The 129,276-nt window shown below is 40.7% G+C and overlaps 1 protein-coding gene across 1 annotated transcript; it reads left to right on the forward strand.

The window, feature by feature from the left end:
- Positions 1–60,730: 60,730 nt before the first annotated feature.
- OTUD4 (OTU deubiquitinase 4) lies at positions 60,731–120,494 on the forward strand. The gene is made up of 20 exons (XM_075199168.1): positions 60,731–61,309; positions 73,679–73,762; positions 75,153–75,203; positions 76,082–76,128; positions 78,172–78,244; positions 79,392–79,473; positions 81,457–81,604; positions 83,270–83,327; positions 85,104–85,215; positions 87,414–87,478; positions 93,688–93,788; positions 95,448–95,572; positions 95,673–95,844; positions 96,933–97,095; positions 101,133–101,253; positions 106,734–106,783; positions 107,298–107,427; positions 109,151–109,408; positions 109,510–109,550; positions 117,806–120,494. Exons 1-20 carry the CDS (start codon positions 61,154–61,156, stop codon positions 118,964–118,966), a joined length of 3,198 nt encoding a protein of 1,065 aa, XP_075055269.1. The 5' UTR covers positions 60,731–61,153; the 3' UTR covers positions 118,967–120,494.
- Positions 120,495–129,276: the final 8,782 nt, after the last annotated feature.

A 129,276-nucleotide genomic window follows, 5' to 3' on the forward strand; every position in this document is an offset into this window, starting at 1 on the left:
TTTGCTGTGACATACAGAACTCGACATAATACTAATTAAACCCATGCCAGGCTATTTCAAATGAATGGAAGGGTAGGAGATGCTTCTCAGCTTGCAAACTTTTGCCTATGATTACTCCTACACTTCTTTCTATATATATCTATTCTCTGCTATAACTTCTTGAATGTCTTCTACCATGCTAACACTTTAACCTGACTTATTTCTAGCACAATCATGTTCACCTTCTACAAATCTTCCCTTGTTCCAGGGTCTTATTATCTGTGCAGCATCAATTGCACTCATACCCACACATCCGATGACATACCTGCTAACTCACCAAGAACTGACATTGATCTTTGTGTGGATGTTAATTGGCCACAACATCAAGAAAATAAATGGAGGTTTACAAATAAACACCATTCCATGTCCCAAAGGTGCCCAGATTTTATGCTTCTAACCCTCATGGCCTGGTCCACTTTAAATATATACAAATACCATTATCCTCTTAGGACCATGTTCTTGGATGATTCTCTTTTATAATGTCTTAGGATCCTAAGCATAAGATAAAACAGATATAGAGAGACGGGCAGACTTGAGACATAGGGGTATATTTAATAAATTGCTGGTTTGACAAAGTGGAGATGTTGCCTATAGCAACCAATCAGATTCTAGCTATCATTTATTTAGTACATTCTACAAAATGATATCTAGTCTCTGATTGGTTGCTATAGACAACAGCTCCACTTTTCCAAACCTGCAGTTTAGTAAATATACCCCATAGAATACCGACATGAGACATATGGTAGATGACTCTACCCATGAGAGCTGACAATCTAAAGGGAGAGGGTAATAAAAGACAAATGGAACAAATAGGAACAATATACATAATTGGGTCTTGCAGAGGTCTGCAAGATACTGAGTTCATGATGTAGAGATCCCTAGATTGGGCCAGAATGGTGCAGGGGTCTAGGTGGATCAAAGTCCTGGATGGTCCAGATGCAGAGGCCTATTTGAGCAATGTCCAGGATGGTACATGGGCCTAGAAGGTGCAGGGACCCTGATGGTATCTAGGTCTAGTTCGTGTAGAAGCAAGATGGTGGCAAGAGAGGTATGAAAGTAGCAATTTAATCAAAGTGGCAAAGCAATATTTTTGCACAGCAATGTTATGGTAGAGCAGTACAATGGCAAAGGCATTGCTGTACAACAATAGTAGAGTAAGGAGCAGTAAATACAAAGGCAATGGGAAAATAGTGTGGGAGGGGGAATTAGTCGAAGGAGAGCAGTGAAGAGACAGGAGCAGGACTTAAATGGTGAGAAGAAAGAGGTGAAAGACTTTATGGAAATCAGACGTAGTATGTGCAAGAGTAGTGGTCAGAGCGAGAGAGAGCAGGAGTTTAGCAGTTGGATGGTGAGAGTGAAGCAGGGAAATAAAGAGAAAAAAACAGATATAAATACCAAGTTACGATGTCCAGGAACATGAAATAAGAAGTGCAGTGGCAGGCTGCAGGTGAAGTTACCTGTTTGCAGGCATCAGAATTAATTTTTTTGTTTAACTGTGTATTTCTTTTGTGTGGAAAAACCAACACATCCACAGCCCAACACATCTACCTTTATAGTGAAATATAATAGTGAAACAGAAATACAGAAAAAGCACACTGCCTTGTACTAAGTACAAGAACTGAGCAGAGTTGTTAACTCTTAGGGTGGCCACACAGAGAGATTTCATTGGACACTTTGTCTGACTCACTTGGGCTGTACTTGCTACGCGTGTGGTATTTCACTGGCTACTAATGATCAACAACAACAATTGATATTTGCCTGTATTTTACTCTCTCCTCCATGAATAACAATGAGCCGGTGAACATTACCAATATGTAAGAACGCAATATCAACTCTGTTTGCATGCAACTTTTGTAAAGCTAGTAATGTCTTTTCTGGGATGTTCAACCCCTTTGCATTAACTGAAATAATTTTTAACTTTAATTATTATTAATATTTAGATTTCCACCAAAAATGACAATAGTGTTGCTGTAATGACTGGACTAGGGGTGCGGTGGGGTTGTGGAGTAGGATAGTTGGGGGGAGAGGCATGGTGGGTAGAGGGAGAAGGGTGAAAGGAAAGAAAAAGGAAAAAGACAACTAAGAAACCAATGTAGGAAGGAATCATAATAAAAAAGAATGCTCCTGAAGCTCATAAAGGTTAAGGCTGTTCCAGTGATCAGGGATATTCATTTGTGGTGGGGGGGTCACCAGGGAAAGATAACTTCTATAGCTATATTGTAAACTCTCACAAGCAGAGCAATCTATTCTCATGTGTTCCTGCCTACCCCCTTCATGTCCTGCGCACTCTTGTCTAGTACCTTCTACCTGGTCTCTAAGCCACCTCCTATTGCATTTCACGCACTGTACGCTATGCCTATGCGTCATACTTTCCGACTTTTTTCAGCTCTCCCTTCCAGGAACTAGCCAGGGGAGGGGGGCATGAGGGGGACGGGACGTCCAAAAATCGCATCATTTTGGGGCCAAACGCCGCGATTCACCGGGAATCCCGGCATTTGGGATCTAATTCTGCCCACTTCACTAGGAAGTGGGGCACTTCCTAGTGAAGTGGGCAGAATTCGGGAGATTGCCACACTCGCCCGGGAGTCCGGGAGACTCTCGCAAAATGCGGGAGTCTCCTGGACATTCCAGGAGAGTTGGCAAGTATGCTATACGTGCCAGTGCATAGGTTTGCATAATGCTGGGTTTTTTCCAGATTGGTGGCAGGAAGTAATACATTATGTTTGTACTTTTTTGCTTGTTGTAATGTACTTTGGTTGCTAATTCTTGCTTTATACTCTTGTTTTGCTTCCAGCTTGGACTTATCCCTTTTGTACTTTGTAAGCATTGATATTGTTTTGTTTTCTGCTCTTTGTACGGAGTTGCAGACATTTTTTGACATCTTATAAATGAACAACTACAATAATAATAATATTAATAACAATAATAATAATACTAAAATATACTAATGAGGCCCAGTTGCAGGTATATTGGGAGCATGTGATTCTGCTGATTGCACACAAACTGTAATCTCATATGTCAACATAAAAAGACTAATATCAGTAACTTAAATAATCTCACTTTACAGTACAAAAATACACACCGATGTGTTGACCTTGAGATGAGGGAATGATTACCAATCAGTGTTTGACCTGTAAAGAAAAAAAGACAAAGAGGAACATGTAGAGAAAAAATCATAACAACTGCCATTCTGCTTTGTATTTAAGTCTTTTCAGGACAATTCGGCATCCACTTTTAATTGGCCTTCAAGTATCCTGTGTGTTATGGGGACTCTCCAGTCTGTTTGTGTTGCTCTTAGGAACAATAGCGACATTGGTGGAATCAGTTGGAGATGATGATCCTGGAGAGTCATTTCATACAAATTGAATGGATCAGGCAGGAAGACCATTTTACCATTATGTGAAACTTGGAATCCCCACCAATATTTGATGTTGTTCTTGTGAAGATAATCTGTCAAGGGCTTCAACATTCTGCACAATTGTAATGTATGCCAAGACAGGTCTTGGTATATTTGAATCTTGATCCCATTTAAGTTGATGCCATGTCTTTCAGTCATTGAACCTCTTGGGTGAAGTGCAAAGTGACCACTAATAGGCCAGGACGGCACAGATCTGGTGGTGGCTCCTTACCAGGGACCAACTACGTTTTTAAAGTGCTGCGGATCCGCACTGGGCCGATCTGTCCTCCTGCTTCCTGTCACCAGCTCCTGTTGTAGTGCAGCTGAGTTATACATGCACTGCACTTCTCCGGCACTCAGTAACTACATTTGCTGAGCTCCTCCAATTGGGGCCAATTGGGGCTCAGCACACATTCCTCTAATGCTCAGCCTCAGAATGCCAGAAGTCAGGAAAAATTCTAGGACAAAGGTGTAGGCAGGCAGCAGACATCTAGTTGGAACAGGTCAATTATCATTCTTCATATAAGTAAAATCAGAGTGTATTAAAATCCTAATGCGCTTCTTTACTTCTTTAGGTAATTTCTTCAGAGGTACAATATTGATCACTGCAATCAGCAAACAGCATATATGCTGTCATGCTGGTAGGGCCACATTCACCCATTTGTATCTGTTTATGTCCTAAGCACAGCATATCAGGTTTATATGTATGATTTTATTGTGTAATACATCATTGTTTTTTTTATATTCCAATAATCTGTGTTGGTGCTGTAATTGACAGTAGTTAGAATCTGAGCCATTCTCAGCGCTGTACATTTTTCTTTTTGCTGTCTACTGGCTTTAATTGTCATTAACTATCTGTTTTATTTCTGTTATTGAATATCAATGTACCATTATCCCCCTAGATGGGTTGTTTATATTTTCATACAATCGCCAGTAGGAGGGTGTTCTTCTATTGCTACGGAATTTGCTGGCGCTATAGATATAAATGTTGATGATGATGATGATGATTTATCCGTGGCTATTCCTTACTTAGGTCCTGGAATCCAGGACCATATGTTTTTTAGTTAATCCTGGTATCCTGTATCCGTGCCTATTCCTCAGGTCCTGGAACCCAGCACCATATGCTTCTCAGCTACTCCTGATATCCTGTATCAGTGCTTATTTCTCAGATCCTGGTATGCAGCGTCATATGCTTCTCAGCTAGTCCTGGTACTTTGTATCCATGCCTATACCTCAGGTCCTGGTATTCAGAACCATATGTTTCTCAGCTAATCCTGGTATCCTGTATCTGTTCCTATATCTCAGGTTCTGGTATCCAGCACCATTTGCTTCTCAGCAAATCCTGGTATCTCAGTATCTCTTATCCATGCCTATTCCTCAGGTCCTGGTATCCAGCGCCATATGCTTCTCCGCTAATCCTGGTATCCTGTATTCATGCCTATCCATTAGGTCCTGATATCCAGCACGACATGCTTCTCAGTTAATCCTGGAATCCTGGTACCTTGTGTTCCTATTCATCAGTTCCTGGTATCTAGCGCTATATGCTTCTCTTCTAATCCAGGTATCCCTTATCTGTTTCTATTCTGGTCTCTTCTTGTAAGCTAGCAACATTTTTTCCTGTCAGTCTCACTTGGTTCCGATCAGGAGAACCCCGACTTGTGAGGTGAAGCAGGAAAGCCAAACATCCTTAGAAAGGATTGATAATACTTTGATCCAGTTGAACATTGGACTTAATAATGTTATAGGGGCTATACGCGAACTGTCTGGCAATTTTGTTTCAGTGTGTGGGCAAATCCTGGAATCCTGTATCTGTACCTGCTCCTCAGGTCCTTGTATCCAGCGCCATATACTTTTCAGCTCATCCTGGGATCATGTAGCCATGCCTATTCCTCAGTCCTGGTATTCAGCACCATTTGCTTCTCAGCTATTTCTGGTATTCAGCTGTCTTGTATCCATACCTAATCATCAGATCTTGGTATCCAGTACTATATGCTTCTCTGTTAATCCTGGTATCCTGTATTTGTTTCTATTCTGGTCTTTGCAGAGCAATCATGTGATTGCCTGTGTTAGGATTTCCAGTATGCAAACCACGGAGAGTTATTGAGAATGAAAACAGAGTTCTTAATTTAAAGCAAGAATCAAACAGGTAAATAACTCCAAAAACATACTAGTAGGTTAATTGGCTGCTATCAAAATTTACCCTAGTCTCTCTCTCTCTGTCTGTGTGTGTATGTTAGGGAATTTAGACTGTAAGCTCCAATGGGGCAGGGACTGATGTGAGTGAGTTCTTTGTACAGCGCTGCGGAATCAGTGGCGCTATATAAATAAATGGTGATGATGATGATGATGATAACTTGATGAAATGGTTAATACTGATAGCACAATTCCATAACTACTACAGGTTGCAAATGCAGAGTTCAGTGGAAACGATAATACAATGTCAGACGTAGTTGAAACTATACAATATGGAGAGTTTTGAGTATCTGCGCTTCTCCCAGAGATGTGGGTATTGTCTGACAAATATGGGAAGGTGGGGGATGGGGGTTTCCGACCCTCCCATATAGATATATAGAATATATCAGAGTATAGACCCTGAAATCACAAAGCGCCTGTGAAATGTTCCTATCTTATTAGTAATCAAAGCGAGCAATGAAATGTAATGATAAAAACCATGTGGATTTATGTAGAAACAAAGTACAAACATATAAATCAGTGCACTGATAGGCATATAAATGTAACAATCACAATACAAGTCAATGATAAATCAACAATAGTGATCCTTGAAGGAACATGTAGTTAACTGCAGTCCAGATGCAGAGTAAAGAGAATGGGAGAAAGAAATGATAGGGCTTCTGCAGTGTTAATGGGTGTCCTAAAAAATAGCCCTGCTAGGGTCTGAATAATAAAGCGGTAAGCCAAGCAGGAGTCAGATACGAGGAGATTAATCAGTTTCAGGTCACATAAGTACAGAGTGTGAGAACAGAAACAGCAAACAATTGAAGAACTGGCACCAGTCTGCTGGAAAAGGCAGACTATAAAGGCCAGGCTCAGGTATACAAATATTGTGGGCTTAACCCCTTGGAAAGCAGAAATCCGTTACAGTTAAAGCAGCGCCTATAGAGGAGATGAGATGCAGCAGACAGAGGCAGATCGAGACAGCATTTACATTCACACCAGTTGCATCATAGTGGAGCACATTTGCACTCAACGTCCTTGACACAACCATACATTGTTGGATGCCTGCTGAGCAATGACATCTCTGAGCATGCTGTTCTAATCATCAGATTCTTTATGTTTCTCCAAGGTCAACAGTCTTACTGCTAGATGCATAACGTCAGCTTGTAGGTTAGCAACTTCCTTACACAAACTCTTGGAGTTTAAGGTCTAGCATCTCAAAGTCTTGCCTTTTTTTTATAGAATTTTGTGAAGTTGTAGGACCTTGCTGATGTCATGGTTAGCCAGTGGGCAGCATAAGAGGTGATTCCTCAGTTTGGGATGGCGTTGCTGAGAAAGTCACGTCGATTTGGGAATTCTGTGGGGGACCTCTGTTGTCCTTCTCCTTCAAGAATCAAAACTAGATAACAATTAAAAGCACTCTAATGGTCTCGCTGAACACGTTCCCTCATAAATAGTCTATGTGTTTGTAAAATGGTTATAGGTTGTTTGTGGTTCTACTCTCCTTAATAGTCTGGCAAATGTATGGATGCCCATCTAATAAGGTAATTTATGACTATTACCGTCAACCAACTACTCGCAAAGGTAATTCTGATTCAACCTAAGAAATATAATTCTTATTTTCTCTTAAATCCAAAGGACCAATATTCATATAATAACTTATGCTTATCTCTTGAAGAATAACCACACACAAGATATAGCTTCATTTAAAATGTGTTGTATTATTAATTAACATTCAAATTATAAAATGTATGCCTATATTATAAAACAATAAACATTATACAATCTCAACAGATTTCGTTTCATACCATACATGGCAGTCAATTGCCTGTTTTATAAATATATAAGTCATTGTGTCTATGTTTTGACTAACTATTGTCTAAAGGTGTGTGTATGTGTGTGTGTGTGTGTGTGTGTGTGTGTGTGTGTGTGTGTGTGTGTGTGTGTGTGTGTGTGGAGGGGAGGAGGGACCTGTGTGGGGGGGATAGAGAGACATAATTGAGCACACATTTTAACCTTCCAAATATTCTCACATTTATCTCAAAACTTCTACCATTTATTCATCTATAATTTCATTTCACTTATCTCAGTCAAAGTTCAACAGTCATTCACTATCTACATTCTCTTCACGTCAAATCTTCTAGATGGCAGCTATTTTACAAGCATGGTAGCGTCTAGATCCATTTTCTCTATTGTCTGAACTCTGCCTGCTCTAAACACATGGTATTTCATCTTGCTGCCATATTAATGTCAATCTCTCGAGCAATAAACCGCATTATTTCAGAGTTTCAGAGTTACAAATTACCTTTTAAACCAACAGTCTAACAAAACTTTATTTTGAACAATCTAACCACTTCCTGAACAATCCAATCATTTGCTATGCATCTAAGTCCTGATCTCAGCCACTCTTCAACAAACAGCATAGCAGGCTTTCCAATTCCATCTAAATCAAAATCTCGGTAATATAACAAACAGTATACCATCTACATGTTTTCTTCACTTTCCCATGAAATACTTTTCCAAAACAACCATTCTATCTAACATGCATAACTTCCATGCACTTAACACTTTACACTAAAATGCATTAAACAAACTATAACCATACACTTCCATTATACAGTATTTGCAATTCCCATTAGCCTTTTCCAAGAACTCAAATAGCACCAATTAACAGGGCCCAGTTTTTTAACCTCTAGTAATATTCTTGTAAGTCCACCACAAATATCTATTTTACACAAAAGACATCTAATTAGTGAGAGCCAGCAAGGCATATCACACAAAATAACTTCTGCAACCAAGACAAATGCTACCATGATCAAAACTTCACTAACTCCATTTTATCTGAACTCAGACAATTCCATTAAAATCTAACAAGCACTCAAACTTTTCCCTTAATTCAAACAGCTCACATAAAGTATAACCATAACAATTCCATTCACATTTACCATCTGTATACAAACTCCCATATCTCAGCTATATTCTAACCAAATACAAATGATCATTCACATTTCACATACTCTACCATATGCATCCAGATTCGACCACCTTCCATTCAAAACTCCATTATAACATTTTTCCTTCCAGCCAGGGCGTTCCCAAGCCCCATATACAGACCACCATTCCATTAAACTTTGTTTCCAACAGTCAGGAGTAATCTCTGCATGTTCTATCCAGATCAAATCAGCCAACAAAGAGAGCTTCACTTCCTCTTGTTACATGAGATCAAAATCCTTTTTCCAGGGTGGACTTTATCTTTACACAGGAAACAGATCACAGCCTTTCACATGTTAAAACTAAAGATGTTTACTGACTCCCATGTTCTGGTTTTGGTTTTGGATCTGGATTAACTTTGTGTTTTGGTTTTGGATCCCTATTTTTTTCTAAAATTCCTATTTTATTTTCTTTGCTAAAATCACATATTTTTCCTTTTTGCTCCCCCTACATTATTATCAACCTCAATAACACTAATTTCAAATCTTTTGCAGTCAATTTTGACCACCTCACAGGTCACAATATTATTTTCATACACTTTCAAACAAAGACTGCAGATTTAGAAGACCAAGCCTGCCATACCTATTATTTGTATTTCAGCAATGACAATTAGCAATGGAGCAATGGAGCTCTGCTCTTTGTATGTTACCTATATAACACAGTACAATGTGACTGCAGATTTAGAAGACCAAGCCTGTCAGACCTATTATTTGTATTTCAGCATTGACAATTAGCAATGGAGCAATGGGCTCTCCTGAATGTCACTGGAGACTTTGAAGAACACTGCTACTACTCCTCTTTATTTTCTACTATGATGCTGCCCAACTGCACTAGAAATGCCCAAGAACTGTTCTACCCATTCTGTGTCCCTCTGTGAAATGGTGCTGGATCGCCGTGGTGGGCGGTACTTATAGAATTCAAAGCTTGCGAGATCCGAGATCCGAGGACGTAACAATGACGTTTCGCCTCGTTTTCAATTCCGAGGGTGCGCAAAACTACCAAGCCTGAGCCATCCCTAGTTAAAATTGACCAGACTTGCACAAACATTCACAAACCTTCTGTTTGTATTGGGAGAGGAGAGTTTTGTGCCTAGTCACATTCTAATTCAATTGTTACTGAATCTGTTCTTACATTATAAAATTAAATATAAAATAATAGATTATTTATATACTCTCCATCAGTGTTATGGCTGACGGCTAGTGTCATAAGCATGTAGAAGAGGTGGTAGAGGTCTTCACCTATAGCAACTACCTTTCCCGTAGAGCTTGTCGTGCTCACAGGTATTCAGATGCCCCCAGGTCTTAAACTCTGCATAGTACAAGCTTATGGATATAACCGTAGTGCGGGTAAGGGGATGATGGCAGGTAACGTGGTAAGGTGCAAGCAAGAAGTCAAGGCTAGCGGCAATCAAAGGTAGTCCAAATAACAAAGCAGAGGCTACAAGATAACTATCCAAAATCAAGCAGAAGGTCGTACACAGAGAATCAATTCAAATTATTCAGCAACAACAGGAGCAGGAAAACTAACAGGGACTGGACGCTATAACCAGGAGGGAGGCTAAGCCCTCCCAGCCTTAAATACATAGGATGCCCAATCAGAATTTAGGATGTGTTGTCAAGTAAATGAGCCACCTGGCTGTAAAGATATAATAAATTAACCTACACCTGCACGTTCGCCTGGCTGTCTCTAATGTGGGGATGCAGTGCTGTTGCCATGACAGCCGGGACGCAAGTAGGAAGGACGTGCCATGGGTCGCTGCGTCTTGTAGCAGTACCAGCCCCCTTGAGGAGGGGTCGAGGCATCCCAACATCCAGGTTTCCCAGGAAACTTTCTTGAGGAGATTGTCAGCATGAAAGCGACTCTGCAAAACCCAAGATCGTTCTTCTGGGCCATAGCCTTTCCAGTGTACAAGGAAATGAATCTTCCCCTGAACTTTCTTAGAATCCAAAATCTTCTCCTCAATGAAGTCGTGGCATCCATCTAAATTGACAGGCCGCGGTCTGTGAAAATTAAACTATGTAGAAGAGACAACAGGTTTCAATAGAGAACAATGGAATGTGTTCAGAATTTTTAAAGATGGAAGCAATTTAAGTCTGAAGGCCGCAGGATTGATCTTCTTAATCATAGTAAATGGTCCAATGAACCAACGAGTCTCCTACAATGCTACTTGAGCTTGATTTCCCGGGTGGGGAGCCACACCTTATTACCGACCTTGAAGAAGCACGCTCTATGATGACAATCCGAGAAGGACTTGGATCTGAAAGAGGTCTGAAGCAAAGCAGAGGGAACTTTCTTCCAGATAACTCTGAGCCATGAAGCAGTAGTAGAAGCTCCTGAAGCAACTGTTCTCGTTCCAGCACTGAAAGAGAAAAAGATTTCCAATCCGCTCTAAGGTAGGGACAAACCTCAGATACATATAATGTGTACAGTGAGGGGGTGCTCTCCAAACTAGACGAATCTAGAAGTAAGGGGAAAAAATCGGTTGTTAAATCAACCGACCAAAGTAGTATATGAGGCACTCCTGTCCACAAAAAAATATTTTTAATTTTTATTATTTATTATTTTTTATGAGCAAATCAGCTTTATAACAATTTTAAGATAACCATAAAATCAACTTTTATTGATAATTATTTAAAATAATGACAGATCTCCAGAATCTCATATGAATAGGCAAATTTTTTAAAAAATATATAGAGGTGCAAAAGTTGGAAATAAGTGTTAGAGAAATAAAAATAGGAAATGACCCATAGGGGGAGCCGGTCACAATTACTGGTTAATCTCCTTGGGAAGAGTATAGAAAATTAGTTCAATAGGTCTCCAATTAAATCATGGTGGAGATTTATTATCATGAGACCAAATTGACTAATATATTCATCGAGATAATTCCTATAGTGGGTGCAATCACCGTTCTATTACTCAAGGTGAATATTATTACCCCACATTGCTATAGGTTGTGTTACCATTTACAGTGTATGCATGAGTGTCACATGGAAAACCATAAGTACCTCCTTAATTATATTTGGGAAACAAAACATAAGACCCAAACGGTCTTTCCTGTTGTTCAACATAGGGGTTGGATGAAACACATACCCATCCCCCATTAATTCCAGTATTATTCAGGATACAAGTGTATATATTAAAAAAGGTTCCGGAATAGGGAGAGGAGCATAATGATGATTAACGTTTATTTATTGTTGGTATATATTCCTTGTCACAGGAGTAGTGTTTAAACAGTATGCAGTTTCAAATTATTAAATCCACCGATCTCAGTAGCGGAGTGAATAATCACCCAGAGGGTTATTTTCTATGATGTACGGGAAATACTCCTGCTGTTGGATAATTGTAATAAAGAGTTTGATAATTCTAGTGTCACATCAGGGTCAAAGTGTCACTATATAAAGGTCCAAGGTAGTAGAATGAACCGTCATAATATTAGATCCCTCACATATAATGCGGTCCCATTTCCTCTGTAAATAGCCCACCGTGATAAGTAGCCCCTATAGTACTATATAGACCTACTCATGGAATTAACTGAAAGGACTAATGTAAATATGTGACCCTGATTACAAACCCTATAATGGTTTTACCCTGGTGAACTACTAAATAATGCTTGTATGGTAACAGCAAGGAACTCAATCTCGGAGCAGAGTGATAAAGAGTCCCGCTGACCGGCTCCCTAGTTCCGGGTCTGTGACGTCATGAATAAGCCGATAGGGCGAAACGTACGTCGGGCACCGTGACGCATGACGTCACAGACCCGGAACTAGGGAGCCGGTCAGCGGGACTCTTTATCACTCTTTATCACTCTAACGATGAATATATTAGTCAATTTGGTCTCATGATAATAAATCTCCACCATGATTTAATTGGAGACCTATTGAACTAATTTTCTATACTCTTCCCAAGGAGATTAACCAGTAATTGTGACCGGCTCCCCCTATGGGTCATTTCCTATTTTTATTTCTCTAACACTTATTTCCAACTTTTGCACCTCTATATATTTTTTAAAAATTTGCCTATTCAGATGAGATTCTGGAGATCTGTTGTTATTTTAAATAATTATCAATAAAAGTTGATTTTATGGTTATCTTAAAATTGTTATAAAGCTGATTTGCTCATAAAAAATAAAAAATAATAAAAATTAAAAATAATTTTTTGTGGAGTGCCTCATATACTACTTTGGTCAGTTGATTTATCAACCGATTTTTTCCCCTTACTTCTCGTTCCAGCACTGTCAGCTGCACTTCCAGGTTCGCGGCGAGGAGCTCATGTGACTCCCCATCGGAAAACATCATGTGAACTCGTGGAGGGGAATCTGAAATAAAAGGAGGATCTGACGTCATACATGTGTCAGATCAACATGTTAATTCTCCTGACTCAGGCCTTGTGTTTCCAGAGCCCTCTGTGGTTCTGGGGTCTCTGCCTTGGCTTCCTGAATAGCTGCACCTGTGCTGTCTCCACTGTCTAATATGGAGTATCGCAGCCATCTGACTTGTGTACCGATCCGGCCTGTATACCAGACCACTCTCCAGTTACTCCAGAGTACCGCTGCCATCTGACTTGTATACCGACCCGGCTTGTATACCAGACCACTCTCCTGTCTAATCCTGAGTACCGCTGTCATCTGACCTGTGTACTGAACCAGCCTGAATACCAGATCACTCTCCTCTCTAATACTGAGTACCGCAGCCATCTGACCTGTGTACCGAACTGGCTTGTATATCAGACTACTCACTGTCTACCCCAGAGTGTCGCTGTCATCTGCTCAGTAAACCTAATCGGATTGTATCCAACCCTCCATCTGCTCAGTCCAGATAATCCCCTACTATCCTTCTGTGAATACCACAGCACCCTCAAGTTACCCTACTTCTACTCCTATTGTATTGTCAGTTTCACCTATACCGCTCACGTCTAGGGGCCTACCAGGTGCCACGACCTGCAGTTCCATAGTAGCTAAGTCCATGAGGTGGTTCTTGGTGAAAACCAGGGGGCTGTTAGACTCCGCGCCTTGCTAGGTCTGCACAAATCTAGACTAAGTGTATCCTGAGTGTAACAGCACCAGATTTTTTCGAAGAGAGAGAATTCGCCCTTGGATGGAAACCAGGGTTGCAGAAAGACGGAGATATGTGGGTTGAAGAATGACAAGAATTGTTATAGGTAAATTCAGTCCACAGGAGTAGAGAGCACAAGTTATCATGAATTTTGGAGATATACAAGTGAAGGAACAGTTCCAGGGACTGATTAGTTCTCTCCATCTGGCTGTTGGGTTGCGGATGGTAAGCAGATGATAGGCTAACCTCCATTCTCGGAAGACTGCAGAAAAATCTCCAAAGTGGGCGATAAATTGGGAACCTCGGTCAAAGACGATGTCCTCAGGAAGACCGTGTAACCGAAAAAATAGTTTGAATGAACAACGCGGCCAAAGTCCGTGCATCAGGAAGTTTAGGTAACAATACAAAGTGAACCATCTTACTGAAGCGATCCATGACCACCCATATGGTATTGCAACCAGATGACCATGGTAGATTAAGAATGAAATCCATCGAAAGATGTGTCTATGGTTTAGTTGGAGTAGACAAGAGCATCAACTGACCCGAAGGGCAGTTTCTGGAGGATTTGCTTCTGGCGCATTAATCACAGGAAAGGACATAACTTCAAACATCAGAAGACAAGATGGGCCACCAAACCCAACATGAGAGGATTTCGATGGTCTTAGATATTCCTAGATCCCCAGCAGGTTTGCTTTCATGGCATTCAGCAAGTACCGATTTCCTAAGATGAACAGCCTTTCAGTAGCAGTGAGCAATCAGCAGGGGCAATTCTTTGAAATTGACGAAGCATAATTCCAAGGTCTAGGGTCAAAACAGCATAAATCAAAGAGGGCGGAATGATGAGCCAAAGATCCGGAGGCAGAGCATGACAGGACATGAAGCTCTGAGAGAGTGCATCGGCCTTGAAGTTCTTAGAGCCTGGTTGAAGAGTAATTAAGAACTTGAAAAGTGCAAAAAAGAGGGCCCATTGGGCTTGCCTAGAATTCAAGGTCTTGGTGGCCTGAATCCACTGAAGATTTTTATGATCCGTGAAGATAGTGATTTGATGGGTAGCTCCTTCCAACCAGTGTCGCCACTCTTCCAGAGCCCATTTGATGGCTAATAATTTGCGGTTGCTCACATCATAATTAATCTATGTGGCTGAGAATTTTCAAGAGAAATATGCACAAGGATGCAGCCTTTGGTTCCGAGGATTCCTCTGAGAAAGAATAGCACCAGCCCCCACATCTGAAGCATCCATTTCAACTATAAACGAAAGTTCCGGATTTGGATGCCTGAGGAGTGAGTATTGAAGGCTGTTTTTCACTCATCTCCTTCTTTAATCCGAAGGATTAATCCGTAGGCCCCCGGAAGGTCAATCTTAGAGAAGATAGTGGCCAATTTCAGTTGATCGAAGAGAGTGAAGATGAGAGGAAGCAGGTATGTATTTTTGACCGTGATTTTTTTCAAACCACGAAAGTCGATGCAAGGCCTCAGGCTGCCATCTTTCTTGGCTACTAAGAAACTCCCGGCTTCTACCAGAGAATTGGAAGGTTGAATGAAGCCTTCCTGAAGATTCTCCTTCACATACTGCTCCATTGCCTCTCAGGAATAGACAAAGCATATAAACGTCCTTTAGGTAACTTAGACCCGGTAATAAGATCGAATGCACAATCATAATTCCGATGAGGAAGTGATTCCGCCTTTTTCTTTGAAAATACATCATAAAATTCTTGGTAAGGAGCAGGAAGTGATTCCAGACCATGGCGAAGGACTCGAAGCGGTAAAGTCAAGCAGGTGGATGCATACTCAGGACTCCAGCGAATGATCTCTCCTTTCTTCCAATCAATATGGGGATTATGGCCCTGCAGACAAGGATGCCCCAGAATCAGAGGAGCGGAAGGACACGAGATCAAATAGAATGAGAGAACCACAGAACAAAGGATACCGACAGATAACTGAAGGGGTGGAGTCTTGGCGTAAATCCTGCCTCCAATTAGAGGGTTACTGTCCAATCCACAGACAGTGATACCTGAGTCAAGCTTAATCGAGGCAATACCAAGAGTCTGGGCCAACTTGAGATCAAGGAAATTACCCGCTGCACCACTATCGAGAAAGGCTGAAATGTCAGTGGATTGAGCTCCATTTACAAAGTGAGCAGGAATCAACACAGAATTATCTGAAGAGATTATAATGAAGGCCTAGGCACATCTAGGCCTGTTCTTTTCTCTGCTTGTTAGGGCAAACACGAAGTAGATGGCCCTTGTTGCCACAAAACATGCAAAGACCCAGGGACATTCTGGAACATTCTTCTGAGGAGAGACGGTAGGCGCCTAACTGCATGGGCTCTGGAATGTAAAATAGTGCAGGGTAAGAGGTTGGCAAAGACCCAGAATAAACGGATATATCTCTCTCCACTTTCCTTGTTCATGGTTTGACTCCTTTTTTTCTTTGTGTATTAGAGTCATATATTGTTGGTAGGTAAGACCCATTTTTGTATGGTAGTTTTGTACAGGTATTAGAACTAGAAATAGCAGGTTGTTTGGTTTTCTTATCATTAGTGGTCAGTCTTTTGGAATCTTTACCCTTCTTACTGTCATATTTATCTCTCAGATACTGTTTTTATTTAATTTCTATTAGCATGTTTTCTTTTTTGTCTAACCTTCCTTTGATTAACCCAATTAAGTTTTGGAAGACCAAATCTTCTTTAATTGTTCCTATTGGGGTGTCTATCTCATCGATTTTCTTTTCTAAACCATTGAGGTTTTGTTTGTGTTGTGTTATAATGAAATCCATTAATATGAAAGAGCAGTCATCTAGGAGCCCTTGCCATTTATCTTAAAAATTTGGTTTTCTTTATTTTGGGAAGGAACTTTTTGTATGTTGAGACCCTTTGGGATTAGTTTCTCTGAGAGATATTTTTCAGAAGTGAATATATCCTACCAAATTTTCATTTCCTTATTAAGGAGTTTCCCAAAATGTAAAACTAAATGGCATTAATTGGTACCTTCTAGGATGGTTGACATTCACGGCATGGTGTGGGAAAGAATATATATGACTTACTCTCTCTTTTGGATCTTAATCCCAGAGGTTCTATATATCCCTGGTGTGGATGAACTGTGCTTTTAAGAATCAACCAGTTTATAAGAATGAATGTTTTAGAGAATTTGCCTAAGGTTTTAGGATATGTAGTGTTTTTTAAGTGGATCAGATTTTTATAATTATTAGGCGGCATCTGTATTTATGGGTGTGTTTTTTTCTATGTATGTATTTATTTATTAATCTTCCCACCTGTTTAACTAATACATTATTAAAATTGTTATTTATCCCTTTTTAATTTAAGTGTAATTTAATCAAATCATATGTAACTACAGGTATTTTACCCTATATTATTATCAGAGGTATGTCATTACATCTTATTACTAATAAGTTGATCTTACTTCAGACTGGTTGTTGATAAAACAAATAAGATGACTTTATATCAGACTGGTTGTTGACAAAACCGTCCAAACCAATTAATTAAACTATTCAGGGAGTTGTAAAATTTATAAAATTATACCAACAAAAGTCATTTGAGCGATACCCTTTGTAATTTGCAGCTCTTGCAATCCGGAAGGAGCCCAGTCTGTAATCTCTATCTCTAGTCATGCTGCTCTACAACCTTTTATACTAATCTAGCTTTAAAGATATTAATGACAAGAATAAAGCAGGGATGCCACACTTTGTTAATGCGAATGCATTCAACTGCAATCAGATAGATCCACAGATCATCCAGACCTAAGGAGCCGAGTTTAAATTGAACATTTTCTTGGGTTCAATCGGAAATTAGATCTTTTAGCAGTTTAATTTCATATTATATTTTAGTCTAGTCATTGATAATGCTTTCTAAAAGCTCCCCTAAAAAAGAGTTAAGCCAGTGTCTACACAAAGAGTCCATGGTAGCTGGCGATCGTGCAATAGAAGAGCATATAGTTCATAATATATTAGATCATATTTTTTTAAAGTTTATATATGAATATTTGGTAACATATTCAAATATTTACTATGTTTTATAGACTTTTAACAGTGTGATGCTTCATGGATTTTTTGGCATTTTTTCTTATGATCACTATTAAGTTTTGTTTTGCTTGTTGATATATGGAAGGGATACTTTCTATTTTCCAACAAATTATATTTCCAGACCATCCATCTCTTGAAACACAGCAATTGTGTAAAACCTATGCACCTGTTATGATTAACTGGTTGTTTGTAATGATACCAAGGTAGTATAGAATAGGTGAAGGAGATACCATATTGAAGCACAAACACACAGTTGCAGAACATGAAGGGGCAATGCAATAAACTAACACAATCCAGGTTTAACAGAATCCAGGTGTGACTGGACAGAAGTAAACACTCTCTGAACATAAACAGGATAACATGTTTTAATGAAGCAGGGACACGACAAATAAGGTAATTTACTTAAATGTTTGTAGCAACAATAATTTACTTAAATGTTTGTAGCAACAATAACCTGATTTTCATTCAGATCAAAATTAAGGGCGTGCAGACCATCCTCTCTTGGAATTTTGTATATTTTAAAGGTTGTGACTGCCTTCTTTTTGGTCCAGCACCACCCCAATCTATCCATATGGTGTTTTTAATCAGTAGTCTGGTTGCTACCAATACTCCTTGGGGTATATTTACTAAACAGAGGGTTTGAAAAAGTAGAGGTGTTGCCTATAGCAACTGTGACTGGATCACTTATAAATAACTTAAATAGCACAGGGAACTTATTTCTGTAATTGCCAATGCATTTATTTTTGATATTGTGTATATTTTGATATAGGAAATCGTTATTTCTGAGACCAGGGTAGAAAATTTGCCTTTTCTGTTTTAACCTTGCTAAAGAAAATGCCTTATTTCTGATGTATATATCTGATACAATGACCCTTTGTTTATAAAGTCTTTGTGTATCGTGATGTGGGGAAATGACTTGTTTGGGGGTTGTACCTTTCTTTGGGAATGTGTATTCTGCGACTGTCTGAAGAAAGTATTCATGTGAATTAGACCTTTTGACTTGCTAGATTTCTGTGTCTAAAATCCAGATGCAGAACATCACCACGTTTCTAGAATTTCATAGATAAGTGTAAATATTGTTAGCTTTGCAATGCATGAAAATCCATGTTTGTGTAAACACATTGCATCCTGATTCTAAAAATTGCCTGTGTCCAAATCAGTATAAAAAGCACTGTCTTGTACACTGAGATGTATCGTTCTGATGTTCCATCTGACCTTATCACTAATACCTTTAATCAGTGGAACTGTCCTTGTCAGGGCATCTGAGCGAAATAAAATATCACTCTGCTTCAAGACCTCTTCTTCAATATTGCTGTAATCCTGTGATTTACAGATTAGACCCTAAATCTAATCCGTTCTTCGGCTGTTTCTGAGATTGGACCCAGCTTTTCTGGTACCACCGCTCTGCCTGCTACCCTGCAGCTCTGGTCAGTGTGATAGGCCAGGGGGGATCCATCCACAGCAACCCTGACTCTAAACGTAGCTATTGCCTGTGTAGAAGAGAGAGATTGCTAGACTGGGTTAACTCTTTAGATACCAGAGTACCGAGTGTGAGCAATTGAATAATTAAGTCATATGTTTGCTACGGGCCTTATACGTAGCTTGTGGCAGTTTGCGGAGAGGTGTAGAAGCGGGTGTCTGTGTTGGGAAAAGGACAGGAAATCTGTAACCTTAGAGAAAGAGGCGAGTGTAAGATTTGGGCTGGAATCCTTGTGTGTTCCTTACAGTAAGCTTACAAGTCACAAGTGCGCAGAGGGTGGTTTGTGACAGATAAAGGGGATCTCGAGCGGTTTCCTGACAAAATAAAGGTGATTTATTGTATGTTTACTTTTAAAAGTTTGCCATACTTGTCAACCTAATATAGCACAAGGGACTATACATTTACTCTTGAAGACGCCACTGTGTATGGACTACCCTTTTGTGGTAGGGTTGTGTCAAAGTCACATAATTGGATATGGTCATTTCAAATTAATATCTATAAATTCGATTGTCTATTTCTGAAATTATGCGAATAGCACGCTACGGCGTGTAGGATCGTAATCAACCACAACACGTGCAAACGCATACACTTGTAATTAGCTCATATTAAAATTAGTTGCAAAACATAGTTATTTGTAATGAAATGTAACAGAGCTTATGGTTAAACATTTTAATGTTATGTACACGTTAGTGAGATCTAAGGTTCAGGTCACAGGAAACACATCATGTCTGGTATCATTCTAATCCCCTATTTATCCGCAGACGTCCCGTTCAATTGCCTAAAGGATCGCACCTTGGGTATGCTAGATATGGAGTATAGGGAATAAATGATCATGAATGGTATTGTGTGTGTAATGTGACCAGTTTGAACTAAATTTCGGTGGGAAGTATGCATCTCCTGGAGAGCTGACCCCCACCCTTTGAGGGCATCATTTGAACTGGCCAATGACCTGCATTACACTGGACCTTCCTGAAGCCTGAACCTATGGAAACATGCTAAATTATCTGTATTGTTTTCACTGTATCACTGACTGTATATAAGCAGGGGTTCTGGGACCAGCAGACAGTCTCTTTGACCACAGACTTCAGGACTGAATGACTGTATGCTGGATCCAAGGCGCCTGCAAATGTAATGGCTAAACTTATTTTATTTGAATTGTTACTTTTCTGCTTTTTGCTATTAAATTGCATTGTGCTTTGAAACCACACAACTAGAGGTGGACAATCGTTATTGGATAGCGACTAGAAGTACATAACAATTTGGGGACTCGCAGCGGAGGTTACGCTACAGGAAGATTTGCAAAGCCTACGGATTTTGGTTCCTCAAAAAAGGGTGGAGAGACACGTCATATATGGGTAAGAACGCAATGTGTTCAAGACCTGTTTATCATTCTGTGTTGTGAAACCGAATGTCCGTTTTTGTGTAATCCAAGGAGCACTAACTTGAATCTAGGGACAAGAAAGAGAACTGTTTCTTTCTATTGTCATTTTGCGTTTTAAATGTGTTGCATTGCATAGCATATGTGTACTTCCTGCATTACGTATGTGTATTTCCGGTTTTGTTGCCACGTGTTTAAGCAGTCGTTTTGATAGTCTGTTATATATGTATAGTATAATCACTTGTTAAAGCCTCTGAAAAGTTATTACTATTGTTTGGGAAATTAATTTTCTGCGTAGAAAATGATTGTGTATGTGTATGTGAATTGTACGATTTTGAAGTGAAAGTTGATTTACTGTTGACAGAGACAGGGAATATCGGTTGCCGTTTTACGAGATGAGCTGGACAGTCAAGGATTGGTATATACGGCAGGTATACTGGAAACGAAAACAAGAGGTTTTCGGCACACCCCCAATAGTAATCGCAAAGTTTAGTGATAGTTAGTATCACTAAGTGGTGCGATTAGACCGCACGATACAGCGTGAGACCGTGATTGGAAGAGTAGTGGGAGGAATTACGTTGGCAAGGTTGGGTAACACCAGTGCTACCAGTGGTAATAAACTAAGCAGATTTGCTAGAAATTTAGGATATTGAGAAGTTGATATTTCTGTGTTCCCAGTCTCTGTGTTAGGTTTTCCCTGTTGAGTACGCTGACAATCGGGTGTTATCGTTCAGTGGTACTTGGTAGAGAGGAAGTAAGTGGATGCAGCTTGTTTAATTCGTCCACGGCCAATAAAAATCTCTAGTGGTAGTGGTGTGATGCGAAGCGTTGGGAAAAAGTCTGTTTTCACAATGGGTGCTAAGCAAACGCTAGAGATGGTCAATGAGGTGCGGCAAAAGGAAGGACCGATTGGTTCGGCGAGGTATATTATGTTTAAGAAATATGGTGCGTATGCAACAGCGTATTGCGACAAATGGGTCAAGATGACCAAGGATTGTGTGAGATCTTTTCGGAAGATTGGTAGTTTTGATTCAGAGGTGTTAAATAATGTTAGAGATAAAATACGTTTGATTAAATCAACAAAATCTAGAATTGAACATGATGACTGCTTAAAGTTGTGGCAACGAGAAGGGAACACGTGGCAAGGCAGCGCGTGAGCAGTGTAAGAGGGCATAGTGCGTGCACAGTGGAGGTAAGTGTCGAGAAGCATGGAGAAGTGAGCGCAAGTGTGCCCCTGCCGCCCTATGCTGTTGGGGGTGTAAGTACAGCCATTACCAAAAACGAGGGAGAACATTCATTGTACCGAATTCCTGTGATTAATTCTGAATGTAGCGATTCGCTCTGTGTTTTTCCTGTCCGCACAATAGCAGTTCCCAATAGGAAAGCGGACAAGGATGGTGTAGTTCCAGTAAAACGTGTAGCCATACGCTGTCCTTGGACAAGATCGAGCTAAATTCAATGATCTCTTATTTCCCAGATCCAAGAAAAGAGTTGGATCCCATGAACGCCCAAACTAAGGGCATTCATGGGATCCTCCCCCAGAGATAAGCTCCTTAGGACATATTTTTTCCATGTCAAAGAACAGATTCTGGGAGCGACTAGAGCAGCTGAGCACACAGAAATTCTCTCTGACATTCAATTGTTTCCTGATTTCTCCGCAGCCACTATCCTTAACATGAAATTGCTCCAAGCTGTCTCAGCGGTGCTGCAGAGAAATGACATCCCCTACCACTGGGGGTTTTTGCTGAAACTCATCATATAGAAAAACAACTCTACTCACATTATTGCTACTCAGGATGAGGGCGCACAACTTCTGAATGGATGGGACACCTTCAAACCCCACTCTCAAATCCATGCCAAGTGTTAGACAGTGAGATCAAGACTGATTCTGATCAGAGACTGTCTGGAACTCTCTTTTTTTCCATGTATTTCCTTAGAGAACAACCTCACGCTTCCTGTCTTTGCTGCTTCTGAGACCCTTGTCTATGGATACAGAGACTCATACCGTGAGGTTTGCTATCTAACTTCCAAGTACTATTCACAATAAGTTAGCAGTCTGCTTCCTCATGAGCGGACTATTCTCCTCTCTCCAGCTCTGATGCCTCGGGGTTAGACTCCCTTGGATGTATGTTTCCTCCACACGCTTTGAACTGACGTGTTATTTGTCTTTTTTTTCTATGACAGTGCTAGTTCTCCCTTTGTGCTATTTTACTCTGCTATTGCTATACATCTTGTGGGTCAGTCATCTGGGAGTATACCTGTTCTTGGAGCGTGTATTTCCCATTTTTGTTTCCAGGCTGCAGGAACTTAGCGGGAACGCATTCCTGTCATGTTTTTTCCTAGGTTCCTCTTAAGCTAATAGATTATGTACACTGTTTTGTTCCCATGGCTAAGCTTTGCCATTTTTTCTTCTACATATATTGGTATGTCTTATGTTCTTACATGTGGTTTACTTACCTGACCTGTGATTCCTTGGACCACTTTGGTCTTTACAGGTTGCCTTACTCTGTCTATGTTGCTGTCCTAGACATGGGTGGTGGTTGCTTGTCAAGTAACCTCCATGTCCCTGAATGTTACCCTCTTTGCCGAATACCCCCTTCCCAATTCAGCAAATGCCCTAACCCCATTTTTGGGTTATTTCAATTCTCTCTACCTTCTCCACCCCTTCTCCCCTGTTCCCTTTCCATCCACTAGTAGAAGCCTTCTCCCTTTTTTGTTCACACATCTTGTACTACTATACATTTCCTTGAGACACCCTCAGTTTTTCTGCTTGATGGTCACCGCTGCTGCATATTCTAACCCCCATCGTTAAGTTTTTCTCTAAATGTTCGAGGTCTAAAGTCCCCGAATAAAGAATGGTTAGCGCTTAGCTCCTTTTTCAGCGCTCCAGGAGACCCACTTCTCTTCTAGACCCCCTCTCTTTAGGGATTCCCAATACCCCCTTTTTTAAAGCTGTCCTGAGAGAGGTACTCAGATTGGGAGGCCTGGACAGGACCTATCCCTCAGATACAAACTTACTCACTGATGCTGTGGGCCCCTCCCTTCTCTTTAGAAAACCGATACGACCTCTATGACGCTTGGCGGGTCTTTGCCCCCAGAGCAAGGGATGTTACCTACCGCTCACCTGTCAATAATACATATTCTCACATAGACTTGATACTTACTGACAAATGGTCCCTACTTTATTCCAAATTGGTCTCCCTCTTCCAATTACCTGATCGGACCACGCTCCACTTTTATGGATTTGGTGCCCTACCCTGCTGACATTCTCCCCCAGACCTTGGCACTTCCCTACTTACATTCTCACCTCACTTGACTGTAAAACAGTTCTCCAGGAAGCTCTAAATGTGAACAGCACTATTAATAAACCTGAGGACACTTCCATATTTACGTTTTGGTATTCCCTTAAAACAGTTATGCGGGGAGCAGCGATACAGACAGGCTCTAGCCTCAAGTAAGCGAATGATACTCTTCAGGAGGACCGTGAATCTAAACATTCCACTCTAGAAGCCCTTAATAAGTCTTGCCCCATCTCTTAACAAAAAATTTAATTTTCACAGGTTAGACACAAACTTCAAAAGCTGCTTTTAGCCCGAACTTAGGCTGCTTTATCCCAACTCACCACAAATTCTATACCATGGCCAATAAAGCGGTTGAATGTTAGCCAGTAAAGTCCAGATTTGTCATATGATAGTTGCAGATGGCTCCAAAATTTTGAATCGCTGAGATATTGCCAATCTATTCGCTAAGTATTATACGGACATCCACACCTTTCTCCATCACCTTTGTCTCCCTTCCCTATACTGCAGACCCTGAATGTTCCTAGGACCTCTCTCGAAATTTGTGATTAAACGCCTCCTGAAATAAAATGTCCGATGGGTACATTAACAATTTTTATACTACATATCATAAGGACCTTGACCCCATGTTGGTCAATTTGTATAATGCCAGCATTGACTGTGTTTGGTTCCCGGAGGAAATGCTCAAGATTGTGACAATCCCGAAACCTGGTAAAGATGCTGCTGAATGCAGCAATTACAGACCTATAGCCCTTCTTGGCACTCACATTAATATTGATGCCAAACTGGTAGCTAACAAACAAGGTCCCCTCATTTCCAATCTCATGCACTCCGTTCAACTGGGATGGGTAGTGGGACACTAGGCTTCTGACAACATAAGGAGAGTCATCAATTTTGTTGATATCATGACAGACTTTGAGACACAGGGTAGAACTATTGGTGTTTTCTCTGGACGTGGAGAAAGAATTTGACAGGCTACACTGGGACTTTATGCGACATGTGCTGCTTATATTTGGATTTGCAGGAAATTTCCTTACAGCTATTCTGGCCCTTTTACTGAGGCCCAGTTTTTAGAGCTTTTAGTAATGGCTTCCTAGCAAAAAAATCTAATATTTCCAATGGGACCAGACAGGGAAGTCCCTTGTCGCCACCCATGTATATATTGGCTATAGAATCCCTGGCAGAACACCTCCGTCGTTCTACGGATTGTAAGGTCTTTGCCTTTTTGCTGATGATGTCCTTTTTGTGTCAAGCCTGGAGACCACATTCGTTCCACTACATCTCTTATTGTATCAGTATGGTCGGGTTTCTTATTATAAACAAAATACTCCCAAAATCCAAAGCCTTCCCCATTAATATTCCACTAGACTCCTTGGCCCACTTAAAACTACATTTTAATTATGCTTGTAAAGAAAGCTCTATTTCTTTCCTGGGGATTCATATCCTCTCAAATATATACAATGTTTTCTATGTCAATTAGCCACTGTTAGTTGCCCAGCTCACCAATTTCTCCACCTCTTGGGTGGGATATGAGGTAGCCTGGCTCGGTAGAGTGGCTGCTTTTAAAATGATATGGCTTCCTAAGCTTATGTACCTTTTCTGAACAATTCCCTACCTCCTCCCAGAGGTTTATGTTTCTGCTCCACTTGCTTATGCTTAAATATGTCTTCAAAGTTGTCCTTTACTTGTCCTTTACTTTGCTCTGCCCAGGGGGCAGGGAGGTCTGGGTCTCCCTAACTTAGTAAATTACCAGAAATCATGTAATCATGTATCAACTCGCAAGCCAGAGACTGGACACTCCTGGCCTGTCATAAGCCATGGGTCAACATAGAACGAGTCCTGTGTCCCTCCTTTCCTATTGCAGATTTCATTTGGCTTCCTAGCTCGATGAGACCACATTTTCCTAATTCCCCATCCTCTTCTCTGGATACCCTCAGGCTCTGGGATAGGATGTTTTCCAAATACTTAGTCCCCCTGACTAGAAACCTCTCCCTTTCTAGTGTTTCTAGGCTTATCCCTTACCTTAATTTGTTCAGTTGGACTGCTGGGGGAAACACTCTCTTGCACATATGTTTGATGTTAGAGGTCTCTGTTTCTTTGTACAACTGCAGGACAGCCATTGCAACTCATCTAAGGATTTCTATAAGTACCTGCGGTTGCAATATTAGATCGCTGACCTCCCCCACCGTTACTACTCTCCTGGCTTGCCTTCGCCCCTGATATATCTTGAATTGACTAGGGGTGACAATAAGGGGAGTATCATATTCTTATACCAGAAATTAGTCTGTCTCTCAGACATACCCATACATACTTCTCAGTGTAAATGGGAGTCGGACCTCAATGTATGTCTCTCCCCAGCCCAATGGGACTACATCTATAGTAACCGTCATAAAATGTCCAACTCTGCTAACCATTTGGAAATGTTCTTGAAACTTTTGTATAGGACTTACCTTACTCGGGCTCACCTACATAAGATTTGGCATGCTCATTTGAAGTTTTGTTGGCACAAGTGTGGGAAATGCAAGAATATAGCACTGTGTTCTGTTGAAATAAGTCATGCTTGGAGATATGGTACATTACATAAAATATATTGAATGTGTAAAAAAAATAATTATATAATAATAATGAAAAAAAAACAACCCTCAACATTCTAAGATATTTGTGTAGGTTGGGTGACAAATTGATTCATTATTAGAAGAGTTACTCCATCTAGTGGCAATTCTTAATAATAACAACAAGGATTGTGAAAGGAACAAATTTTTAAGGGTAAACTACTTAAAAAGCGATTAGTTTAAAAATCCCTCTTCTACATAGCACATTTCTATATAGGTGTTTGATTTATTGTAGGTATGGATGGCATCCTTATGAGTTCAGGTGCATCCCTAAAATGTTGTTAAGTCTTTGTAAGCGATTCTGTATCTTGGCAAGATTATGTACATTCATTTTTAACTGCTGGTGAAAAACTGTGTAAAAACCTGGCTTGTTCAACTACTTTTGATTGGTTCTGATCTTCTGGATTATTATTAATTTTGCACTGCATTTTGCGTTGCCTTCCCCTGACCTCAGGTTGGATTCTGATTGTGAACCTGAGCTGTCTGCCCTGATCTCACTTTGCACCTTTCTTTTTTTCAGTAGTCACCTAGCTATATTAGTATAAGGGTTATAACTTGTGGGTTTATCGCAGCGAAATCCATCATTCTTCTGCAGGAGTGCTTAGTAAAGACTGGGGTGTCCATTAGACCAAAGTCTGGGTTAACAAATTGCTAGTGGCTTATGCAACAACACCTTGCAAATGGTACCACTGTGCAGGTAGGTACATGGCCCAGTTATGTGAAAGAGATTATCTGCATTTATTTATGACAACAAAATATTACACAAAACACTGATAATAAATGGAACTAAAACATATTCAGTAAAATAAATACACAAAGGTTATAAATACCACTGCATCCGGAAACAAGTCAAGTCTCAGATACTTGGCTATTCACCTTGAAAACAGTCTGTAGTAGCTTTTCTATGGCTCCAAGGTCTGGGGCTAAATGTATAAAGCTGTGATTTTTGCAGCGAAATCGCTAGAGATCAATGGCGATTTGAGTCACCAAGTCTCATATGTATTAACTAGTGATTTGTAGTCTCAAAAAAGATATCACTGTCAAGTGAGTGGCATCGATTTTAGAAACTCTCAAATCGCCCGTGTTTAGTTGTAAAATAGCCATTTTCAAATGAAAAAAAATAATTTCTGATTGGTTGAAAGTTTTACATGCAAAATACGCTCGATTTTGACCTCACTAACATTATAAAAAGCAGGCTCCTTTCTTATTTTAGTTGATAGGGGTTTCAGGAATATAGACAGAGCAGGTGATAGGTTATTTTGTGTTAAGGAGTGTGGAAAGTGAGATTGGTGAGTTCTTTGTGTGTCTTATTTGTGTTCACTGCCCTTGTTTGTCTCATTGCGTGCTTATTTTTTTTTTTTTTTTTTTTTGGGGGGGGGGGGTGATTGTTGTTTTTTTGGTGTTTTCTGTATTTCCCCTGTGCTTGGTTTCTGAGTGTATTTGTTTGTTGTTTTGTCTTTCCCCTGGGTGTTCTTTGTCTGTTAAGATGGTGAGAGGAAGGAGACGTTAGGAAGAGTGGGGAGGAGGAGAGAGAGGAGCAGGAGGTAAGGAGGAACAAGAGGAAGAGGCAGGGACTTCTATTGGGAAGATGAAGTCCGGGCGCAATATGCGCTTCACTTTTGCTGAAAATTGTGCACTCATATACAATTTAGTCCTCGTGTATGAGCGAAATTTGGAGAGTTTAGCTGCCAAGACCACGTTTGTACATAACAAGCAGCTGTGGTCACAATTATGCAAAACGGTCAATGTGGTTGGGCCCTATAAAACGCAGCATAAAAAACTGCATCTCTGACATCAAACAGAGAGTAAAGGAGAAGATATCAGAGGAGACAAGAGCAGGGACTGGTGGTGGGCCCGCTCTGCTGATGACATACACGTAATATGAGCATACTTGCCAACTCCAAGTTTCTGGGAGAGGGGGCGTGACTGAAGGGCGGGACGGGGCAGGGCAAGGCAATTCGCGTCATTTTGGCCCCGCCCATCGCAACCAAAATTACGCGATTGGCCTGGCCCCGCCCCCTCCCGCCCTCCAAAATGGCGTAAATCACCGAGAATCGCGTCAAATGAAACCTGGGATGCGGGAGAAATGCCAGCTCGTCCAGGAGCCCGGGAGACTGACCCGAATTTCGGGAGTCTCTCGGACTTTCCGGGAGAGTTGGCAAGTATGAATATGAGGATGAATTCAAACAACACATCCCTATTGAGCTCCCTGAAGGAATTAACTTGTGGGACACGGACAGCCCTTTTTTCCCACCTAAGCTTGGTGAGTAATGTATAATGGTTCAAATGTTTAACCTTTATGGTCAAACAGTAATCCTGCCGCATTTAAATGTTTGATTGTTCTGAACATTGAAAACAGAAGCCTGAACAGTTTTAAATAATGTGCTTTATTGTGTTTTAGAAAAAATATATTAATATAAAACCTTTCAAAATTTTCTACACGAACAACACAGTGGAAGTTGATCAATCAATTTATAGGTTTATAGCAGGTGCTTGAAAGGGTGGGGTTACCCTGAAAGGAACAAACACAGAGAAAAATCCTCCAGCACACTGCTATAACCAGCAAAGGCGCTGCTATTTCTATTTGTATATAAAAATGCAGAAATCTCAGTTGCACACATTTGCAAATGTTTGTTAGCCACCTGCCATGTCAAGGTACTTCTGCTAATAGTCAAACACAAAAAACTGGCGCAATGAAATATGAAACTTCAATACTGGGTGATAGAGAATTGGTACCTACAGCTGTACAGACCTGTGGGGTCTCACTGCACAAAGGAAAAAAAATTCACACTAAATCAACTGAACACCCAATAATAAATCTATGAGGTGAAAATACAGTAGTTGTTTATTCAATATATAACAACAACAAAAATTATATTCATATTAATAGTAAAGTATCCAACACTTGTGGCATAAAACAGATGATAAATTACAATGCACTAAATAAAAAATCACTGACCATACAGCATATAAGAACAAATTGCAACATACAATAAGGATACAGAGTCTGTAAGGAACTCCCAAGCCAGTACAATGAAACTCGGGGACTACTCTGAAGGCCCGGTGTTCGCTGGAGCCCCTAGTGGTGGGGAAAGACTTGGCTGCGGGCCGACCGAGAGTCGAGTAACGTATACTGACTTTAAGGAGAACCCAGGAGAGGAGTGATTGGCAGACAGTAGTGAGCAGGAGAACCAAGGTCAGAGGTCACAGGCACAGGTACAAAATCCAGGGACAAGCAAAAAGGTCAGGTGCACTAGCAAAGGAGCAGAATCCGGTATTCAGGCAAATGGTCAGGGTCAGAAGCGAAGGTTCAATGGTCCAGGAACAAGCAAAGGTCATACACGGGAAGTCAATCAAAGGTAACAATTACCAAGCAGAGAGAGAACAAGCAGGCAGCAGAACTGAGGACAGGACGCTATAACCGGCAATGAGGCAGCAGTCCTCATTGCCTTAAATGCAGCCAAAAGCCAATCAAAACCTGCCCCTAAACAAAGCCACACTTGCAGGCTAATTGCCAGACACTAAAAGGCCAATCAGGGCTTAGCCCTGAACTCCCCACCTGCAGGCTAATGCCTGCTAATTCAGCCACAGGCTGAATCTGACAGTTTTCCCCTAGTGTGCAGGCGTGCCCGGCTGCCGAGACGCGATGCTGAGGGGACAACCGGCCGTTGCCTTGGCAACGGTCGGGAGCTGGAGGGAAGTGACGACCGGGACGCTGGGGCAGACAGGAAGCGAGCCGCGGCGGCTGTGAGTACCGCCGCGGCTTGTGACAGAGTCCATATAAATTCACTGTAACTGAATGAGCATCATATGGTGTATATAGTATGAGGCAACAAAATAGCAAAAATGATCGAGAAGATTCTAAAAGTGCTCCTTGAAACACATATCCAATTGCTCAGCTTAAAACAGCGTAGAATTTCTAAGGTATATTGCAGTGTGGCCATACTAGAATTAATAGATGGAATAGAGACAAACCACTCCGGAACAATGGGCTCCCCTTGATTAAGAAGCTGATGTCTGTTCTATAAGGCTTTGTGATTGAATCACCAGGGTTTTAGCAAAATAAAAATGCATATAGTTACCATTAGAGAACGGTTTCCTCCTGGTCTGGAATGTCCGTCCCAATCTGCACGACGTGTAGCACCCACAGGTGCAGATGTATAGTTAAATCAGTCCAATACCTTCCGATATAGCTAAATGAATAAATCTCCAGGGTTTTAGCAAATATGAATTTCATATAATTACCGTTAGTGAACGGTCTCCTCCTGGTCTAGAATGTTCGTCCCAATCTGCGCAGAGTATAGCATCCAGTCTCGTCCTTCAGAAGGGTCACAGATTTCAGGGGAACAGCCGTGAACGTAATCAAAGAGCCGGAGTGTGATTCAAAAGCTAAGTGTGGTCTGAAGGGATAATAAACATGTACTGCACAAAGCTCGTGCCGAGACCGAAAATGAGCTGTGAGGAACAGTGACAGCTAAATCTCACATAACCTAACGCGTTTCATCACCTGAAGGTGATTTCATCAGAGGTAGTGGATTGCTCCGATAGAGGCTTATTTATTTCCAAGAGAGAGATAGTAAGATTAATAAGAGAATTCTTGATTTCGAGAATTCCATTATTATCCGTAAGGATACGATACTGAAACGAGATAGGGGAGATTACTACAGAGATAGGGTAAGGACCTACAACAGATATCCCAGAAATCTATGTACCAATAGGAACAACACCTCAGGGAAAAACAACAGATCCTTTCAGAAGTCCAATAGAGGACGTTTCTATTCCAGAGATGGTGGATCCCCATTTACCATCAATAGGGATCATTCACAGGAAGATGGATTACGAAATACGTTATATAAACCACCCATGTCTTCAGAAAAATTGACAAATGGAAAATCAAAAAATAATGGTAACTATAGAAGAAGACATAGCTCTAAACCCAATAGCAATATATATCAAAACCATAGGGACACGGATAGCAATATACACCAATACCACAGGAACACAGAATGCCCTTCGGTGGGATTTGGGAAAAATGATTATCATTCTAGAGGTTCCAGGTATAGAGTGTTAGATTCATGTGAAGAGTTTGATCCACCTGCACAGACTAGATCGCCTCCCCCAGAGTCATCTAATGCCTCTTTTTTAGGAAGAGGCCATTCTTCAAGTCATCATCATTATCAAACTTCTCAGGGACCAAATCTCACAAAAAGATTAAGAGGAAACGAGGCAGAGGATCTAGGTGAGGAATCTGTAAATCAAGCAAAAAGTATAAGGTTAAAATAACAGGTAAGGGTATCTTTAATTTATCTTCTAAGGTCCTAACACATGCTGAACTCAAACTTTTTCAAAAGGGTCTCAAGTTTGCCCCTACTAACAAACCAAATCTGTTCAACCTTTTCGTTGTCCTTAATAGATATGTAAGATATCTAAGTAGGAAGCGCTACTTTGCTAGTAAGGCAATAGAGAAGGTTGCTATTGAGGCTCTACCAATTGTATTAGACACAGAGGACCAATCAGCCCTTTCTTGTTTAGAGGCACTGGAGAGAGAAAGTGAATATACAGACTCTATGACTCAAGTGAATCTATTTGACATTAACTCCCCACCTATCATGGAGAGGGTCAACAAAAAATCTAATTTCTATTCCTTACAGTTTAAGGGACCACTGATAGAAAGTTTTTATAAAAAAAAACATGGATGACTTTAGACTACTATGTGAAAAGTCTTCAAAAGAGAAAATCAGAGACAACCTATCCCCCTTAGAAAGAAAGGCCCTTAAGAACCTTATTACAGATACAGGAATTATCATCAAACCGGTGGATAAGGGGGGGGGGCTAGTTATCCAGGACAAGCTTGATTACTATAATGAAGCCATGTCACACACCGCTCTCATAACTAGGTGCTGCTGTGTGACTTGCCCTTTAAGGAACTATGTTGGTGCTTGTCTCCTGTTTCAGAGTCTCTACCTCTTCATGGCTGTTTTCTGTTATTCTAATTGGAAACCTCCTTCTGAAGCTTATTGGTTACCGAAGACTATATCAACCTCTTGTGATCAGGGACTCATTGACTGATCTTCGTGTTACTCACACTATCGTGGGTTCTGGCTGTATACCTAACTCCCTGAGTGTCTCCTGGATGTTATTCGGTTGCCGAGATTGCCTGTCATCGCTGATCTCCATTTGGTCCTGCTGAATACCATTTCATGGTTCATCTCTAAGCTGCAACTATTCATTGAACTTTCATCTGCACATTGAACTGTCGTGAGTTGCTTGTTATAAACTGTGCTCATATTGATTGGATTCATTACCGCCCTGCTCGGCTGTTCATTATTCTGTTGAACTACAATCAAGTTCTGGTCATCTGTGGTTCTAGGTCTGGCACGGCTATTATTATCATTCTGCTGTTTGTGAATTGCTGGACTATTTCTAAGAATCATTGCCGAGCTAGGAGCCAGTTCCTTTAATTAAGTTCTGTGCGATATCAGCTGCTTTCTGTCAAAGGGATAAACTTACGTTTCTCTGTGTGTTGGATTCCTATTGTCACGCTGTACTTCTAGCGACATTCTATTGCATGTCTCTAGTTTACCAAGCTCTTGGACTATATATACATCTGTTGTTCCGCTGACAAGAACCGTTACATTACCTATCACCATCCGCTAAAGTGAATCACATTCCATCTGGATCAGCCAAGTCTATTTACTATCCTCATCGGACTTCCAAGCTGTGTCAGTGATTCTCCTTTATTGCTGTCTGTGTTACAAGGTTACAAGTGTTCTGGATCATCATCTCAGCGTTGAACTGTATTGCTTGTTTTTCATGCTGTTGCTCATGGTTACCACTTGAAGTACTGATGTGATTGTTTTATTTCTCAACTACCGTGTACTCAGCACAGCTGAGTTGCGCATGCCTTTTATTACTAAAGTTGCAACACTACTTTATCGTCGGTGTATTTCTTCATTGTGATTCTCCATCTGAACTTATCCCAGTGTGTTCTGTCTCCACCACCCTCTGCTTTACCATCTAAGTAGAGGTTGGGGATCCACAAATATTCCTAGCCGTGACAAGCCATAAGATAATTAGAAGATCCTAAGTTTTATACCAAACTAAAAAGTGACCCGACCGTATTTTATCAACAACAATTAAAAAACCTATTAGATGACACCCTCTTAGAGGGAGCTATTTCTAAGGATATCCAAGGTTTTTTATACGCCCAATTTCCAGTGGTTCTCACCTATTACCATCTGCCTAAACTGCACAAGACCTTATTCAAGTCCCCTGGTAGACCTATCATCTCGGGCATTGGGTCAATAACCAATAATTTATCATCTTTTGTAGATTTCTATCTTCAACCCATTGCCTCAACACTAAAGTCATTTATTAAGGATACGAAAAGCTTTTTGAAGATGGTTAATGGTTTGACATGGAAACCTACTTATTATTTCTTAACGTGCGATGTTGTATCATTATGTTCGAATATACCACATAATTTATGCCTTGATGCAGTAAAAGTCTTTTTAAAGAGACAAGGGAATTTAGATATCTCTTTGCGGAGTTTTTTACTTTATGCTATTGAGTTTATTTTACATCATAATTGTTTTTTATTTGATTCAGCTTATTACCTTCAGATATTAGGTACGGTGATGGGGACCAAGTTTGCCCCTAGCTATGCAAATCTCTACATGGGACTTTTCGAGGAGTCCTATGTGAGGGATTCGGCATATGGGGCAAACCTGGTCCTGTATTGGCGCTACATAGACAATTTTTTTTTGTTTGGGACGGTGATGCCCAGTCCATCTCTCAATTTATTTCCCATTTAAATACAAATTTGTTTGGTTTAAGTTTTACTAGTAATTACCATCAATCAAGTATGAATTATCTGGTCATCTCTCTAAGTATTCATGAGGGTACTATTGTAACGGAAAATGTCTCCAAAGAAGTAGACACATGTAACTTTCTGCACTTCTATAGTGGCCATTACAGACCCTGGAAAACCAACATCCCTAAAGGTTAATTCCTCAGAATGCGGAGGAATTGTTCTAGACAGGAAGAATTTAAAACCCATGCAGTGAAACTATATAAATCATTCAAGGAATTAGGTTATCCTAGAGACATTCTTGATAAGGCCTATGATGATGTCCTAAGACTTGATAGATCTAGTCTTTTAGAATGCCCCTCCAAGTCTAGGTGCAAGGATAAATCCTTGGTTTTTGTGACACAGTACAACTGCTATGCCAAGGAAATTAATCAGATTGTCAGTAAGAACGCATCCCTTTTAGAACTTGATGACCAGATTGGTCATATTAAGAAAAATCAGATGACGGTCTTTAGGCAATCAAAGAACTAAAAAGAGAGATTGGCCCTTAGTTTTTTCAAAGGGGATAACAAGATACAAGCTACTATTGGAATCCCCCATGCAGAAAGGTGGCTAAGTAGGGGGAAAGGCTTCTATAGGTGTGGAAGACTTAAGTGTATATCTTGTTTATATGCAAACGACAAAGCTGTAGAATTTGTATCCTACTCATCAGGGGAAAAATTTCTGATAGAAAAAACTATGGCTTGCCTATCAAGTTATGTAATATATAATATTAAATGTAAGTGTGGCAAACAATATGTAGCCACACCATCAGAAGATTAAAAGTGCGGTTTCAAGAACACCGTAGAAACATATTAAAAAACATAAGAACTCATTCACTATCAGCGCATATCAATCTCTGTCAAGGTAATAATTTGACTGGTATTACGGTGAGAGCAATAGAACAGATTAACGTCACGAGCAGAGGGGGAGATAGGTTTAATCTCCTCTGCAGACGTGAAGCATATTGGATCTTCAGGTTGAAAAGTTTGTCACCATACGGCCTCAATGACTGTATAGAGTTGAATAATTTTTAATATTCTTAGATATGTTGTTATGCCATTTTATACATTTGGGTGCATGTCCAAAGACCTCCTTCTTTCTTTTATTTTTTGGAGGCAATTGGACATATATTATGTATTGCTTCTTGAGGTGTGTGTTATATTATGATTACTTATGGTTCCTTTTGTTAGCACTAACAATGTGGATTCGAATTGGCTCTCTAACTCTACATGTGTATGTTTAGTGAAGCTAAGCAGAGAGAGCCTGGGCCAGAAAGAGAATGGGGGACCATCCAGTACTAAGAGATGGGAGGTCATAATAATAATTTTAATTTTTATTTTAATAATAATTTTCATAACATCCAGTACTTTATAATTTCATACAACTCGAGATACATTTGTATCGAACATTATATGTGAGGAATATGAGTCTATATCCACTTTGATATGCTTTTATTGTCTGGATAATTGTGTTTACAATACCATAGGTGCTGGTATCGTGATGTTTACATATGAATAAATCTAGGAGAAAAACATAAGGGATTTATAATTACTGTATTAATTAACACGGACAGTGACCAGAGAGGAAAACTTATTGCAGGATGTCCACTAATATGAATTATAAACAGAATTGTTGCGGTTTGGAACAAAAGTTTAACAAGGTCATGTGACTATTATGAGACTGAATGGAACTAATGAGATAATTGGACACCTGTGAACCAATTTAAATACCGCTACCAGTCTACTCGCCACATTCTGTTGAAACAGTCGCCGAGCTGAGAAACGCGTCAAGCCGCTTCTACCATTCAGAATTATTCTGTTCAGTTGCCGAGACCCCAGAGACTTCATCGCGTAAGCACGATCTGTCTCATGAGGGTAAATGTATGAAAGTCCGATTTCTGCAAGTCGCCGGGGATGGCTTGTAAAGGCAAGTTTTCCTTTATAAGCCATCGCCGCTTTAAATTTTAGCTGCAAAGTCGCCGATTTCCGGCGACTTGCAGAAATCGGACTTTCATACATTTACCCCATGGTGTGGATTAATGGAGACACTGGATAAAAGCACTTGTTGTGCGTTACACCTACTGACTGGAAGGATTACCAGGTGACATTTACACAGCGATAATACGAGATATGCCATTCCCTATCTGTTAATAAGTCTGTGCCTCATTTGTGCACACATGTAGCTGTGTGGGAGAACAGTCCTATAGTGGAAGATTAGATCCTGTATACGGAACTTTGGGGACACCTGAATATATCAAGCTAAGGGATTGTGAAATCCATTTCCTTCTATTCCACAGGCTGGAATCCACGAGCTGGGCCAAGGGGATATATTGTATCTATAGTCCCAATTCCATCAGCACTGACATTATTTCCACTGGTCTACTAATGAACATCATCTTCATACCAGTCGTTAAATATACCACTTTCTAGTGGCAGAATATGAATATATATATTTTATACAATTTTTTAAATATTCAATATATGTGACAGTTTGAATGCTTTATGATTTTTTAATTGTTGGTGTCTATGGCCATATTCACGATTTATGCATGTAATAGTATTAATAAATTTACTTATAAGAAGTGTTCGACATAGCGCTCCTATATTTTCTTTTGCATTTAAGAAGATGAGAAGGTATGAACGTCTTTCCTCTGGGGATCACTAGGCCCGTGGGTGTAGTGGCTAAAATACATTCAGGATCCAGAATAGGTTTTACCTTGTCCTGCTCCTCCAGATCTAAAGAGTCAAAAGATCGTGACAGAAGATCAGCTTTTTTCTTCTTTGATCCTGGTCTGAAGGTTATACAGATGGTAAACGTGAGAAAAATAAGGACCATCTGGCTTGTCGAGAGTTCAAGCAACTAGCAGATTGTAAATATAACAGGTTCTTATGATCGATATGATTCTTATCATCACTAGTTTTATAGCAAGTATTTCACAGTCTCCAATGCCATAGTTCTTCTCTGCAGGAGTCAACTTCCGTGAGAAGAATCTGCAGGGCAGGATTTTCCCCATAAAGGACCTTTGAGATAGGACTGCTCCAACGGAGGAAGCTTCAACTTCAAGCAGGAAAGGATGAGAGGTATCAAGCTGCTGTAACACGGGTGCAGTAGTAAAGGCTTTTTTAGTAGTGTGAATGCTCTAACTGCTTCTGGTGACCAAACCTTAGAATTGGCATAGCGATTGGTCAGGGCAGTGATAGGTGCCACAAGAGAAGAAAATCACCAAATAAACTAGAATTGTTTGACGGTTCTCGGGTTCCATCTGGAGATGAGAGCCAGAAACTATATAGCTCAAGAAGGGCAGACGTTCACATTCGAATACACATTTTTGAAGTTTGCAGACTAATTGATTCTGCCAAAGGCGAGTCAGGACAGTAGATACATGTTCCTAATGGGACTTTAGATCAGAAGAGTAAATGAGGATATCGTCCAGATAGATGACAACAAAGCGATAAAGCATGTCCTGGAAGATCTCATTCATAAAATGTTGGAAAACTGCTGGGGCATTACACAACCCGAAGGGCATCACGATATATTCATAATGGTCGTCATGAGTGTTAAAGGCTGTTTTCCATTCATCCCCTCTTTTGATCCGGATTAGATTATAAGTGTCCCGTAAATCCAACTTCAAAAAGATGGAAGCTCCTTTAATACTGTCGAAAAGTTCAGAGATTAGGGGTAAAGGATATTTATTCTTTACAGTAATACAATTAAGACCCCTAAAATCAATACATGGGTGTAGATCTCCATTATTTTTCTTAACAAAGAAAAAACCAGCCCCAGCTGTAGAAGTAGATTACCTTTTGAACCCTTGTTTTAAATAAATATAATATAAGTAAACATTGCCTGAGATTCTGGTAAAGAGAGAGGATATATACATCCACGTGGGGGAGTTTTGTCAGGAAGCAATTCAAGGCCGGTGGGGTGATATTTTGGAGGCCTCTCGTTCACAGAAGACACCAGAGAAAGAAGCGAATGGAGCAGGAATATTCATAGAAGTATAGGCTGGGAGTATAGGTTTCTTTTCAGGAATAGTCACCCTTTGTAGACAACGGAATAACAAGAGGATCCCCAAGATAACACCTAAGGCTTCTGACAATCCAGGACTGGAGAGTGTGTTTTGAGCCAGGGTAGTCCCAAGACCAGAAGGCTAATTGCTTTAGGGATAATTAAGAATGAGATGGTCTCAATATGCAGGACACCAATTTGAAGAGACACAGGGACAGCATGAAATTTAACTGACCCACCCACAATCCTGCTACCATCTATAGTGGTAATAACGATAGGTTGAGGAAGGGAAATGGTCGGTATGAATACCTTGGAAGCTGTCTCTGCAGAAATGAAGTTTCCAGCTGCACCTGAGTCAATAACTGCTAACAAGGAAAGTTGAAGATTAGAGTAACAAAGGGAAACCTCAATTGAGAAAGTAGAATCACACGGAGAAGTCCCTGTTATACCTAGCCTTTCCGGAGCCGGTTAGGCATTCCCATTTTCCAGCCATGTAGGACAATTGCTTAGATGTCCAGGCTCACCGAAATAAAGACATGGATTATTTTTGAAACGCCTCTCTCTTTCTTTGGATGTGAGGCGTACTCGACCCAAATGCATTGGCTCCTGTGCAGGGGTTACTGGAAACTGGAACCTAGGTACCAAACGAGGAGTAGCGCGATGGGCGAACTCTCTCTCTTGACTTCTCTCCTGAAAGCGAATGTCAATCTAGTTGCAAAGGGAAATTAAGGCATCAAGAGTGGAGGGAAGTTCCTGGCCAGCCAGCTCATCCTTTATTCTAATCGACAGCCCCTGCCAGAAGGTGGCCATAAAGACCTCGTCGTTCCATCGAAGCTCAGAAGCTAGGGTACGGAAACGGATGGCATACTGACCCAGAGGGAGTGCCCTTGATGTAAGCAAAGGAAGCCAGCAGCTGCACTGGAGACTCTTCCAGGTTCATCAAATACCTTTTTGAAGGATTCCAGGAACATATTGTACACTTATAAAAGGGGATCATTGCATTCCAAAAGTGGAGAAGCCCATGACAGGGCCTGATAAATGCCACCTTAGTTTTTCAGTAGGAGAGTATCCTGGCTTTAGTTCAAACTGAATAGCACATTGATTTAGGAAACCTCCGCAAGACTTGGGATCACTGTCAAACTTCGGAGGATTGGGAATCTGAAGCTGGGAAGGACTAGCTGGAGAAGCAGCGGAACCTTGGGCTGGAGGATCTGGTGGTGGAGGATTGACATGGGTGGCCAGTGTGTTTTGTAAGATATCCATGTGGGTTGCTTTTCTTGCTCCTCCACACGTGCTACTGGTTGTCCCAAAAGATCTTGTGCCGAGGATTGCCAGTCTCATCCATATCTAATTTTTTTTTCGAGGTCAGAGCAAACTGTTGCGCTCAGGAGTATATACTCAGTCTAGATTGACACAGGCCTAACAAGGCATGGAGGATAACAGCCCCCTGGTTTTCTACAAGAACCACCGCAAGGCAGGAAGGGTTTAGCTGCTAGGAGACTGCAGGTCGCGGCTCTTGGTTTGGTCCCTAGACGTGAGAGAGAGATAGGAGAAATGACAGGGGAGCAATAAACAATGGCAGTACCTTAATAGATGTTGGAGTGGATAGATGATCGGTACAGATGATAATCTTCCCGAGGGGAGATCCGGGACGGATAGTCGGTGAATAAGCAGGGTTCGGTGCACAATTCAGATGTCTATATAGCAGAAGGAAGATCCGAGGAGAATAAATAGCAAGCAAGTCAGGTCTGGTACACAGGAGGTTAATCAGCAGTCAGTGGAACCACAAGGACAAGCAGAACTCACGGGAGTCAGAGGGTAAGTAACCTGTTGCCCTGACACAGGTTTAGAGGCAGGACTCTTTTATACAGAAAGAGATTCAAATTCCCTGATGCCAGATCATGTGATCATCCTCGCCGAGGAGTCATGTGACCATCCAGTGTACCCAGAAGTTGTGTGGCTGTCAGAATGGGACACAGGACCGAGGAAAGGTAAGTTTCCTTACACTGCGGACCTAATGAAATGCTGCAATTGAATGTATGCCCAGAAGTCCTGGTCCTCCAGAGAATATTTACTCTGTAGTTCTGTAAAAGGGCATAACTGCCCATTGACCACCAGTTGACCTAATCTTGTGACGCCTGGATTAGCCCACTTTCTGAAATTTCTCTGTAAGAGGTCAGGAGAGAAATCTGGATTGAGCAGAATGGGGAATAACGGGGATGGGTGGATGGTATTTTGTGTTCTCAACTTTTTCCACCAAACCTCAGGTGCCCACCCTATAGTTTGGGTGGGCAATCTGGGTATTTTGAAGAGAAACAGTAGAATGGTATCAAAGGTATTTTGGATGAAACCAATATAGATAAAGCCAATATAGATGAAGCCAATATATTAGCATACATATTTATTAAGACATAGATCCTCTGCACTCTCCATGTACAGACTGGGGTGCAAGAGGGGGCTATCCACATTGTATAGACAAAAAAACAGGGATACTCTGCACTCTCCAAACACATAATTAATGCTGTACTAACTACTTTTCTATATTAAAAACGGTGAATGTTAGTTCCATATATATATATATATATATATATATATATATATATATTTATTACTCTAGATTTATCCTTTTATTTGATTTGGTATTTTACTGTAATTATATTTGTCCGGGTGCGATGTGAGCAGCAGTGGAACAGTTAATTCTAAGTACAGATGTTCAATTGCTGTCGAACAAAGACTTTCCTTACTTCTTAAAAAAAAAAATCACAGACTTAGGACCTCAATGGACTAGGGAACGCCGATATACTATCTCAACCAATTGTAATATGGCATATAAATTGTAATGCAATCTACTTTTCACTGTTTATAAAAGTAACAGTTCTGTCACTGAAGGGCAGAATTTCAGATTTGAAATTTGATGATAATATTACCACAGTGCTGGCATTTATTCTGCTAATAAAACTTTTTACAGTTTTTCTAAAAGTTCCTTTGCTGCAGAACTTCAATTATTGCTTTAACAATGTGTAAAGGGGTTTCCACAATGGCATTTTTAACGTGTACACACTACTTATCCCTCCTAGTCCACTTCATAATTCTTCTGAGGGAACCTGCATGGTGATAACTTGTAAACATGGGTAATTGCACGTCTCGTTCATGCTTATATCTAAACAGATTTAAAAGTTTAAAGTTTAAACATTGGCAACCCCCAAACAATGTCCCTAGCAGCCCTTTGGAGGTCATCAAAGAATTTAGGGGTGATTCTTATCAGAACTGCTTGCAGACTGTAAAGAACCTTTGGGAGAGTACCAGGAAAAATGTGAAAATTTGTACAGAACTGGGATATGATCCTCGCAAAGTTTTTCTGGTACTCTCTCAAAGGTTCTTTACAGTATGCAAGCAGTTCTGATAAAATTCCCCCCTAAATTCTTTGATGACAGTAGAGGAGAATAATTAAATTTAAACAATTGTGCATTGTCTCTGGCACTAGCAATCCTCAGATAACAAATGTGGGAGGGTTGCTATTTAACTGGGAAGGCAGTCTGTAAACCAGCTATTATGTGTGCAGGTGCTGAAATGTTAACGTTCATTGACTTTGTATAGTTGATTTTAAATTCACGCACCAGACCCTCTGGCTCACTTATCGATGTCCATTGCACAAAGCAGGCCGACTCCGCTGGCACTCCTCCAGGCACTGATGAGCCACGATTCTTCCGATGGCAGTCACAATCTCGCATTCCAGTCTGAACATGCTGTGTTTATACATCCATGTCTATTCATCAAATACTGGCATTCCCTGCCATTTGATTCTCAACTAACCCCGCTATCCTGTATCCATGTCTATACATCGGGTCCTGTCATCCAGCATCATATGCTTCTCAGCTAATCCTGGTATCCTGCATCTGTGGCTATTGTAATGATCCCCATATTCAGTGCTGATAGCCTCTCTACTTATCCTGGTAACCTATTATCCAATATACATTTATACTAACATTAACTTCCTTGCGGGGGTCCCTAGCGAAACCCTTCATCTTGTTAAACTGCATGCCCTCGAGGTGGGTGAAGTCAAAGTAAGCAAACTGCGAAGAATCCAAATTACCCCTGTGACTTCCGTGACAGTAAGTTCTGGCCAAATGAATTTCATAGGAGATCTGTAATTCAAGGAAATGCTCCAACATCTCTTGGGCAGAGTGGACCAACAAGATGCTTCTCAGGTTCAGTTGGTGCAATGCTTTCAAGACCTCGCTACTCGGCTAGATGCACTACAAAATATCTTGGCTAATTCTACTCCTTCAGCAGTAGCCGAACCTCCTGCTGCTGTGGTTACTCCTAAACCTGCTTCAATTTTGCAGCTTCCCGCTACCACCAAGTACAATGGAGACCCTAAAACCGGTGTTTTTTTTTAAAACAGTTATCCATCCAATTTGATTACTTCATCAGAATTTCCCTACTGAAAGAAGAAAGTTTGTATTTATCATATCTCTGCTCTTGGGTCAAGTGCTAGCCTGGGCCTCTCCTTTAACGAAATGACCCAATACTCCAAGACTGTGCCTCCTTCATCGCTTCCTTTTGCAAAGTATTTTATGAATCCAGTTCTGCCTCTTTTGCCACTCCCAGTATCTTACAGCTATGCCAGGGATCACAATTCGTAGGTCAATACGTAATCCAATTCCGCACTCTTTCTTCCAAATTACAATGGAATAATGAGGCTTTAGTGGCAGCCTTTTTGCAGGGGTTGTCGGATCATATGAAGAATGTATTGGCCTCTCAACAGCTTCCCTCCTCCCTTGACAAATTGATTTCTCTGTGTAACTGAGTGCACATCCGATTCCCGAAAAGAACTTTGGAGAAAGAACCAACCCATCAACCAGTGCTAAGCTTGCACCACAGTTCTAATCAACAGTTATCAGCATGGGACCCTGTTTGTATTTATTGCTGTCTATAGAGGGTATCTCCTCTTTGTCACAAACTTACTTGCTTTAATGCTGCTGATTTTCCTGTCTCTGTGTACAGCAGCACTTCCAAGTTTGGGTGGTCACATGATCGTGGCTGGGAGGCGGCTTTTACTATCCACAGACTATAGTAAGCTCACCTGGATACTGCAGCCTTGTCAGAGCAACAAGTTACCACTTACCTGTTCCTGGCTCCTGTGCTTCGTGGATTGTTGAGTCTTCCAGTCTCCTGTGTCTTCCTGTGTTCTGATCTCTGCTTGTTAGACTATCCTGGCTCTCCAACCCCTGTGTACCGACCCGGCTTGCTGACTATCCCTCTACTCTTGTGACCCGTGTACCGACCCCGGCTTGATTGACTCCGAGTTGCCTCCTGATTCTGCCTGCCTCCATTCCTGTGTACCGCCCTGGCTTGATTGACTCTGCATCTTCCGTTGCAGTACATCTTGTGGCGAACTTGAGGGCCGCGACCTGCGACTCCTGGCAGCGAAGCCCACCCCGCCTTGCGGCGGTTCTTGGTGAACACCAGGGAGATCGTTAGACTCCGCACCTCAGGTAAGCCAGCACTAATCAAGATAAGTAATAGTAATCCAGTATCTGTTATAGTTTGCTCTGACCATGGATTCAGCGGCAAAAGATCTGTTGGAGCATTTAGTGGGAAGGATGGATAAGCAAGAGGCTAACCAAGAGCAACTTTTAAAATTCCCCAATAGTTTATCTACTCGGTTGGATGTAGTCCAGAACACCTTGGTGGCTAGCGGACCAACTGCGCCGGCGGTTGCAGCCCCTGAACCACCGCCCGTAGCGGCAGCTTCTTCCTCGCAGTTATAGATACCTAACCCACCTGAGTTCGATGGGGACCCCAAATATTGTAGAGGATTTTTAAATCAATGCTCCATACAATTTGAGCTGTTGCCAGGGAACTTCCCTTCCGAAAAAGCTAAAGTGGCCTATGTGATTTCACTATTGCCCGGTCAAGCGTTAGCATGGGCTTCCCCTTTATGGGAGAGGAATGATCCCATTCTGTAGAACTTCAACACCTTTTTGTCCACTTTCAAGAAGATATTTGACGAGCCAGGAAGGATATCTAATGCCGCTACCGGCTTATTACGTCTTCGCCAAGGAAACCAGTCTGTGGGACAGTATGCAGTCCACTTCAGAACAATGGCCTCTGAACTTCGCTGGAATGACGAGGCTCTAGTGGCTACGTTCTGGCAGGGCCTTTCAGACCGGATCAAAGACGAGCTGGTATCTCGGGAACTCCCTACGTCTATAGATGATATCATCTCCCTCTGTGTCAAGGTTGATTTGCGTTTCAAGGAGCATAGTTCAGAGAAAGAACAATCTCGGCGCAGTATGATTCGCTTAGCCCCCAACTTCCAAACACCTGTTCTTCCTCCCGAAGAACCTATGCAACTGGGGAGGACCCGCCTGTCGGCCGAGGAGAGGGAGAGGAGATTTCGGAACAAGTTGTGTCTGTATTGTGGAGAAGGTGGCCATTTTCTAAGTTCTTGTCCCAAACATCAGGGAAACGACAGGCCTACCGAGTTCGGGAGCTGTATCGTTGGGCCTCTTCTCTCAGTGTCAGTCAGTTCCTTGTAGTAATGATTGCCTACTTTTCCTATTTCCCTTCAGTTAGGACATAATACTTTCCAGCAGTCTGCACTTCTTGACTCCGGAGCCGCAGGAAATTTCATCTCAGCCGCAGTAGTCAAACAATTCTCCATTCCCACACAAGCCTTGGAACAACCCATCTCACTGCTGGCCATTGATGGGAGAAGAATTCCTGAGGGGTCCATCATGGTACGCACCATTCCCCACCTTCTCCAGGTCGGAGCGCTTCATGAGGAAAAAGATTTCCTTTCTGGTAATTCAGAAATCTACCAACCCAGTTGTGACAGACCCGGGCCTTATATTGAGAATATCCTGCCAACCCGGTCTGTCCTCAGTGGGCCAACTGAACAACCATGGCCCACTCTGTTATTAAATGCTGCCCGGTGGCCAGATCTGTTATTGCTGTGATGTCCAGAGAGGGAGAGGAGAGGCAGCTCACAGGAAGTGTGAATCAGCTGTGGACCCTGTGACATCAAAAAGTAGTGGAACGGGTTAAAAAGAGGAGGGTCAGGACCTTATCTAAAATCAGGAGGGGGTCTCTCCCTGTTTGCTAACTATTGTTCTAGCAAGTCTGCAACACAGTCCGAATGGCACCATCACCGCAGGGGGGAGACCACTGATGTCATGCACTATTTCCACCCCTGTTACCACCCAAACTCTCCACACCACCAATCAGAAGAGGACAATGAGTGGGGGGTTGTGGAAGGTACAAAAGGGAGCTGTCTGGGGGAGGGGGGGAGTTGTTGGAGAATCTTGAGACAGTGAGGACTTGGACTGTTGGAGAGTAACCGTATTCTCTCAGGGCCTTAAAGGAATGCTTAAGGCAGGAGCTTCTTGACAGAGATCAGACAGTGTACCTCTAGGACTGATTCTGTTACCACTCCATCGGGAGACACTCGCAGATTCTGGGGAATTGGTGAGCCTACATTGGTAGGGAAACTATACCCAGGGTCCCACCAAGCTGGTGGAGAGTTGGCCGAGCGGCTGGGATCAGCAAGATACACAGACCCACCTTAAGGATCAGAAACCGTGGCCCACTTGGATTGTCAGCTGTGGATTTTATTACCAGGAGTTTGGGCCTGCTAGGACTCTGTGCTTGGAGGTAACCTGCTGGGGACTTTGTTGGGGAGTTTTTACTTGCACTGGTGATTTTCTGACACTTGATATATTTGGTGGGGGAACAAGTTTCTCCTTGGGGAGCACTGTTGTATTTTACTAAGTGTGTACACTTTGTTTAATCAAAGGGATTATTATTTCTTTCCTGTCTCCTTACCTGTGTGACCTGTGAACCTAGAGGACAGGGTATCTAGTGAGCTTTGGTTCTAACCCCGGTGTCCTCACACCAGTCCTCCTAGGACTTCCATGGCTTCATCTCCATTCTCCCACCCTAGACTGGAAATCAGGTCACATATTGTCCTGGGGACAGTTCTGCTTCTCTCATTGTCTCCAGAAGGTGGTCCCTCCAGACATTCCCAAACATTTCCAGTGTCTCTTCTGCCTGAACCATACCAACCCATCTCTGACGTTTTTTGTCAACAAGAAGCCACAAGACTCCCTCCTCAAAGAATCTGGGATTGTGGCATTGATCTTATACCTGGTAAACCTATTCCCAGGGGCCGTGTTTACCCCCTTTTTCTTCCAGGGTCTAAGGCTATGGAGGAGTACGTCCAAGAAAATCTAAAAAGGGGCTTCATCCGCAAGTCTGCCTCCCCAGCTGGGGCTGGCTTCTTCTTCGTAAAAAAGAAAGATGGGGGTCTCCGCCCTTGCATAGATTACAGAGGCCTGAATGCTATTATCATTAAAAATCGGTATCCTCTGCCATTGATTTCTGAATTGTTCAACCGTATTAAGGGTGCCACCATCTTCTCTAAACTAGATCTTAGAGGAGCGTATAACCTCATATGCATTAAGGAGGGGGATGAATGGAAAACAGCGTTCAACACCTGAGACGGCCACTTTGAATACCTGGTCATGCCCTTCGGGTTATGTAATGCCCCGGCTATCTTTCAGGGCTTTATGAATGAGCTCTTTCAAGATCTCCTGTATCAATCCGTAGTCATCTACTTGGACGATATACTCATCTTTTCTCAAGATCTAGTATCTCATTGCAGTCATGTATTAGAGGTTCTCTCTCGTATCCGAAAAAATCATCTATCCTGCAAATTAGAGAAATGCACCTTCGAGCAGAAACAAATTCCTTTCCTGGGATATATAATTTCTGGCACTGGACTGCAGATGGATCCCACCAAACTGAAAGCCATACTTGACTGGCCTCAACCTTCAGGTCTTAAGGCTACCCAACGCGTCCTAGGATTCTCCAATTACTATTGTCAGTTCATAAAAGGTTATTCTTCTCTGGTGGGTCCCATCACTGCATTGACCTGTAAATCTGCTAATGCTAGCGTATGGTCCACTGAGGCTATCTAAGCCTTCATATCATTAAAATCTCTCTTCTCATCTGCACCCATTCTGCAACAGCCTGATTTTTCACGTCCTTTTATCCTGGAGGTAGATGCGTCTTCCGTTGGTACTGGAGCCGTACTGTCACAAAGGAGCCCTTCTGGCAAACTTCATCCTTGCGGATTCTTTTCCTGTCGCTTGTTACCTGCGGAAAGGAATTATGGGATTGGCGGCAAGGAGCTCCTGGCCATCAAGTTGGCTCTCTCCGAATGGAGACATCTACTAGAAGGGGCACGATTTCCAATCACCATATATACCGATCACAAGAATTTACTATACTTACGTACTGCCCGTTGTCTAAACCCTCGATAAGCAAGGTGATCCTTATTCTTCTCACGTTTTGATTTTAACATCACCTCTCACTCTGGATCCAAGAACATGAAGGCGGACGCCATATTTCGCTCTTTTGATCCAGCTGATATGGAACCTTTGGAGGACAATAAATTCATTGTAGACCCGTCGAGTTTTGGCAACTACACACCTTAACAAGGGTTGCCCTCCGGGCAAAACATTCATCTTGCCACGTCTACGCACTCAACTCCTCAGCTGGGCTCATCGCTCTCTCTTCGCTGGGCACGCCGGCATCTGCAAAACCTGGTACTTGTTGTCCCGAAGTTACTGGAAGATGTGAAGAGATTTTTTTTTGCTTGTTCCAAATGTGCTCAACACAAGACTTCTAGGAAAAGACCTTATGGATGTTTGCTCCCATTACCCATTCCTGAATACCCGTGGTCCCAGATCTTGATGGACTTTATCACAGACCTTCCACCTTTCAAATCCTGTACTGTGGTGCTAGTGGTCACGGATCGCTTCTCTAAAACAGCCCACTTTATTGCTCTTAAAGGTCTTCCATCTTCCTCCTCCTTAGCCGATATTTTTATTAAAGAAATATTTCGCCTCCATGGCTGTCCTCAACATATTGTTTCCGATCATGGATCACAGTTCATATCAAAATTTTGGAGGTCCTTCTGCAGTAAGTCCGGAATTAAGCTTGATTTTTCCTCCGCATATCATCCCCAGTCCAATGGGTCTACGGAGAGAACCAACCAAGAATTAGAAAAATTCTTAAGAATATTTATTTCAAGTAATCAAGATAACTGGGTGGATCGTCTCCATTGGGCCGAGTTCACCCATAACAATCATTTTCATGAGTCCATCTCTAACTCCCCCTTTTTTGTGCTTTATGGCTGCCATCCTAGACTACCCACCTTCTCTCAAATTACACCTTCAGAAGTTCCGGCGTGTACTCATTGTTTCGTAACTTCTTTTCTATTTGGGAACAAACCAAGCAGAATTTAAAGAGCGCAACCATTCGTTCCAAGAAATCTTATGATAAGAGGAGGAGAGTAAGCCCAAGCTTTTCTATTGGTGACAGGGTATGGCTATCCACTCAAAACATTCATTTAAAGGTTCCCAGTAAGAAATTTGCTCCCAAGTTCATTGGCCCATTCGCTATTTCTGAGGTAATCAATCCGGTAGCTTTCAGATTGAGTCTGCCTCCTTCCCTACGCTATCCAAATGTCTTTCATGTCTCCTTGTTAAAACCAATGGTAACCAACAAATTCTCCTCTCCATCAAGAGTTCCTACTCCTATTGTGGACCAGGATCAAGTGGAATATGAGATTAAGACTATTCTAGATTCTCGCAAAGTTCAAGGTTCCATACAGTTCTTGGTGGATTGGAAGGGTTATGGCCCTGAGGAGCGCTCCTGGGTAAATACCACTGATCTGCATGCTCCCCGTCTACTCAAACTGTTCCATCAAAAATTTCCCCTAAAACCCTGTTAGGAGTCCATCCTTAAGGGGGGGGGGGGGGGGGTACTGTCACAAACTTACTGGCTTTCATGCTGCTCATTTTCCTGTCTCTGTGTACAGCAGCACTTCCAAGTTTGGGTGGTCACATGATCGTGGCTGGGAGGCGGCTTTTACTATTCACAGACTATATTAAGCTTACCTGGATACTGCAGCCTTGTCAGAGCAACAAGTTACCACTTACCTGTTCCTAGCTCCTGTGCTTCGTAGATTGTTGAGTCTTCCAGTCTCCTGTGTCTTCCTGTGTTCTGATCTCTGCTTGTTAGACTATCCTGGCTCTCCAACCCCTGTGTACCGACCCGGCTTGCTGACTATCCCTCTACTCTTGTGACCCGTGTACCGGTCCCGGCTTGATTGACTCCGAGTTGCCTCCTGATTCTGCCTGCCTCCATTCCTGTGTACCGATCTGACTTGATTGACTCCGCATCTTCCGCTCCACTCCGCTGTACTACATCTTGGGGTGAACCTGAGGACCGCGACCTGCGACTCCTGGCAGCGAAGCCCACCCCACCTTGTGGCGGTTCTTGGTGAACACCGGGGAGATCGTTAGACTCCGCACCTCAGGTAAGCCAGCACTAATCAAGATTAGTAATATTAATCCAGTATCTGTTACACTCTTCAAGTGTTACTCACCCAGTCTACAGCTGTTACTTCATCCATTCGTATGCAATATTCAACCTTCAAGAACGTTTTCAGCAAACAACAATCCAAGATTTTGCTTCCTCATTGCCCATGGGATATCTCATTGAACTTCTTCCTGAGAAAAGTGCTCTCCGAGGATGTGTTAATCCGTCCTCTCTCCTGAAGACTCAAGCCATGGCCGAGTACATCAGAGAAAACTTGCAGCAGGGATTCATTAGGCCCTCATCTTCACCAACCAGAGCAGGCTTCTTCTTTGTAAATTAGGACAAAACCCTACGTCCTTGCATAGCCTCAATGCTACTACAATCAAAAACCCCTATCCTTCTCTCATTACTGAGGTGTTCGAATACATCAAAGGAGCCACAATCGTTACTAAACTCAATCTTCATGTTGCCTACAATTTGATTCGTATCAGTGAAGTGGATGAGTGGAAAACAGCATTAAATAATGGAGTTGGTCACTACAAGAATTTAGTGATGCCGTTTGGGCTCTGTAATGCATCAACTGTTTTCCAGAGCTTTGTTAATTAAATCTTCAGAGATCTTCTCAAATCATGTGTGGTTGTCTATTTGGATGATATTTAAATTTTTTCTAAAGATCTTGTTTCTTACCGCCTTCAAGATTCTGAAGTCCTATCACGTCTATGCAAGAATCGGCTCTACTGTAAATTGGAAAAGGTTTCCTCCAAATTTAATCAAATGCCTTTTCTCGGATATATTGTCTCAGGCTCTGGTCTACAAATGGACACAGAAAAAGTCAGGAGGTTGTTTCATCTCGGCAGCTACTGCCTCTGGGACTATTTTGGACTCTATTGTTTATGTTACCCTGCAGTACCTGTGAACCACCAGAGGTGGTACTGTTCTGCCTTTTCCCACTACCAGGGGTCATACCTAATTGACTCATATATATGCCGGCCTCTCCCTATTCCCTTTGCTGGTCATTAATATTTCTATGCCTGTTTGTTTGTTTGTTCCCTTGGACTAACTGCCTTGCTTTCTCTGTTCCTGTGGATATCCTTGCTCGACCAGTTCGTGATTCTCTGTAAGCACTTACCACTCACCTGTATCTTGTCTCCAGGAGGTAAAACTGATATCTGCATTATGCCTGTTATTCTGCAATACCTGGAAGTCTGTTTACTCACTGACCTGATCTGTGCTTACATTGCATCACCTGGGCTTTGTTTTCACTACAATAAACCGTTTAATGTTTTCAACATATGTCTGGCTCCATGGCTGTAATTACAAGGACCCAGTTTATGGAACAGATTTGTAACACTCGCCAGGGGGCAGATGAAGTTGCTGCATCTGAAGCCTTCAAATCCCTCAAAGAGACCTTTTCCTCAGCTCTTGTCCTTAAATAACATAGTAAAATGTGCACATTTGCGCTTGGCTGATGTGCAGATATTGTGTGTCTGCTACATACACTGCTTCCTCCACCTAATAATCATAGAAAAGGTTATACTTATCTTTCTGTGGCTGTGGAGTACTGTTTGTAGTGGGTTGACCCTGCACTTTATAGCATCTGTGGTCCTTGGGTTTGGGTGTGGGGATGTGCGCGTAGTCCTTGAGGTTGGATGAGTCTCTGGTTTCCAGTTTTCTTGGTGGTGATGTAAGTGAGTCTAATTAGGAGGATGGATAAGGGTGAGAGTTGAGTTTAGAGTAGAAAAGTCTGTGGGTGTAAGAGAAGGCGACTGAGAATGTTGGTAGGGATATTAGTTGTTGTATGTGTTGGCTTGAAAAAATAAATATAAGATTGGGTGCTTAAAATGTGGTAAAGTGTAGGTAAATGTATAAGTTAATGCTACACAAATCATTCATGGATGTTTCTTTTAACAAACTCGAAAGCTGCTCCATAAACCTCATGAAGTTATTAGCCCATATGGTAGGACACTAGAAGAATTTGAGGTAGAAATTAACCTACAAAAAGCATTAATCAACACAATAGAAATAACAGCCCCCCCAAACAATGAAATGGGAAACATAACCAAAAGACTAATCACATTTAAAAATGCATACTAGAGACAAATAAGAAAAAACTGGCAAGAGACACAAAAGATTTCAGAAAAGGCCTACACCATAAAATCACTACTGACACACAAAGTCACACTAAACATACCAAGGATAAAATTAGACAGGACACGAAAAAACAAGACCTCTCCTAGCCACACCTATACCCAACACTAAACATATGACATACCAACAAACACAAACTTACCTACACAGAGACGACATACTACTAGAGCCAACCTAAGACCAACAAACAATCAACAAACTTCACACCGCCGCCCCTGCCCCCCATATCATCCGTTTGGCCATCCGTACAATTTTTAACAAAACCACAGGTCAATACAGAACAACTGGAGGCTACCAGAAAGAACATACCAAAACATCACACCACTGAACCCCCAACCACACCCCATGACAAAAATTCCCCACAACATAAAATAGCTTGCAAGATAACACACACCACACCACACATACAACCTCCAAAATAAAAACCCAGATACACAGACAGACAAAACACATCCAGTGAAAGTGACACTCAAACAAAACCAAGCTCATCTCCCATGTTTACACAATCACCAGAACCCCATTTTTAGAATAGGGTATACTAACACACACCAAGTCAACCTACTGAAAAAAGGCCATAGTTTCGCATCCACAACAAACACATTCAATTTTGATACATATATCGACACTAGCAAATTTTGCAGAAAACTAACACTAAAGATATACGTCTCCAAAACAGCACTAGAGACACTGAGCAAGGCAAACAGCCAGACCCCAGTGGCAAACAACATAATCACTCTACACTAACACTCAAATGAAAATTTTAACCCCACACACACAAAGGTAACGCTATTGCTCTATTGAAAAAACTAGTTAAAGAAGACAAAGAAAAAATCTATAATACTAAAAATCAAACAAACCAAATTTCTAACCTAACGAGAGCGGAATCCAAAGCATTAAGACGTCTCAAAAAGGACACAGACATCATAATTATGCCAAAGGGGGGGAAGTAGTAATCCTAGACACCACTAAATACATAGAAGAAGCCCACAAAAAACTGAAAAAAAACTGAGCCCACCAGCAAATTTATCTCACAACTAGAAATAAAATTAAATGAAGAGTTCATAGCAAAAATCCTTAACGAACAGAAATTCCAATTCCTACACACTAAACAACCCCAAATCCCCCCATTCTACTTCCTTCCAAAACTACACAAATCCATAATCAACCCCCCAGATAGACCTATAGTATCGGGCATAAATCCAATGCACAAAATTTATCCAAACACATAGACACATTTCTACAACCATACGTGAGAAAAACAACATCATTCCTCAGAGATACAACACACGTACTCAACACTCTCCAAAACCATACATGGAAAGACTCATACATGTGGTGCAAAATAAATGTAAACTCACTATACACAAGCATCCCACACCAGAAAGACATCTTTACTATAGGAAAAACATTTGAATATAACCCCGCCATAGATAGATAGAGACCAGATCGAGTTCATCCTGAAAAGCATAAAATAAATTCTCACAAATAAATATTTTACATTCCGGAATTCATACTACCTACAAGCACAAGGGACAGCTTTGGGAACAAAAATATGCCCCAAGCTATGCTAAACTATATATGAACTCATGGGAGCAAGACTTTATCTACAGTAACAACCACTATTCAAAACACATACATAGAAACGCTACATCAATGACATACTCCAATGTAGGAAGGCACAGAATCCACACTCAATGACTTCATTAAATACATAAATCAAAACAGACTTAACCTCACATTCACAGAGGAACTCAGAGGTCCATTCAAAAACATTCTACAAATCCGCAGACAGCAACAACTATGTTCTCAGAAGCAGCTATCACAAAAACACATGACTTAACATTTCATTCAATCAATATAGTTGCCTCAAAAGGAACTGCACAAATAACACCACCTACCAAAACCCAGTTCAAGACATGATCGCAAGATTCAAAGAGAGAGTACAGCTTACCAACCTAAAAGAAGCCCAAACTAGAGTCGAACAAACCAACAGGTCTGAACTAATAAAATTCTACTTCAAAGCAAACCCAATATGACACTATTAGATTTATTACACAATACAACAGCTTTAAAATGAAAAAGATACTACAGAAACACTGGAACATCCTAAAAAGTGATATATACATAGGCCCTTCACTACCCAATATATACCCCAACTAACACACAGAAAAGCCAGAGACCTACTGGGACTACTGGTACCCAGCAACCTAAAAAATGCTACAACCTAGAAGATACACTAACTGCGGGTACTGCAAAGCCTGTCACATATTTCATCCTTTCTATTTTTTCCTCGTTATATCTTAGATTTTATTCAGTCTATTTCTTCTTTCAAACGTTATCCTTAGCATCTGTGTTTGTCCATTACTGTATTCTATCTATCTATCTATCATATATCCATCCATGTATCTCATATCCAACTATCGGTCTATCTAATATATATCCATCTATCTACCTCATATCTATACATCTATCTTGCATCTATCTATCCATCTTCTGATACACATACCCACCCATTTATTCCCTGTCATATCTTACATTTCACTAAGATATACATTTTCCTACACCTTACTTCAACCACATTTTAAACACCCCCCTTCTAATTCTTGTTTCAAGCCAACACATACCACAACTACTACCCCTACTCACATTCTGTCAGCTTCTCTTGCACCCACATCCTTTCCTACCCTAACTGCAAATCTCACCCTTCCTCCTAATTAGACTCACTTCCATCACCATCGAGAAAAACTGGGAACCAAAGACTCATCCAGCCTTAAAGACTACGCTCTCGCATCCCCGCACCCAACCCCAAGAACCACAGATCTTATACCACGCAGGGTCGTGTGGTGTATTTTCTTGTAAATTTCTTCCTGTTGAAAGAAACTATACTATAATCTGAGTGGAGTTCGTATGCTCTCCCTGTGTTTGCATGGGTTTCCTCCGGGTGCTCCAGTTTCCTCCCACACTCCAAAAACATACTGGTAGGTTAATTGGATGCTATCAAATTGACCCTGTGTATCTGACTGTGTGTGTGTTAGGGAATTTAGACTGTAAGATCCAATGGTGCAGGGACTGGTGTGAGTGACATATATACTCTGTAAAGCGCAGCAAGAATTAGTGGTGCTATATCAATAAATGATGATGATGATAGTATTGGTGACAAGAAACATCTAGCCATGAAACTGGTACTTGCTGAATGCAGATACCTCCTTGAATGTTCCTGCTTTCCCACAACCATCTTTACTGATAATAAGAATCTGTTGTACCTTCAATCTGCCCAAAGTGTATACCTCTGCCAAGCTTGCTAGACTTTGTTTTTCTCTTGCTTTGACCTTCATATTACCTTTAGACAAGGAGACAAAAAACAAGAAAGCTGATGCTCTCTCTCCCCCTCTCTCTGGAGCCTTTAAAAATAGAGATATTGAGAAGTCAGAGATTCATCCTGTTCTGGACCCCAAATCCCTCTTCTCCACCTTGGTGGATCTTCATGTGACCTCTCATCCCAGGAAGACTGATGCTCCGCCCAAATTATGGAAAAGACTTCTACAATGGGCACATTCATCTCTCTTTTCTGGACATGCCGATGCTCGAAAACTATTGGTAGGTAACTTTACACTTAGACATAAAGGATTTTGTTTCAGCCTGTTCTCAACACAAGATCCCCCGTCAAGCACCCTTTGGCCCTCTTCTTCCTTTACCCATTCCTGTGAGATCGTGGACCCACATTGCCTTGAATTTCATCACCGCTTTACCTCCAAGTGAAAAGTATCACACATTGCACCAGTTAACCTACATTTTGGTCACTGTTCTTACCTGTTTCCCTTGGTTCTCACTCCCTGCATTTGCTTGCTGGTCTGAACAGAGCATGCACACACCTGGGAGTAAATGTATGAAGCTCCGAGATCTTCAACACCCGCGAGTTCGGCGTCTTCAGCGCTTAAATTTAAGCGGCGCTGCCTTGTAAAGGGCAGTTTCCCTTTACAAGGCAGCACCGCTTTAAATTTAAGCACTGAAGATGCCGAACTCGCGGGTGTTGAAGAACCCAGAGCTTCATACATTTACCCCCTGGTTTTTTCAAAACTTCCTGCATTCTCTTGATTGGCTAATTGCCTGTCAGCTCTGTCTATTTAAAGCACCTGCTTCTCTACCAAGTTGACAGATCTTCAGGTCTCCTTACCTGTTCTCTCTGGCTCCTGTCTGCACATCGGTATCCTGTGTTACCTGTTCCACGATCAAGACCTGTGGTATTATTGCAAGAACCTTGTGCCTCATCATCGGTCCCGTCCTCAAGCTATTCGCTTTCCAGGGATCTCAGTGCATCAGTTCTCTGCAGTTCACCACCTCCCAGTCAAACAATTCCTTGTTTACAGACGTTTTCGAGGGAAGTTTCAGTACTTGGTGAGTTGGAAAGGCTTTAGCCCTGAAGAACAATCTTGGATTGATTCCTCTGATATTCATTTCCCTACTCTTCTGAAGAAATTTTATATTAAATGTCCCAACAAACCCTGTGTAAGGTGTTTGGTCCCCCACTTTCACACACCGGACCCTTTGGCTCACTTACAGAGGCCCGATGCGCAAAGCGGGCCTCCTCCATCGGCCCTTTCAGGTGCTGGTGAGTCACGATTCCTCCGATGGCAGTCATCATGCTCAGACCCTTTTTTTTAAATATTTTTTTCTATTCAGCTATTGGCTGATTAACACTCCCCCCTCATTCCCCTAACTATTTAATGCACCTGGGCTGTTTAGATGGTGCCAGATCATGAAGTCATGTAGCCTGTATAGCCGCTTTGTTTCTTGGTATACTGTATCCATGTCTATTCATTAGGTCCTGGCATCTAGCTTTATATACTTCTCAGCTAATTCTGATATCTTGTATCTGTCTATTCATTAGATCCTGGCATCCAATGTCATATGCTTATCAGCTAATTCTGGTATCCTTATCCGTGTCTATTAATCAGGTCCTGGCATCCAGCACCATATGTTTCTCAGCTAATCCTGGTATCCTGTATCCGTGTGCATTCCTCAGATCCTGGTATCAGCGTCATATGCTTCTCAGTTAATCCTGGGATCCTGCATCTATATTTAATCTATTTATCCTCATATCCAGTGCTGATAGCTTCTCTACATGTCCTCCTAACCTACTATTCAGTATACATTTACATCCTGAACTGTCCTTGTTGGCTATACATCTTCTCCTGTCAGTCTCGTCTGCTACCCATCCGGAGAACCGTAACTTGCGGGGTGAAGCAGCTAAGTCAAAATCTCCTTGCAGGGGGTCCCTGGAGAAAACCTTCATCTAGTTAGACTCTGTGCCTTCGAGGTGGGAGGAGGCAGACTGCAAAGAATACAAATTATCCCTGTAAGTTTAGTCTCATTCTTCCATCAAGTTAAGCAGGGTCGTGATCGGATTGGTGACTATGGCTAGTAAATCGTCAGCAAACAAGGCTCGGCAATTATCCTGGTTATCTATCTTAAGGCCTGATACATTTTGATTTTGATTAAATGCCCTGGCCAGGGGCTCCATACAAATGGCAACAATTAATAGGGAGAGAGGGTATCCCTGGCGCAGTGCCATTGGTAATGGTAACGGAGTTGGAGAAAGTACCATTAACCATCCTAGCCGAAGGATATTTATACAAGCAGCAAGGACCTATTATTAAGTTATTCAGCAAATTATTCAGAGACCGTCTCGCCTCTACCAATTTCATATATAAATCTCTGGATAAAGAGGATTTTCCAGCAGTTTTATCATTTGAAGTAGTGAATTCAAGTGTGCCTCCCCCAGTTTTTTCAGGAAAGACCTTAGCTGGATACACTTACCTCTGATTACACATTTGTTTGCTTCCCAGACTGATTCCCAGCCTGAATCTTAAAAGATATGAGGTTTGTTATTACTTTCTACATACTCAATAGTTCCCTACAGCCGTGCTTTGCAATAGGTATCTTGTAAAAAAAAGTTTCATGGTATCCGCAGCGCCGCACACAGTACTAACAGTAGACTATACAGGGTGAAACCATACAGAACAATGAACAAAAGTACCAATACTTCAGAAACTCCGGCTAGTCATATGCAGTAAAGACGGAGCGGAAGAACAGGTATGGAGACAGGAGGGGAGGGGGCCCTGCTCATACGAGCTTACATCCTAAGGGAGGGTAAACAGACCAGGCACAAGAGGAGCCAGTTGAAGCAAGAGGAGAGAAGGGAGGATGAGCTAAATGGAGGAGATGGGGGTTAAGTAGATGGTTGGTAGGCTTTGAGGAAGAGGTGAGTTTTGAGTGCATGTTTGAAGGAGCACAGAGTAGAAGACAGACGAATGGAACGAGGGAGGTCGTCCCAGAGCTCGGCTACCAGATCTGGGGGTAAATGTATTAATGTGCGCATTTTGCAAGTCACCAATATTCGTTCACTTTACAGGAAAAACTTAAAGCGGCAATGGCTTTAAAGGCATTGCTTTGCCTTTAAAGTTATTGCCGCTTGAAATTTTTCCTGCAAAGTCGCCAATATTCGGCAACTTGCAAAATGCACACATTGATACATTTACCCCCTGGTGCCCAGATGTAGGGCCTGTTTAACTAAGTTTTAACCCAACGAATTACACAGTCCAGGGTGATGAATTTAATTTCCCTTGAATTTGCATTTAGTCCTTGGCCTGACCCCAAAACAGTTCTGGGAATGTGCTCCTCTGTATCAATGCTGTAGGCTTGATCAGTTCAGGTGAGGCTCAAAGGAGTGGCTCCATGATGGGGGGCTCACCTCAGTTACAACTCAGGTGTTCTTACCGGGAAATCTGTTGCAGGAGCTAGGTTCGCACTCCGTTAGCTGTTGAGTTGCCCGAAGTGAGATTATTCAGCCTACAGGAGCAGCTGAGGCCCCTGGGAGTAGTAGGGCCTACTCCCGATCTCAGTACGAATTTCACTTTTGGAATCACTAGTCTTAAGGGTTTTCGGGACATCAAGAACGTTGTTGGGAATCTAAAAACACTACACTGTTTTATTCAAAGATGTACGTCAAACTTTGTACTGCCTGAAACACTATGCCTTCCCCCTTATGTATGGAGTGAAAAACAGCTGTCATGGTTTCTCACTGACACTACCCATATGTCTGAGACCCTTTATCACCAGCTTCACTATAGCCCCAGCACTTCATTTATGCTGCCTCACTCTCACCTTCATGTACAAATCTAAAACCACCTCTTTAACCTACAAACTGTTATGCCATGTGCAACAACTGGGGGTATTTTGCTAATATTATTTATATAACTCCTGGTCCAATTGCTACAATGGCTAAAAATCTACCAGATTGACCAATTAGGCATGTAACAAATGGTCTTTTTAAAAAATCTCTGCCTGAGCTGCACTCTATATTCTACGGAGTGGAGCGTGAGTAAGGATCCCTTATACTTATACAGACAAGATAAAACACTAGCATTTTACTTGTGGCGCTGTTAGCTGCATTCACCATCGTAGCAACCAGGCAGCACCCCTATCTGCTTCTCAGCGCTTACTTCTCATCTGCCGAGGTACAGCCTATCCTGCAGAGTGAAGATCTGCCTTGTCTGTCGTAAAAACCAGGATGAAAACTTCACTTTTAAATACTTCATCTCCAACCTTCCACCAGCTACAAAAGTCTTAGCAGCCAAATTTCCGACTTAATTTACTATTGCCTTGATGTAGTTAGTTGTTGAGAAAGTTGTTTTTAAACATCAGGTAGTGAATTCACCCCAGGTTTCTGCACTAGTAAATCATGTGGAACATGGAGTGGTAAGGAAATTTGCATAAAGGATCATGTTGGAGGGCCTGTAATAGTAGATCAAACATGTTACCTCAGGAAATATGCATAATAGTCATATTCAGGGGTCTAGGTATTAATATCATGCGGTGCCAATAAATATGCATTGCTGCAAATTGGCTACTCTGGAAGCCCCGGTGTCCCCCTGTAGTGTGGTCTGTTCATCTTACTGACCGGCGGCCAGAGAGGCCTTAACTGGATCCTATAGAACATGACAGGTAATGCCATTGTTACTTTTCTGTGAAATGCAGAGTTTTTCAAAGCCTGATGCATTGCAGAACTTCGATGTCCCCATATTAATCTATGGGGATTGTATAAAAAACACTGGGGCATATTCAATTGTTGGTGTTACTGCCTAAAGTAATGTGGCGCGCGCACTTTTACGTCATTACGGTAATAGTGCATGTAAATACCGCTATTACGGTACATTTCACGCTGGATTTTAGCTCGCGGCTCAGGGAGCTGTGAGCTGAAATCCGGCTTAGTATTACCGTAATAACGGTAATACTTTTTCCGCGGCGGAAAACGCCAACAATTGAATATGCCCCATTAAGTGGGTTATGACAAGAGAAATCTTTGATTTCTCCTGCCGAAAACCCTTAATACAGTTTGTGATTGCCATTTAACGGAGAAAACTTTTGTTTTCCTCCGTTTCAATGGCTGATCACAGTATAATACATAGACCCCTCAGTGTATAATCATTAGGCATGTCAGTGCTCTTTGCACCTTGATATTTAATTAGCCCTAAGTGTCTCTGGAAATTGTCTTTAAATATTGGCTAGTATGCTAGAAATTAAAATAAACCAGCAGTTGTTTTCCTTTGGTAAATCGAGTCAAATTAGATTTCTTCAGGACCAGTTATGGAGGTACAATAATATAGCTGTACCTATAAAGCAGCAAACACATCTAATAGTGTTTTTCTAAGACACAAAATCAGACTTGAAAACGGTAAACACACATATGAACCCCAGCACTAAATAAGCTCTTTGCTGTGACAGCAGATTGTGCTGTGGTGTGTGGGGCTTGTAGTCTAGGCTGTGTGTTGCTCTGCGCCTGTCCAAGGTGATCATCAGGCAGCACTTCCTGCTCCTCCTCCTCCTCCTGCACACTCACCGCCCCCTGACTCAACACCAAACTGAAAACAAAACTTTTTTTTTTGCGTTTTAGGAACACTTTCATTTCTGCTGCAGTACCCGCCGGCTCCTTTTTGTTTTGTTTGCCCTTCCTCTGAATGGTTTCCTGTAGAGCGCAGCAGACCGTCTAGTCATTGCACATGGGGTCCTGGCTGGCTGTGGCACAGTAGCAGGGGGGCCTGTCTGTCACATCCACCTGGCACTGCACGTGGAGATCCGTGCATGCCACTCTGCCCCTCTCATGCCCACCACAGACAGGGTCCATGCCACACGGCCCCGCTCCTACCCTCTGCCATGTGGGCTAGATAAGGAACAGCAGTTCGCGTGTCTGTGCTTCGGTTACGGTGTTTGTTTTCTCGGAGGTGGGCAGCAATGGATGTGCACAGAGAAAAAGACACAGCTCATGTTGCCAGCAATGCCAGTAGTAAGAAGGAGAATGCAATGGACACTTATCTGAAGTCTCAGAAGCTATACAGGAAGAAGGTTACCAAGGATGGCTCCTGTCTGTTCAGGGCAGTGGCTGAGCAGGTAATGAGTGAACAGCTGAACACACCTGTTTTTATACAATATATAACACCTTTGCTATTTATGTACACACTAGTAACGCATGTAGGTCCAATATTGGGGATTATCCCACCCCAGAAAAGTTTGTGATTATAAAAGCTATGGTCACATACAGAAATGTAGCTCACGGTACATAGGAAGTTGTCAATGCAAGAACCAAAAGTGTTGTTTTAAGACCTGAATGGTTATTGTACAAATGGATGTACTAATATCTATATCATAAAATTAGATTTAAGCATTAGTCTAGTTCAAGCTACATTTATACATGTTCTGTTTGGCTGCCAAGGGTTATAGGGTGACTGGATCTTTAGGGCATCGTTGGTACAGATTTTCTCTTATGTTGGTGCTTATTCAGTTAAAGTTGTGAAATATGTAATACATATATCACCATAGTAGTATTCGCACTTTAGCAGCCAACCTCTATCTATGAGAGGTCATCTTCTTTTGGAGGTTTTGTAACTGTATTCTTATATTTTGATAATTTTTTTATAGGCCCGCTTGAAAGCTGCTGCCCTCTTTCTTCTTTATAAACCTGACCCCAAAACTGTTATTTTTGGATATCTGACTGTGCTCATCTGCTCTTTATGCGCCAGCGCTAAGGTCATCGTGATTTAATAATCTCTACAGACTACTTGCACTAAGGATACATACCCACTGGTGACTTAGGTTTGTTTTTTTAACGCTATTTAAATTGCATTTCAAATGTGTTTAATATGAAGTTTTGCGAACCTGTAGGTTTTCCTACCATTGCAATACAAGGAAGTATGTCAGTGTGTATGGTAACATTAGAAAGAATTTTCCTGTGTTGGACAAATTTACGTACATTTTACTAACATTAAAAACACATTTATAAAACGCCAGTGGGGATGTACACCTAAGTGCTTATGTAGCTCTTAACAGACCTGGCACTGTGGCTGGTGTGCCCTTTTGGCTCTTACAGACCAGGCACTAAAACCTATTAACCACTGGTGTTAAAAAAAAATAATATTTACTAGCATTAAAAATGCTAGCATGAGTATGGTGAGGGAAACTATTGGCTCCAGTGATCCAATACTTGCGCCAGCAGCCAAGAGCTACGCCAGCTTCTTTTGGATGCTACCTGATCTATTTACCAGCATTTACTACAAGGAAATGGAGTGTTCTACATTCTCCCATTTGATCACATGTGATAACACTGATTACACTGTGCATGTCAACGTTATTGTATTTGACATGTGGTGTCACTGTTTTCATGTGGAAGTGGTAGTTGGGTTATTATACTCTTCTATAGACACATGCTTGGCATTAAGATCGATGCCCTCTACTACTTTTTGTAGCTACAAAGCTTCTGCAATCTGCTGGACAATACAAGCCTGGCCTAAGGACACTACTCTGTGTTTTTCCTAACAGACCTAGTACTGAAGTCTTTATGGGCATGTGACATCTTCCTGTTATTTCCCCAATATCCTACTGTACATCCGCGGTTCCCAAAGTGTGCGCCTCGGCTCCCAGGGGTGCCGCGGGTGAGCCATAGAAAAAACAAACAACACATAAACTTACCAATCCGCGCGGCGCCGGGACCCAGCATCCTCCTCTCTCACGCAGCAGCTTGTCACTGACAAGCTGCGTGAGAGAGGAGAATGCTGTGTCCCGACGCCGCACGGCTTGGTATGTTTATGTGTTGGTTTTTTTTTCTATGGCTGGCGCGGGGCAGAGTGAGAGGGAGGGGGACATCGTGACAGAGGAGGGGTGACAGCGTGAGAAGGCAGAGGAGGGGGACATCGTGACAGAGGAGGGGTGACAGCGTGAGAAGGCAGAGGAGGGGGACATCGTGACAGAGGAGGGGTGACAGCGTGAGAAGGCAGAGGAGGGGGACATCGTGACAGAGGAGGGGTGACAGCGTGAGAAGGCAGAGGAGGGGGACATCCTGACAGAGGAGGGGGGACAGCGTGAGAGGGCAGAGGAGGGGGACATCATGACAGGAGGGGGGGCAGCCTGAGAAGGCAGAGGAGGGGGACATTGTGACAGAGGAGGGGTGACAGCGTGAGAAGGCAGGAGGGGGACATCCTGACAGAGGAGGGGGGACAGCGTGAGAGGGCAGAGGAGGTGGACATCGTGACAGAGGAGGGGTGACAGCGTGAGAGGGCAGAGGAGGGGGACATCGTGACAGGAGGGGTGACAGCGTGAGAGGGCAGAGGAGGGGGACATCGTGACAGGAGGGGGGACAGCGTGAGAGGGCAGAGGAGGGGTGACAGCGTGACGGGGCAGAGAGAGGGGGACAGGGGGCAGAGAGAGGGGGCAGCGTGTCTGGATGCAGAGGGGGCAGCGTGTCTGGATGCAGAGGGGGCATTTTTGCATACAACTAAATAAGTATTTCTGTCCTGACCTAAGTACTTGTTACATTTTTTTTTGACCCAACTACTTCTAAAACAGGACTGCTCAGTAATTATTTTGAAGGGGTGCCTTGAAAAAACTATGGAGACTCTAAGGGTGCCGCGAACTGCAAAAGTTTGGGAACCACTGCTGTACATCCTTGCTTGTTCCACCCTCTAGGTACACTTGACTTTCCACCAGGCACTGTGATTCCAAGTATAAACTTCTGATGCAGTACCCGCTTCCGCCATAAATAGTTTCACACTTTATTGGATATAACACTATTGTATAATAAAAGTTCATATGAGACAGTAAAATGACATGTACCATTTGACAGTATACAAAATTCTGGTTGTTGAAGTGTTAAGCATTACAGCCAAAGGCAGTATGCAACACCTGTCAGTTTTGTCCATATGCATGCTTGTACCTACTCGTCCATTATAGGGTAGACTCAGACATGCCATAAAGTTTCCAGTTTCAGTTAGTCCAAAAGAATGTCACTTCACTAGTGTTGAAATAAAAAGTGTGATGTTTTGTAGTCCTGCCAAAATCATATTTTCAGTGCTAAAGAGAATTATTTTAATTATTATGTAAGGGAAAAAAAAGTCTTATTCCATGTGTTGTTTTCAATCTTTGCTAAAATGACAGATTTCAAATTGATTTTAACTCTGCTTTTGCAGCGAAACAAATGTAGAGTTTAATGGCTACATTTCTCGCCCATTATAATCTATATTGATTCTGGGTTTCATTCACATAAGTACTTAAGTCCACAAGAACGTTTTTACAGCGTTAAATAAACAGTGTAGTGTGAAAGGTAGATATTAAAATAAGCTGCAAAACGCTAGCGTTGTGTAGTCTTGGGCATCTATAATATTGGCGTTGGCACGGGGTGGGGGTATAGGTCTTTCTCTTGGTAGCACATTCAAATAAATATCTTTTTATTTTAAGTCTATTAAATCGAGTAAAATAGGCAAAACTAGGAAAAGAAACACTATACAATTCTACACTTTATACATCTTAACAGGGCAAGTCCATTACTTTATATATAAATATAAGTCTGGTAACTCTTTGGCATGAAAATGCCAAGACTCTCTTCTCCGGGAAGTCCTTATGTTACTGCAGAGTTCACCTTGAGCACTGTCTCAGTAATCTGGTGCTTGGAACTGAATGAAACTGTTTCTTGCATCCTTTCCATATATCCTGTCTGCTATTGCCATCAGAAGATTTTCTGACCAATATACCAACATACATGGAACGTGAGCATCTGTCAAGTGATTAAGGGCAAAGTTGTGCATTTTGTTTTTTATCGAAAATTTTGTACAAATGTCTAAAATTGTGTGGTTTTATTCTTGGGGCTTACTGTACAGTTGTTGTAGGTATTGTTTGTTTCTTCTGTCCAGACCACACATTCAGTTACATTACCCCATGCTCCTTGCTGCTAAGCAGTTTTGTGAGAATTATCACGTCTCTAGAATTGACAGGTGGGTTTTTGGGAGGTGTTGTAGGACAAAGGTCCATGCAGTGACTCTGTTGCTTTCAAGAAGTGTTAGTAAGTCCTTTATACCAAATACATGTGTGTCTGAATGTTATTAATAGCTTTTTTTTTTTTTTTTTTTTAACATTATTTAAAATATTGTATATTCCTTTAAACAACTGCAGGAAATTATTTGTAATAGACTGTGGGGAAACAGGGTTAGGGTGCTGAAATAAAGTACTAAATACTGACATACAGCTATGGACTATTTTAAAACAGATAACGCAATAAAATTACAATTGTAAAAGTCTACAACCGCATTAAATAGTATTTCTGGCAAACATGATAAATGTGTTCAGGCTTTGCCCAATTTGGACACACATTTGAGTGTCTTCAGTTTCAGGGGCCTATTTAAGAAGATCCTAATCCCCCGCAGGGGACAACCACAATATTATGTATCTCGGCTATTTATAACTATAGGATAGCAGCAGTGCTGAGGTGCCACTGTTGTTGTATACAAAAGGTTTCTATCTGGATTGCTGCTTAGCATAATTTACCTAGTTAAAAAAAAAAAAAAAAAAAGATTTTCAGAACTTGTGCCCGATGGCTTACACCATATGAAGGTGGCGTTTGCTATTAAAGCCTATGGGAAGAGCATTGTGGTGGAGGGATCTTTCATCACCGCATCGTACCTGCTCTCCCCTCAGGTTACTATCGCAAATGTGGCTAATTTGTTATAGAGACCATAGAAGAGATAGGTCTTCGCCGGAACAGTCATTTATCGTGACTGCTGTTCCAGGAGAACACTTTTCAGAATGGTGAAAGTCTTTTATTTCTTATCATTGTTATAAGGAATGAAAATTATCATGTAAAAAAATCAGGTTATTGTTAAATTTACCCCTTAGTGTGCAATCACAATGAAGAATGTTAGTTCAGTGTACTTTATACCTGACTTTAACCTGTTTTTCCACCTGTCATGATGATTGCTGAAAACTGCCTTACGACTAAAGAAAGGAACCTTAAAGGCATAGTGTGTACTAACATACAATATAAAATATACTCAAAATGAAACATTTGTTTGTTTGTGCCATATTAAAATGGGAGCACAGTTGCCGCTTAAATCTGCACCAATTTTTTAAAATAGCAGGCAGTAAGTAGACTTAGTCCTGGATGTCAATGGTAGCTGGGAGTTCATTGTCATTGCCAAGTAAGACTATAGGTTAATGTGAATGCCATGTGCTGCTTCCACTTTTGAAGAAGAAATTCTGTGATGTCATCTGAAAGTAATGTACTATTTCCCCTAGTTCTTATATAATAAGTTCATATAAAGTTCAGATGTATATGAGATATTTGATATTGTATTTACATTTACTATTCAGATGCGTACATACTGTCATTCAATAGACTTGATGCCTTCTCATCCTCCGTCAGTACATCTACATCAGAGATGGACGGGATTTGAGGCTCAATAGACTTAAATTTATGTCCACTCTACAGTCATGGCCAAAGGTTTTGAGAATGACACAAGTATTGGTTTTCACAAACTTTGCTGATTTAGTGTTTTTAGACCTTTTTGTCAGATTTTGCTATGCTATATTGAAGTAAAATTACAAGCATTTCATAGTGTCAAAGGCTTTTATTGACAATTACATTAAGTTTATGCAAAGAGACAATATTTGCAGTGTTGACCCTTCTTTTTGAAGAATTCTGCAATTCGCCCTGGCATGCTGTCAATCAACTTCCGGGGGTAAATGTATCATCCTCCGATTTCTGCAAGTCGCCGGAAATCGGCGACTTTGCAGTGAAAATTTAAAGAGGCGATGGCTTGTAAAGGCAAGTTTGCCTTTACAAGCCAACGCCTCTTTAAATTTTCACTGCAAAGTCGCCGATTTCCGGCGACTTGCAGAAATCGGAGGATGATACATTTACCCCCTGGGCTACATACTGACTGATGGCTGCCCATTCTTGCCTAATCAATGCTTGGAGTTTGTCAGAATTTGTGGGTTTTTTCTTGGGCGCCCTGAAGCCTTCTTCACAACTATTGCACCTCTCTCCTTGAACTTATTGATGATCTGATAAATGGTTGATTTATGTGCAATCTTACTAGCAGCAATATCCTTGCCAGTGAAGCCCTTTTTGTGCAAAGCAATGATGACTGCACGTGTTTCCTTGCAGATAACCATAATTAACAAAGGAAGATCAATGATTTCAAGCACCACCCTCCTTTTAAAGCTTCCAATCTGTTCTTTTTTTTTTTAACTGAAAAAGTTTTATTGAGTTTTAGAAAAACAAGTCACAAAAATAGCAGTGGTTAAATGTTAAACAGCAGATAAAGTACAAAGGTCATTAAGTACTGCTCAGACATACAATCATATATAGGAACAGTGAAAGGCAATAATATAAAACACTGCTTATATTACGAGATACAGTACATTATAGACCTATCTGAGTGCAAGAAATGTGCTTATGGGTATAACCCAAATACTCAGCTCAGCTCAAGGGCACTCAGCTGAACTCATGAAGCAGATACAGGTCTATAGACCGAGAAGTACTCGTACCATATGGACCATTTAGTCAAGGGGGAAGAAGCCTCTGTAGTATATTCAAAACCAATCGTTTCCATCTTGTATCTATATTGCACTTTTAGTAATTTTAGGAAGATCTGGGATTAGAGGAGATTTCCAATTCTGTGCTATAGTAGCTCTGGCGGCAATAAGTATATGCCCAATGACATAATGGTTATGGCGCTGGTGGTGCTGAGGATATAGATGTAGTAGGGCCATAGCTGGAGAAGGAGATGTCAATTTTGGTAACTTGTGAGATTAGATGGAAAATTTCAACCCATAAAGGCTGGATTTTGGGGCATGACCAGAAAACATGCATAAATCTGATGGCCAGATTCTATGTAACTTATCCGGACTAAGCTACAACCTGTGAACAAGTTTAATTAACGTCTCCGAGTGGTTAATACTTTTGACAATCTATATATGTTTTGGAAGACATTCTCCCAGGTATGAGCTGGTATAGCCAGGTGATGTGAATCGGTAGATCATGATTATTAGTGGAGGTTAAAAGAAATCTGTACCATGAAGAGATGCCACCTACATGGGAAACCGGAGAGTGCAACATCTGAATACTAGGGGGAGGCGGCCTCAGTACCAAATGGAGTGGAGGACGAGCTTGTATCCAGTGCCTGACTTGGAGGTATTTATAAAAGTCACGTGCTGGAATATCATATTTGGATTGGAGCTGATAAATGGGGGGCAGAAACCCTCCCTCTAAAAGATCCTGTATTTGCGTAAACCCCCGCCTATACCATAAGTCAAGGCGGAAGTCTGGGATCCGTTGCGACAATGCCAATGTTAAGAGACTAGAGGAGGGGAGGTGATGATCTGGTAGAAGGGTCAACAAGCGGTGAGTGAGTCTCTTAACGCTTCTAAGTGTAGATGCTGTGTTTGGTCTACTAGATTTATCCAGCCACAAAAGATTGTCCAATGGAAATGGAGAGGAGCTATGTTGCTCAATGTCTACCCAGGGGGATGCCTGCCAATCTCTCAACGGGTCTAAAATCGCAGTCTGTTGGTAGAATTCCAATTTAGGAGTGGCTAGACCCCCCTCTTAATTTGGATCTAAACATTCGCTCTCTAGAAAGCCTAGGCCTTCTGTTGTTCCAGATAAAGTTAAATGCAATAGTATAAAACTTCTTGAGAAGGGACATAGGGGACGGAGCGAAACAAATACAGGATTTTTGGAAGCAACATCATCTTCAGAGCTGCAACTCTACTGATCCAATATATTTAAAAGTTTATCCATGACTTTGTAAATAATCAAACAGACTCAACAATGGCTGATAATTACAGTTGATAATTAAATTAGGGTCCAAAGGTATATGTATGCCTAAATAAGTCAAGTGAAGGGAACGCCACTATAATTTATACTGTGATTTTAGAGACTTCAGAGCATCCTGTGTGAGAACAACCCCCAAAACCTCTGTTTTAACAGTATTTAGCTTATAGTAAGATACCTCTGAATATTCTTGCAAAATTAGAGATAAAGCAGGTATAGACGATTCAGGTTTCGTGACAAATAGGAATACATCGTCCGCAAAAAGACAAATCTTGTGGTGATAGTTACCAATGATGGTGCCCTCCACATCCTCCGCCAATCTGATCCTAGCGGCCAATGGATCTATAGCCAGAGCAAAGATCAGAGGGGATAGAGAACACCCTTGTCTAGTACCATTAGTAATCTGGAAGGCAGAGGAGAGAAATCCATTGCTGAAGACCCTGGCCGAAGGGAGAGGTGTACAGAGTGGCTATGGCTTGGAGAAAAGAAGCTCCAAGTCCAAATTTAGATAAAACAGCAATCCTCTTCCCAGTGGATTCTGTCAAACGCTTTCTCTGTGTCCAATGAGAGTAAAAGTAATGGGATCGATCTAGTTGATTAACTGCGGTAGTATAGGATTTAACCGGTTGGCAATCATCCTAGCAAACAAGTTGAGATCTAAATTGAGAAGCGCTATGGGCGGATAATTGCTACAATATGTAGGATCCTTTCCAGGTTTTGGGATGGTAACTATCTGCGCCTCTAACATTTCTGTAGGGAGGAATGTATATTTTGTAGCAGAATTAAACAATCTGGAGAGAACCGGACTTAGCTCGGGCCGGAAGGAGGAATAAAAGTCAAGAGTGAAACCGTCTGGACCCGGAGCCTTCCCACGCTTCATAGCTTTTATAGCTGCTCCCATCTCAACCTCCGTCCAATCCGAGCACAAGGCCTCAGCATCCTCAGGGGCTAAAGTTGGGAGTGAGGCGAGAAAATAATTAATTGATTCAGTGGAGGGTTGGGTCATAGATGAGTCCTTTTTTAGGTTATATGGCTCTTAATAATAAGAAGTAAACCTGTTTGCTATAGGAAGGGGATTAGAAATATGGGTATCCTGTAAGTTACATGTAGATTTGATCCTATTAATAGTGTTCTTCCTGCGCAATTTGCGAGCCAGCAATTTGCTAGCTCTGTTACCTAGGGTATAGGCATTGTTGATTTGTAGCGATGAGGTTTCGTTAATTTTCCGACGCAGGGTCGCTAATTCAGCCCTAAGTTTAGAATCCTGGGGATTACATTTGTGAAGAGCTTCTAGAGACGCCATCTATGACTCATAAGAGGTCAGTACTTCTGCCTGAGTTTTCCTAATCGTCGCTGCAGCCTGTATTGCTGCGCCTTTCATCACTGCCTTAAGGGCACACCAATGAGTGTATATTGTAGTATCTTCAGGTTTATTGGTCACCAAATAGGAGTCTAACGCGTCTCATTTTACGAGCGCCCTCCGTATTAAGCAGAATATGTTCTGCAAGCCTCCAAGGTCTCGGCGGCCTTCAGCAATGGATTCCATGTGCCACACCAGAGGGGCATGATCTGTCCACGTAATGGGCAGGATCTCAATTTTTTTTTATATGTTGAAGGGACCATTTGTCCGATAAAACCATATCCATTCTTGAATATGAGTTATATACATGGGAAAAGTATGTATAATCCCTTTCACCTGAATGATACACCCGCCACACCCATACACGTATTCTGCTAACATCTGAGAAAATCCTAGAGAAATGGCATTAAGCAAAGACTTAGACTGCTTGGAGAGACTAGATGAACGGTCCAACTTCGGGTCTGGAGCTACATTATAGTCGCCCTTAGTTACGGCTAGATAGTTGGCTACCCTCATATCTCTTGATTAACATGCTCCACTGTCAGCGCAAACCCGTTAATTGTTCCTAGAGAATTATATATGGGGAGCTAACTGATATATAGGAGCATATTTTGCTATTTGGGGCCCATTCTTATATGGGTGCCCCATTTGGCTTAACTTTCATAGATTAATCTACCTGCAGTTCTCCATCATCCTGGATAGATAGTGCTTCCAGCGACTTTTAATTATTTTCACTTTATTCACTTTTTGATATTTCGTTATTTTTACATTTTCTTTTTATTTATCTAAGATAATAAAAGTTATGTTTTTAATATCCTTGTTGATGATACCCTATTGAATATATTCCACTGTTCTTGGGAGTTTATGTGCACCTGATTTTTTTTAATTTTAGTATGCTGTTCTTAGTTGTCCTTTGGTTGCACCCCTTATTTCTTTAATTAAAGGAGACTTGTAAAGAGTTTAATACAGGGTAGACACCCAATAATCTGTGTGATGGATTTCTTTCTATTTTGAACCAACTTTGAGCTGTCAGATTTCTCTGATATGAGGACAGCAGAGACTTTGTTCTTTCCCTTCTATTTAGGCTTGGTTTTGGCCACGAAAACCCCAAGGAAATCAGGTGGAATCTCTGACACGGGGAGATCTTCTCCTGCACATGTCCGTCCAGTATGGATGCTGAACCACGCCCCCAATCTGTCGTTCTAACTCAATCAGCAGGACAGAGTGATCTCTAGCATCTCACCTGTGTTAACGAGAGAATCACTGACCTGATGTCAGCAGATCCTTTTGTGGCAGGGCTGAAATGCAGTGAAAATGTTGTTTGTGGGATAAAGTTCATTGTCATGGAAAAGGGACTTTTAAATTAATTGCAATTCATCTAATCACTCTTCGTGACATTTTGGATTATATGCAAATAGCCATCATAAAAACTGAGGCAGCAGACTTAAATGTTTGTGTAATTCTCAAAAAACTTTTTGCCATGATTGTTTATGGCACCATATCGGTCATATAGGACATTTTCCATGGTTTCACTATTTAGGTAAAGTAATTATGGGAAGAATTATGGCATAGTCTATATTTTTTGCTAAATGTACATGTTTTAACCTGTATAATACAATAAATGTATTTCACTGCTATCAAATGAAAGCCCCCCCTGTCCTAAAATAACAATGACATGTTATGAACAAAGTAGTTGAGACTTATTTCTCGGTTAAATTAACGCATACATAAACCGCAAAATTAGCATTTATTTATATAGCACCAATGATATTAGACATTGGAGCATACAGTCTGAATTCCGAATTCCCTAACACACACACATATATTGGGGTCCACTGTGTCAACCAATGCAAACATTCATACTACACATATATAGGGCCCTGGAATCAAACACCTAGTACTGTGCGTCAGAAATTCTAACCACTATGTCAAGAGTGCTGCTCAAATATGGTATGTTCATGAACATATAGATTACCGCTGGTCATGTATGAGTTAAAGTGAATCGGTTAAAATAGATGGATGAAAATAGAGAATTATATATTTTGGCTCCAATTTTCCTTTAAGATATGTTGTTCAGGCACCACACTGAATAACTTGATTATGCACAGGCTACTGCTAATGCAAGTTAAAGAATGACCCTCAGGTATGCAAGCCTGTACATGGTACAGTTATTGTTTTAGTTTTGAGTAATAGGTCAAACTGTGCTTGATGCTTCTAGAAGTCTGTTTCTTATCTCACTACTTCCTGGATTTCGGTCTGCTGATGTGGTAGGGTGTAGAATTCCTTTCGTGTCGGTCTTTCACAAACACTGAACACTCTCTTCTCAGAGAGACGTAAAGTTGGAACATTATTGCTGGTGTCTAGTTATGAGCCAGGCCCAAAAATTCTGCAGCTAACAAATTAGCAAATTTAGTTATCTATAGTTACATGCTGTTTAAAAATTATTCCTTTGACTATGCAATTTTTTATATCCCCTCCAGTAGCAAAATGATTATAAAATCAGTGCAAGTATATTATACCTACTACTTATACATATTATACCAGTGCCCGATACACTATACCCAGCAGCTAGTAAGCAACAAATTAGCAACAGCTAATAACAATTACATTATACCCAACAGTTAGTGACCAGTACACCATACCTAGTGGATAAAAATCTGCATATTATACTTGCTTGTCAGCTGTATATGTCCACCTGTACCCAACACATACTTTGCGTATTAATACGAATTGAGGAATCAGATGGATTATATTGATATGAAAGAAAAGTGTATATATTAAGGAGGAAAACAGACAAAACTATTGTTTGAAGTGACCCTATCACTAAAAAAAAGGGAAAACATAACTTTGCTATCATATTTCTGCAGACCAGTTTGAATAAAAATGTCATATTTTTATTTCTCTGCATTCTTGACGAAGAGCTTATGTTCATACTACACTTATCTCAGGTTAGAATGATTGTAAACTAAACACAACTAACATTTGCTTTTTCAACCATAAATTGTAGGACAATTATGTGGTTTTCTATATCTCACTGTATGAATATCTTATACTGGTATGATATAAATAGTACAGCATCAAAGACCTGTTGATAAAGTAGTTTTAAAACATTAGCTGGGTGGGAATCTTTGTTTGCAATAATTTAGTAAAGGTCTTTGAATAGAAATGAGTGTTTAGATGGCTCTAACTAGTATGCATCATTAAATATGAAATCAAACTTACAATCAGTAGTTATCACACAGTGACACATTTTATAAGCGCTGATAATCAAGCATATATGCTCATGTTCTCTTATTTTTAGGTTTTGCACTCTCAGGCACCGCATTTGGAAATCAGGAAATCCTGTATAAATTATCTGCGTGAGAACCGAGCCCACTTTGAAGCAGTAAGTGTAATTATTATTTCTCTGCATGTGTGTTGATCGCTATCTTAACCTGCAAGCATTCTTTTGAAAACATGTATACAACAAGTCTAATGTGTCAAAGCAGAAGATTTGAAGGATTATATGTTTTCCAAAAGCACAAAAATTTAAATGGACACCTGCTGTGCCATGAGTTTTTTTTTTTTTATAATTATTTTTTTTTTTTCAGTGGTCAGTAAAGAATATACAGAAAGCAGAACAATAATACTGTTACATACATAGTGAAACCAAAACAGCAATTGTGATATGTGCCATGATTTTTGTACCATTTTACCATTCATGTGTTTACCATTCATGTGATTTTTTTCCTCTCATTAGCATGCTGTTAGCGCAAGAATTTATTAAATTGTATTACTAATGGCCTCTGTGGTCTCTTGCCTCACATTGCAAAATTACATTCCTTCATAATGCATTCGGAGAAAAGAGAACGCTGTCATCGTCAGATATCTACCCCAGGGCATGTTGTATGAATGGTTAAGTGAAGACAGTTTGGGCTTGTGCCCTTGTTTTAGTGGGAACAACAAGCGTGGTGTTCCCTTCTAGAGTGGAAACCAGCACCAGTCTAGATGGGCTGGGCTTTTCACCTCCCTGTCCTAGTGTGACCCAGCACCAGCCTTGTTAGAATAGGTCTGAAACCTATATAAATGGGTGGGGGCCTTAAAAAGGCTAATGGCTCCTGCCACTGTCCCAAAATCTACCAGCCCTGAACTGAAATGCTTGGAGCTCTTCTCAGAATCCCTAAGCAGTGGGTACCTGAGTAAGCGGAACAAAAACTTTATTCCTATTATACTAGGTCCACTGGTTTGATAAAAATTTGATGCTCCAGGGGTCCCAATTTTTTTTCTGGTACCCATGGCTCATTGGTACTATCGCTTTTGAGTGTAGGGTTGGTAGTGTTTGGGAGAGAGGGCCCCTTGTTATTTTGCAGTACCTCCTATATTATAGCGGTGAAATACTTTTGGGTTTCTTTCTACATTGTAATAGTAATTGGTTAGGAAAAGTGCCTCAAATTTCAAGATGCTTTTCTCCTAAATCTGGGGTTTTGGATGACTTTAGATATGTTGAGAGGGCGCAAGATTTTTGACAGAAACAGTATAAAACTTACCCTGCACTAGTCACTTTATAGCAATACTTTAGGCTCTGAACATTCACAACTTATGAGACAAAGCGCTTTTGGTGGTTCTTAACATGTATTAAGTTTACATAGTAATCTGTTCTGAGATTAGTGCTGTGAACTCCCTGCTTCATTTTATATTTAGAATTAAGATTTTTTTTTTTATGAATGGATTTAATATCCCTAAGCTGTTATAATGGTTTCAGTTTTTCATTTGTATATTTTGTTTTTTGTTTGTAGTTTATTGAGGGCTCGTTTGAAGAGTATTTGAAACGTCTGGAAAATCCACAGGTGAATAGAATATGTTTTCAGACATGTTCATTCCTTGAGTGTTAAATTTTACTTTTCCTTATTAAAGATACAGACCTCTTTGCTCGGTTGAATGGGTAACAATACTTCTAGCTCATTTTATATGGTATGAGGCTCACAAGCTTTGTGTGAGGGGAGGTGGGCACATTCTGGACACCATTCAGTTTAATGAAGTCCCTTTGAGTGCAAGAAGTGCAGCAAACGTGCACGTGCTATTTTGATGCACTTTGGATATGGTTTTTTTATGCCTAAAATTGAATTGATCTGAAAACTGGGCATTTGCACAGTTGCAAAGTGAAACCCTGGAGTAATGGATACATTTTAGAATATAGCCCAGTATGCTGTAATTTTTTACAAATTATGCTGCAATACCTTGTTATCTTTCCATATCTGTAGTGTTTAGCTGGCTGACTAATGTCATGACCCTTCTAAGAGCGGGGCCATCTGTATCATCAGACTAAATAAATGTATATCAGAAATGTGTGATTAAACCTGTCGGTGATGTCATTAGGAATAAGTTATGTAAATAAAAAAATATATATATATTTTTTTTGCAAAAGGAGCATAATGGGTACACTCCCGCAGCTTGGGGACCTATATGCTTTTCTTGCGACCTACAGATTTAAGAATCTTGACTTACATTCATTTTACAAGTATTCATGCAAAATGAGTACAATGAAAACCTTCTATTATGGTTCATTTAGGCAATGTATTATCTGAGCCAAGCGGTGTTTAATGCCCTTTGCAAATGTTTCCTGTGTAGTAGATGCTTTGCTGAACAGTGACATCTATGTGTCACTCAGTGCATTTCATGAGATTAAAGTGAGCTATTTTTTCTTTCTTTTTCCCCCTGCCTGCAGGAATGGGTTGGTCAAGTGGAAATAAGTGCACTTTCATTAATGTTCAAGTAAGTAATCTGTCTCTTTTTTTCTACACAACATAATGAATAAAACAGTGAGAGGTTATGCGCTGTATTTTCAGAGACCAAGGTGATTTCTGTAAATGCCATGATGTTAAAATATTGTCACAAATTGATGTTGCTTAAATTGTCAGAGAGGCAACTTATGGCTTTTAAAATGTGTGAAACTACCAATCCCAGCATGCTCCCATCAACAAAATGTGTAGTTCCCAGAGCGGTGGTCGTCATTATTTTGGCTGCTATAATAAATAAAGCGGCAATGGCCGGACCCCAGCCTGTATAATGTAATACAGGTAGCTGGTCCAGCCATTGCCGCTTTAAAATCGTCAATCTCACTGTGGCCATTGTAACTGACATCATTGAAGCTGGAGACGTTTTAGAAAGTCGCAGTTTACATCAGGCTGCAAATAAGTGTGGGAGGAATCTGGTATGTCTGCTGTATGGTAAGTCACTTATCTCCTTGTAGGCCTTCTAGTAATAAGAATTTTTACGTGGGCCTAACTGTTGTCTGTATTAGTGCTGCGGCAAAAACCTACCACACCCCAACAGTGGACTACAGGCCGATTCGTTTGTTGTCATTCTTGTCCCAACCATCTGAAAAACAATAATTAATTATGGATGACTTTCAATTATTTGGATCAAATCATAAGATAAATTACATGGTAAAGCTTACACATGTTTTTTGATCTTTTTAAAAGCTGCTATTTGGTTTAAAGAATAGCTAATGTAAACGATAAGTGAATTTTCAGTTTTGGATGTTGTTAAACAATAAAACTTACTTACCTGGTAACCTGCATAGCTCATGATCAGGTGCGTTCCCTGATCTTTAACAGCCCAGCGACTCGCTCCTCACTTCTGCCACTTGTCTGTTTCAAACAGACAGCGGTGTTGCCCATACTCGCCTACTCTCCTGGAATGTTGGGAGACTCCCGTATTTTCGGAGAGTTCTACCGAGAGAGCAGTGCTCCCCTTTGAGATTTCCTTGATGAGAGTGGAACACTATTCGCAAAGATGGTGTTCTCAAAGCATAAGCAACATGCTTTTGACTTGAAGAAAGCTTAAGGAGGAGTTCGAAGACCTTCACTCCCCTTTTGGACAGGTGGATTTTCAGGTGAAAAATATTCAGTATCAGGTGGTAGTTTACAGCCCTAATTGCACTGTATATTGTGGTGGTTAGGTACCTCCTGTGAGGGATGTGGCTAGTGGTAAGTGGGGGGGGGGGGGGGGTTAAGGAGCTCTTGGTTGGCTAGAGCGAATTATAGAGGCAGTATGTTTTGTGATAGCCTTTTGGTATGTGCTGTGATGCGTTCTCTAATGTTTGAAAGTGGCACTTGAATTGACTATGTGTTTTTGCAAAGAGGGGGGGGGGGTTTGCGTGAGGTGCTGGTGTGATTACTTTTGCTCAGTCAGAGGGTTTTGTAGCATATCCCGAGCGGTATGGACTACAGTAACTTTACCGCTTGGGATACGCTAAAAAAACCCTCTGACTGCAGCGCCCGTACTACAGGACAGAGAGACCGCCTGACGACTACCAAACTGCTCTTGTAAGAGCTTCCTGAGCAAAAGTAATCACCACAATATACAGTGCAATTAGGGCTGTAAGCAGGGCAAAGAGCTATAGACCCACTTTAAATTGAATACATTGAAGATTCAGTTTTAGGTGGTGTTATCCTTTAAAGTGGACTTATAAACAATAATTAAAATATAAATTAAAATCTAATTCAACAGTACACCATGAAGAGCCTAAATGTCAAGCTAGCTGTTTGTTCTAGAAATATTACTTACTAAGTTATTATTGCATGCATTAGAATTTTATTTGTTACCAGTAAATGTGCTAGTGTTGGTTTAACGAGTACGTTTAAGCACATGTACATTTTCTTAGGGTTTTATATCTGTAACAAGTAGTTTTGTAAGTGATTTACATATTCTTGTCAAGGATAGGAATTGTTTGTAATGTTAATAATTATTTGCAGTTTAACATTTAAAAAAAACTATTATAGTATTTTTTAACTTAAAGTCTTTTATTTTTAGGAAAGATTTTATAATTTATCAAGAACCTTACATTTCTCCTGCTCGTGTCACTGATAATGGATTTTCAGATAAGGTTGGTTGGCTTTTTCTCTTCAATTTGTAGTATTCTTGAAATAATGCGCAAATTAATGTTAACGAATACCATTACTCCTATATTCACTGGGGACAACTGTGTAGTATATAAGCCTTTTGTAAAGTGGATAAATATATGTGAAGCCCTCTCGGAATTAGTTCAGTGGCATGTGTAAAACTACTGGTACCTTTTTATATGGTTACTGCACTTGTAGTGTCCTCTAATATGCTTACAAAGCACCAAGCATTTGTACGCATTAAGATGTGAATAAAGGAAATAAGAATGATAAAATCAGAATTCTAAAATAATATTAGATTGTAGACATTATGATAAAAATAATAATTCAGTCTTAATACAATTCTTATTATTCTCTATTTACATAGTGCCAACATACTACAGACAATCAGATAATGTTTTCTGAATCTCATTGGTCCCTGCTTTAGTGGAACATACAGTCTAATTTTACACAGACACACACACACACACACACTGCAAATTTAGTCAGAAGACTGTTAATCTGTCAGTATGTGTTTGGCCCATGGGACGAAACTGGAGCACCCAGAAGAAACCCACGAAAACAGGGCTGCGAAACATATCGGCTAGCTGCCCAATAATAAAGTAATACATTAAATAATGCAGTTTTAAATAATTGTGAATATGTTTTAATATTTATTACTTGTACTTTTTTGTACCAAGCTTTTCTGTAAGCAATATGGTTTTAAAATGTTTGCTGTAAATTATCCAATAAAACGGTCTATTTTAGGTATTGTTCATAATGAGCATACTGGACTTGTTCAATGTATGTGACCTGTTTCCTGCCACGTCCACTTCTGTGTTCTTGCTGGCTGCAATTGTATTTCACAGGTCTTTAAAGTTGTGCTATAGGCTGTGAAATGTTTTTCTGGCTACCTGGAAAAGTTAACTGATCTTATATGATATGGCAAAGGTATCACTTAAAGTCCTTTGAGCTACTGATAAAGCAAGAATCCCCAGTATGAATGATGGGAGAATGTTATAGTAAAAAAGCTGCATCTTTTAATCACATTTTTGTTTCTTTAATGACAGTTTTTATTATATTTATTTTGAACATGTTTGATGGGTTTTTATGTTACGGTTTTACATTAGTGTATTTGTCTACTTATTTTAGATATTGCTTTGTTTTTCTAATGGAAATCATTATGACATCATATACTCTGCTGACTTTGTTGAGAATGCCGCTGTGTGCCAATGTAAGTAAAATACTGTAGCATACTTGTATAGCACTTGTTTCCGTTACTATGTATGGAAATATTTATACATCTATCTAGTAGTCGCTTAGTATTGCAGTAAATGGGTTGTATTTTAAAAAAACTTATGTTGGAATTCAATTGGCCGTGTTACTCTCGAAAGTAACGCAGACTGCGCACTATTACTGGTCATATGGTAATTTAACCTGGATTTCTGCAAAATTCAGCGTTAAAAATTACTGTCCTAATGGTAATAATGCGCACTATTACCGTAGTAACAGGGGCCGAGTTACTTTCAAGAGTAACCTGCCCAGTTGCACTCCCTCCTTAAACTTGAAAGGTATTCAAGATTAGTATTCTCAATGCAAAGCTGATTTTGTCAGGTTTTATTCCTCCTAAAAATTTTCATTGATCTGCATGGGTGCAGCTTGTGTTTATAAATTTTTATTCTACCTGCCACTCACAAGGTCAAAAGGGCAATGGGTTTTTCTGGTGATGCAATTTAATCCCTTCTAAAAACAAAGGAATTCCTCACCCTAAAGAGCTGGGGAGCATCCTGCTCCTTTCAGACCACTTCAATAACCTGATGTTAGTGTTGCCTGGTAAAGGCGATTCCACTGAGAATTTATATTACTCTTTCCTTCCAACTGGCTGAACCATGGTGCTGCCATGTTTAAGACCACTGGCATTTCAGAGAAACTCTCTTCTGTCTGCACCAGGTACCTACGCTCTTCCACAGCTGACAAGTTTGAAATGGTGCACTGCCAAGTTTAATGTGTCTATGAAGTTGATTGGACAAACCACCTCCAACTAGGAAGGGATTAGAATAGTGCCGCACAGACAGTTTGTCCTTTTTATATGAATTATTTACTTATCAATAGCAGAAAGTGCAAAGGATGCGTTTGTGTCGCACTGGCACTTGTAGCATCGCTGAAAGCTGCTGGCAGCATTCATAGAGCAGATCGATTGTGTGACAGTGATTTGGCATTTCTACTGCCAGCTACGTGCAGGCAAGTAGACTGTAGTCCTAGAAGCTCAGCACTTATAAAGTATACAGGTGAACAAAGTTATTGTGTAAAATTAGCCATATATAAACAAAAGAAACCCACTGGTACTTTGGTGTCAGATGCTAGCAACAATCTGCTGCCCGTGGTTGTCTTCCTCTATGCAAGATTTTGCACTGAAATTGCAGCTTAAGTTTATACTTTACTCATAATTCCAGTTCATTTATAGTCTTAACATGCATAATTAGACAAAGAAGGTCTATTTAAATATGAGGATGTTGTGTACAGTAAGGCCAGGTACACACTGGAGAATTTCCCAACCAATCTGTTATCTACAATGATTGTACCTATGACTGAAGGTTCTACTGTTTGGGCGATTCATGCATACACACTATTTACCTTCAGATCTGTGCTCTTCATCTAGTCCTATAGTCGTTTAGAGAATGACAGCACAATATGCATTCGTTCATTCCTGTTACACTGATAACTGCCTTGTTATACCTGTCCACATGTCATAATGAATTTCGTTAGCTTCTGTGACTCTGAAACAAAATATTCAGTCTTAGAACGAAAAAATTATTCTATCTACAACACTCTCTACACTTAATCACCGGGACATGTTCATTGCTGGCATCGGCTGATAAGGCCATGACTCTGTAAAAACTATGGAGATTGTAAACATGAGTACACACACACTACAGGATCGGAAGGTGATTGGAACAAGATTATCACACATTCCAACCAACCAAATTAAACGACATTTGGTACTTTGGGACGATTGTTGTTCATCATGTCAGTATGCACACCAACACAATATCTGACTAAACGGTCGTATATCGGCCCGATGATTCCCTGAAAAACCTCCATGGTGTACCTAGCCTATTACTGATTTGGTCCTACAGAGATAGGCTTTTAGTAAGTGCCGATCATGACTTTTCTTTCTACCATATAATCTGACATGCCTTTCTTTATTTTTTTTAAGCTGTAATTTATGAGTTGCTCTATGAAAAGGTATTTGGGGTTGATGTTGAAAAACATGTGTCAAAAGCAGACCATTCCGACACAAAAGCTGAAGAAGTGGCCTTTGACAGTGATGCTTCTGGATCTGATCAGGAAAAGGAAGTTGCTGGGTAAGGGAGATTGTGATGTGCATTACTGTATGTAAAGCTATAATGCAAATTGTAGATAAAATAGAAATCCCTTCCAATGAACCCCCACCCCCCCCCTCCCCCATCACTACAAACTGCTTGTATTATACCATAGAAAAAGACGGAATAATAATAGGCAGCACGGTGGCTTGGTTGTTAGCACTTCTGCCTCTCGGCACTGGCGTCATGAGTTTGATTCCTGACCATGGCCTTATCAGTGTGGAGTTTGTATGTTCTCCCCGTGTTTGCGTAAGTTTCCTTCTTTGGTGCTCTGGTTTCCTCCCACACTCCAAAAACATACTAGTAGGTTAATTAGCTGATATTAAATTGACCCGTGTGTGTGTGTGTGAATTTAGACTGTAAGCTCCAATAGGTAAAGGACTGATGTGAGTGAGTTCTCTGTACAGCGCTGCGGAATTAGTGGCACTATATAAAAAGATGATGATGATGACTTACTGTTTTGGTACAGAGTAAGTGTGGCATCCCCTACACATGTGCAGATGGTTGATTTGCCACCTGATGTGGATGATAGGCACGTGATTCGTGATCTCTAAAGGCAGATTACATTTTTATGATGAGAACAATATATGTGATTAAATAACTTTGTAGCTAACGACCATATTACATACTAAGACTTATCACAGGACTAACAGCAACTACACAGTAGATCTCACTTTACCTACAGGTCTCACTTATTTTATATTTCGCTTTTAATCACTTATTTTATTATAACCAATAAAAGTTAATTTTTATTTTAGTGTGAGTGTATTTTTCATCCCCAATTGGATGCCAGTGCCATTTCTTCTTTAGATTTCCTTTCCTTTATTATTCATCTTATAAGTCAGCAATATACCCACTTGTCAATCAAGGAGTGCCTCACATAAGTAGTATTTCTTTTTGTAATTTTGTTTGCATTTTTAGCATTTTCACAGAACATTCAATTCCACATTCAAGCTGCATTGTGGGCGAGATTGTAAGGGGCTTAGGAGAGACATGGCTGGGGTCCAGTGAAAGATACCTCAAGTTTTCCATTAAGCTTTACAATAGGATATCTTTAAAAGAATTTGTCAGTTTATCTGCTACAGCCTTAGAAAAAATAACTATGATGGAAATAGTTTGATGATAATAAATGCAGTAGAAAGGTCAACGGATATTAAGTGTTTTTTGTTAAGTTGAAAATAAAGTCATGGGGGGAATTGTTTTTTGAACAACTCCACACTTTAATAACTGCCCTTCTCCCTCATGTTCTAAATATGTGTCTTATCTCAGTCTTCCCCTTTTAAAGCCAATCCATTCGTACAGTTCTCAATTATTGCACTGTGACATCATATGCTTCCTTTGTTCAGCCTGGGAGAGAGAGAGATGGCCATATTTTTGCTGATACATCTTGAAGTTACATGTGAGGAGCTATATATGATTTCCCTGAATTTTATGTCGCATTTGAGTTAGCTGTGTTTTTTTTACAATGTTTAACTATAGATTTGCCATTTAAATTCTAATTAAATTGTTGTTGAATAAAGCAATCTTTTAGAAACTGGTTCCAATGCATGTGTCACCTTTTATATTTAAGAATGTAGATTTTGGAGAATCTACATATAGCATTGTTGCTTTTTATGCCAAACGTTGTTTTTTCTCTAATAATTACAGGAATAACAATCTGAATTTTGCTGATATGAATGGGTTTAAATCTCACAAGGATGGAAAGGTATGCTTCAGATATTGTACACTCCAGTATAGTACTGATGGATTTTCTTTATAAATTATTTAAATAGTTCCATAAAAGCTAGTTAAGAAATATGTGAAGCCCCTGTGGACATCAGACCCAATGTGCCCTCAGGGTTCATCTGCACATATTGGAGCTATATTTCTAAGCAGTCAGGACTGGTTCATGTTAGCTGAACAAGTTAACATTCTTTTGTAAATCATGGATACAAATTTTTATAATCACATTTGAACACTGGAATTGAGACCTTCTCTTTTAGAACAGTGATAAATCTTTTGAATAATGCTAAAAAGACATAATACACTAATAGTGTGAAATGGAAGATTACAATATGTGTGACCCAGGGGAGTTCTCCTTTTTGATGCAGGGATCGCGTGAAATTCATTGGTATTTGTTTTTCTTTGCATGTGGCAGATAAGCATACCACACAGGATAAAGCATGAGGACTACATTTAAATTACTACCAAATTGTTTATCGAAGCTATATTTAATTTACGCCCTACTTTGGGCTTAAAGATAGTGTCCTGATCTCATCTGATACATTATCCTTTATGGTAAGCTTATTTGCTACATGTGCAAAATAACACTTAAAATGATTGACTACATCAGTGACATACAGGTGAATAAAGACTTCAAAGCAAAGAAGCTTGCTCGGGTCCATAAGATAAATGTTGGACAGAGGTGGAAAATTAGAAATGAGTAGGAAGGCCAGAGCTAGTTATGCCATGGTGTTTCAGTTTACTTGTTCATTACATCATTGCAATACGGTTCGTCCTTTTGCATAACAATATGCATTTATGTAGCGTTTTAGGGGCTCATACACAAATGGTAAAAAATTTGTGGTAGTTAAAGGGGGTAATTCAATTGCTGGCAATGTGGCGTGCGGCTTCTACTGCGATGTCCGCTGCGCACATTGCCGGCCATTACGATGGGCATCTCTGCTCATTTTTCTGCGTACCTCTATAGGTTGTGAGAAAAAGTGAGCAGAAATTCCTGTAAAATCTCCAACACTAGGTGTCTCTGTGGACGAAAATGTAGAAGGCTTCCTGCACAAAAGACACAATTAGTGATGACTACTTCCATAGAACTACATTATATTTTATCGAGCATTAAGGCTTTAGAACCCTGCAGACTTTGAATTTGACACAGTGTAAATCAGGCCTGTCCAACCTGCGGCCCTCCAGATGTTGTGAAACTACAACTCCCAGCATGCCCTTCCAGCTATCAACTGGTTGTCTACTGGCAAAGCATGCTGGGGCTTGTAGTTTCACAACATCTGGAGGGCCGCAGGTTGGACAGGCCTGGTGTAAATGCTTATCAGAAAGGTGCACGTCTGGTCCATTTGTTTACAATATTTTCTCAAGCTCCGACATCACTAAGAATTTACTCCACTTTGGTGGCCAAGGTTAAACATGCTTGACTATTTACTCCTAGTGTTTAAGGCCTTAGATTGTTGGAAAATCTGTATACTTTATGCTGTGCACACCCCCTAATGTGTTCTGTAGTTAGAGAACATCATGTACATATTAAAGAGCATTAAAATAAGTCATATGTAAATGGAATACATACTGTATGTTGCAGAGCGCTGCATGTCATTTTCTGATTTGTAATTAGTTTTTGTACTTTAGCAATGTGAATATTTATAACATAAACAGTCACGTTTAGTATCTGTCATTGAATGTAATTCTATTCACTGTCTCACACCAGTAGAGGTACTCTATTAAAGTGTGACTTACACAAATTATTGATAATTTGCAGCCTTCACAAAGAAAGGATGGACTTTCCAGTGTCCCATCAGCTGTTCTTCGATCACTTAACCCGGGGGTTTACAGGAATGTGGCGTATGAGATCTGGATGAAATCGCAAAGAGGTAAAAAAAAAATGATCTCTTTACTTCACTAAAACATTGTAGAAGGATTTGCAGAGAGAGATTCCCTATTGTCTGCAAAACCCATGCTGTATTGCATGTATACTGTACTGTATTGGTCAGGTAATGCAGATTGACTAATAAGCAGCTGTCTGTAACGGCCATCCATCTATTAATGAATAAATTATAATAAGGACATTTAGTTTCACCTGTGAGAACTAGCCAAATTGTGCAAGGGCCTGCAAGTTATGTGGATTTGTAAAACAGATTTAAAATTGTGATTGTACTGACGGTATCTGTTACTTGTGTGGTGATCATTCAAGTAAAACCTCCCACTAACTGGCTCAAACTCCCTTTAAGTGTATGCCATTTGTTTTAGCCAATTGTCTCATGTTTTTTTACTCTATATTATTTATCATGTAAGTAACGATTTTGCTAAAGTCCATAAATAATGCATGTTTATCTCCGACAGTGTTTTGTGTGAGAGGAATAACATTTCACCTATTTTGAATTCAGGAGGTTAAGCTTTCCCTTTTAGAAGAGGGGACACTTCAACTTCAAAAAAGCAGAGACTGGCTTGGCCTCCTCCTTTACAACTTCTACATCCTTTTTCACAAGAAGATATATTATGTGCTATATGGCTTATACTTAGGTCTAGGCTATTCAGGTTTTCAAAGCTCCAGAATATTCCTTCCTGTTTGATGAGTTGGGGAGGAAGGAAGTCCTCTTCTGAGATGACCTGCATGAAACAGAATTCAGAGTATGATATAGGAATTGCAGAGATCCTTTACTTTTTTTTGGCCAGAAACCAGACTATCTTTGGAATTCAGCTTTGGGACCTATGGTTAGGTTTTGACTTTGCAAGAACTTGCTTGCACTTGTAAATATATCTTTGTTAAATGTTATTTCAGCACATTTGATAACTGTATAAAAAAGCAATATATAATTAATAATGGGTTCCTTGGTAGCAGGATTAGATTGCTTAAATTTGTTTGGGGGGGGGGGGATCAAATAGGAATCCTTTGTATGTTGGTAAAGGAACAGGTTAAAAATCTTTGCAATGTCAGTAGACTATTCTCCATTCTGTCTGGAGATTTTGTTCATACTTTGCAATGAAATTTGGGACATCTTATTTTACTTTCTATAGATACTTATTATTCAGGCATTCTGTTCCTTCGACATTCTTATTACAGATGCTGCATACTAAAACAACATGAGGCTTCTTAAAAGCTACTTAAACTACATTTAGTATTTGTGGTTGACCTTTGGTGCAGCTAAAGTACACTGGGTTGTAGTTGGGCTCTCTTCAGTCCAAGAGTCTCCATTGAGTAGATCAGATGCAGAAAGTACCTATTATATGTTTGTTATGTTGGACTGATTTTTGGTATTTTAGCTCCCAAGTCCTGCTAAATTGACTTCTAGGGTATTGGTGTCATGGATCAAAGGATAAGCTGCAAACAGTAACTCGTTGATATTGTAAATGAAGCTTCTAACAAACAACTGCAAAAAATGTGATTTAGGAAACAGAGTAAGACCATATTTCTTTACAAGTCTTGCATTTTTCAAGACTTTAATCTTGGGATCAATAAATGGAACGCTTCTTTCCAACCCTTCACACCCAGAAATCATGCTGGAGTTTTTATTTATTTTTATTTTTTTATCTTCGTTCTGCTTTTATCATGTAGGTTGCCTATGCTTTTGGTTATTGAAGTAGTCCTGGTAGCATGAAGGGTAAGACAGGATGTTTCTTTCCACTTTTTTCTCTTGAAGTGTCATTCCTCCTAAAAGTGGATACTGTGTCCCAAGAAATGTTTTCCATAGAAAGCTTTAAAGAAAAGGATTTATGTATTATTTTAAAAATACTTAATTTACGTTTATTAGATGTGATACACAATATCACACTTCGATTATGACTTCATAGCACTGCTTATTTTTACTTATGCAAATTTCTATGTGTATTTTTATGTTTATTTATAATAGTATAAGTTTTAATTATGTTCTAATACCATTATTCATACGTTTTAGAAACTTGTAGTGCAAAGCAACATGTTTGTTTGTTACCTTGAAAATCACATTTTATATTTTAGTCCATCTCTTCTTGACACTTCATGTTGGAAAAATGCAAATGATAATCATTGTATTGTGTACTTTCTATTGATCACACTGTTCTATAGTGCTTGGATATGTTTGTTGTCTTTTAGATCAGGAAAAGCTGGACTTCTCCATTGCTTCTGGTATGCAGTATTCTGTTGGGGACAAATGCCAAGTGAGTTTGTTTTTTTGTAAATACAAATATCACAAATGCAAAGAGCAATAAAGACGGCAATAATAATAAAAAACAAAAAGATTAGTATCAACACGTGTTATAAGGCTATTCCATAATCAGCTGATGCAGTATATCTGTTTAAATATATCCAAATTGCACAGATTGCTGGAAAATATGGGAAAAACACACAGGGGACGGGTGTGTGTGGGTAAAAGGGTCATCAAGGCAACAACAGGCCAAATAGGTGGGAAAAAAGTGACCACACCAGCCACATAGGTAATAGACCGTTTGTAAAGAAGCCTGGTTTTCCAAGACTTCCAGTATTCATTCTGAGGTGGCCAGGCCAGTGCAAAAATATGGTTCATTTTTGCATGAGTGATCTTGTCTGTGTAACCAAATACAACGCCAAAAGAGTAGAACTATATGACATTGTGATTAGAGAGAGAGAGGTAAAGAGACTGAGGAAACAAGGGAGTGAAGCAGTGGAACTATCACTTACCAAAGGACTAACAAAATATGTGACCCTTAAGGCTGAAGGAATGCATTTGTTGAAGAGCATTGTAAAGAAAGGGGAAAGAGAAAAAAAAAAAAAAAAAGTCACACACTAGATAAGGGTCATTCCACATCAAATCAACACAATTTTAGAAAAAAGTCTACCTTACATTCTCTAATTTAAATTAAATTTGGTATAATAAATGCTGCCGTGGGTGTAAAGGAAACCCACAAATCTTAGGTCTATATGTACACTGGTTTTGAAGTTTAATGCATTTAAAGCTGCAAAATTTGCTTTTAATATTTTTTCAAATACATTTGTAGCTACCCTGATATAGAGAGAGTCGGGCCTCTCTTTATGGGCTTTCATATATAACACAGCAGTATGTTTCAATAAAAATTAAAAATGTAAAATTTTCAAAATTTTGATTTTCTCAAAAAGCCATATTTTTACATTTTTGAAAAACATCTCAAAATGTGTTCATACTGTTGTTAATAAATTCCCAAAGGTGTGTGTTATATCAAATGAAAGCCCATAGCAAGAGATTTAAAATGAGACATTGCCAAACTCTCTCTAGCTCAATCCGGTGAGCTACAAATGCAATTTTAAAAAACGTTAAAAGCTAATTTTTCGTTAAAAAAAAGTGCAGTTTTAAAGGTGTACAACTTCAAAACCAGTGTACATATCAGCCTAAGATTTGGGGGTTTTCTTTACGCCAATGACATAATTTATTATACCAAATTTCATTACATTCTGAAACAGTCAGTTTGAAACCCTGTGTTGATTTGATGTGGAATGTCCCATAATGGTTTCCTAGAAGGAAAGGTACAGAAAAATAAAAATTCACATTAACAAATATGTAATCCTGTTTCAATATCTTAATTATATCAAACCATAACTCAAAAAGTAGTATATAAAATATTAGCCGTTAATAGGAGATTTCAAAATGTCAGGAAAGATGTAAATAAGTTAAGTGACTGGGTCGGGTCACAAACTGATAGCGCTTAAAGGGATCAAAGAAATGGTAGGCTGGAACCAATCGGAGACAAAGGACCCAAAACATCCAGTATTTATATTACAAAATATATTCATATAAGTATAAAAACAACACTTGTTAGCTATTTATTTTTTTTGCATTTTGGGGAGGGTATATGTTTATACTCAGATCATATATAGGTTTCAAACTTGAGTAACCCCTAAAATAGAATTATTTTAACTTAAACTAAAGAAACTAGACCACAGTGTACTTTATTTACACAAAATCTTCAAAGAGACTGATACGCAGGTATAATGTCTCCTACACAACGTCATAACTGAGTGAGGTTCTGTTCACAAATGAAGAGCTAATAGAATATTACATCTGCACTGCAAAAATGGCTAATGTTCCAACTTTATAGGATGGCTAATCTAAAATCTCAGGTATTGGATATACCAAATAGATCTAAAGAATCCAGATAAATATTATAGGGAGATGTAAAAACCATACGTAACGCAGTATTTTGAGTTAGGTAGGCAGCTGAGCAAATACAGAATTGCGTACTTGATTGTCAGGCAATTCTGATAAGCATATGGCTGATAGAAAATAGAACTTACAAAGTGTTTCTGATAATGTAGGTTTTACTGTTCCTAAGCCCTGTACTTTAAAGTGGAAACCTTAATCATTCTCACGCCTGCTGCTCTTTAAGTGTCACTTATTGGGCATAATAAACATCTTTCTCTGGCACAACCATTTGGGGGACACTGCTGACCCTGGGTTATAGAGGGCGCTGTGTGGAGAGTAAGGCACTAAACCTACCTGCCAATCCCTTCTCCCCTCCTCCCCCCTGCCCTCTATTCCCTCTGGACGGAAGAGGTCAGTTTTTAGTAATTTCCAACAGAGTAGGGCACTTTTTAGTTTAGTCTTTTCTTTTATTTATTTGTATTCTGTTTTTCAAGCTAGCAGTGTTCACATTGTGTTCACCTGCACAGTGAGACTGGGAGTGCAGCTCAGTGTACGTCACCTGTTCGAGATGTCAAACGAAGTTGCCTAGTGCAGTGTTGGCAAACCTGTGACACTCCAGGTGTTGTGAAACTACAAGTCCCAGCATGCTTTACCAATATATAGCAGCTTATTGCTGGAAGAATATGCTGGGACTTGTAGTTTCACAACACCTGGAGTGTCGCAGGTTAGCCAACACTGGCCTAGTGGATGGTCGGTCCTGGTGCACGGCTTGTGTGTCTCAGGATTTGGGTCCCCATTCGTCTGCTGGGGACACACCCGACTTGGTTCTAGAACTGGCAAGGTCCATTACGGAACTCGAGACGGGAAAATGCACAGTCTGGGTTCGGTAGGTGATGATGATTTTCCCGCCTCCTCTTCGACTAGTATCTTATCGAGCCCCTGATGCATTAGTGACGTCACAAGAACCTCCCTGGATGCAAAACCGGGAGAGGTCAGTTCAGGGATTGATCCGTGTATCTTCCTCCCTAGAGAAGTTGTTGGAGACAACATCTTCCGGTAGACAATGAAAAGACCAGGCTCATTCCCAGATTCAGGAGCTAGTAGACTCCAATTCAAAAGGATGGGGAAATTCAGGACACCTCAGAAAATGAGAACCTGGGAGGATTATTCCTCAGTAGACAGACCGCTAGAGTTGCGGGCAGTCTTCAGTGCTCTGGTTCAAGCACAGTCCTTGCTGAGGGACAGGTCCATTCGGACCCAGTCCGACAATGCCACGACTGTGGCATATATCAACCACCAGGGGGGGAACAGAAGTCCCCCACTATGAATGAAGCTGTCAAGGTCATACGTTGGGCGGAACATCTAGTTCCGGCCATCTCAGCGGTATATATCTCAGTGGTGGACAATTGGGAAGCAGACTACTTGAGTCATCTTGCCAATCAACCCAGGGAATGGTCCCTCCCTTAGGTGTTTGCTTAGGTTGTGAACAGGTGTGGTCAGACAGAGGTCGACATGATGGCCTCACGGCCAACAAAGGGGACTGGTATTGTGCCAGATCCAGGGACCCACAGGCGTCATTAGTGGATGCCCTGACTGTCTCCTGGAACTACCAGCTGGTATATATCTTCCTTCCTATGCCGTGTTGCCTTGGGTGCTGAAAAAGACCAAGCGGGAAAGGGTGCTGGTGATTCTACTGGCTCCAGATGATCTATTACCATGCTCAGATCTTCTCAGCATGGTAATAGATGCGCTGTGGAGACTCCCTCTTTGGGAAGATCTTCTCAGTCAGGATATGTTTTTCCATCAATACTTAGCACGCCTGGCTTTGACAGCCTGACGGTTAAGGTCTTGATGCTTCGTAGAAAGGGTTTCTCTGAAAGGGTCATCCAGATGTTTATTAAAGCCAGGAAACCAACGTCTTTCTTTTTTTACTGGCAAATTCCTCAGCAAGACATGTTTCTGAGTTGGCAGCCTTATCTTGCTGGTTTCTCTTTCTTATTATTCACATAGACAGGGTTATTTTGTGTACCAAGGGCTTCTTTCCAGCCAAACGTGGTCTCCAAATTTAATTTCAACCAGGATATTTTAAACCCTGCATTGTCCCAGGACTTGCAATCAGGTAGTCAGGATTCCCTTATTCTTTTGGATGTGGTTCAGGCTTTTCGGATCGACGTAGCTTCAATACGTAAGACTGACTGTTTTCTGGTGTTATGCGACACTCGCAAACGTGGATGACTGGTCATTAAACAGATGGGTAGCCGGCTGCTGCTCAGTCACTGGATCTAATAGATGTCAGCAGTGCCCAGCTCAGCGAATAGTTGGAGGGTAACGCCTTCAAACTCTTAAGGGGAGTTTGCCTGCCTTCATAAATTTCTCCTTGATTTAAGGTTGATGGTCTGTTGGCATTCTGTAAGTGTGCCCCATTTCAGCGTATAGCTCCTTGTTTATTAACTGGTGCTCTTAATATGCTAACTTTTCAAATATTACAGCCATTGAAAAAATATTTATTTTTTAATAGCTACTTAATAAAATGTTTTTAAAAAATTGCAAGACAAATTGCAGTGGAAATGGAGGACACTCCTTTTGATCTGCTTTAAAGTGGGCCTTTCATTTACACACAAGGGAATCCGTTTTGTCGTTTGATTCGGTGTGTAGCTATCGATTTGCAAATGGTGACACTCTGTGAACATTGTTCGCAAGGTTTTAATGGACTCCATTGTGTGTAGGTGACAGGTCCACAATAATTGCTTGATATAGAGAAAAATATCTAATTGAATAGCTGTGTGATTTTGTTTATATCTTTAGAAAAATAAAAATGTAGTAAGTCACAGCCTCTAGTTAAATGTGATGTCTATCCTACTGCAGTCTTTTTAATTTACAATTAAAATGTTACTTTACCATCATATTCATTGAACAGTTGTCAAGTTTCTTTACTGGCAGTATGTTCATAGGAAACTGCTGTCAGAGATGTTAATTTAGATGGAAATACCAATGGGTTTATGCATAAGTTATATATCTGTACAAGACAATAATATACAGAGGTGTAGTATCCAACATCATTTTTTTATTTTTTTTTTACCAGTTATGGTAGTGTCGATTAGCTCTTGCTTAAGTGCATAGTTCAAGTGTTTAGGGTTTTCAAATGGTTTATTTATATGGTTGGCTTTAAATTGTATTCTCATACATGAAACCACAACTTTTTCAAAATACGGCCATTATACAAATATGCAAAGAATATAGGCAGGGGAGTTTTTGTAACTATTTTTTTTTTATTTTATTTGTTCCTTAAAGTTCTGTGCTTTCTTTAAACTTATTAACTGTTTGTACACCCAGATGCCTTTCTTTCTACGTATGCATGCCCACCATTTGTATATCAAATCCAGTGTGTCCCTTGAACCATTCACTTTATAGCATATATCTAGCTTCATCCTCTAATAGTTTCCTCTTCATGTTATACTGCTTTTTGTTCTTTCTGTTCATGGCCAGATTTTAACTAAGATTGAGAAAAGAAAGCTTAGAACTTTAGAATCCTTATTCCTCCAGGAAAACATCACATGCTTCAGCAAGTAGTATGCTTGTCAATAAAAAGCTCCTAGTAGAAAATATAGTACCTAAACACAAACCTTTACTAGCTTATAGTTTCCAGCCCTAATTGTGATGCCAATAGTTATCATCATTGTGTCACCATGTGCTTCCTGACCTGCAGTTCTTTCCTGCTAATCAATTGAGTTTTGGGGGTAGATTTACTAAACTGCGGGTTTGAAAAAGTGGAGATGTTGCCTATAGCAACCAATCAGATTCTAGCTTTCATTTATTTAGTACTTCTACAAAATGACAGCTAGAATCTGATTGGTTGCTATAGGCAACATCCCCACTTTTTCAAACCCGCAGCTTAGTAAATCTAGCCCTTGAACTCTCTTGGATTGAGCTAGAAAGCCAGTATGATGCTTTTTGGAGGAAGTGGGAGAGTTACGACAGGAACAATTGACTTTCTTTTAATGAATTTGTCTCCCAAGAAAGGTACAGTGAGCACTTTCAAGTGTGCCTATTTATTTTCAATAGTCCATTTTAGTATTCCTTTGAACTAAAGCATGGAGGCATCACAGGAAGATTGTTGGAAGGTAATGAAAATGCCCCACATACATATTGAAACACTTGTGGTGCTGTATATTTGGTCTGAAATATTTGGAACATGTAAATGCAATATTTAATCTAAGTGCTTTTCTTCCTCTTAAAAGTTTCTGGAATTTCTCAATGCTGTCTTATTGATTGTAGGTCTGCTTAGAGCCAGGTGGAGTGTTTTATGATGCACACATCCAGGAAGTTGGTGTGGAGAATGGACCGGCTGTTGTATTTGTGGAGGAGCTGGGGCAGAAGTATGTGTATTTGTTTTTGTTTAACCTCTGCTGATTGGACAGGTCATATAAGAATATCATTCAATTAACCTTGTATAACTCCAGTAGATTTCAGTGGATACACATCTTTCCTGGCTCTCTATAAAGTCAGACTAACTCCTGAACTTGTCTGGCTATCTACTGAAATCTGCATAGTTTTATCCACCACTATATTAGGTAATTTTGGTAAATTATGAGTGGTTGAACTCACTGTTCAGCCAATTGTGTCACAAATGCTGCATTTAAAGTTTTAATTGCACTTTGTGAATTTTATAAATATGGGGGTCAATTAATAGTGTATGTAGATATAGCTTGCTCATAGTTATTTAAAATAGTTGCAAATTTTTCACTGTAGCTAAAACTCTCTATAGTGTTATATATACTGTATACATTACGCTTTCACCTCCGCAATATAGCTAACTCGTATCAGACCCTTCCTCTCAATCAATGCCACCAGAACTCTCATCCACACCTTGATTATTTACCGCCTTGATTACTGCATCCTCCTGCTTACTGGTCTCCCCCCGAAACCGTCTCGCTGCTCTTCAGTCCATACTCAGTGCTGCAGCCCGACTTAGCTTCCTCTCCCACTAGACTACATCTGCCTCCCTTCTCTGTCAAGCACTGCACTGGTTCCCTCTCCGTTACAGAATCCTTCTCAAACTCCTCATCCTCACTTACAAAGTCCTCTTTAAACTCCTTAAGTCTCCAACCTCATCTCCATTCATACCCTCTCTACCCCTTTAGTTAGCTAACGACCCCTGTATGACCTCCCATCAGGTTATCTCGTCTCATACCCACATTCAAGACTTCTCCTGTGCTGTCCCTTTCTCTGGAATGATCTCCATCGCTCTATCAGGCTTTCTCCTAGTCTGCACATCTTCAAACACTCCCTTTAAAACCCACCTTGACTACCTACCCCTTCATGATCCCTCTTCACCAGTCTTAGTACTCCTCGCCCTCTTTCTCTTTCCTCCTCTGTTCACCTTACTACCTGCTATTTTTCATCCCCCAGAGCTTTACTTTCCTCACTGCTTTGTGTCTCTTGTTAGTTTGTCCCTCCCTTCTAGATTGTAAAATCACGCGATCAGGACTCTTATCCTCATGGCCCGCCTCTGTTACCATTACCCTCGTCTCCCCTACTTGATTTACTTTTCCCTAGGCCCCTGCCCCAGGTCTCATCTTCTCTCTTGTCTTCCCACCTCGCTGGCTTTAATCCTGTTAGTTGCTCCCACACTCTAGGGCACAGGTAAAGCTTGCTTTATTTCTCTCTCCTCTCCCTTGCTTGCTTTAGTTTTCTTCCCCTTTCACTCTCTAGCTTCTTAGTATCCTGCCCCCACTTAAGCCTCCTTAGTACAAGTGGATTGATAATTTACTACATTTTGTTGGTATTGCCCATTATGCCATGTCCTGTTTTGCCCTATGCTCTACTGGGTTGATCGTTTACTGCACTTTGTTCATGTAATCCCCTGTAGGCCATGACCTGTTTTTTGGGGTTTTTTTTTGTTATTTTGTGGGAGGGGGGTTGTTTTTTTGTTTTTGTTTGTTTTTTTCTCCCCATGCACTATGTACAGCGCTGCGGACACTTTGTGGCGCCTTATAAATAGACAATAATAATAGTAGTATAATTTCTATTTTTAGGCATGTTGTTCAGCTGAAAAACCTTAAGCCGGTCCCATTGACAAGCGGTAGTATAGATGCCTGGAACACTGTTGCAGGGAAAAAGATGAAGAAGTCGTCTGCAAGTGGCCCAGCCGTACAGTTTGGTAAGTATAAATAGATATCCTGCTTTGAATTTTTTTCGTTTTTTTAGGATGATGTTGGACTTTTGATAATAAAGTAACAGATTATATTTATTATTGTTAGAGAAGGATTACAGGGGACAGAAGAGCTATGGTAAACCAATAAAGACTCAGTCTGCCTCGTCGCCTCGTTTGCAACAAGTCTCTGCGATCAAGCAGCATGGGCTGTCTTCAGACCAAGCCACAACAAGTGAGAACAAGGGACGGAGTAGGACTCCTCCAAAAGTGCCTGGAAGGTAAACTCCTGTAACCAACAGAAAAACATGCAGCACTATTGTGCCCTGAATGTTTACATGCCAACATAGATTGCAGGTGATAGACTTTTTTTAAAAGGGGAAAAAATAAAACAATAAAAGCTATAATCAGATTTCATGTTAGACACATTTATTTCATGCTAGAGGCACATTACACTGGTTAGTTTAAAAGTACAATTGCCTGACCTTTATTCCTGTGTAAAATGCACTTGCATGAAAGACACTTTTGTTATTGCTTGTCCATGGCAAAGTATCCTAACATCTTTTATCATTCCACTGGAATTTAACAATGAGCAGACCCTGTTGTTTTGCACCTCCCATTCGTATTTATAGGTTTAATTTGCTAGACTTTAAAGTTGTATTTGCAGCTTTGATGCCATTATATTTTCTTACACTTCCATTTTTCTGTAGATATTGAACAAAGTGCCCTATTTGTTATGAATAGATTATGCAGTATTTTCACTTTATAGGGACACTACCATTGTTTTTGTTGTTTTTCAACATTGCAATTTCCATTGTTTTGCATAAACCAAAAATACACCATACATACACCATATAAATCAATAAAATGAGCGCATTGGTTGAAAAGGGATTGTGGAAACTCTGTGTAGGGTTATTCCCAGTTTGTCAGTACCAAAGCTAGAGAATACAAACATCATCAGTACACATCCATACTATATGCATCAACAGAGACCATAGGTATTGCTTCAACCCTAACACCCTTCATTTTTATTTATTTTTATTTGTCCAGACATCAACACAAAAGGTCTACTGGCCTATGTAATGATTTGGTAGAGTTCACTTAATTTCTTCTGAACACCATGGACGACAGATCAGGGTCTTTCCATTTCTATAGCGCTTCTTTCTGTGTATAAAATAGCAACAGGCTAGAAGTCTATCCTTGAGGCCACTTTTTCTGCTAGGAAGCCTACCCCTCTCAACCCCCCAACAAAAAATAATTCATGTTACAGTATGTTGTACTTTTAAGGATATAATTTAGTCTATTAATCAACAATATGTGGAAGTAATTGTGGAATAATATTATTACTCATGCTTTCATCTTTTCACAGGAAGCTTGAGCGGGAGCGTAGTGAAGAATCAAACTACTTCAAAAGAGAGAATCTTTACTTTGGTCTGACTCCAGAGGAACGTAGGGAGAAACAAGTCATTGAGGAGTCAAAGTCTTTGTATGAGATGCAAAACAGGGACACTGATGCATTTCCAGCCTTATCTGTAAGTTGTTTTGTTTTTTTTTGTTTTTGTTTTTTTTCTTCTAGAAAAATCCAGATCTGTTTCATTGGTGTTGATAAAAGTAGTAAAACGATATCATTTGATTTTATTTTTCTTAACTGTATGGTCTATACATCTACACAGATCTATCAATAAAATGAGACACCACTTTTGGACAACCCGATCTCAAACTAACCTTTCTCCTACATAATAGGAGTACCAGAAACTCTGTTGTAAAGTTTAGATAAGATAGCGTTCAGCCTTACAATGCTATTCTGATGTTTTGTTTCATCAATTCTTTCTTCAACTTTTAACTATGCGCTTCATACAATGTACTTTAATGTTGTAGCCTAAAAAAAAAAATTTTTTAATGAAGTCCTTTTCATGGTTTTTCTTTTAGGGTAAACATTACAGACATCACTGGTGGGGTTAAGCTCAAATTTGCCATCGCTTGAATTACTAATGAAATTTCTAACCCATTTATTGATCTGTCTCCTGTGTGTGTTCACATTCTGCAGTGCTGTCTTTTGAGATGCTGTGGGATAGTGTTACACAATTTATGAATGACTCGTTTTTCCAGTCAGAAAAAATACCTGCCACAGTAGAGTATGCGCTGCATTTGCAACAGGAATTGTCACCGTTTTGGGTTCAAATTACATTTTTCTTTTATTCCAGTTTGAAAAAAATGTGGTGTACTAAAAGGAACATTGACGCCAGTGTTGGATAACATTCCCCTATAAGTTATCTGACTTCATTTAGTGAACAGTTGAACCTTCTTATATTTATGTTTGAGGTTTAACATACTAATTTAATATTTGTATGTTTAATTAAATAATTGTTTATACATGGACAAAAAACGGGATATCTGCACTTCCCAGAATTTGTATATATGCAGCCAGGGGAGTGAGTGGAAGGGGAATGGTCCTAAACCCCTAGGAATAACTAAATAGAGGATTCCCCGGCGCAGAGGGTGGGGGGGGGGGGGCAGGGGATAGAGTGGATGTAATAATTTTGACACAGAAGTAGATGTATGGATTGTATTGTATGGTAACCAATTACAAAATACACAAGTGATCACTCTATAATAACAATCAAATGGATATAAACAAATTGACAGTTGCCAAATCACAGAAGAGCACGTCGGCTCACAGTCCATAAATTGGAGTGTACCGTATAACTGGGTCGTTTATGATTGTGGACCCTCGTAATCTTAAAGAGAGAAAACCGATAATAACATAATGAACTGGAGAGAAAGTCTGTAACTGCAACTAAAATCGCTATACAACTTTTATGAGTAATAGTTGCCAGACACCGTGAGGTAACTTAAGGTATGCAAACACTTAACTGAAAGTCCTTAAATCAACAGTCCAGACGGGATTATGATAATCCATATGGAGAAAAATACCTTGTCGGTATGTATCTGCATACACTGATTCTCCGCTCCCAAGTGTCGTGAACGGCTCGTGTTGGTCTTTTTGTAAAGTTCTGATATTCCACTGTATCTTTTTTCTTAATAAGATTGTCTCTCTCTGTCTCTCTCAACTGTAGGTAGGCAGTATCTACGATCTCTAGCTTGTAGTCCTTTTCTAGGAATCTTTCCTTAAGAATGAGGGCTTGTTCATCAAATTGGGCTAGATGCATACAGTTACGCCTAAGTCTGGTCTATTGTCCCTTGGGAATATTTTTGAGCCAGTTGGGATGATGGCTACTGGATGTATGGATAAATGAATTACAATCCACTTTTTTTTAAAAAAAAGTTTTTAGTGGCAATCTTGCCATTCTTAACAAAAATTTCTAAGTCAAGGAACTCAATGCTTTGATCACTGATGTTATGAGTGAATGATATGTTGAGCTGGTTGTGATTTATGTGGGCAAGGAATAGATCTAGTTGAGTCCGTTCACCTTTCCAAATACAGAACACATAATCTATATACCTTTGCCATAATAGAATGTAATCTTGGAAGGGATTGTTGTTCCAGGTGTTAAGTTCTTCCCAGTGGGCTACAAACAGGTTTGCGTAACTTGGCGCAAATTTTGCACCCATCGCAGTCCCGCGAACCTGTCTGCAGTAGTTCCCACTGGAGCAGGTTATGATGCATGGTTATGATGAAGAACAAATGATATACTATCCAACAGGAAATCGATCTGTTTGTGTGGGAGGTCTGACAACTGGTTTAGAATAGATTAGATGTGGTCGCAGCCAGCCTGGTGGTCAATTATTGCGTATAGCGAAACCACAAGTTAAAAGGAGGTAATTTGGTTCCCAGTTAACATCTGTAAGGATTTCCAAAAGATGGCCGGTGTCTCCTAGATGGCTCTTTTGTAACACGACTAGTGGTTGAAGTTAGAAGACTATATAGGTCGATCGATTGGTCGTAAGAGACCCAATGCTCGAGACAATGGGTCGGCCAGGTGGGTTAATGAGGGTCTTGTGGATTTTCGGCATCTGATATATAACAGGAATCCTAGGGTGCTGAATAGAGAAGTACTGGTATTCTTCTTTATTAATGATACCTTTAAGTGAAGCTCTGCTAAGGAGTGTTTCAAGTTCTTTAAGGTAAATGGAAGTGGGATCTCCATTAAGGAGCTCGTAGGTAGTGTTATCCTTAAGTTGTCTTTCCAGTTCATTATGGTAGTCAGCTGTGTTAAGATTCGTCAGACCTCCCCCCTTATTGGCTGATTTGATAATGATATCTGGATTATTGGTAAGTTATTTAATGGCCACCCTTTCTGCTGTCGTAATATTGGAATGATTCCCAATTTTTTGAATGTTAAGATCTTCCAGATCTTTTTCCACTAATTTCTCAAAAGTATTGATAAATGGTTCTTTAGTATATCTTGGGTAAAAAGTAGACTGTATTTTAAGGTTTGTATGTTTAAAGTAGTCGGTCTCAGAATTAGAGGTGCGGGTGGCTATAGATCTCAAGGGATCTGCAAAGAATTTCTTGAGTTAGTCTCCTGATGTACTTATGAACATCTATAAAGGTATCGAACGTGTTAAGCTCTTTCTCGGGGGCGAGACCCTTTTGTAAGATTTGTTTTTGTGGGGTAGTGAGTTAGACTTGACTAAGATTAACGATACCACGGTGGGTTAAATCTGTTTTCTTGTTTTTGGTCTTGCCCCTGTGTTTTTTACCCCCCCCCCCCCCCCCCCTTGATCTTCTGGGTCTAATGATTCTCTTCTTCATTTCAGACATGTTGGAGTTAGTGCAGTTAGAGAAACGTTTGAGACTAGGGGTGATAAACTCCTGGCCAACCCTAAAAAAATGTCTGTTTTGCTCAGTTTCTGAGTTAGTAGGGGACTGGTATGAGGGAGCTGGGTTATTTGCATCATCGTTGTTGAGGCTATTAAGCTTATTGATAAATTCTCATTTAGTGTTGTTAAGATCAGAAAAAGCCTTCTTAGAACCTATCTGAAAGCCTTTTTGACCGTATCTTCGTAGTTCGATGTAGAGTGGTTTTGGAATGATGGAGTACGCCCCAAATAGCGGGGGTTGAGGGGTTGGTATACCCTCTTATTGCTGCTGTCTCTTGGTATGTGCTTAATGAGAGGGGATCTAACCTGGCGATGGGGGGGTGTCGGGTGAGTATTTGTGTAGGAATAATATGATTTATCAGATCCAAGTGGGCGATGTTTCTTATGAGGGTGTGGTTGTGTACTGATAGATTTATTTTCTGAGGGTTTTCTCATGCGAAAAGATTGTCGTTTAGTGGGGGTCTTCTGGGATTATCCTTGTGTTGGTCTCATAATCCTTGACATCTCTAAGGAATTTCTTTTCTTTTATCTTTTCTTTTATCTTAATAATTATACAAACTAGGTACCTTTTGAGTGTTCTAGTTTTCTGCCCTATGTTTCAAGGTGTACATTACAAAAAATCATTTTATATCTAATATTCTTTATACCTATGTCACCTGGCGCTCATACTTTATTTGTGTGAAAGTACTTTTTCAGTTGGAAATAATTGTTTGCAAATAAAATTAGAGATCATTTCTGCATTATCAAATATGGGTTTCCCCAACTAATTACTACGTTTTTTCAGGCTTCAGTTGTTGATGCTTCTGTACAGAGTTCAGATGGATTACCTGTGAAAAAGATACCAACTCTAAACAGTGAGAAAAGCACCAGGAGGAAATCTGAAGTAGAAGACCTAAGGAATAAAGGTTGAATAACTAAATTTTTTATATCTTAGTTGCAGAATTTGAATTAGTAATTTTCTCCCTCTGACTAGCCGCATGTTGCCAAGATAGATCCTAGTAAATATATCTTCCTGCTATTTGGAGGAAGCTAGGGAGCAGGAACAGAGAATAAAATATGAATTACGCTTTTTTACTTTCTTATGTTGAAGCATATCAGTATTACATTATTATCACACAGGAACTCATGATAATTTGCAACAGTTCATAAGATACCTTACATTTTAAGTGTCTGTATAGTCTTAATAATATTAGTATTAATATTTATAAAAAGATTTTTATAGCAAATACTTAAGAGCAATAGAATATGTTAGCATGGATCAACAATCTCCTCCTCATAAAAGGGCTAAAAAAAACAAGCAGCAGATTTTGCATATAGAGTCAAGTTTTGTACCAAAGTGGGGAATGAATACATTTGCAAATCTGTCCCTGTTATATAGAGCTGCAATGTGTTTTATAAAAGTCTCTCAGGTTTCAAAAATGACACTTCCAGCAATCTATGCAAAAGATTAAAAATAATTTGAGGCTGGTGGCTTAAATAAAATTCACAGAATGTGAAACTTGCTGTATTCATTGTCACTTTCAAAAGCACAATGGCATCTCATTGGCGACACAATCCTCATGGTTATATGCCCTGACAGTGGGAGGTTAGTCATAAAATTAAATGCCTCTCTCCATACATGTGAAAGAGCTAACCTGTATTTCTCCCATGTCCAGATGGGGGACATTGGGGTATAGAATAGTGGAAAATATGGACACTTTAATAAACTTATTAACTAGTCCTAGCTCCTCTCTATACCCCCTTCCTGTTTAGACTTCAATTTAAGTTTAGTGCCCTTAGGGCTGCTAGGCAGCCCCTTTTACTGTATAGATTTATTTAAATGTTTATTTCTGCTTGGAGGCTTTTGTCTCTATTGCTAAGTGAGCCACATCTGTGATTCCAAATCAGTAGGCCGGCCTGGGCTTGGTCACTAGCCAATTCTGTGGCTGAGCATGGTCGATCTGTGTGTTTCCAAACAGTGAGTGGTCCTTCCATTCCTGGTTCTCCTCAGGGCCAGGGTCCGGCTGCTCCTGTGGTTGGGAACTCTGAGGAACCAGCCTGGGTATGAGGTCTAGCAGCTTCAGTACTAGGTTTTTTCCTCCTCATTAGAGAGGATGTTGTAATCTACTACATCCTCCTCCTCCTTTAAGCACAGATGGGTGGCAGTGCCCCTGCAGGGAAATATGTCAGATTCTGACTTCTTCCCAGGAGGAATGCAAAGTGGTTGTTAAATTGGACCTGGAGAACTCCTTTTATGTAGAGAAGGTCCCTCCTGACTGTCAGGGTGTGGAGAATTTCTGTGCGTCAGGTGCTGGAGAGTCCTTAGGCAATAGTCTCTGAGACTGCAGTGCTTACTGTTTGTACGGCTGTCAAACAATTCTTTCTTTTCCCTCTTCATCCCAGTTGGAGGATTTGTTGGGTGAGCCTGTGGTTCCCACTAAAATGGGAAGCGCCTCCACTGGTGGACGCTCTGGTTGCACGATTAGCTAATATCACTACCATCCCTCTTCCCAACACAGCCACCCTTAATTATGGTGCAGAACATAAGGTTCTTAAGTCCATTTTCGTGGTGGTGTGTGTCTTCTTGAAATTATCCCTTTTTTTGGGTTGTTTTGTTTGGGCCTGAACTTGACACCATTAACATTCAGACAACAAGCAGTAAGAGTACCTTTCTTCCTGTTAATGCTTCCAAACTCAAGATGTCGAGGTTTTGGTCTTTTCGGTCTTCCAGCAGGTCACAGGATCAGTACTCCGAAAGTCATTTGTCCGCCACCAGTTGGGTGGTTTATAGTGTGGATGTCAGGCGTGGTTTTGCCCGGCCTCCAGCTGCAGTCAAGCAGTTACTGTAACGGGCATTCTGCCCCCCTTAGGGTCTGCAGTGATGGGATGATCTTTTTGGGCCTTCCATTCAACACACAAAATAAGCCGGTATTCTGGTCATGCAGAAGATTGTAAGATCTCTTTTGGCTGTCATACAGACCTCTACACTTTTGCATGAAGGTTCTGAGAAGATGACTTTCGATGTGGTCCATTTTGCTCAGTTTAATGCAATAGAGTTTCAGCTGGAACTTCTTTCGAAGTGGAACAGATCCCACCTGAACTTTTCCAGTTGGGCGTTCCCACTTTCACCTCAAAAGCCTCAGTCGCTCCTTTGGTGACTGTAGAAGAAGAATCTCTGCAGGGGTTGCACGTTCTCAATCTGGGATTGGACTTTGGTTACAACGGATGTTATCCTTCGGGGTTGGGGTCTTTGGACTCAAAGAAACTTCCAGTCAATGTATTGGAACTGGGAGCGGTGTACTGATCAATGCTAAACATTTGCTGCATGAAAGGGCAGTGACGATAGTCGGACAATGCAGCAGCAGTCGCATATCTTCAATCACCAGGCAACCCCAAGAGTTCTTTAGCCATGCCAAGCACGCACGCGCTCTTTCTGGGCCGAAACTCATGTATGGGATGTCACAATATTCTACCACTGGGATAAAAATTGTTTTGAGGCAGATTTTCTCAGCAGGCAGACTCTGCATGCCTGTGAATGGTCCCCAGTTGTTATACCTCCAAGGGACTTAAAGAAGGTAGAGAGAGGGTGTTCCAGTCATACTAGTGGTGCCGGCTTAGCCTCAGAGAGCCTAGTAATGGGGAGCATGATGGCGAAGTGGTTAGCACTTCTGCCTTACAGCACTGAGGTCATGAGTTCAATTCCCGACCATGGCCTTATCTGTGAGGAGTTTGTATGTTCTCCCTGTGTTTGTGTGGTGCTATGGTTTCCTTCGACACTCAAAAAACATACTGGTAGGTTAATTGACTGCTAACAAATTGACCCTAGTCTGTCTGTCGGTGTTAGGGAATTTAGATTGTAAGCCCCAATGGGGCAGGGACTGATGTGAGTGAGTTCTCTGTACAGCATTGCGGAATTAGTGGCGCTACATAAATAAATGGTGATAATAATAGTACACTGACATACTCTCCATGGCGGGTGGTGTCTTCTGCTCCAGCTAGACCTGTTAAGTCAAGGACCATTTTATCATCTGTTTATAATGTCTGACTTTGTAGCTTTTGATGCCATAATTCTTCAAGCTTAAGAGCTTGTCTGAGCGCATGGTGCTGACCTTGCTTCGGGCTTAGAAACTAGGTTCTGCTAACCTTCATTCAGGCAGTGTATGTTTCTCCGGTAGCGCCATGAGATTTAAACTTTGTGTTAAATGCTTTGCAGCATTCCCATTTTGATCCCTTGGACACAATGGATTTAAACGTTCTCACATGGAAGACTGTCTTCCTTTTGGCCATTTCTACCGTTTCAGAGTTTGCAGCATTATCCTGCATCTTTCATGAGGGTAGAGCAGTTATCTCCGAACCAAGCCTTCATTCCTTCCTAAAGTGGTGTCCAGATTCCACATAAATTGTCATGCCTGCCCTGACCAAATGTCAGACTTATAGTGGGGCTGGGCAGCCTGTTGGAGGTAATATTAGGGCTTACTCCACGAGGTCAGTGAGTGCTTCCTAGGTGACATGGCATGGTTTCTCGACTGAGCAGCCACTTGGCCTTCCGTTCACACGTTTGCTTGGTTTAACGTGTTTGGGGATGCAAGTTCTGGGAGAAAGGTGCTTTGCGCTGTTTCTTCTGAGTGTTCTCACCCATGATGGTGGCATTGGGACATCACCAGTGTCCCCAAATTAAACGAGGGATAAAATAGGATTTTTATACTTGTGGAAAATCTGTTTCTTTTAGTCCACTGGGGGACACTGGACGCCCACCCTTAACGATTTGATTTCTCCTTTTGTGTGACTTGTGTTTTTGTTCAAGAGGATGTTTTTGTTTTCCTCTTTTTCTGTTGTTTTTCCTTGTTGTCTCCTTTTCTGTGGGTCTCGGTTAAACATAAACTGAAGCCTAAACAGGAAGGGGGGTATAGAAGAGAGGAGCTAGTGCTAGTTAACAAGTTTCTTAAAGTGCCCAATGCTTATTTCCAAGTACTCAATACCCTAAGGTGTGCCCCAATAGACAAAGAGGAACTGTTTTTACGTTCGTAAAAATCCTGTTACTCTGACTGAAGAATTAGTAGCAGATGTCGCTTCCAAATGCTCTGGGATGGCATTTCTTTTTTTTCTCCGTAAGATATTGTTTAATTTGAAACAATGTTATTAGCCAGGCCACTGTAGGCAATTGTGTGTTTCTCTCCAAAGAAACCAAAGTTGTATAAGAAGACGCACTACTTAACACGTTTGCTCCTTTCTGCGAATCCCATTGTAGCAAGTGGTCTGATTTTTGGAAAGAGCCATGGATTGTTTGTTAAATAAGTAATAGACTTCCTGGTCTAACAGAATCCTGGACTACAGTTTTTCAGCTTGACAAGCTCTTACTGCAGGAAGCCATCATTGTCTGGTATTAGAATTGGGTCTTTTGAACTACCAATTGGTTTCTGGTTTCCTCTGTGGAAGAGCTGTTCTCTGTTAGCAATGTCACTAAAGTCAGGTCTAGATATACACTTTTTGTTGTTCTAAGTAACTGTTTTTGTCACACTTTCCCCCATGCTTCCCCACAGCCTGAGCCCTCCATTGTTCCAACCCCCACGGCATCTTTGTATAAATAAGTATGTGGAAATAAGTCCGGCCATTCTGAGCATGTATAATATGTAAATTATTAACATACACTATAAGAAAAACACAAAACCATGATGTGCTTATTGAGCAGATTGTCGTCCCTCAACTTCCCCAGATCTAGGCCTTTATGACCTTTTCAAGGCCTAAGCTAAATAATACTATATGGACAGCCATGTTGCTTGATTGTCTTAAGATCTTTATTATTAAATTGCAAACAGTTTGAATAATTAAACTTTTTATGGTTTTACTTGTCTTTTTTTTTTTAGTGTTAAAAATATTAACAATAAATGCTCAGTGGCAAGTTTATTAGGTACACCTGTATTCCCGCTTGTTAATTCAAATATCTAATCAGCCAATCATGTGGCAGCAACCCTGTGCATATAAGCAGGCCGACATGGTCAAGAGGTTCAGTTCTTCAGATCAAACAGAATAGGTAAGAAATGTGATCTAAGTGACTTTGACCGTGGTAAGAATGATGGTGCCAGAAAGGGTGATTTAAGTTTCTCAAACTGCTGGTCCCCTGTGATTTTCACGCACACATTAGCCTCTAGTGTTTACAGGCAATGGTGTGCACAAAAAAAAAAATATCCAGTGACCTGCAGTTTTGTGCCAATATGAACCAGAATCTTTAAGGAATGTTTTCAGCGCCTTGTGAAATCCGTGCCATGAGGAATTCAAACTGTTCTGGGGACAAAGTACTACCCACCACTCGTAGGATGTACCTGATAAAGTGGTTTCTGAGTGTATGCAATCCATGACTGCATCCTATTTTCATTGCAGCAATCTTTGATTTTATTTTTTAATTAAGGTTCCAAATTGGTTCAGCCAGCACGAGTGAGTGACCAGAAATTAAGTGAGGTAAGTTCTATATGAAACATAATGCTATTTGGACCACAATGTTTTAAAGAAGTGTATGTGTAAGTTTAGTTGTAAAGCAACGTGTAACCTGTAGCGCTATAATTTATAAGTTTATAGGGCTACAATACAGTAAAAATTGTATGTTACTGGAAAATACATTACATAGATGGGCATAAAAAACACATAAATAGCAGGTCCTTGCACCCAGGAAACTTAGTATAAATTTATGGGGATAAAATACAGTAGGTCAAAATTTTAATGTAACATTTTTATATAGTTAAAATATCAAAGTGCAAATCATGGGTTATATACTTATTTGCCTGCTTCACTCTAAGTGATGCTTGAGGATTGTTTTAAAAGTATGAATGGAGCACAGTAGATGTTGGAAAGTCGACATGTAGGATATCGTATGTAAGAGTTATATTGGAGCGAATGCTTTGGTAGTACAGAAGAATTAAGCGTTAGAACTAGTTGTGATTGATTATGTGCTCATAACAATGGCTTTAATTTGTAGGAAATTACAAATCCGCTTGCTACCTCTGAAGTTGTCTTATTACACGATGTCACTGTTCTTCCAACCCCTGCTGAGCAGCAGACACCAACCACAGTGCCTTCTGTACCACCAGTGGTACCACCCTGGTCAGGTCAGTCCATGTCATAAATTGGTGGTATACAGTACAATCATTATCCCATATGTGCATGTACAATCATTAATTAGTATGTAAAGCATTCCGTGCTTTAATTCTTCATTGTGTTACTTTAAGATTTAGAGATACTTATTCTATATTCATATAACTGGAACTTCAGTGGAGCATATGGTGCACTTCTTCAATTACAGCTAAGTTTTATGTATTTCTTTACCTTGGATTCCTCACAGTCTGTTCAAATATTTAATCTCTTTGTGGATGTTGAGTAGTCTAGGGTACAACTGGATTCATTTTCATTTATTAAAGCAGAAGACCATATTCATGCTGGCCACCACACACCTCTGGCATGCAACCAGGCTAATTTGGCCACATGTGGTAAGATGACATACAGCCCATACAGAGTTGGACATAGGCCTGTTTGCGAAAGATCTGTAATTTAGTACTACGCATGCCCACGAAACAAGTCGCATACATATGTGCTGATGCAGATTTTCTTTCATCTGACACTTGCGCCTGCTCGTGTCTGGAGAGACGAGGAAGGGAAGGGGCATAGGCCGAGTAATTGCAACCAAATGCAGACCAACCCATAGACATATACACATGTCAATTGTGGTATCAATATACGTGTGCATGTGAGCAGTTGCAAATACGTGCTGATGATGGTGATGGACGCCAGCACAAGCTTAGCCACTTCTGATTGGCTGATTGTAGATTCACCTCTGAAGCTGATAGGTGCTTTCTTCATTGATCTAGCATATATATTATGATTTTGTGAACATATTTTAGCAAGATCTAGTATTTTTTGTGCTGAAATCCAACGTTTACAAAATTGGATGTAAATAAATCTATGTCTGATGTAAACCTGGTACAAATACTGCAGGTGCAAAGCTGCACATATCTTGCTATTCGTCCAACCTTATGTATTCACGCAATTACAGGATTTTTATTTGTGAACACATTTTACCTCTGAGTGCATAGAACCGTTTGGCCCTATATCGTATTCGTGTACAAACTAATGTGATATAGGGCCAAACGGTCATTTATTGTGTGATTTGGCCCGATAGTCGGCTGAAAATCCTGTAGCGTGTACCTAGCATAACCCCACATAAGCCCTAATGTGTTCATCTCCTATCAGAATTTGTTGATTAAAGTCTCATTGATCCTGATTGCATGTGTTTCAATAAACTGTTTTATCAGGAACATAATTGAATGTTCATGAAATTGATATGTAGGATAACATTTCACCATGTGCTTGGTTGTATAGTGATTTACCAAACACTGTAATGTTTCAGCTTTGCGGTTATATTATTTAAATAGACATAATATTGCTTTCTGCTGAATTAACTTGGTTTAACTTGTGCCAAGTTCTCCTCTTTTCTCCATTGCTCTTTTACTTGCTCTTTTAAATGGAATTTTTGGTACAAGTGCTCATAACACAATAAAGTAAGAAATTGCATGTAGATGAGATGTGAAGAAACCTTGTATTGATATCACAGTTACTTATCGCATAAATTCCACAAATTTTGTCTTTCTGCTGAGCTCTTTGTCTAAGATGTTGGCAAGGAACATGGAGTTGCCATGAGCAGCAATGTTGCATGTGTTTTTTAGACGTTTTTCCAGGCCTTTTATATCTTTTTTTTTTCTACATATGCAGCCATATATCTGTATCCTATGCTATTTTCATAATGAAATGGCTGATGTAGTTTGCTTTTATTCTTAGGTATTTCAGAACAGATGCCTGTTTCTCCCGGAACTGGGTCTGACTCTACTATGTTACAACCTCAGGTGACATCAAATACATTCTCACCACTTACAGTTTCAATGCCAGCAGTTAACCAGCCCTTACTGCCTGTGCCTCAGTCACTGAGTGCTTACCAGGACCCTCTTTATCCTGGATTTCCTGTGAATGAAAAGGGGGAGAGAACCACTGCACCTCCTCCCTACTCCATTTGTAAGAATGGAGATGACCTACCTAGTGGTAAGTCATATTGGCGGAAGGGAATTGTCTTCTGTTTTTCCAAATTAAAGATCTGTTCTCTAATGGAATAAGTTTATTACCTTATTTTTTTTTCCTTTTAGATAAAAGCATCCTCCATTTTTTCTACAACCTCGGTATAAAGGTTAGTTGATTTTCTTTTTTCCTCGTGTATATACTTTAAGTCTTAGCAAGAGTGTACTCATTACATTGACCCTTTCCCTTCACTGCTTGCTCAGAGTTGAGACATTGTCCTTTACGTATTTAACGCTTTCATACAGCATATTGTGTACAAGTAGGGTACTGCTACTTTCACAGGTCAGAATTGTGTACTTTGTGAGACACCCTTACAATTAATTGAAGACCAGATTAAGGGCCACTTGGGCCTGGGGCTGAAAATTATAACGGGCTATCGTGAGAGGTACTGTCCTAACGGAGGTGTGGCCAGTGATGTGTGGGTGTGGTCAGTTGTGTGTCGACGTGGCCATCACCATGAAGGGCATACCTTGCACTTCCCTCTAGCCACCTTCATCTACCTTCCATCTTCCCTTATATAAAGAGTGCACCACTAACTGGTTTACACAACATGTATTTAAAGTGAATAGTGGAAACGCGTCCCAGCTGTCCCTCATGCCGAGACGAGCTCCTGGCTTATCAGGATAGTCCCCTAAAATATAGAATTGGGACAGTTGCGAGATAAAGGTATATTATTTTATTGACCATTGAAGACAAAAGAAGATTTTTACTTACCACAAAATCGATTTCTCTTACTCCATTGGGGGAAACTGCGAGACATTGGTTATAATAGATGGGACTAGGAGTTTAGGCACTTATCAGCTTGTTTGTTCCTTACACTCCTCCCCTACTATGCCCCTCATCTCCAGCTCAGACCTCAGTTTTGTTTAACCAAGCCAGGAAGAAAGGAGAAGCAATACAGAAAATAGCACCAGAAACAGCACTACATTCAGAGCAAGTGAGGGTGCGCAGTGTCCCCCACAATGGAGTAAGAGAAATAGATTTTACAGTGAGTAAAAATTTTCTTTTCTCTTTCCTACCATTGGGGGGAAACTGCGAGACATTGGGACATACCAAAGCTGCCTCTAAGGGGGGGGATTGCTCTGGAATAGCTGCGCGCAACATCCTGCTGCCAAAGGTCGCTCTGATGCAAAGCCATGCCACTAAGAACTGTGCAGAAGTTGTGGGCGTTGTCACTGTGCACAACTGCTCCTGTGAAGCACCCTGAGGTGCTGTCTAAGAAGCGCCAATCCCCCTGGAGAGTGAGCTTTAAAAGTCACTTGAACAAGATGAGGGTCACAAACAGAATCCAACAGAATGGTGGAAGAGATGTAGCGGGTAAGAAACTATTTGGAAACTGGCCAACCCCGCTATTGAGCGTCAAGAGCACAAACCACATCCAGCCGACGAGGAGTGTCACACGAAAAGAATAAGAGCATTCTTAAGCACAAGCCCCTGCGTCAAGTGAGATGCAGACACTATCCTCTGAACCAATAGTGCCCGGTGTGACGCACCGCTGTATCTTCTTGGAGAAGTAAGATGTGGGAGTGCAATCCACACTTCCGACACCCTGCGAACCAAGGCGATATCCAAGGGATCACCCCTACCCTGGGATGACATAATTTCCCAAAATCAGATGGTCAAGGGAGGCCAAAGGAAGCGCTCTGATGACGTGATCTAGATTTCATGGCTTCACCTGACCAACCAAAGGGGGGCTGAACCTGAAGAAAAGAAAACCTCCAATGATCCTGTAAACCAGTGGTAGATGGAGAGCACCAGAGGCTGCACTTTGAGAAAACCAAAGTGGAGTCTCGTATTGGAGCCAGGTAGCGAAAGAAAACAACTTGGAGAGCCAGCACAGGGATGTGTGAAAGCATTGTGATTCACACCAAACGCTGTACAATTTTCAGACCAATGAGAACGAGTGCAGAGGATGCTACACAGGCTGTATTCAAGGTACTCAGCAGCCTTCTGCGAAGAATCTCTTCCCTACGATCCTGGTCTCAAACGCCATGTCACCAAGCTAGACTAGATCAAAAGAGTGGCAGGAGAGGCCCCTGAAATATAAGATCTGCCGGCATTGGAAGGCGGAAGGGTGGTGTCCGCACCAGCCGCCGAATGTATGAGAACTCATGTTCTGCAAGGCAAACGAGGGTCCACCAGGTTAGCTAGAAGGCACCCCCTTTAAAAACTCTCTAGCGCTCACAAGAACATGGGACATGGAAGAGAGTCCAGAGCAGTAAAGGGTGACCGTAAGGATCCTATTAATCCACCTCCACCTAACAGACTAGCGCCTGTTATGACTAGGGGTAAGGCCCTGGTGAACAACTGACTTCACTCCTGACTTATTTTGGCTAACCACCACAAGAAGGATATATGAGTGGGTTAGGACAGAGTGAATATCTGTGTGTCCAATAACATGGGAGTCAGAGCCTTTCTGGAGAATTTCCGAGTCAGAGCCTTTCTGGAGAATTTCCCTCTGGAGATGTCGGGAGTGGAGCGTGCAAATGTTACTGCCTAGAACATTGGTACCCTGGTTTCAAGAAGCCTCATGCAACTGAGAAGAGAAACTTCTGTTTGCACCAGGGGCATCCTGGTCCTGCGCTGAAGTGAGAGGGCCCTGTCCCTTGGTAGGAAAATCCTGTGGGTCACAGCATAGAAGATGAGGCATAAGAAAAGCATCTGCTATGGTAGGAAGAGTGAGGACCTGGGTAGGTGCTGAACCCAGTAGAGCACTTCCAGGAACTGGATGGAGATCTAGATCTGAGAGAGAAAAAAGTAAAAATGATGGAGCCTTCGGAAAGAGGTCGTCCAGACAGTGTATTGTTGTGACTTGGGGGCGCACGGTAGCACTGCCCTGACCGCCATTATCCCGCCACAGTGTCCAGAACGAGGGGCAGGGCCCTTAGCCGGAACTGAAGCTTCTGTACAGCCAAAGCGAAAGAGACACCGGTGCCTCCCCTAGAATGGTACATGTAAAAAGACCTGCTTGATGTCTACTGAGGCCAGGAAGTCTCTATGTTCACTGCCTGCCTGTTCACTGAAACAAGAGAATGAAGGCCTGCCTGCTGAGGGACTGCAAGATTAAATAGGACGGAAGAACCCATCTAACTGTGGGCCAGGAGGAGTTTATAATTACCCCAACCTCCGGGAATGTTACAGGCCTATAGTTTCCTCACGTAACTGCCACTGTGCATGACCATATGCTTCTCTGGGAGGTGAGGAGTGACCACGCAATGTGGCACCTCGACCCCAGAAAAAGGAACAAAAGGATTGAGAAAGTCATTGTCGTGGCCTGGTGGAGCTGATAGGAAGAGAGGTACTCTTACCTCCGATGTCCCCTGAATACCACTGTGTAATTCTGCAGAAGTGAAAGGTTCCATTTTTGGAATGTCATGTTGGATGCTTCTGGCTAACTGCTCTGACCCTAGCTGGATGGCTTTATGAATAAAGCTATGACCCTGTTGGGTCTAAACAAACTGCATGCCATCACTTAAGCCAAGTGAAGACCCGGTTACACTTCTTGTCAGAGACCCCCTTAGAGAAACCTCTCTATGGCCGCGTGGGCTGCGTAGGGATAGCAGAATAAGGGAACAGACGAACAACAGGTCTGTCAACCCCAACGGTTATTGCCTATTTAACTATTTTCTCTGCCGGTAGAGGAAAATGAGAGAAAAACTATTGCACAGCCTATATATTGTTTGTTTGCCAAAGGTCAGAACCCATGCCCATCCTATGAGAAGATGGTTTCTTAAATAGGGCGGGTGCGAATGGAACCACAGACTCACGTTCCGCAAAGATTAAAATTAGTCTAATGCACTAGCAGAGATTATCCACCCTGTGAGTGAATGTGGAATCCTCAGAGATCATAATCTTTTTGTCTGTAAATCCAAACTCAACTAGCCATTCTCTGGCGAGGAATGAACCATATTCTGATCCTGACTGTGACGCATTTTGAAAAACAAAATTATGCTGATGCCCATCCTTTGAGGGGAGGGTCGTTTAAATAGGGCAAGTGCGGATGTAGCCAGCGGCTGAAATTCCGCAGAACCTAAAGTGTGTTTGATGCTTAGGATGAAATTATCCACCCTGTGAATGGATGTGGAATCTTCTGTAAAAACAAGATCCCACTAGTGATTTCCCATGCTTACCTATGTGAGATGGTTAGCAACCCTGTCTGTATGGACTCGGACTGGGATATTGGCATAGCGCCTTCCGTCCGGAAAGATAGTCCACACAGTTCATATCAGTGGCAAGCATGAAGGTGTTCGAAAACGCGGACCCTAACATCACCTTAGTGAGTTACGGCCAATGATGCTGCCAGTGATCTAGGCCTGACCGGCTTATCCAGCTGCTGAAGCCTGATCGGAAGCACATCATTCGCAGACCTTGGCATCATAAACTGCACATCTGGGTTATGCTGTCCAAAAGATAATATAAAAAGTACATTTTGCACATGTCTAATGCCGCACGGACGTACCAGGATGACTCTTACCCCTGGAAGTCCCCATTTAGGCATAATGCAATTCTACTAAAAAGTGTCACAGAATTAATCTGTATATCATGGTATTGGCAGATGGATAATATAGTACAGAAATACCAGCCGGTCTCTTACCCCTGGAGGTCCCTTTTTTAGACAAAATGCAATAATATGGAGAGTATAACAGAATAAATCTGTATCTAATTGCTTTTGGCACATAGATAATGCAGTGGCGACATACCAGTGGATCTTTTACCCCTGAAAGTTCCCTTCTTTGACACAAAGCAATGCCAGGAAAAAAGGAGTTACAGAACAAATCTGTTTCATCGTTTTGTAATCATGTAATGTGTATATATATATATATATATATATATATATATATATATATATATATATATATATATGTATATGTCCCAAAGCAGAATTAAAGATTAACAATTTAGATAAGGGTACAGAGGCACAAACTAGAGGAGACAGCGTTAGAAGAGAGTATACTGCACCAGTATGCTATGGAAATGGCTGCTGATCGAGAGCCAATGCTGCTGGGGGAGGGGAAGTTTCGCCTCCCTGCTTACACTGTCCAGTCTACCTCTCTGCTTTGCCAAATAGCCCTATAACATGGCTGTCGGCTGCTAGTACCAAGCCCTTGGCAGCGTTAAGGTGCCCAGGCTGCTGCGCTATGTCTTCAGCGTACCGCCTCCTATGGAGTGCGATCCCTGACTGTCCTCCATAGATGAAGTGATGACTTCCGTTCCATGCTCGTTGCCTAGGGGGACAATACCAGTAAATATGTTGCGACAGGAGGAGAGGCCGTAATAGCTTCACTCCCGGCTGACCTGCATACAGCTGCTTTGTCTGCCTCCTTATCAGCAGACTCATAACCTAATGAACCTGCAGCTGCTCGTATATCTAGGGAGAGATTTGCCAGCAAGCTGTGCGAGAGGAGAGTCAGCTCAGAAGCTGCTGCCTCCTCCGCAGGGACCAGAGTGAAGGGAGCCTCGGGCTTTACACTCCTCTGGGTCTTGATTCGATCCCTGCGCTGCACCAAAAGAGGGAATAAAAATAAAAAAGTGAAAACTTATAACTATTAACAGTATAGTCAGGAGCCTATACCGAAGTGACCTATCTCCTAGGCACTTAGAAAAAAACCTGAGGTCTGAGCTGGAGAGCAGGGACATAGTAGGGGAGGAGTGTGAGGAACAAACAAGTTAAGAGCCTAAACTCCTAGTCCCACCTACTATACCCAATGTTTTGCGGTGTCCTCCAATGTTAGGAAAGAGAAAGGTAAAAAAAAACAATGGCTGATTTTTATTTTATTTTTATTTACGAAGTGCTTTAACAGAAACATACATGAAAAATGCTTTTCAGGTTTTTAAAATGGAACAAAGTACAGGGTGCTGAAAACTTAAGAAAAATAAAAAAAACAATAAATTCAATCTATCTATAAATATACTGTTTATAAATACACTAACAATTGTTTGTGTCTGTATTGCGATTAAAAGCCTGTCAAAATGACGGAAAAAATAAGAATAAGATGTATGTTGGACCAAACGAAAGGATAGAAAATCGAGTCAATTTGGAATAGCAAAGCTCATTATAAATGGTAACACATAAAAACGTAAATAAACAAAAAAGAGAAGCCAAAGAAATTATGAAAATCTAGTCAGTAGGAATAGTCCTTTGCAAACCTTTTTACCAAATTTGTGGAGGTGTGTGTTGGGGTGATATGCGGATGTGTTATAACGATATAGATAGTGACATTTAGTTACATCAAATTGTAACTGTCATAACTGTTGTGCTCTTTACTGCAACCTAGTGTTTAAACAGACACATAAAGGTGAGGAGCAGTGGTAACCTTTTATATAGATAGATATAGCGATAGATAAATACATACATACACATGAGTATATATATTATAAACATTCACTGTCCACATTATTAGGTATAGCTGAACACCTGCTAGTTGATGCAAATATCTAATCAGCCATTCATGTGGCAGAAACTCAATGTATAAACGCATGCAGACATGGGCGAGAATTGCAATTGCTGTTCAGACTAAACACCAGAATAGAGAAGAAATGTGATATAAGTGACTTTTACTGTGGAATGATTGTTGGTGCCATACGGGTTGTTTCAGTACCTCAGAAACTGTTGATCTCTTGGGATTTTTACACACAACATTCTCTAGAGTTAACAGAGAATGGTGTTAAAAACCAAAAACCGCACATCCACTCTTGAAGTGAATGTGCTACAGCAGCAAAAGACCCCACAGCACCCTTGGGATCGCCACACAACACATAGCACCCTTCTCACCGCCACAGAATACAGAGGGAAGCCATGAGACTGACAACCAATACAGAGAGCAAAATGATTGTTATTGATACAAACTGTGCAGTTAATGTGTGAGAATGTGATTATCAGCTATTTGTTATTTTCATACCTTCTAACACCTCAAATGGCCATATTGGAATGTATAAGATTTGTTATATATAACTATTCTTTCTTCATGTGTTCATACATCTGAGCAGATTTTAAAATACAAATGGTCAAACACCGTTACTGGTCAGTGACATCAGGCTATAATCTCCATTGAAAGAGTTGGTAATTTTATGTAAGAAAAGGAACTGATCCCTATGCTAATACACACGGACCATTCACACATGTATATTATGTTGTCATATAGCCTTTGTTAAAAATAAATTGTTCCTTTCTGTTGTGCTGTGTGCCAGTGATCTTGGTATGGGGCTGGGTGGAAGTTTGTGCAGCACGAGTCACACAGCATGAGTCTCACACAGCCCCACCCCACTCAGCAACAGGCAGCTTTGCAATTGGCTACCTGTTGCTCTCCAGTGACAGGACCGCCCCCCTCCTGGAAACCAAAGAAGCCGCAAGCGGGTGGCTCAAGTAACCACCCTGCACTGCTCATCGCCCCAAACCCCCTCCCCCTCCCTATGCCAAGTGCCCTCACAAAAAAAAATTGAAAATATTTGCTTTTTTTTATTTTTCCTTTTGGCAGACCTGGGCCTATTTCTGTGGAGAGGCCCATAGTTAATCTAGGCATGTATGAATTATTGACCTAACACACATTGGGATCAACCAGTCAATCATGCAGCTCTTTCTTCTATATTATATGATTTTTATTGTTTCCCTTGTAAGAGTCAATATTTCTTCAGTATAGCTTTAAGAAAAAATATATTTCTTACAGTGTGTGCTTGTAGTGTTAGTACTAAAATGCGCAGATTTGCAGTTAAAGCAAGAAAATAGTTCTTAATTACAAACGACCCCACATCTGCCTTCTAGTGCAATTGAAATCTTCAGCTTCTTTGGCATAATGGTTGTAAAGCTTAAAAGTAGGAAATACAAACCCACAAATATTCTATAGTTTCAATAAAAATTAAGCACAATCAGCTGGAGAGAGCAATCTCCAGCACCCACAAAAGGTGCGCCTTCTGACAGGCGTAAATGTATCTGTGTCCAGGTCTGAGACTGTCACATTAACGACAACATTCCCTTACTGTACCAGGCCTACACTTGCATGCCCCTTCACTGTTCTACAGCTTTAAGCGTAAGAAGTCGTAAGTGTAAGGTGCGAGCGTATCTCCATATAGAAGTAAGCGTACATACTTGGTGTCTTGTTTTCATATATAGTGCTTTGTGGATTATGAATTCCCGCAAGAATACCTGTAAAATAGCATGCCCAGTATTCAATTTTTTTTTCCATTACTGATTATATTGTGTGTGTGTGTGTGTGTGTGTGTAATATATATATATATATATATATATATATATATATATATATATATATATATATATATATATATTTATATTTGTTTATTATTGTTATAAATTATATTGTTAGAAATGACAGGACTTTAACACTTTTTTTTTATGTCCAATTTTTCCAGGCTTTTACATGTCCGATGTGGCCCCCACACTTGTACTTGCACCCTCTTCATCAAGCCTACATAAATATGTGCAGGATGTATCCAAGTATTCATGTTTACCCACAAAACCATTGGGTACAGGAAACCACTGTTGACCAAAGTGAAGCAGACCCTTCTGGCTTTGCTCATCAAAGTGACGTGGGGAATGAAAATCAGGGTGCACAGCCTGCAGCTTTATGTTCCCCAGGAGTGCTACCATCAGCTGTCCAAATGCCTGTATTTACTGGAACAATTTCTCCCCAACCTAACCAGTCAGAGGAAAAGCATCAGTTCCAGCCCCAGCCCCAGCCCCAGGGTAGTGACTTTGAAAACTCGCTAGCAAGCAAGACCATGTACCCACAGCCTTCTTTTGGACAGGGCTCTTACATGGGACCTCTTCCAATAGCTTCACAGTTTTTTCCACATGTTTGGTATGGCTACCCATATCAAGGCTACATTGAAAACCCAGTGGTACGACAGAATGTCTTCATCAACCCTCAGGATAGAGATCTGTCTGCAACCCTTTCGACAGGGGTGGTTATGGAAAATATTTCAGTTCAAGGAGCAATAAAGCAGTCCCAGGACTTAATGAGCGACTGCAAACCGGATTTGCCTCTCTTTTCTGCTGGTGCTACTGCCAGCGAGTCTGGGTTGAAAACCTCGTTGGTAAAAGCAGAACAAGTGATAACTCCTAATACACCCCAGATATTGGAGCAGCAGAGTCTTCCAGCAAAAGTAACCGATAACCAGCTGGTTCCAGCTGTTTTAAATGAAACGCCAGAAGGCAGGGAATGTGCAGAGAAAGAAATGGATCCAGTACCCATAGCAACAGCACATATAGATCCTCATGAAGAGAGGCCACATAGAGCAAGGGAAGAGAGCTCAGAGGATGAGAGGGAGGTGTCCAATATGCTGAGTAGAGGCAGACCAAAGCACTATTACAATCAGTCATATGGTACCAGGAGGCCACGGAATGAGAAGTTTTATCCGCCCAACAGAGGAGGCTACCAGTATTCTAGAAATGATGAGGCCTGGAGGGGGCAGAGAACCAGGGAAGATGGTTATCAGCATCACCGAAATGTCAGGGGCAGGCCAAGTCGGAGACGGCCAATGGGGGATGCATTTAGACAACAACATGAATAATAATTCATAGTTGATGTCTGTTTAAAAATTGTTTTGCTTTCTTTTATTTATTTGGACAGTATACTCAAGATAATAATAAAATGAAAATTCTATATTCTTTCATGTTCAGGTAAATGTTTAAAAATTTAAACCCCTGGCTAAAGTTTGTGTTTCTTAATGTTGTTGTTGCAAAATAGATAAGTGGGGGTTGTTTATAACAGTGACCATATGGTCATGGTTTATTTAAATAGAAATTTAGTACCAGAAACATTTAGTGTTCTAAGAGGTGGACAGATTGTTCAGTCTGATTTCCACACCTCAGCGCTGGGCAGATTTCTAAAAAAAAAAAAAATGTTGTTGCAGTGAAAAATTGGATGATCACACCAAATCTAGGTGTCACTTTGAAAGTTTTAAATGCCTTAGAGTTCTTTAGGGTTACTGTGCAGCTTCGTTTTGATGACCACGTTGCTTCTGAATGTGCTTCCATTCCAAAGGCCTTTCATTTTGGGATTCTCAAGCCCTGTCAATAATCAAGGGGGAGAAACTTGAATGTTGCTTATGGTGACTTGTTGTAAATAAAATTGTTTAACCACTTCAGTGCTGGGGAGGGCAGTGTTGCATTGTCTATGCGACCATGAATAAATCAGTATTTTATTTTTTATGTAACTCCCAAATCATCATGGGAATGTGGGTGTGTTTTCTCAATTGCTCTGTCCTGTAATAAAATCGCTAGTGTACCTCATAGCGCCATAGGAGTTATTGTAGTGGAATCTAGCATTTAGCAGTTGCTTTGTTTAAAACTCTGATTGGTGGTAGACGTGTATCATGCCACTTGTGGTCAGAGGCATGCTCCAGGGACATTAATTTAATTGGGATGGTAGTGTACACATTGGACTCTGGTCGATAGCTGCTAGCAATAACCTAACGTTGCAGAGTGAATGACTGACAGCCTGTGTTCCAGCACAGAACTCATAAATGCAACATGGATGCTCTACTTTGCACTGACATATCGTAAAGACGTGTAAGCATATCAAGTATTTTATTTTAGATTTTAAGTCTGGCAAACCTACACTACGTTATTACTTGTGTCTCAATATAGACATTTTTTAAGAAGCATAGAGTTTAACATAACATTATTTTTGTTATGCTGTTGTATATAAATATATCCCTTTTTATTTAGTTTTTTTTTTTTTCTTTGCTTTTGGTGGACTATTGAATGTTTCCTTTGCAAATTTACAATGTACTTGATGCTTATTGTTTCCGGTAAAGGTTTCTGAGAAGCATACTGTATATTATTGTATTTTATATCTCTTGAGTGCAGTGTGTTTTGGAAGCAGCTTTTGCTGTCCTCATGTTTACATGTTATGTTTATTGGTTTTTATTTCTTCCATACATAAAGATTAAAGAACTGATTTAGCACCATTGACTTATAGGCATGGTTAACTTTTGGTTTCTCAATGTATTCATGTTATCAGAACATCAATTGTGTGTTTGTCTTGTTTAACTTTAAAAATCTGATTGACAAATAAAATTGTCTATTTAAAACGAATGAGGAACAAAGAAATATATTTTGAATGAAACTAAACGATTCTATGTTTACTTAGTTAACCGAGAAATCCTGACATTCTCCTTATAAACAGAAAAAGCAGTAGACTATATATTTTTTGCTGCTAGACTTTAGTGTTAAATGTGGAATTCAGGAGTCAATAAGTCAGCCTTTTAATTCACAATGTTAGTTGTGAACTTATTGGATTCGTACAAATGACCGCATAAATAGACAGCCAGGAAAAGGTGCAAATTTGCACCTGTACAAACAGTGTTGAGATCAAACTGCAGTAGTTTTTGTTTGCAAGGAAGATATTGTGCCTGCTTTTGCATGTACAGCACAATTACTGAGTAGCTTTATATACTTCCACTGCTGTTTATTAAAATGTGTAAGAATCCTAATAGTGCCTCAGTGATCCTCACAGTGACTGAGTGCTTTGATATCAAGCTTACCTAGTGTATGACCCCTTCTTCCCTTCAACAAATGTGCTTCTAAGCGGCATAGAATAAGAGGAAATTATATATTAAATGATATATAATATATTATATGTCAAACAAGCAGTAAAGATTTCAGCAGTAATGAAAAAAATTTAATAGATGCCTGAAAATTCATAGAGAAAGTGTGGTGGGAATAATAAATATGCATGAGATTAACATCCATTTGTATTGCTAATATAGCGCCACCAATTACATATTGCATGCAGAGAATATGTCATTCACATCAGTTCCTGCTCCATTGAAGATTACAGTGTAAATTTTCGAATACACTCACACTTGGGTCAAGAATATCAGCAGCCAATTAATCTACCAGTATGTTTGGAGTGTAGGAGGAAACCTACACAAACACAAAGAACATTACAATTTCCACACCGGTAAGGCCATGGTCAGGAATCAAACTTGTGACCCCAGCATTGCGAGGCAGAAATACTAACCACTGTACCAGTGTACTGCCCCGTCCATCCTAAAAGTGTACCTATTACTCATGAATTACTTTCTTTAGATATAATTGGAAACCCCTATATATTACTAAACAGATGTTTCATTCACACAACATTCAGCATTTAAAGAAAATGTCAGAACAAATTTGATTTTGTTTCATTTAGAGCCTTACACATAAAATACAGGAGAGAAATAACAATACACAAGAAGGATTTATAATTGAGAATGTATTAAGTGCTAAAAAAAAAGTTGCTAAATTTGTTTTTATTTTACTTGTTTCTTTTACGTAAACCAAGTATAAAAGTGATACCAAAATGCTATCACAAGAAAGGCTAACGTCTCTTTAACACTCACTTGGCAACCCACGCATAATCATTATTGAGTTGTTAAATATCTAAAAGTCACATCAATAAGGCAATTATGTCAGAACCATGGTTTAGCTTTCTGAAACTCCAGGTCTATGACACTTGACTTTTATGTCCTACATTGTAGAAGTATAATTAATTGGTGAGTGTCCCCTAAGAATGTGTGACATGTGGATGTGAAACGTAATAAAAACAAAACCACCTGGCCTGTATAATAATTACTAAAATCCCCCCAAATTATATCTCGCACTGCCTATTTACCAACCAGTTCTGCCACCACTAAGTTTTAGTTCAAATGCTGACACCATTGGGAAGTCTTCCCTGACTTATTATTATTATCATCTTTGACTTATAAGGCGCCACAAAGGGTCCGCAGCGCCGTACATTACATATACAGAAAACAGAACCAAGACACAACATGATACAAAAACATATACAAACACAGGTGACAGGGTAAAGCAAATCAGATTATATCTGACAGATAGTGAAAGGAATGATAGAAATCAGCAAGAAGAAGGCCGAAGATTAATAAAACAGGGCTAGGGAAGCCGGCCAAGAGGTACAGAGGGTGAAGGAACAGTAGAAGGAGCACACAAGGAAAGAGGGCCCTGCTCCTGAGAGCTTATTTCACAATCGCGAACTGATTTAAGCAGACATACTGTGAAAAGCAATAAATTCCCTGCATTTGTTTATGTACAGTTTAACGTGCCAGGCTTTGTTTACATAAATAGTTAAGAACACAATGACTGTCCTAATAAACTCCATTTAATAATGTTCTCAGAAATTCACAATACTTAATGTATTAAAAAAAACCAAAGATGCTTTATATGGGAAACTTATCAATCTGTTCCTAGAAAACCAATTCACTCCATGTAAAAACAAAAACTATGGGGCAGATTCAATTTGGCGCAAGGTGACGCAATCTGTCTGGAACAGTCCGCAGAGAAACAACACGTCGAACTTTGGACTAAAATCTCAGCTCATATTTCTTCGCATCTCTATAAGACATGGAAAAATGAGCAGAGATTTCTGAACGGTATTGGCCAACAAGGTGCACATTTGGACATCAAGGCAGTGTCAATACAATCTGCCCCATGTTACAAATTTGATATTAAAAAATAAACAGGAGCAGTGCAGTACTGAACACTGGACCCTGATGTGCACAACAACCTTACTCATTTACCAAACTGCCAAAATTGCTACCTGAGGATAGTAAAAAGAGGATATTATATGGCATATAAATAAAAATAAATCATTGTTATCCAGTTTATGTAAAAAGAAATTAAATGGGACATAAGTATGCCATAATGTGAATTTTAAAAAACATTAACATAATAAAGTAAATAATTACTGATATGTACATAGGTGATTCTTTAGAAATATAAGACTAAAACATTGCACACAACATAAACTTGACCTATTGTAAAGTGCCTGAAACATTACTGTATTTAAGCCTTATTACACAAGTCTTTTTAAATGGCACTAACACCATTCAGCAAGGTATAAGGCTATGGCGCACTAAGTAATAAATGCAGTTTCCCACAGCATAAACCTCCAAAAGCAACCTTGCCCTGAAAACATGACGGGATGAAAAGCACAAAGTCAGAACGCCCCCGCCCCCCAGCACACTGAAAATGTGTAACGTCATCAACTTCATCAAGAGTAGATCAAAATGATGTTTTACTTAACAGAAAGGGATTGCAGTCAATCAAATTAAATATGGCTTACTACAGTATTATTACAGCAGCCTGTATTTGAGAAAATATGTTTTAGATGTGATTTTACTTTTCCTGTACTGGATCAATGGGTAAATCGCTCACTGCGAAATAGGGGGCAGGATGAATGGCTAAAAATTAATTTTCATCTCCCCCACCCACCTTTTCCTCCATCGTCTCTGATTTGGCAGATGCAATGAAGTAATAATGAAAGGGGAAATCGATGCCTGCTACTATGTTCTGGTCTAGGAAAAGAAAATTACAGGTTGGATGTCCATTTTCTGTTTTCCTGTCCCTCACATGTTATTGGACATGAATGTGATATGACCAAGCAGTTTAAAGAAAGTGGACAGGATATGTTTATATATTATTGATATACACAAATACCATACTATGCAGAAGTGTAAGAAATATATGTCCATCAAGTTGTTAAATGATGACCAAACTGCTGCTTCTCCTGGAGTGACCAACTTGATGGACCAAGAAGGTGAATACAAAACTAACTAGTAGCCTCCATCAGCCAAAATGAGAAAAGACAACTATTCCGAGTCTGTAAAGCTGCACACCTCTCCTGATGGTTATCCATCAAAAGTATTACCATGTAGGACCCATTTTCAAGCAAACTGTCTGAAAAAAAATATCATATCCTCTTTTGTTTCCCTAGCCCCAGAATAAGAACAAACATACATTGTCCAGTCTTGACATTGGAAAATGTCTGAAAGATGATCATGACAGATTACCTGTCTCCTGATCTATATTGCAGGTAAAATAAAGGTCTTCAGATGTGTAAGTCTGCTAAATCTAGAGCCATCATTGAATGCTTTAAGCAGTTATTAAACCTTTAGGTCTCATTCATCATTTTGTAGAATGTACTAAATAAATAACTAGAATCTGATTCGTTGCTATAGGCAAAATCTCCACTTTTTTAAACTTGCAGCTTGATAAATTTTCTCCCTGGTGTCAGAGGAGACCCAGAAAAATCATGCACTGGGCTGGTACAAGGCTGGACTTTTAATAGTTTATCACCCAGCTGTGCAATTCCAGCGTTACCGCTATCAAGCAACAATTTGTCCACTCTTAAGTGAAGGTTTAGGGACTTCAGTTTCAGGTTGGGTCGGAAAGAGAAGTCCAGTTTCTGTGCAAGAAATAGGTTTAACCTAAACCCTCCTGCTCCTTGGGACTGGAGCAGTCACTCCAGATGACAATGGGAACTGAATGGTTCCTTACAGGGCCTGGCTCTGCTTCTTGGAAGGGGAGTGGAAAAGAAATGCTTGGGAGGCGTTCCCAAGAGGCAACCTCTTTTCACTATGCACCCCACACACATATCTGAAGAAAAGATCCACTGGTCCCAAAAGATCAGAAGATGAGCTCCCTCCTGAGCTTTTTGGGCGGGGAGAGGACCAGTCATGTGGATTGTTTGTCAGTGGGCTTGACCCAAGATGTCTGCCTGCCCAAGCCTGCTTATCCCTTTGGCGAGAGCCTCATATGGGACAAAGGACTGGCCTCTCGTTTTTCCAACATAGCGAAATGACAGGAATCTCTAGCCTTTGGGGTACTAACAGGAAGAAAGAAGCTATTGCCTCCTGTGGCCTGAGATAATTCTGAATTGAAAAAACAGTCCCCTCAAAAGGTAAGGCCTTCAGATTCTATTTGGATTTTGCATCTGTGTTGCATGATCGAAGCCAGAGACTTCATCTGGCTGCAACCGCTAAGTCGGAGGTCCTGGATAGACCCATACCTGCATCAATGATAGTGTCCCTCAAGTACTCGGACACCTCCATTACATTGTCCTGCTATTGTGTCAATGCTAATCTAGGCATCCCAGCTTTTCCCAGGTCTGCCTGAGTGCGAACATCAAATTTTTAACCCTGGCTAGTGGAAGATTCATCTCCCATCCAGTCAGGCCCTCCTAACCAAAGTCCCCTTGAATCTCACCTTCTTTCTGAGTTTTCCAAATCGGATTCCCTGCCCTTGGTTGATTCTTTTCTCTGCCTCTGACATGTTCCCATTGGTCTCAAGTGCAATTTATCTTCAATAGGATTGGTATCACCAAAAAGTAAACTGCCTCGAAAACGTATGTTCTCTAAATGTTCTGATTCTTCAATACAAATAGGGCCTAGCATAGTGGAAATAGTTTAGAGGGCCAGGATTCTTTTTCAGCCGAGATTTTCCAAGGTTTTTTCATTTCTTCTTGTCTGGTAGTATTTGAGGTGTTTTATGTGCAAAAAAAAAAAAGAAAAAAACTGGGAAGATATTAAACACCAGTAGGATCACTAACAGTATTTAGATTACCATGAGCTTCTTTAAGATGCAATTGTTCACATGTCCAGCTTACACCCAACTGCATATAATACAAAAGATTTTTGTACTTACTGTAAAATCTATTTCTCTAAATACAGTTGGGGGACACTGCTGACCGAGGGGGGTGGGGGGGGAATATAGAGTGTGATGTGTAGTAATAGGCACTACAAAACTTGTCTAGCCTGTTCCCTCCCCCCCCCCTGCTGATATCCTTAATTTACTTAACTAACCATGTCACGAGAGAGGATGAAACGCAACAATAAGATGATTTAACAGAACAGTCGTTACCAAAAAGGGTGGGAACGCAGTGTCCCCCAACTGTGTTTAGTGAAATAGATTTTATGGTAAGTACAAAAATCTTTTCTCTAGCACGAACAGTTGGGGGGTGGGGGGGGGGGGCAGCTGCCCAGGGGATGTTCCAAAGCTGCCCCTATTGGTGGGAATGCTGAGACTGAGCAGCACATAGAATTGACAGCTAAAACTTGCGTCTTTGGAAGCAAAGACATGAAATTGGTAGAATCTGGTGAACGTATGGACAGAAGATCAGGTAGCTGCCCTACACAACTGCACAACCAAGGCCCTGCGCCGCCCGGGATGCATTAACCAACCTGGTGGAATGAGCAGTAAAGCCTTCAGGAACTGGAGATCCATTTGAGATATAGGCCTGACGTATAGTGATAGTAATCCATTTAGCTATCGTTTGTTTCTTGGTTGGCCAGCCATGTTTCCGAACATCATACAACACCAGAAGACTGTCAGTCTTCCGAACTGACAATGACCGATCCAATAAGATCAGCAAAGCGCAGACCACATCTAACAACATAAGAAAACTCCTGACTGTTGGATTGAAAATCTCTCAGTAGCGTCGGAATTACAATTTCCTGAGTTTTATATGAAACATGAAAAACACTTTTGGCTGAAAAGTAAACACAGTATGGAGGACCGCCCTATCATCATGAAAGGTAAGAGAAGGAGAGCAGCAAGAGAGAGAAACTCTGCCAACTCTGAAACCCTTCTCGCTGAAGAAATAGCCAGTAAAAAGACCACCTTTTAGAAATTTTATAGGTACAGACTCCATTGGTTCAAATGGTGGTTTCTGCAAGGCCCTGAGAACCAAATTGAGGTTCCATGGTTCCACCGGAGGAACAAAAGGTAGTTGCACATGGAGATACCCCTGCCAAACGCCTCTGGAAATAGACAGACAAGTCAGAAATCTAGACTTTGAGGGATGCCAATCCCTTATCCAGACCATCCTGAAGGAAAGATAATACCCTAGTGATCCTGAAAGAAAAGGTAGGAACCTTCCTCCTCTTACACCAACCAAAGTAAGACTTCTAGATTTGGTGATAATTGCTGGAAGATGACTGCTTCCTGGCTTTGATCAGCATCCAAATGACCCTATTCGACAGAACTTTGTGTCACAGAATTAAGGTCTCAGCTCCCAGGTCGTCAAAGCCAACTGTGCCAGGTTTTGGTGGAAGAACGTACTCTGGCTGAGAAGATCTCTCAGGGAAAGACATCACAACGACTCGTTTGCCATGTTGAGAAGATCCACGTACCATGACCTCTGAGTCCAATAGGGAGCCAGAAGTATAACTGGAACCCTTTTGCTCCTTACCTTTTTTAAGATCCATGATAACATTGGAATTGGAGGAAAAACATACACCAACCTGAACTACCAAGGAATGGTCATGGCGTCCACTAAAAACGCCTGAAGGTCTGGTGTCCTGGAACAGTACCTGTTCACCTTGTGGTACAACCGAGAGGCCATTATGCCGATCTCCGACTGGCCCCACCTGTGGACAATCTGAGTGAACACCTTCGGATGGAGGGACCACTCCCCTCGATGTATGGCCTGTCGACTCAAGTAGTCCGCCTCCCAATTGTTCATCCCTGGGATGAACACTGCGGATAAGATCGGAACCTGTCGTTCCGCTTCATAATTTTGGCTACCTTTTTCATTGCAAGGAAATTTCTGGTCCCTCCTTGATGGTTGATATAAGCCACAACACTGGCATTGTCTGACTGAATCTGAACGGGCCGGTGTCGCAGACGAGACTGAGCCTGAATCAGGGCATTGAAAACTGCCCTCAGTTCCAGAACATTGATTGGTAGCAGCAGTGACTCCTCTTGAGTTCAGGTCCCTTGCAATCGGAGATTGAGAGTGACCGCTCCCCCAACCTGAAAGGCTGGCATCTATGGTCACCAGTGTCCAATCCCACGTTGAAAAGGGACTCCCCTGACCAGAACCACCACAGTAGAGACTGACGAGTCTCCGCTGTCAGCCGCAATGACTTACCTTCCAATCGAGGTTTTGACCTTGACCACCTGGCAAGCATCTCCAGTTGGAATTTTTGAGCGTGGAACCTGGCAAACTGAACCGCCTCGAAACAAGACACCATGCGCCCCATTAGTTTCATGCACTGCAGAACCGATACGCGCTTTAGAAACAATAACGTCTTCATCTGGTTTTGAAGTGTCCAAATCTTGTCTTGGGGCAGAAACACCTTCTGGGCCCTGGTGTCGAACAACAGTCCCAGAAACACCATCCATTGGGTTGGTACCATGCTGAACTTCTTGAAATTGATGATCCAGCCATCCAATTGCAAGAATTCTGTTGTCAAGTGTAAACGTGACCGAAGGCGAGCAGCTGAATTCGCTTTTAGCAAGATGTTGTCCAAGTAGGGAATGATCACTACCCCCTGTAACCTTAACCACGCAGCCATTACTGTCATCACCTTTTCAAATACCTGAGGAGCTGTTGCCAGCACAAAGGGATGTGCCCGTAACTGGTAATGATTCTGTTCCACCTCAGGAGTGTCACTCACCGGACCGTGAGTGGCTCTGCACTGGTGCGTGGTTCTCTATCCTTCCTGCCGGCGCCTGTCCTGAGCCGCGGCCGTCCGCCATCTTGATGGACTGCGCATGCGCAGCATCCATGAACTCTTATGACCTTGCTTTTAACCTAATTGGTGGATCAATCACCTCTCCCTATTTAAGGCACCTGTGGCCATGGTATCGTGGCCTGATCTTGAATCTCATTCCCTGTGAGTCTATGAAGGTGTCTCCTGTGTCCTGCTTGTGTCTTCAGCTGTCTGCTGGATTACCTGCTCTGCTCACCTGCGGTTCCCATACCCACTACAGTCTCTCAGCTCTCCTGCTGTGCCTGCATATCCTCGTTGGACAAGCTTCTCTACTCAGCAGCGGTATGCGTACCCGCTATAGATTATTAGCTGTGATGCTGCATATCTGTTTAGGACTAGCTCCTCTGCTCTCCAATTGTATTTATACAGTTATAGACTCTTATCACTCCTCCATTTATCCGCACCTGGACAAGTCCTCACCTCATCACAGCAGTGGTACAACTTGCTATACGCAGACCACTGACTCTCCCGCTACCTACCTACAGCTGGACAAGTCTTCCCTTCACAGCAGTGGTACAACTTGCTATACGCAGACCACTGAC

This window comes from Mixophyes fleayi, chromosome 1 (assembly GCF_038048845.1).
Source record: "Mixophyes fleayi isolate aMixFle1 chromosome 1, aMixFle1.hap1, whole genome shotgun sequence".
Taxonomy (NCBI): domain Eukaryota; kingdom Metazoa; phylum Chordata; class Amphibia; order Anura; family Limnodynastidae; genus Mixophyes; species Mixophyes fleayi.

What these genes read in the sequence shown, in the direction of transcription:
- OTUD4 (XM_075199168.1), top strand. Translation starts at nt 61,154, where the DNA reads ATGGATGTGCACAGAGAAAAAGACACAGCTCATGTTGCCAGCAATGCC. An exon ending in GCACTTTCATTAATGTTCAA is followed by an intron (nt 76,129 to 78,171) that starts GTAAGTAATCTG and finishes TTTTATTTTTAG; the next exon opens with GAAAGATTTTATAATTTATC. An exon ending in ATAATGGATTTTCAGATAAG is followed by an intron (nt 78,245 to 79,391) that starts GTTGGTTGGCTT and finishes TACTTATTTTAG; the next exon opens with ATATTGCTTTGTTTTTCTAA.